Source organism: Scomber japonicus, chromosome 24, assembly GCF_027409825.1.
Source record: "Scomber japonicus isolate fScoJap1 chromosome 24, fScoJap1.pri, whole genome shotgun sequence".
NCBI classification, from domain to species: domain Eukaryota; kingdom Metazoa; phylum Chordata; class Actinopteri; order Scombriformes; family Scombridae; genus Scomber; species Scomber japonicus.
In genome coordinates, this window is record NC_070601.1 from 9,299,474 (window position 1) to 9,443,652 (window position 144,179).

The window sequence follows — 144,179 nt, forward strand, 5'->3', positions numbered from 1 at the left end:
CCTGGAGGGAGCGTTCCAGGAGAAGATCGACGCTGCCTACTTTGACACTAGCAAGTACCTGCTGGACGTTCTCAACCGTAACTACCTGCTGCTGGAACACCTGCAGGCCATGAGGAGATACCTGCTGCTGGGCCAAGGAGACTTCATCAGACACCTCATGGACCTGCTCAAGTTGGCAACATATACTTTTTTAACAAAACTTGTTTTTTTAAATATATCAGAGTGCAAATATAGCATTGGAATATTTGATAGACTATCAAGCTGTGATGTATAATTTTTCACTCAGACCGGAGCTGGCACGACCTGCTACTACTTTGTACCAACACAACTTGACTGGTATCTTAGAGACGGCGGTCAGAGCCACCAACGCCCAGTATGACAATGCAGAGATCCTCAAGAGGCTGGATGTACGCCTGCTGGAGGTAACGTGTGAGAGTGTGTGTGTGCACGCCTGCTCTTACATTTGAATAGAGGACTGAATCCTGGATCCATGTGAATTTCTGTGAGGTGTAGGGTTCTTGTGCTTCACCAGGGGGTGCTGTGCTGCAGGTTTGACTTCTGTATGTCCTCACTTCATCTTGTGTTGCCTCTAGGTGTCTCCAGGTGATACAGGCTGGGATGTTTTTAGTCTGGATTATCATGTTGATGGACCTATTGCTACGGTAACACACAAGCACACTCTCCCAACATTATGAATGTTTTTAGTGCTGCAGATGTGGAAATGTGTCCTGCTTGCTGCATTGCTGCTGTGTTTTATCATTTCTGTGCCTCCTTCAGGTGTTTACAAGGGAGTGTATGGGCCACTACCTGCGTGTGTTTAACTTCCTGTGGAGAGCCAAGAGGATGGAGTACACGCTGACTGACATCTGGAAGGGACAGATGTGTAATGCCAAGCTGCTCAAAACCATGCCTGGTACATAAATACTCATAGGCACTTCTTTGTGTCCTTTACCCCCCCCCCCCTACACACACACACTTAAATGAAAGTGCATGTTTCTACACACATAAATAAACTCATACACATGAACATAGACTGGCATTTAGAGTGCTTTTTAAGTCTGAGGCTTATAGTCTGTTGTGCATTGTTTACCCTCCAGAGTTGTCCGGCGTGCTGCATCAGTGTCACATCCTGGCCTCCGAGATGGTCCACTTCATCCACCAAATGCAGTACTACATCACCTTTGAGGTCAGACCATTAGCAAGGCTGCTACAATCAATCCCAGGCTGTAAAACATAACAGTAAAAAGTAATTACGCCGGGATACGATCTACTGTGTGTGTTAAATGCAACACCGCATGACTTGAGGTTGCACCTGATTTACAGGATCAACATTAGCTGCGTTAGGTCACAGAGGTTACTCAAACTTTTCTTTCTCAGTGAGCCAGTTCAGTAATCAGTGTGCCCTTAAAGACTGAACGAAGAAATATAAAAATAATGTAAAAAATCAATTAAATAATGCTTATGTTAAAACCAGACTAATGAGGCTGTTACTGTAAGTCAGCAAGTAAAAGTGAAGTAAAGATTTCTCTGCTCAGACAGCTGAGAAAATAATAATAAGAAATATACTATGAACATATCGATTGAGGGCAGGGAGACGCCATCATCATGTCAAAGGTGGACCACACTGACTGTATGATTTGTGATTGTGTGTGTGTAGGTGCTGGAGTGCTCCTGGGACGAGCTGTGGAACAAGGTGCAGCAAGCTCAGGACCTGGACCACATCATTGCTGCCCATGATGTCTTCCTGGACAGCATCATCTCTAGATGTCTGCTGGACAATAACAGCAGGGTAACACACACACACACAGACAGACAGACAGACAGACAAACGTAAAATAATGAAAAATACTGTTTATTCATATTATAATACTATTTCCACACTGTCTCATTTTCTGTCCGTCCAGTCTCTTTTGAACCAGTTGAGGGCCATATTTGACCAGATCATCGAGTTTCAGAGCGCCCAGGACTCCCTCTACCGCTCTGCACTCGAGGAACTCGCCCTCCGACTGCAGTATGAGGAGAAGAAGAAGCAGAGAGAGGAGGAGGTAGGAAGGTTTCTGAGAAACTACAGAGAACAAAACAGCAGAGGGGTGGATGACTGGAGCATAAAACACCTAAATGTGAGGTGTTTGTATAAATATGTGCCTGTCTGGTGATTCAGGGTCAGTGGGGAGTGACGGCCGAACAGGAAGCAGAGGAGAAGAGGAGGATTCAGGACTTCCAGGAAACCATACCAAAGATGCGCTCCCAGCTCCGCATCCTCACTCACTTCTACCAGGTACATAGATTGAACCACCTCAGTGAGCAGCTGTCTATCATCTGCTTTTTGGCGTATTGTTAATGCAATGTCTCTCCTTCCTTCTCTCAGAGCATCGTCCAGCAGTTCCTGGTGTTGCTGATGACCAGTACAGATGAGAGTCTGCGTTTCCTCAGCTTCAGGCTGGACTTCAATGAACACTACAGGTTTGACTTTCAAAACTCAGTCAGCACAGCGAGCAAAAAAGCCAAAAAAAAAAAAAAAGTCTTTCTGTAGGACACAGTTAAGCCCATTAAACCCCTCTCCTACCAGGTTAGACCTTGAAAACTATCAGCGTCAGTCCAAAGAAGAGGTCATTTTATACCACACTGTAGTTATTTGATGGCTTTCAGGTCTTTTAGTTTGCTCCAGTTGTACTTTCCAGAAAATACTGGATGGAAATTGCTGAAATGTAACCAGTAATCATCATTTGAGGGATATAGTAGCTTTTGGAAGGTGCTACTTTGTTACTGACCCTATCTAGTGGCTCTCTTGAGTGCAGTACTTTAAGAACCAATGATTCAATCTATCAGAGCATAACTTCATTTCTAAGATCTTATTAAAATATCATCATGTAATTGACTGTTTCCTCTCCTTAACTCCTCAGGGCCAGAGAGCCGAGGCTGCGAGCCTCACTAGGCGCCACCAGAGGGCGACGAATGTCAAATATCTGACCCATCTAGAACATTGACAACAAATCCAGCCATTGGAGCGTGGAGTATGACATCACCGTGGGAAGTTGTGACATCACAGAGGCAGGACAACCAGTAGAATTAAAGCGCTTCGTGTCGAGATGACGTCGTGCCTCGGAGGAGCGATCCAGGGCTGCACTGGACAATCTGGTATCGTAGCGGCAGCACCAGCGGCGGTTACAGAGTGATAAAGGACAGAAAAGCTGCTGCCAGACTGAGCTCCCCCCTCCCCGAGTCACACAGGGCCACCTTTCATGGCATGCCTTATTAATGAGAAAAACAAAACCTTTTTTTCTCTGCGCGGTTGCCAAATCTAGTCCCAACACACATGTATGTACATAGAGTATTATGCAAAAATGTATGTATGTGTATATATGCATCTTTACACGTCAGCACCTGTGGCTCTGCATCATCTCCTCTCTAGGGTTCGACCGATATGGGTCTGATAGTGATATTTTTTCAATTTTGTATTTGTAGCAGTTAATGAAATTATTAAATCTGATCGTTTTTGATTACAGTTATTCCAGAAGAGACTTTCAGAGTGTTTCTCCTGGAGTTTGGTTCTCGTTAAGGTGGGGAAAAAAGCAGCATTAGGCTTTAATATTGTCTGGTTTATCGGTCTAACCCTAGTTCTCAAATCTCCTCCTTAAATTTTCAGGGTTTTTTAATGTGTCTGTTTAGCTCTTCAATCGCAATCATACAGAGGATTTTGAGTTATGTGAAGACAAATTGGGTCATAGAGACAAAAAAAATCCCCCTTGTTGCCTTCTTTGTTTACACCATACATTATATTAAAATCATTCTAAGTTAATTGTTTTGCAATGGTTTGTTGTTAGATTTGAGAAATAGTAAGTCTTCTGAGCTGCAAGAAGTCACCTTGACTGAGAACCGACGATGTAAAGAATGTTATTATTATTATTATTCTTATTGTTAAGTATTTAAGTGTAGTTTCCCTGCTTAGTTCGCAGTATGTGCTCTTATGTCTGAATGACACGGATCATGTTGAAGAAAAACAATCCTCACAACAACCACAACAACCTCACTTCTTCTCATCACATCAACAATAGGAGCTATAAATGTTCAAATGGTTCAGTTCCTTTTAAATATTGTAAATAATTCTAAATGAAAAGTCACATTTGAAGAGTTTAATGGTTAGAAATGTTAACTGGGACAGTTTATTTTCTGAAAGGGTTATATTCCATCATTATAAAAGAAAGCAACAGTGTTTGTAGTGTTATAGAGTGAAGCTTGCTCAGTGTGCGTATCCTGATGGATTTGGGTCAGAGTAGTAGCAACAGTTCTGGATGTCATTATAGTCTTCATTGTTTTTAAAAGCTCAAACAGCAAACATCTGTTCTTTGTCTTTTTATCAAGTCCCAAAACTGTTTTGCACTTACCATGAATTAGAGTTCTTACTTAGACATTTACAATTGGCAAATGAATACAGAATAATTATTTTGAATGCAGTTATGCCCCAACAGAAGTGAAAATTTAACATTTGCTCAAGCTCAAAAATGGATAATCAAAATCAACAAATCGAAGTCTTAATTGCTGGATTTTTTTCCTCTGCAGTCTTGTTAGTAAGAAATAAGAAGTATGTTGTTTATTGAAAGGTATGGACTAACTGTTCAGATTCACCAACTATCCACTTGACTGGGTGCAGTGATGCTCCAGGTTTTTTTGTCAGTGAAACACGTCACTCTGATGGAGCCATGTGAAAACTGAACCTGAGTCAGCACTCCTGCACTGTGGTTTCTGCTGTATGTCTCCATGTCTCTGTCTGTCCTTTCCTCTTTCCTTGTCTGTCCTGTCCTCTGCGTTGCATAGCACATAATGTATAGAATATAGGGAAACAAACCATCCCGCTTCATCTTTAATAAAATAATGTTTTTTCATTAAACTGTGTGCCTGTGTGTGTTTTTACTTGCAGCTCTGCTTCAGGGTTGATCTGACTTTGCTTGTGGACTTACTGCCACCTTCAGTCTCGAAGTCCCAGATCATGTTGGTTAATAATTTTAAGGTTGACTTTCTACATTAATCTCTATTAAATCTTTAATTCTCATTGTTTTGTTTTACAATGTTATGATTTACATAGTACAATAAAGTCTCTCTGTCATTGATCTAAGATTATCTCCAAAGATATTGAGACTTCACTTTATTAATTTCTAAATTAACTGATTTAAAGAGGCACTCTTAAAATTTAGTATCACATTTATTTAAAGTTGGGGGGGGGCTTGTGAGAGAGATTAAAAATTATGAATAGCAGAAGAGGCTGGATCGTACATTTACCACGAGTCATTACTCATCACTCAAGATGTCTTATAACTCATGGACCGCGGAACGCATCTGAACGGGGTGGGGTGGGGGCATCATTTCAAGTCACGCGGAGTGGGGGGTGGGAGGGGCATATGCATTGAAACCATAGATTGAAACAGACAATTACTGATGTATTAAATAACGTTGCGGAGCACTTTCTTTTTATTCCAACACCACACAGTCACATACAGTACACGCATGATGAACACGCACACATGCTTGCTCAGATTAACCCCTCTGATCCCACTCTAACATTCACACACAACAAGCCACGCCCATTTACACATACACGCACAGATGCAACTATAGCAAACAACAAAGTACATCGAGTCCAGTCCACAACCACAACCAAAAACATCATAGTCATTATTATCACAAGTCAACACTTCATATCAGAATCGTTGTGAAGACCCAGTCCCCTGTACCTTTTTGGTCTTCATCAGCACAGCAGGGTCGTGAGGTTGATTAGACTTTTTTGAAGTCTCTGCTCTCTACCTGGCGTCTCACAGGTGTGTCCAATAGTCCGTAATTAGTCTTTTTGCAGTGAGACAGCTCCACCTGCTGTCTCACTGCACTAGTTTGTCAGAGTACAAAAGTTCCGCGGTCTATGTTATTACCTCCACAACCTCATATGCAAACTTTCTGATATAAATGTGTAACCCCAAAACAATGAAGATCAGTGACGTCACCAGGGGTATTTTCTCATCACAGGACATTATGTAACTTTCTACACTCCTTGTGATGCCCATTTTTTACTTATTAAATTGAGCTACACTTGAAAAATTGCCTCAAATGGATCAATTTGAAAAGTGAATCATGAATAACTAAACACCACAAGCTAACTGCAGTGGCACACAGACAGGACCGACCTTTAATCAAATAAAAATGAGTCGCTCCTCAAATCAGTGAGCTGAATAATCTCAAATCTAATCGTTTAACGCTGCTTTTCATGCTGTTGCCTCTTAATAGAGCTGAGCCACTGTCACACTGTTGGGTTGGGGTTTTTTCCATTATCATCATTTTATAACATCCTTATGCATTCTACTGTATTCAAAAAAGTATTATAATCGTAGTGTCATACAGTTTGACCATCCCCAAATATTTTCTATATAGAGGCTGACGTTTAAGTTAAATTCAGCACCAAGGACAGCGACTCAGTACTGCTGTATTTGACACAGCCAGGACATGAAGTCTGTGTGATATTTTTGTATTTTTATATAACTATATGTATACTCATGTTTCTGTATTGAATAACGTGTATTTTACTGTGTTAATCTTATTGTATGTCCTTTACGATCAACTATAAACAAATCGAACCACTAGAGGGAGTAACAGCTTTTCCTTTGAAGCCTCTATACTCTCTCCATCCTCAGTCTTTCTGTCTCTCTCACACTTAACACAGACTTCATCATCCTGGCTTTTAGACTCTTTGATACGTTGAACCTCTGACTGGTTCTGACTGAACCATCATTTCCTTTGTCTTCTCCTCTGACAGTTGTACAAGTGTCCTGTAGAGACTCTGAAGTTCAGGTGTGATGGCAGATGAAAAAACGTTCCTCTTCTTCACTTGCTGTTGGATGTTGGAGCAAGATGTTAACACAGAGAGAGGCAGGAGAGGAGAGGGAAGTGTGGAAATACTGTTACACACACACAGTATCCACATGACACCAGAGAAATAGCTTCTGTCTGCTTTCATTTCTGTCTCAAAAACCAATTCTCTCAACAATTCACTCATTCATTCGTTTGATTTAGTGTTGTCTGTGCACATGTGTGTACTGTGTATGTGTGTGCACGTGTGTAAATGCATGTTTATTTGTCCAGAGAGCCATTTTTCGGGCTTACAGCCTCTTGTCTTTGTGGATAACACTTTGAGAAAATTGTCAATTTGTGCAGCCAGAGTACCGAGAGGCTGAGAGTCATGACTGCTGAGCTGGAACAGATACACTGCCTGATCTACATTTTCTGTCTCTCTCTCCTTCTTTCCTTCCTTTTCTACGCTGCGTCTGTGTGTGATATGCTGTATCTGAGCGCAGAGGTGGTTGTCAGAGCATTGGCCTGTGACATCGAAATGGTTTCTGATCGTTCCAGACGTTTCTCCCAGTATTCCCAGCGCCCCTCATGTCATTCTTTCCTCAGCAGAAATAGATTTGCACTGCTGACCTTTATATTAAAGCAATACCTTATGACAAACTGACCTGGTATCAGTTCATTCCACATGTGTCAGTGGACTTGAGTGTTTTGCAGCTTGGGACATGTTTACCTGCTGTGGCTGCCGACTCCCCCAGCAACAAAATCTGACAATAATTAAACTTTTTTGTTTTGATTTTACTCTCAGTAAAGTCATTAGTGCTATCCAAAATCTCAGCTTGCTTGATGTGACCCTCTACACGCACATGATTTAAACAGAAACACCAAAATACTCCACACTGTGCCCTTGTGCAGTGAACCTTTAATAATACCTGAGAAACACATCCAGCTGCCCCTAACAGCCACATCTGCACCCTCACTTGCCTCGGGACTCGTGGTCACAGAGGTGATGGCTAGGACTTCCTGCCACGGTCATATGTCATATAAATAAGTTTGGCAGCTTTTAGGTTGACTAAAATAGTGAATGAATAAATAAAGGATGTGGTACCAGAATTTGCTTTCAGGTAGCATGAAGTGAGAGGGGTTTCAAGCAGCATTTAGACTTCCATGGTGAAAAAATTTAAACAGCCATTCTATATTTTAAGGGTCTGTCATTTGGTAATAATGTTCCTGCATTTTTTAGTAAGTAATGCTGTACTTTAACATGCAGGTGTTGTTGCAAGTTACATTTCAGCTTCCAGTTTAGTTGTTTGATGTTGTTTTTTCTTCTGAAAAACTGGCCATGTAAGACCGATTTCTCCTCTTACAGTACATTAGCCTAAATAAACCAACATGCAGTTACAGCGCACATCTTTCCAAAAATGTTGACATGAATCCATTATATTTAATAAATTATGAAACTTTTAACATCTAATTCTTATCAAAGTAGTGGCTTATGACATTAAAGTTTTTACATTACTTGTGTCAACTAATGTGTCCCATGCTGTTTAGCAGGAATAGTGCAGTTGTTTAAAGTCTATTTTTCAGCATGAGGACAACACACACCCCATTTCAGCAGCAGCAGGCTTTTGTTCAACTGTGTTTGACCCACTGTAACAAAGCGACAAGTCCAACTACAGTATCATATCCAATCATGCATTAGCCATGCTGCACATGCATGAATACATGCTGGAGAATAGTACATTATATTCTCTATGAATGTCATTCAAGAAAAAACTGCTTCATTTCCCTTCCACTGACTAAAGCCCTGATCGTCTCTTGTATGACCTTTAACAGTGTTTTAAGGTGAGATAGTGGAGGAAAAAAACTGGTGTGTTGTCAGGCCAGGAACAGACAGCTGACATTTAATGGCATTTCTGGCAGCAGGTGTATTTGAGAAAATCGGATCAAAAGTATGAATTCTTGTTCTCGTCTTGTTTCTCTGCTGAGTGCCAGCTGGACTCACAGTTTGTTGTATACACAGTGTAACACATCAATGCCGCAATATGCACGTAACACAACAGAGCTGAGCCACAACTTCACATGTCTGCTCCTTGAGAGGCACAATTTGAACAATCCTGCATTGTGCACTGAGACCTCCACCTCCTTTTGTTCGCAGTTTGCCTTAACAAGAGTCTCGAGGATAAATGTGCGGCATTAATTGGACATTTGCATTTGTGGGATTTTAATGAGGCTAATTAGAGCAGTAGATCGTACTGAAGTCTGATAGTTCTGCCTGGATACGGAACAAGGTGTGTAAACTGCTTTCTTTCGTGCATAATTGTCCCCTCATCCAGCCTCAAACTTTTACCTTTTGAAGTGTTTTCCCAGGTTGTGTTATTACTAATCCTGACCGATATTTAAAGAGGTCCTTGGGATACTGGTTGCCATTCCCTCTCTGATTATGATGTGTGGTTTCCAAATTTAGACCAGCAGATATGTAGACAGAGGATGGTGGCTGTGGGGGTAAAATAGGAGTAAAATGAAAGTTGAATGAGGTTGAAAATTAGCATCTCAACAGATTGAATCACCAACTATTTTGATACATTTTAATAGTAATATGCTGTCTTAATGTGCATCAGCATACTTTGAATTTGAAACCTGCCCGTGAGCCGCCATTTTTACTCGACTAGGTGCACATTTTCCAACATTATATTAACTGTTATACCCCAACTAGGGCTGTCTGAGACACAGCAGCTAACAACACAAATCAGTGCAAACCAAGTGAATATATTGACATAAAAAGTATATATTTAATAAACACAACTAAGGGTGGACAAAGGCCAAAAGAAACAAAAGAAACCTAACTAGAAATGAAACAATATAACTTTTCTGAAACATAAGAAACCAAATAAAAAACTCTAACTTAAAACAGGATAACAAAAACTGGCAGTCCACCCCTACTAAAACTACAGAACCAATAAACTAAAGATACACAAACTAATGTGGCTGTTTGGTAAAAGGAGGAGACTGGGGAATACCCATAGACTGTATGGGAATACCCCATGACAGGATTTCCTTTCATTTTGCTCCTGGTGAGTCAGTCTGGAAACCAGTCCTCCAATCTGTGCTCAGCAGCCAATCCAGCAGTCAACCAATCACCCTCCAGCTCTGACACACACTCATTTGCATATGGGACAATAACAGCATAAGAACTTTTATAACAAATTATGAGTACAGTCTGTGGCCAATTACATTGCTAATAGTGTAATCAGCTGTCTTGTTTATTTATTTATTCATTTATTTATTTATTTTTGTTGTTTCTGAAAACTGGTTAAATATTTGGGAATCTGTCTGAATTTTGGAGCTTGTAGCAGTCACCCACCGGCTCTGGCACACTGTCATTTGCATATTGAACAACAAAAAATACCTTGACTACAGCCCTAACAAAGCCAACCAGTAAAATAATGCTATAAATCATGGTCAATCCAAAGCCAGTCCAGAATACTGTGACTTCAGTGTAAAGCCTGACAGACAGCACGGAACAAGTAGCCAGAAGTAAAGTAATATCACCTCAGTAAACCTAGGTCTTGCTCTTTTTGACAGCTGAAGTAATACATTTCACCAATGGTGAAATATAAAGAGCAAATACTAAAGGTTGAGTCAAGAGAAAACAGAGAAACTTAATCACAGAGAAGAATGGCGGAGGCAAGAGAGACAACTTTCTACCTTCAGAAACTTGGGTTGAGTTGGATTTCTTTATGTTGCAGCAGGCTTTAAGTCTTTCTTTTCAGACTTGTCTCTGCTCCTCGCTCCTGCATTACCTCACTCCTCCGCACATACACATCTTGACAGCTTTACTCTCTACTAGGGTTGCACATCTCTCTGTGATAAACCATTCGATATGCATCTAGATACACAGGTTACGATTCAATTAAAAAACAATATCCTTTTATTACAGACCGATTCAATACAGTGTAAGAACGATATGATTTGATTCTATGGTTAATATTTGTTGTAGATATTTTATAAACTAAAGAAGCCAAAATGTGACAGGTTTATTGTTCACAACCCTACTCTCTACTTCTCTATTCTGAATTTTAAGCAAGTCTCACACCCAAACTATCCACTGGAACCCTTCTTTAAGACACCGGCTTCTCAGCTGACAGTGAAAACCTTATCCTGTTCTTGCTTTATTCACCAAAATGGTATTGTTCATTTAATACTATATGGTAGATTTGAGCTGACACCAGGACAGTTTTACTTCTAAAACTGAAGCCACAAATTTCTCACATCAGTAAGGAACCTTTCAACTTTTCATTTTTAATGGTGTCTGCTTCCTCAAGTATACTGAATGTGAAAACGTCAGCACTCCAGAGGGATCTGGCCAACCATACATACAGAAGGGAGTATTCAACACAAGGGACAGACAACATGTCGATGGTTCCGACCCAGCTGCCACCACTCTCTGATCAAATGATTTTCAGCTGCGAATGGTGCTGTACAGTAGCTCCTCAGTGTCGACAGGAGAGCGAGGCTGCTCGTCAAACAGGACAGTCTCGGCAGAAAGAGACTCTCGTTACGCTCATGGGTACAGTGCACCAAACTGTAGGCTGCAGTCATAAGGCCAGTTTCTAGGAGACAATCTCAATCAATAACAAATGTATTTCAATGGATTTGGAATGAAAATGAGCATCAGGCACAATCATTTGTTTCTATGTTTGTTTTAAATGCTGTGTAGTGTCGTAGACGTGGAGCATGACTGATTCTTCATCTAGAATTGAAATGACGCATTTTTCCTCTCACCTAGTTGGATAACATCTATGTTCCTGACATTTCTGATCCCAGAAGTCTACCTGTAGGTCATGAATGACCGCAAGCTAAGGAGTTCAACATTTATTACAAAGTCGGATCTGGAAAGACATAAATGTCACGTAGTCTGATCTCAGCATTGCACAGAGCAGAGATAAACAAACCATGAACCTGATCTGTGACATGTTTGGTCTGAGACCTGGTTAAAAAATGCCACAATCTTCAAACTAGAAATAGAAAAGTAGACATAGACAAGTACCCAGTGTTTTAAAAAGCATTTTAATTATATACCTTTTAGTGTGTAATCAAGTAATACATCTTAAAAGGCAGTCATTAAGTGAACACACAGTTCCTGCCATCTGTGTGTATGCACAGCAGAAAGGGGTGTGACAAATCAGAGCTCCTGTTGCTGCTCAAGTGTGTGGGACTATATTTACACAAATTGTGTGTGGGACTATATTTAAATAAATTTAACATCTCCTTACTTTCTGTGTAAATATAATAAATCTACAACCATTGCACATATTTTTCTATTCTTCAAGGGTCCAGTTGTGGTGATGGCAAATTACCAGACAAGTCAAAACACACAGCTGTGACCTGAACACACAATTTGTTTCATTTAAATCACAGAGGAATGTACAGAGGTCTACAAAAACATGGCTAGTGCTGGAATCACAGATGCGGCTCCTATGCATGGAAATCAGGAATCATACATTGTAAAAAGCTTGCTGTAAATTACAATTTAATGGCAACTGGACGCTAGTAAGTTACGGTAAATGCGTTAACAGTATTATAACTGTATTTTTGTAAAAATCATAGAAATTGGGTACAGCGTTTAGAAGGAGCACTGTGTGACATTTTCACCACTGTTGTCTCCAAAGCTGCCCTATGCTTTATCAACCATATGCATATACTCATATGGGAATGTGGCAGTTTCACAGTTTTAATATTTCAACATAAAGTGCAAATCATCTCTCCAGGTATAATACCTTCAAAAAGGTCATGAAGACTGGGAAAATGTAAATTCTGTCCCCAAACTCTCTGTCTCGTTTTGTACACTTTCAGCCTCGGAATGATGCTGTGTGAAATACACACATGCACAATAAGGTCAAGAGTCACAAACTGAAACTGTACTGAATGAGTAAAATCCAGATAATTCAGCACATCAGCAAAAATAATTTCACTGAGATGCTTCATCTTTTCAGCAAATTTCTCAGTAATATGCCCCTTAGATTATCTTGTGTTCCAAAAACTAAATGGCTATTGGAATAAAGATCTTAATTTTGAGATCTCACTTAAAGTGGAGCAAAGTGCTGGATAAACAAACAGTTGATCAGCATCACCAGTGTGATTTCACTCACCGAGTCTGATGTTTCTGCCTCACAAGCTGCCGCTGCTTTAAAGATATTTATTCAGCTTAGCTGATCAAATGGATTGACAGACACATTAAAGGACGAGCAAAGAATGGTTTATTAGCACACTTGTATTCATACGCATGCACAAGAGTTCTGCCGTCAGTCATGAAGCCTGATGGGAGAAGCTGTCTGCAGGCTGGAAATGCCATCGTCTCCTCTATTGACAGACAGGGAGAGCCAGATCGACAGACAGAGGGACGTGGGATGAAACAGGGCTGGGTTTGTTTGTTTACTCTTGTTTATGCTGTTAATGTTTGATGAAAATACTGCATTATGTTCCTATTTTAGGTCATAAAAACAACAGCATGTCATCATTATTCCTCATTTATCAAACCTTATGTAACCTTGTGTAGAATAAATTATGAAAGAAAAAGAACTTGAAATGATCTGAACATGTAATGCAAAACATGTTGAGGCCAGTTTTTAGAAATCAGCATTCATCCATCTAAACTTGACTTTACTGCACCAAATGTGAAAGTAAAGGTCAGTAAAAGCCACAGGCTGTCTCTGCAATTAACTCATTTGTTCAATGTAATTAGACTAATGTCCTCATTTGATAAAGCAGTGAATTATTGATGTTAAACAACAGCGGAGCAACACTAGTGTGCCTGTAGTTTAAGGACAAAATTGTTCAGTGTAATTTGCCTCCTATCTGGTTAGTGGACTGACACTCTGAAGCAGCCGTGCTTCACCTCATGGTCTTGACAACTGCTTTACTGAAAGGTTAAAAACATAAACCACAGCAGGTTAACTAAGTTCTTGTTTTTTCCCCCCTACAATTTCGAGTAATTGCCATGACAGCTGCCTGCACACATCTGGACAATTACCTGCGACAAACACTGAAATGACTGAGTAGCAGCGGCACCCACAGGTGAAATTGCAAGAAGGCCAGACGTACGTGTCTCACACTATGATCAGCTGACCAAACTGCCTGAGTCATCAGACTAAAAAGCTTTTGCTTAAAAAAAGATTCATTGTGTGAATAAATTAGCTGCTTAAAAAGAGGACAAAGCAGAGTTTTCTTGATGTGCATCTCTAAGGAGAAAATGTATCGATTTTCCCATTTGAACATCTTGAGCTCCGTTGCACATGACGCACACTCGCATGCACGCACACCAATCAAATGTTCTGCTCCATTGCCAGTTGCCAAGGTCACCAAACCTGCACACCTACTGCTGCCTAAAAGCAAAGAAAAACACTTTAGTTTTTCTCGCTCTTTGTGCTGCAGACAAGCATTGATCTCTGTGTCTAGCTCACTCTCTTCTCTCTCTGCTCCAGTCCAGTTTTCCCTTTTAAACCGCAAAGAGGTAGACAGAAATAAAGGGGCCTATTCTCAGATATCTCCAAAGGAAGTGCTCTCCCTCCCTCTCTCCAGCCATGGAGCTGTGACTTCAAAGCCACTCTCTAAAAATGGTGGGATAAAAACTGCTCGATATGGCTCCTGCCTAGCGTAGAGGGATTGTTTTGTGAATGAACCAACATGCTGAGTTACCCGTAAGACCCAAAAGGAGAGTTGTTTTGACCCAGCTCTGACTTAATCCTATTGCAGGTATGTTTTTTTCCATTTATTCCCCATGGTTTCCTATTTCCAGGGGGACAAAACCAATAAAAAATGAAATGTTCCCAGATGTTTCACCATTGATTTTAACACTTAGCTTTTTTAGCTCTTCACAAAGACATCACAATGACATTTACTCTGATTAACAATTAAAAAAAATAAAAAATACAGATCTATTGTGCTTCAGATTTGAACATTTACAGCCTAAAAATCCCAAGAAGGAAATGCATGTGAAAACAGAGGGAGAATGTGCACACGTTCCAAATGTTAAATGAAGCACGGACTGATGGAGATACATAGTAAGACTTCTCTTAAGTGAATTAGACAGGCTTGAATATCCCAAATCATAATAGGATACTGGGGTGTGTTTGTCATATGAGAGCCAGCCACGGAAATCATATTCATATGAAATGCAATATTTATGAATTCTGATTCTTCTTTCAAACTTTCGATATTAAACCTGCTAAGGTGCCCTTCAAAATCATGTAATAATCCACTCGTCCTTTTGTCTGTTATCGTCATCCATCTGTCTAATAATACCACAAAAGATATCCAAAGACAAAGCCAGTGGATATGATTAATGAGTGGTGATCAATCAGTTTTTAAAGGGACATTTCTTCAGGTTTTTATACTATTAATAAAGGATCATGATATAATTGTCACTATGAACCATTGTTGATCATTGGTAATAAACAGCAGTCTATAATACACTGTCAAGCTACTTGTGCCATTGCTTCTGATGGAAAATAGTCAACCAGAGTTTACAAAGGGGGTAAATACTGTCTTACCCATGAGATGGCAAAACAGCTTTTCATTCTCAGCTACTTTTAGATCCGACTGTATGTGCCGAAATTGTCTGGTGGTCAAACTAAACACGACGCAGCTCCACAGAGATGATAAGCGATGCAGGCTTGAAGTGGTCATGATTACTGTGAAAACCACCCTGTGACTCATGGCTTTGTGTGTGTGTGTGTGTGTGTGTGTGTGTGTGTGTGTATGTGTGTGTGTGCCAGCAGCAGCATGGTTGGGGTGCATGGATGGGTAAATAAGAGCGTTTGTGTGTGGTGACATGATGCAGTTCTGTGATATAATATACTCTGAATGTGAAAAATATGATGAAGAGTGGGGACATCCTCTTTAATGCAGAGAAAATGTCAGGTTTTTTAATCACATTAAGTTTCAATTGAATGTGAAGCAAACTTGCTGTTGGGTCTGTATGGAATAATTACACAAGATCCTCATTTGCATGACAGTTCAGAACAATATCGCCAAAGCAGCGAGACAAAGGCTCTCTCCGTCTTTAATTTTCTTCTCTTTTCTCTCGCTCAGTGCCTCTCAGATAATGAAATGTTTCACAGTTGTCAAAGTGTGTCAGACACAGTGCTGCCAAAGCTTTGTCCAGAATAAAACCATCAACAGGTTAGATCATATTTCCTTAGCAATGCAAGTACAGTGCTTGTATTAAAGGAGAACAACATACCAATTTAATTTAAAGCAGCACTGGTTGATATTTTTATATTAAACGTGTCATATGAGGCACAGTTCCAGGTCTATTTTTTACTCTGGGACTCTACTGGAATATCTTTGCTGGATTTACAGTTCAAAAAGCTCCTTATTTATTTGATTGATTACTCTCAGTTCAGCTTCTGTCTGAAACAGGGTTTTAGCTCCTGTCCCTTTAAAGCCCCCCTCCTAATGAACTCACTTCTTTTTCTTGTTTTTTACTCAAAATATTATCTTCTCAAATGCATCCTTACATAATTAAGTGGAGAGCAGATCCAAAATATGCAAGAGAACAACAAAAAGCATGATATGTCTTCTTTAACAATAAATCAAATTATTGTGTAACTTGAACAATATGACTCCTAATAATCACCAACCCCTTCCCCCCAACTCTGCAACTCTAGGGAGCCATTTAGCCTCTTTTGGCTCTTTTTGGGTTCATGCTTAATCCTTTCACTAAGCTTTCCAGCTGCTAATGTATTGTTAATGTTTAACTGGTCGGCTTAACAATACTATACTATTAGTATATACTAATATACTAAATTAACTGTTAGTTAGTTTTGTAATTTTCCTTTGTCCAAGCTGGAGGAGACAGATTTGTTTCTTTTCAATCCAACACACACACATGCACACACATCAAGGTACTTGGTTGATGCTTTCTCGGTTGCCATGGCAGTCAACGAGTATCTCTGGTGCCAGGCAGAAACGGGCTCTGATTGGTTAATCAGTATTCAGACTGTGTCTGCGTGGCTGAATGCTGCTCTGCCCTACTCTGTGTGTTTGAGCATGAGTGTGTGTGTGTGTGTGTGTGTCCATCAAATGTCACTTATCACCTGAGAGAGAAATTACTCCTTTCTCTTCACCTGCCTTCAGGTTTCTCTTTCTTCATCAACCTTTTCTTCCTCTCCCTGTTGTTCTGAAGATGAAGAAGGAAGGGAGGGTAATGACGACAGAGAAAGAGAAGGAGAAAAAGAATGAGCAATAGTGATGTTATGATGTGTTACCCTGACAACTCTGACCTCTGACCTTCATCTGTTTCACCAAAGGAGGTTTAGATCACCAATTCAAACCGAATCATGAATTCTGATGAGACATTTGGATCAGATTTTACACTAATGGAGGTCAAAACATTATGTTACTCAATTTGACTATCATCATCTTCGTTTCCATGACAATCTGAATGCTGTTTCAGAGCCTGAAAAGAAGAAAATTCCTGGAGAACTTTTCTTTTCTCTTTTTTTAACACCAGTCAAATAGCGATAATGAGACATAGAAGCAGTAATTACAAAAGAGTGGGGGGGGGGGGGCTTTGATCTCAACCTTTCCAAGTGATTGACAGCAGCCTGGTTGCCATGGGGCTATAATGAAACAGCAGACTGCCTTATATAAGGCTATTGTTTTGTGAAAAATTCACAATGTTGCAGATTTTCCTGTATGTAGTTAAAGGATCACACGCTCCTCTAAGGGGCTGCTACCACATGTTGGTTCATCAGACTACTAAGAAACACAGCTGGACATCTGTAGAGAAAAACATGGAAGTAAAACTACAGACTGTGCTGCTTGTTTTAGTTCTCCAGTTGTTGACAGTTTTGAGATACACACACATTTTCACATGCACATTTTTCATTGCGGTTTAAAGTGGCCATGATTACTATGAAAACCATCTATGACGCATGCATTTGTGTGTATGTGCATATAAGATGGTGTGTATGTGAGTGTGCGTGTGTGTCTGCGTGCGTGTGCTGGAGCGCCTGTTGTCTTTGATGATAATGAGGCAGACAGAAACAGGCTCTCAAGTGAGCTCTCAATGCCACCTCAAACACATTGCTTCAGCATGGGCACACTATATATGTGTGCGTGTGTGTGTGCGTGCATTTGTGGCAGATAAGAGACCAAAAATCCCAACTCGGTGCTGTTTTAATGAAATTAATCAAAAAGACTGGAAATCGAAACATTTTGTGGCATGTGATAACAAAATGTAATTTTGCATTCCAGTTATAATTGGCTGCTTTTTAATAAGAGATTATGCTTTAGCCATTTTGCTTTGTGCTTAATGGAGTTTAAGTTTAGCTGGTGGCCAAAGTGATCCTATTGGTTGAGTTAAAGGTTGAGTCACAACACAGAGGGTGAGCCAAACAGGGCTAAGGTCCAAATTCCCCTAGCAGAAGTCACAAAAATCACAAAACTCAATTTTTATTTATTTCTTTGACTTCAAATTGAAATGTTTCTGTAAATTTCTCTCCCAAGATTGCAGTCTAAATGTAGCTGTTTCTCCACTGCAACGTAGACAATTCTCGTCAAGTATAATTTGCTGCTAAGAACGGTTGAATTATAAGATATTAAAATAACAATAAAGTCCTCTTCATGTATTCAAAACTTCAAAACTACAAAAATTCCCAGAAACCTTGCTGAGGGAATGGCCTCAGTATGAATAGCTGCAACTGCTGTGAAAGAAATAAAAGACTGGCATTGTGACCTCCAGAAACAATTCTTGATGTAACAATTCGATGTAGAGAGCTAGAAAATCTGAGTAACAATAAAAAAAAGTTGGGTCAAACTCTCAACTCTTTCGGATTCATTTTTCCTAGCAGCAGAAAACATTTTAACACTGATTCAACTGTTTTTGGTTGAAAGACAATAGACTCAGCTGACAGATGGACTTTACATATCAGGACCCTGTCACTGACTTAATCCATGATCAGTCACATGACTTCAGGGGGAAGAATGGAAATTTGTGCAGAAAAAATTGCCTCCATGAAAAAAAATTACATACATAGGACATAATAAATACCATTTTGGGCTCAATAAGGCCGACAAATAAAGAATATTAATTGTATTATATACATGAACCAGGAAGAACAACAAATAGACAGCCAAAGCTATTTTTAAAATCACTCTGCTCACATTAAAGTAATAAAATGGATCTACATGTTTATAAATCAAAGCACAATAACAACATACAGTATGAATGTAAAATCATGCATGAGTCTTATTCATTATGATCTCACAATTAAAGAAACTCCAATAAAAATCCAGATGTCGCTACTGAAATGCTCAATGCACATGATAGCAGAGCAAATGATGCCGAAAATGACAGAGAATGATAAGAGAAATACATATTAAAGTAAAATAATAACTGAGACAGGATGCAGAAAAAAAGTATGTAATCTTTATATACTTAAAACAAAACTTAGATAACATTAGAATAATCTTAAATGAGAGATGAATCATGCAGCATTTCTCTGGTATAATTACAGTTCTATGTAACCTCCTTTTCACTAATTAAACACCATGTTGCCCTTGAAAGTACACCTAATTTACATTGAATTTACATATGCAAATTCTAATTACATCCACCTAATTACAGTATTCGCTGCTTCATCTGTCATTTAAAAGGAGGCCAGGCTATGTATTATGTGTATTTGTGTGATGTGTGTTTCTTCCTGCCTGTCAATGTGTCTGAATGTATCTTCCTAGCTGTCTCTGCGGCTCTCTCTGTACATGTCTGCCTGATAGTGGAGCTGTGTAATGGTGCTTCTATCATACTGTGCTCAGTGGAATGATGGTACTTTTCTCTTTGTGTCTCCAAGGCTGGATTACCAAGCAGACAAAGCTAGCATTGGGCTTCTAACCCCTCCGGTGTACTGTGTAAGTGTGTGGTAATTTGACTGAATTTAAATTTCTTTGTGAGTATGCATAGCTACAGGTAGTTCCACACCGACTTCAAAGTGACCTGCAAGATATTTGCACAAAATCAAGCAGGTGTAGTCCTTTTATTCTCACCTTTTCTATTGCCTCTTGCACACAAAAGATGTAATTTTGGTCTGAAGGGAAAAAAACCTTCAGAGTTGAGTTGTTCAGACATTTTTGCTGTCAGAAATGACAGCTTTGAAAAGTGAAAGCCATGTCATGTAATGTAATGTAATGATGTTACAAGATTGTGGCAATAGCAGCAGTTTGGTGTGATGTCTTAATCTTCTCCACCTCTTATCATGTGAAATATGAGTCACCTCTGCAGGCTGAGGTCTCCACTATTTCCACACCTCTTAATCTCTGCGTACATTTCAAGTTTGTTTTACAATTCCTGCCCCCCACACCCCTGGATACATTTTACTGAAAGCAGGGAAATGTGTACAGTTTTGTGTTCGACTTGTATTGTTACAATACAAAATGTATGATGTGCAATGACTTTTAAGAACAATATCAGTTACAGTTCTCACTTCATCTGTAGGGTTTATGTCCTTCAATATCTGAGTTCAAGTGACTGTAGTTGAACAGTCTACAGTCCTTTTACTGAACAAAGTCAGTCACTTACCGCACCCTCTCTGCCACTGAAATGGCTGTTAATATAGCCTGCCCTTCAGTCAACACAAAGGATGAATGATCTTATTGAGACCATCAGGTGTGTATGAGTGTGTGTGTGTGTGTGATACTGGAGAAGTGGGCCATGTAAACCAGAGAGTACTTCAAGTACTTGAGAGTACTAACGTTGAAAGAATGAATGAATTCAAGTGTGATATCCATTAATGGATTAATATATGTATTACTATGTATGTGTTATATGTATGTGTTAATATATGCATTAAAATGAATCATTGGATACAGACATGTTGAACAGTAAATCAATCAGTCCAGTCACATTTCCTTTCTATAAAGCCTTTATTCAATATCATTGTTTTCTGTGTGTATACAATTGACAATTGGACACAAACTGTACAGTGCAGACAAACTCTGTTTGCATAATATGTATGTAAAGGTAACTGTACATTTACTGACAGACAGAGTAATCTCCTTTAAAGTCAGCACCAGTCACATTTTGCTTTTGGCTCATCGCTGGAATGGTTTGCACGAGCAAAATACAACCAGCTGTGGTCATTCTGTGAGTTTACTTAGTGTGTCCTTCATCCATAAATTCTGCTTAAAGATAGGATTGCCTGATGATCCTAGATCAAGGTGTAAACCATCCATTTCTACAAGTATCCAGAATAACTTCTGCAGCTCAATCCATCATTGTTAAAAGAAGTAAGGGATATCAAGCAAATACAGGTTCCTGTTTTTTGTCCCATAGTTGTAATTTGTCCTGCTCTCAGGCACCAGAATTAAATATTGATGCTTCGCTGAAAGTATTCCACATAAGACATGCATTAGTGTAACAATGTTAGTGATTTGAAGTAATTTTATATAATTTGCCCCTTGCTCCGTAATTGCAATGATGGATTATGCTTCAAAAGCAATATGTCTTTATAAGTTGTTCCTGATCCCAGTGGAAGTTTAAAATGTATAAATGAGACAAATATCAAAAATGATTGTTGCATCTGAGCCGGCGTAAACCAGCAGCAGAAATGAGCCAGAGGCAAAGTTTCACTGGTGCTACGCTGTAAATGTTTGCTTTGTTTTGATAACACATTTCCTACATAACCACATGCATTAGCCCCCGTCACCTTTCCTCTTTTTAAAAACCATGCAACAAGTGGGAAACAGTCCAAACGGAGAGAGGAGGAGAGGATGTGAGGGTTGAGGAAGAGAAACGAGGAGGTGTGAGTAAGTTCTCTGGCTGCATGATTATAAAACGAGCAGAGAGCAAAAGCTAGAATAGTTACAGTGAACAGAAGATTGGGGATCAAAGGATAATTGAAAAGTAAAATAGGGTGAAGTGTGTGTCTGTTGCATGTGTGTGTGTGTGTGTGTGTGTGAGGGATGAGAGCAAGAAACAGCTAGGAGGAGAGCACGTTTACTGTCTCGTTTCAGATTCGGTTGTAATAAGGCAGTCTTTTGTACGAGGAATAAAGTGGAACGTGGACAAAAAAAGAAAGAAACTAAAAAGAAAACCAGAGGGAGACAAGCTACATCATGAGTACAGTGCTAATTAGTACATGTCCCAGTGTCTCTAAAGTGCACCTGTACTGCAGTGGTTAGCCTTTTTTTTGTCCTATTACAGTTTGTCTTCTTGTCCTCTTGTGTCCATTCCTTAATTCTGAGCATGGGATAAACACTTAAGGAGATGGAGCTACAGTTCATGCAGGACAAAGTAAGATGGCTACATGTGTACCTGACATGAGTGGTACTTGTATGTGGAAATTAAATGCGACCCAGGTTGTCATGATTGCTCACTTCTAATTAAATCAGCTGCTCTCTTCCTGTGCGGAGCCTGCTGTTAGATATCTCATAATTGTAGCCTTGGTACCTGGCTAACTATCAGAGGCTGATAGTAAATGTGCCTTCGCTGTTCCAACCAGCCTGGAAACACTATTTTAGCAGTGTCTTTTGGTCAGTAGCCAGGAAACCAGGCCATTTTTCCCTGGCCTCAACCATCATTAATTATTGAGCATGTGCCACAGATCTTCAATAGCCGCTTTCAGAGAATGTGAACACCACTGCCCACCTAACAAGCTGGGCCTCTATGAATGGAGGAAGGTTTGGCTCCACTGCCAGCAGCGTAGGACAAATTAGCTATTACAAATTTTACGTGGATGCTGTCCTAGAGTTACCCACTGTATCTCTAGATGCTTCCACTTTGAGACAGCTAAGACACCACAGGACACATTGAAGAATATCCTTAAACTTAAAAAAAAGTAAGTTTACAGACCTGATTGTCAGGGGCTTGTTTTTTTTAAAATCTTTTACTAGTGACAAGAAGAATTCGATAAATGTTACATCCACATTCCTTTGACGTGAGACAAGCACAACTACGGTCAAAAAGACTTCCTCCTCATCAGCACCATCATCCCCATTTTGCTCTTAAAAATCACACAAGACAAAGACAGAGCTGAAGTCAAGTGCCTGCAAGAAGGTTCTCACATTTTAAACTTGGCTGTGGATGAGAGGCACTCACATAGCAAGGGTCCACAGAACCAACCAGCACCAGTAACACTTTCTATTTGTAGTTACATTTTTCAGATACAAAATATTTAAATGCTAAGCTCTCTTGAATCCCACATATTTCAATTACAGTTTGGCATTAAGAAAATTGTTTTCTGTGTTCTGTGGTATCAAATGTTTTTGGGGTTTTTTGTTCTTTCAAAAACAAATTAAGTTAAGGGCCAAGAGATGACACCAGCCTGAGCATCAGACCACATAAGTTCATGTAAGCTGGTCCGCCGCACATATTTGCACAAGAAGGCGAGTAACAGCTAATGAGATCAGGGGGAGGAGAGAAAAATGTGGCGTATGTGAGGGGAAAAAGCTGAGAAATGCCAATTAGAAATACTGCGAGCTGTCTAGTATTTTCACAGTTCTTCAGTTGTGGAGTGTATCCTCTCTGTACAACACAGCAGGACAACATTACCCACGTTAGAGTGGCTGCTCTTGTGTGCAGCAGTGCAGTGGTTCACCTGCTAACACACATGCAAGCTGTTGCCGAGGGGACGCAGCTGATTCAAGTTGGTGCTCGTTTGATGTCGGCACAACACTGCTGATTAATCACACAGCCTTGATTTGCTGCTTTGTGTTGCCGTTTCTTTGTAGTTTCGGTAACGTGCGCCGAGGTCATTCATCTTCAGCAAAGTGTTTCAATGATCCGATTAAAATGCAAAAGGAGTTATTCCAGTTTTTTGGAAACTGGAATTCAAAAGTCAGAGAGATGCACAGTTTCTGTTGATTAAACACAGATGTTGTCTCCAGTCACAGCCCTGTTATCCTGAGCCTTCCTTTGCCTCGTTGTCACTGACACTAATAAGAAGTGCACGATCACAGCATTAATGTCTCCTCAGTGATGTGACCGACTACTGGTGTAACTTTTTCCGAAGCTAATTGGCGTCTAGTCTTGCTTGTCAAACAGAGACGAGTAAACAGAAAGCCTGGGTGTCGAGCAGGATTCAAGTCCAGAACAGATTGGTGCCATGTTGACTGTCACAGTGAGAGGGCGAAGCATGGGAATCTATTTGGTTTCATTTCATTTCAAGGCATTTGATTTTCTGCCTTGTACTTCTCCACAATTCAACACAGACCCATATTTCAGTATTCTGATTTGATGACAGCTTTATGTAACACTGCAATCACTGTGCTATTTGTTTTCATTTGTTTTCATAATTTACTGCAGAAACCACATTCGTAATACTTTCTCAGTAACCTAACCTGATTTTATAGGCCATTGTGCAGGCCAATTTAAAGCCACTATGTGAAGAATCATTATGATTATGGTGTAAGCTTTTGTTTTTCAGAAAAATTAGACAATCCGGGAGAAAATTGTTGCTGTGTATGTGTTGCTTTTAGCCCATTCATCTGTGTAGAGGACCCAGTGGTAAGCCAGCCAAAGACCCAACATGCATAAAACGATTTAAAAGAGAAAACAAGGTCGGAATAGACCCGAGGATAATTAGGCCCTATCTAAAATGGAGTCGACCCGAGCAGAACCTCACTGACTAAGAACACCAACACTGGCAGCATAATGCGATCAGCAGCCATCCAGCTGCAGTTCAAAAATGTAACAATACATGTAATTTATCCTGCATTTCACAGTTCACACTTTCCATCTTGTGTCAAAAAGAAAAAAAAACAAATTTCTCTCCTGCGATGAATATGCATGTGATCAGAGCTGAAAGTCAATCCACTCTGTTCCACTTGCGGATTGACACCCAGACCTAAGACCATTGATGGAAAGTAACCACACATATATTCCTCAACTGCTGTATTTCAGTTCAATTTTGAGGCACTTGCACTTTACTTTGATGCTGCTTTATTCTTCTTTTCCATCCCATTTCAGATGGTAATATTGCACATTATTCTCCATTACATTTATCTGACAGCTAGTGTTTACTTTACAGATTAAAGAAACATGATGGAGTTAAACTTGAAACATTACACTTAACAGATGACTTCTCTTAAATAACTGCTTGAGGCCCAAAGAGATAAAAGTATCTGATATTTCACAGAAATGTAAAAGTTGAGGAAAATGTAAAAGAAAAAGAAATACTAATTTGTGTAGCAGCACTTTTTTGTTTTATTAGCTCCAACTTAATCAATTACAACAGTAAAATAGTCCCTGCATGCTCATACATCAGGAGTAATCTAATCTTAATTTGAATAATAACATAACTCTGACAGTGGCCATTTTCCAGCAGACATTTTGTTACTTTTATAGAATTTTGTTTATTCTTGTCTACTTTTACTCAATCAGGATTTTGAATGAAGGATTTATACTTTTACATTGTGGTATTACAACTTTTATTCATGTAAAGGATCAGAACCCTTCTCCCACCACTGCCTGAGACCTGCGTAAATACAGGACCGTACTCATTTGGATTAGACTGGGTCCTATTTCAGAAATATATCTAAATTCTACACATAGTGGCTTTTACGTCATTTACCCTGTTAACTTTCACCCCTGTTCCTACCTTTTAATTCAAGTACTTGGGAAAGCAGCAGAAATCAAAAGTACTTGTAGTACTCTTCATGATTAAGAGCGCTGTCAGACCCTTCTTGAGGTTTGACACTTTCTCTGTTAAACCTCAGTCTACAATATCTGCTCTGCTACTCCATGTAAACACTGACTGCTACCATGCTGCTTGGACACCAGCATGCCCCCCCACCTACTATATCCTTCATGTTGCTACAAACTAGGAATGTGTGGAAATCACTTCGGTTTCAGCGCACAGCTGCACACCAAATTGTGCGACTTGATGCCAAAACTCATAATTTGACATGTCGTCTGATCTCCTCTCCTGAGCTACACTTGTGTCAGCAGTGTGGAAACCATAACTGCCATTGAGGAACAGGAAAAAAAAAACCCTCTTCAGACAGAGAGGTAGAAACTCAAATCTGCTTTGTACCTGTACAACAATGTAGCTCGATAATCACTAGCGCTTTGTGTGTGCAGAGTAATAAACCACCTAACTAATCGATAATAAAAGAATACAGAAAAGACAAACATGCTTTAAGCTATGTGGCATTTCAACAGTGTCTCTGTCAAATAAGATCTTGCAGAATTGAATAATAGCTATATAGTATGTGATCAAAATGAAAGGGACACAGTTTGCATTGTATCTTATGCACAGGGCTGTTTTCAGGTACATGTCACCATCAGCTCAGTACAGAATGTCCTGTGCCAAATCTTAATTGATCGATGAGCAAGCATCCTCTGAATCATTTGTTTATTCATGTGTTTATTCTCTTTGCCAGCTATTTGCTGATGTTTTTAATCTGTTCTTTACATACTCAAAGATCGAATCCGAGCAGTTGATTCTAGAGGTGGTGTGCGTGTGTGTGTGTGTGTGTGTGTGTGTGTGTGTGTGTGTGTGTGTGTGTGTGTGTGTGTGTGTGTGTGTGTGTGTGTGTGTGTGTGTGTGTGTCTGAGGCCACCAGCAAGCAAACATACCTGGCAACAGAAAAAGTACTATCAGGAGAGGAAAAACGGGCCTCATTCTCACAGATTGTCACAGAAAAATACCGGTGAAGACGACATTTGTTTTCCCTTTTTTTGTTTATATTTTTAAGAAGTCATATATGAGGGCATGCCACTGTCCCAGTTCCAAAATATCTGGCTGGCATTGGCCTGTCTTCTTCCCCGCCTTTCCCCCCCGCCACCATCCGCAGTGCTTCATCCTCTGGCCCTGCCCCACAACACTGGATCCGTCCAATAGGTAGAGAGAGGTGAGGCGGGACACGGCCCCACTGCTGACCAGTCAGAACTTGAGCCGTTTGTTTTGTTACCTTTGTTGCAGTTTTTTTTTTACTCTGAGAGTGCAGCAGTGGGGCAAGTCTCTGGCTTTTCCTGGCTTCTGGTTGGCCAGGTGAGGGTAAAGGGGGGTGGGGTTATGTTTCTTCTTTGTCGGGTTTGTTGACTGGCTTGCCGCCATTCATGACCACTGGTTCGCTGGTTGTGCTTTTGGAAGGCGGGCCCCCGGCGAGTTTAGGCACCGCCTCCCCTACGTCATGCAACGAAGGCTCTCGGTACATCGCAACTAGAAGCGTGGAGGGCAAAAAAGAAAGATGTGAGGGGAGGACAAAGAGAAGGATGAAGAGGAGAAAGTGGAAGTAAGAGCAGAAGACAGGAAGGAATGAGAAATATATAAGTAGAGAGAGAACGATGGAAAGTAGCGTGAGTAGAAAAAGAGGGATGACAACCAGGTTAATGGAAGAAAAAGGGGAAGGATGAAGGAAAGAGAGGAGGGGAAACGGGAGGAAAATTGTTCATTACAGACTCTATAATCAAAAACATCTACAACATTTTCACATCACAACTGAAACACAATCAAATCTGAACTAAAATCTAATCAAACTCCAAACAAAATGGAACTGTTGTGTATGTGTATGTTACCTTCTATAGGTTTAGGCAGGAAGTGTGCAGCTGGTTTAGTCTTTTTGACCCTGTTGCCCTTCATGGCCTGTCCTTCTTTATTGAGGCCCAGAAACCAGGCTCGACCCGACTCCTTCTGTCTGTAGAGCATCGAGCTGTAGATCACATAGTAGTTCTCAAACACCGACTCCTTAAACTTACACTCCGCTGTAAACAGTTCCTGAGGACACAGACAGACATGAAGAGATATCAGTCATATTATTTAACAGATATTTAGTTTCGGTACTGTTGAATAAACAGTATTTAGATCATTTTGACTGAGACTGATGAAAGAGTCTAGATTAGGACATTGGGAGTTACTGTTCAGTGGAAGATAACTCTGTAAAAATGTCATTTAAGAAATGCATTATTGAACAATTAAAAAGAATAAAAAACAAACAAATTATAGAGCAGTAATCTGGAGAAATGCATTAATTATTTGTTACATTTTTAAAGTCTAATTGTGAATATTAATTTGTTGATAGTCATGCTATTGTTGATTTTGTGTGCCTTTCTTGTCTCTATGGAGTGCCAGCTCTGTTTCTATCTACATATTTTCACTGCTTTCATCATTGATTGCATTTTCAGTGCTTTCATAATGTTACTATTTGCCTGCACAGGAACTAGAGATGACAAAGAATACAAAATAAATACATAAATGCAGGTTTTATATTACATCTTTTTATATGTAGTTACAAATTCAAATGAACAATAATGTCTTAACATTTGCTATTCAAATGTATTGTTATTATCATTTCAAATAGTTGTAAAAAAGTTGTTCATCAAAAATAATTTGTTTATATAAAAAAGAATATCAGCTGATATATTGAGCAATATATCAATATTATAGACATCCAATACACCCTTAAGCAAAATCCTCTCACACAAAACTTGAGTGATTTTTGTGGTCAGATATCTGAACTAGAAAAAAAGAAAGTATATTGGCCTGCCTTAGGGAGAAGTAACAGTACCCTGACTGAATTGTATATTGTTCAAACTCATGTCTTTCTCCTCTGATTGTCTCTTTGTACGCACATAAAAAACCAATTTAACAGATAAAAATAAAACAGATTGATTCTAGTGAACACAAAGCCCAAAGGATCTCACCCTCCCACCCACATCGGCTCTGCTGTTACGTGTCAAAACTCTTTTCCATGGGTGCCGGCACCTCCAGTGGAGCATATTTCAGCACAGAAGCAAGGTGTTATTCTTCATGGGAGAGATGGTGTCTCTCCCTAGTGTTCGCTTGCACTACTGAGTCACGGCAAGTATAAAACACAGCCAGAGATAAAACATGCTTCTCTCGAGGAGGTCAGAGAGGCAGTCTGAGAAGACAGCCTCCAGAGATTTTGATTATGCATTAGAAAAAACATTTTTATGCAATATTTACATCTTAAAGCTGAAATCATGATATATAATTTCTTGTAGAAAGCCTCCACTGTTTTCTTATATTATAAGCACAGTTTGGGATAGAAAGCTTTCCCATCAAGGGACATTATCAACTAAACTGTTAATTTTTTTTTTAATGTGTAATTTACACAACTCTCGCAGCAAGTGCAATTCATTGATATGCACTCCTTAATGTTTGGATAAGATTAAACTGAATTTTAATAATCCTTGTGGGGAAATGAGATTCTTTTTCAGCCAATATACAAAACAAAAGTAATAATAATTACAACACTAATATGAAAGCAAAAGCAAAGTAATGAGAATAAAATACGTCAATGACAGTTTCACTGGTTTTCAAACTTTTTTGATGGGGTTTTAACTACAATACCAGTTATAACTGAGATACACAATCAATTAAAGCTGCGTCAATTGATTTTACGAAAGCAAAACAAGCTGATAACAAGACATCCAAGTATTATTTCCCCATAAAAGTTGTTATGGCAAATGTGATAGAAAAGTTGCCTATTTACACCATCATTCAAACAAATTTCAATCCAAACTTTGGTCCTTTTTTAGTTCAGTTTAGTTTTTTAGTCTCCAACACCCACTTTTTTTTCTCGTGTTAGTGGCTAATTGTTTATCTGATAATGAGAGATGTATTGCTAATATCATTTGCGTGCTGCGGCTGGAATTAAAAGTGGAGTTTATTGGCCGGAAAACCAAGACAAGGAACTAAAAAAGGCAAAAAAGTAGAGTTGGTGTTAGCGAGAATGCAAAGTTGATACTATGAGCAGCACCATTCACATCACACACAGTCATTGATACATTGTTATGAATATGATATAAAACATTAACTAACCCAACTTTAATTATTACTATACTGTGATCAACGGTTTCACTATTATCTCCTCTTGGATGACATGAATCTTCATTTCTTTGAGTAACATTTCATGAATGAACTTTCACTTTTTTTTCACATTTAGCAAAAAAAAAAAAAAACATAAAAATGAAAAGACTGTGTTAATAAACTACTGCTCATATGGCTGAGGAGGCCTCTGCCAACCTAAATAATCCCCCCCGAGGTCCCCAGACCCTAGACTGGGAAGTGTTTGTCTAGACCTTCTCTTATTGGCTGTTGTGGGCCTCTTGCCAGAGCCACAGACACATTGTCATTCAGCTCAGGTCTGTCGGTCCGAGTCTCATAGCAACATGAGGAAGAGAGGCGACACTGTAGCCGTGGCAACCAACCAGCGCTGAGAGGGAGGGGTCAGTTGGTGGGTGGGTGTGTGTGTGTGTGTGTGTGGGTTGGGGAGGGGGGGGGGGGGGGGTTCAAAAGCGACAGAGAGAAACACACAAACACTTGCATTGGTAATTTAACAAATAATGTGCTATATCTCATGCTCTACCGCATCCACTCATGCTAACGTGGGAAGACACTTAATAAAGGTAAGGTTGGGTGGCACCAATACGCAGCTGCGAGGGATCAGACACACACACACACACACACACACACACACACACACACACACACACACACACAGACAGACACACACACTTGTGGCTCTAGGGGATGAATGGAGGGAGGTGCAGGAGGGCTTGTTGGGGATATGAAATGTGACTAAATGATTGGTGGCTGCAAAACAAGACAGGTGATAATGAATGAATGCTCTATTTATTGCCAATGTCAGTGACACGTACACAAACACACCACCATAAATCAAATGTTCTCCTTTGTAGCCATGGTTTTAATATGTATTAACTGTGCGGTTGTTCTTGTTAGAGCTTAGTTTTTTTTAGATTAAATTAACTTGATAATATATATTTCGTTTTGACCCGGGACTCGGATTCATTATTCATGCGTAAAGGAGAATGATCTTTGCTGGTGTGCAAAGAGCATTGCCAGACACTTATTAATGTTGGTCAGAGAGGTCATACATCACTTAATGCGTCTTTTATAAATAAAAGATGCTCGGTGTCGCGGCCTCTCTCAGCCTCATCCGAAGCAGCAGCATTTATTCAGAGGGAAAAGTGAGCTGTAAGAATTTTTCCGTCACATGAAAACCTTACAGCTGTACAGGTGAGTCATTTTAACAACACTGCCTGCATTTCCAAATAGCTATGTTCACAAGCTGCCCACAGAAAGAAGACGGGGAGAAAGAATGAATGAAAGAAATGGAGGGTAGGGTGGAGGTGGTGGTCGGAGATGGGGGGGTTGGAAATTGGGACATGAAGGAGAGGAGAGAGAATAAATCACCCAGTGAGGAGGACGACGCCTCCTGATTGGAAAAACAGCAGGGGATTCTCTCTCTCTCCTCTCTTATCTTCGTATTTCTCTCATCACTCTTCCTTATTTTTTCTTTCGCTCTGTCAATTCTCTGTGCTCAGCAGAGATTTAGTGGAAATGAACACAGTCCACACATGCATGCACATTGTTATCTTTTTTTTTTTTAAATTGCACACACATGCATACACTCATACAGGCTGAATAGCAGCTACTTTTCCACACAGCCATAATCAGATAGAGAAGATCCCATTAACATGTTAAACATCCCGCTCCAAAATATACTAAAATCGATACAGGTTAAAGACCTAAAAAAGAAGGAAGCCAAACAGAGTGGGGAGAAGCAATCTCAACTCCTGGCACACCAATAACAAGACCTGGCAACCAGTAGCTGCCCATTTCTACTACTTCACTGCTGAGAGCTTGCCAATGAAAGCACATTTGCAGTAAAATAGTATAATATTTTCTTTGGATTTTGTACTGTAATTTACTAAAGCCTTGAATCCACAGGCAGTCAGAACATATTTGTGGATGAGGCATCAAAATACACCCTGACGGAAAGCAGAGAGAGATTCCAGGTCTGCGACACCTTTGACCACCAGCTGCCGAATAACAGCGATACCACACGTTCTCCCTTCGAGATGAGACTCTCCAGGCAAAATGTGCTGATTGATTGACTGCCCGAAGCTCGATTCATACTTAACAGGTCACGGTGCACCATGAAACCGATGTGCTACACCTCAAGGACCTGCAGAGCTGTGGTGGATTCAGAAATACTACAAGCAGACCACAAGAGTTGTGACTGGTCTGCTTGTACTTTCTCCTACAAGACTGTTTCAACTCTGACCACACCCAACTTTACTGATGGGTGGAAGACAGCAAAAACAAGATTTAACTAATAAGCTGAAAGTTGACAAAAGGACACATCTATCAAAGCCACCTCCACTGCTTAATGCGATTGTGGTACTCTCACTACTTACTATTACAGAGAATGGAAAAATGTAAACACCATTAATTTGGCTAACAGCGTCCTACTCAGTGGCAATACAACGCAAACCTTCCTATAGTCAATCTATATTACTAATTCAATTAAAGGATGTAAACACAATAACTGGGGGGATGTATAATCTAAGGACAACATGACCTGACCTTGTACAGCACCACATAGCTGGTGTTGCTGTTGGTATCAACAGGTGAAATCTGACATTGAACTATAAATCAATTCCTGTACGCCACTGGCACCTACAGCTAGACCACCATATACGTGCCCCATACATCCAGACTTTCAAGCCATCAAAGGTAAGACTGTACCCAATCTGTTCTTTCTTAGGTCAGCCTCATAATATCCCAAACGTCCTGGGATATGTTCATTTGTTAAAGCCATTTGTTGGTGTTTGAACTGTTTTTCTCTCATTTCTTCTTACTGAAAGCCTTTAATATAATCTTTGCATCTATCACAGTTTGGCTTTATGTCCCTACACCTGAGTGGCAAGTAGGACAGATAAGAAGTCCCCGATTATATTCAAGGACCATTTGAGAAACTGTCGCTTTCTTTTTTGACTCTTATTGGAATAAACTATGACTATGTTTTTATCAACAGAAATATATGCTATATGCGAGGTTTATTTTGCTGTATGTGATCGCCATGCACTTATTTCAGATGTGTTCTTGTGAGTTCGCCGACCGTTTGTGCATGGTTATATCCTCTATTCACACCTGCCCTGCATCTGTCTCATTAGCCAGGCTCCCCGCGTCTTCCCAGCCAATCAGCTACAAGCCTGTCATAGTTCCTTGCCACCTGTTCCTTGTTATTTCAAAAGTTCAGTTTGTACTCAAGTCCTGGTTTTCAGCTCTTCCGTGAAGCTCAGTTTTAGTGTGTCCTTTGCCTGTATGTAACCTCCATTAAAAACTATTCTTCAGTTCCTGCTGCCTCCTGTCTCCTGTGTTTGAGTCCCCATGCTTTAAACTCTACTCCACATAACAAACAGAGCTTTCTACAGTAGTTTACTGTTTTTCAAAGATGCCTATATGAAACTTAAATGATAAATCATGCAGGTCATTTTATTGCATGTTGTTGGCAAATAGATCCAAAGAAATTGCAGTACAGAGATGCAGAGGATATGCTTAAAAACAATAAAGCTGTATTCACTGTAGAGCATGGAAATGTTTATTTTTCAGCAGTATCTTGGAGTCAAATTCATAATCCAAATTTAATGGATCCTTATCAAATGTTTTTTGTAAATGAGAAAAAACAGCAAATATATCATAATCAGATTTTTGTAGCTCTCAAGTTTGATACTGACATAGCCTTCAATAATTCAATATCTTTTTACATGATGTTTTCATTATAACAAAGAAATCATGACTGAGTTTGGTACTGGTTGTTTCTTATAGTTGAAATCAATGTCATATATATATAGAGAGAAGAATATTTTCCCACAATAACAACATAGTAGATATGTGAAAAATCAGTAGCAGTAATGGTATCACAATAGTCAAATTAATTAGCTGTGTTCCACTGTTACAAAACTCTTTAACTCATGTTTTTATTATAATTAATTGTGTAATGATAACACAATATGATTGTACTGTCATAACATCAACAAGTTAATTCATGATAATCCTAAATGATCGCTTAGCCTTTGTTTAGTATTTCATTTTGAGTTAAAACTACATTAAAGTCTTTTTAATTATTGAAACTGACAACTTTGTAGTTTTAGTCTTCATAAATATGGAGAAGCATTGTTCAGATTTGTTCTCCCTCATCTAGAAGTGCAGTTGCTCTACTTGTAACATTACTTAATGCGACTAAGCAAAAGGAAGTTGTTTTTCATCCCACTGTGTATGTATATGTGTGTGTGTTTGTGTGCATTGCTCAGTGAGTGGGTGTGTTTGTTTCCAACACCAGCTATTATCACAGCACTAATTACCCAGGGGAATTGTGGGTAAACAAATCATTCTAAAGAAAAGAAGCCCACAGAGAAGAAGAGAGAGGAGGAGTGGAAAGAAAAGTGTCTGAATGTGAGAACAAAAGAGTAAAGAGCGTGGTTTGAGAAGGGACTTGAAAGGATGTCCTCCAGCCCAGGCCAACTGAATCAAAGCACAAATATAACCGCAGTGACAGCATCAGGAAAACCACAACCTGCCACAGCCGCTCCAGACCTGCACACCTGATCCAATTATGCTGTTATGAAAATGTGTGGCTCTTAATTGGATCAGGTGTGTTGGAGCTGGAGCAACAACTCACAGGACGGGTACTCCTTAAGGGCCGGTTTGGAAACACAAATTAAGTGGATCATATAAGAGCCCCTATAAAATATTAGAAATATATCTAGACACTTAGCAACACATATAAGGTCTGTGTCATGACAAGATCACAAGCTGTTTTTGACTTTGTGTTTTGTTAGGTCAGAGTCGTCCACCACCATTTCATATCAAAACGCTTCACAAGAGGCTGCATTGATGGGGTCCTGTTGTGTCACTGACCAGTGAAGCAATGAAACACAATCCATAAGGCTCAGTTGAGTAATACATCCAAGAGTTTGAAGAGTTATCAGATGCCTCGACTCACAGGTCAGTCTCTAAAACATTCGCTCATAGAGACTGAGGACAATCTCCCAAGCCAACAAGAGAAACGGCAGCCTCAGAGAATTTGGATTTTATTGACAGCAACCTCAGTTTTTTCCACTTATATTGAGATCAGTAAATTAATCTGCAAATAGTAAACTAGTCTAAATGTTTATATTAAAGGTGAATAAATCCTTGTAAGTTTTGTATCAGTATACATCAATCGATTATGTCAACCAATCACTATAATAATCTATCACAGTGAGGGACAGACCTTTAGTCTTTGAACCACTAAACAAAAACTGCCCACTATGATTCATGAAGGAAGGCTGGGAAAAAGGCTGCACGTATGTTTGTCAGTAATGGCTGTCAAACATCATTAGCTGACAATAATTTTGTCCCTAATGTTCAAACCTGCTGTTTAGTGTGATGTCTGCCCTGTGGTACTTCAATGCTCTGGCTCGTAAAGTGGGATTTTTGAAGGGGCTCCACGGCTCACCAGTAACTAATTAATTCTCTAGTCACCAGAAATGACCAGAGAATGTGTGTGTGCGTGCGTGCATGTGTGTGTGTGTGTGTGTGTGTCTGTGTCTGTGTCTGTGTGTGTGTGTGTGTGTGTGTGTGTGCGCGCACATTATGACTCACATGGCTAACATTTATTCTCTCTACCACTCCTCTTCCCTCTCATCTCTCTGGATGTAGACATCACAGCACTCCCTGTCTGAGTGCTGTACCGACTGCGTTATGAATGGAAGTAAACGCCTACGTACACAGACATGTGTCAGACAAACACACACACACACATACATACATACAGTACGCACACCCTTATGTTTGTTCACGATATCCTGTTGTAAGAAAACATGCTTTTTTTTCAGAAGAGGTAGTTTCATAATGCTAATCTTTATTTTCCGGTGAGACACCAATCTCTATTGTTTAAGTAAGGAAGAATTAATAAGAATTTTATTAATCTTGAGCTGAAATGAGCTCTAGAGCTTTCCACAGTGCTCTCCCCGTGTAGGTGTCAATTATTAGATATTAAATTCATGTTATTTTTTTATTGGAATTTCACACTGTTAAATTTATGAAACATGAATAAATGTCTTAAATTGAGAACACATTTTTGATTTCATGTAGGGGGACAAATCATTTTAACAGGGACCGGATTTGACCACAGGCTGTATTTTCTGAGCCTTACTTTAATGTTTCTATGACCTGACGACACCTGGACTAAAAGGGAAGCAGAGAGCGAGAGCGAGAGAGAGAGAGCGAGCAACAGGATGAAAAAGATGGATGGAGGATAGACTTGAATTGATGGTGTTTGGGCTCTCAGGACCTCTCCAGCAGACAGACCGGGGCTTTAACAGTCTGAGTCACTGGAGCTGGCATGAAGGGATACATTTCCATTTCTAATCTTGGCTGGTCAACAGTCAGCACAATTCATATTTCAAAAACAATCAGTCAGGATTATCTAATGGTCTTTTACTGTATTAATGCAGTATTGTCTGTCTTCTTTCTCACCTTATTCATATTGCAGTAGTGAGAGAGGAGTAGTAGGAGTTGTGGTGTGTTACAGGAAATGTGCGATTATTTTACTAAAAGAAAAGTCAATTTCCTCTCACACCTCTCAGCAAGCATCCTGACACCTATACCTACCCAACCACCCTAACACACCCACTCACACACACACACACACACACACACACACACACACACACACACACACAAAACACCAGCATACACTCGCCTCGTTCACACACAAACACACATACAGTCCCAAACTCATCAGCACTTTTTTCTCCACTTTCCCGAGCATGCTCCATAATTATCACATAGCAGCTCATTGCACACTGAGCCATCTGTTAGTAGCACCCCAGAACCCACACACACACACACACACACACACACACACACATGCATACACACACACACACACACACGCACACACATGCATACACACACACACACACACACACACGAACATGCACAACCACACACTGCCAGATGCTTGGGATCTGGGATTAATAAGACAGTCCTACCATGTATAACTAAGTTTGCAGCATATCATTAACAATTTGCAATAAGAGGATAAAGAATCTCATTGAGAGCAGAGCAGCATAAATTTAGGATCAAGCTTAAGTAGCTCTGTTGCAAGGGGAATGCACCATACAGAGAAATGTCCTAAATTTTTGTTTTTGAGACAAGAGTGGGCAATATAAATGTATTGCAATAAAAATCACAGATTTATTATAAAAGCATGCTGAATACTGTGTCTGAGTCCAGCCATATCTTTTCAGGGGAACTTTTCTGAAACAATTATACATGTATGTCATTTCTGCCGCCAGGGGTCTCTCAATCAAAACAATAACAGAACACCCAGTTTGATGACATTGTGAAGTAATAATCTCCCTGTTAGGATTACCTCAGTGTTCATCAATCATGAGTGTTTTTGCCAGGAGCTGAATTATCCATAGAAAAACAAACTGACCTGATGATTAAAATTGGTAATAACACTGAATAAATCAGTTTCATGTTAAAAATCAGTGTTTCTCTGACGCAGTTCAGCTGGCACAGAATGTCCAGATGGGCTGTGAGCCAAGCTGCTGCTAAAGTTTTCTCAGCTTGTTTCTCTGATAACTTAAGATCCAGACGTATAATGACTAAAATCCTTCATCTGGTTAAGAGATAAACTTAACAACAACAACAAGATGATGAACATCTTGTGCTTGTTTGGTAGAAGGGGCATGATGCCATTGACAGGTGGCCAAATTAAATTGACTGTTAGCAGATTAAAATTACGTATTTGTCTGGGTTTGAAAATTATTGGAAACATTTGGAATAATGTAAGAACACAACTAAACAAAATATGTAACAAAAGTCTAATTGTTTTTAGGCATTTTAATGTAGGATGGTTACTATATTATAGTTATTGTAGCTTTAATTGTTTATTATCAGTCGATCTGCAGTTTTCTTTCAAGTACTAAATTAATTAGTCAATAAAATGACAGAAGATAGTGAAAAATGTACACAGTTGGCATCTTCAAACTGCCTGAAAGATATTTAAAGATATGAAACCAAAAAAAGCTGCAAATTCTCACATTTGGGAAGCCAATAACGAGAAATCTTTGAAACAGGAGTAAAAGACGAAATGATTAATCTGAACTTGAAAAGAAAAGTGCAGATCAACTGATAATAAAGAAAACAGTCAGTTGCAGCCTTCATATATGCTTAAATTGTTTACGATCTCATACTGTGTCGTATTTTGGTAAGATTCACATGGTTAAGAGATATGTTGAGCCCTGATGTCTCAAAATGAGAATTTTATTCAGCAGTATAGCCGCCTGTTTTCCAAAGTGGCAATGAGTCCAAATTTATCCTTGGCTTTGAATGCATAACATAGGCTGTGAAGTCATGTGAATCGCTTTGGCATTCAGACATACAACGCTGAAAATCAAAATCCAGTTTATTTTTCCAGTGGTACAACATGTTTCACTCATCATGTTTGTCCATTACAGACCCAATATGATCTAATATAACATCCTTAATTACACATTTGCCTCGCAAATTACTCAACAACACTGTATTCAGTATTCAGTTCATCATGTTCCGATTATAATGATTACGGTGCAATCAGGGCTTAAAATGCTCTCGCTCAATGGTGTGTGTGTGTGTGTGTTTATACCAGGCTCTTTGTTTGCGCTCCCAGGTGTGTGCTACATTTGTTTGGGTCATTAGGACAGGTGAGAACAGTGCCATTTCTTTAATGCTTCAGGTGTCGTCAAATCCCAGCACCGAGGAACTGGACACAAACCAACAAGCCGGGGAAAAAAAGAAAAAAAAGGAAAATATAGCAACAAGGAGACGTGTTGACATCTACCAAATATACAGCCTGCACAAATGTAAAAACTGCTGACAAGTGGACCATTTTTTTAAAGTTAGAGTGACTAGAATGGGATTTGTATCGACCTCCTGACACCACCACAATAACTAACCTGGCAGGATGAAAGATTATCCAAACAGCGTCCAATAAACAAGCGTCAGCACGGATGTGAACCGACCAATTATAAAATTACATAAAGCTAAATGTCTCCAGACCAGTGTAAACAAACTGTAGCTGTGATAGCACCCTCATAATGTTTAATGAGTGTCTCTTCAAGCACAGTGGCGCCATCCTTACCACACAGTACACCTGCCAGGACCCTTTGCAGCAGCCAATTAAACATCAAGCAGCACTGACACTATGATAAATTACACCTGCTGTACGCAATTTATATATTTTCATTATCATGTAGCTGCCTGCACATCAGTCACAGAGCTGGAGCATGATCAAACATCCTCACTTTGCCTCGACGCGGCTTTAGAGGGGATTTCTACATTTCTACAGTGTGTGTGTGTGTGTGTGCGTGTGTGTGTGTGTAGGGGGGACTCCCTGTCTTCAATTATTTACAGGAAGCCCTCATGCATCTGTGAGTTTCAGTGGCAAGCTGAGGAAGCCCAGCAGAGCAGCACAGATCTCCTTTCTTTCTCCTCCCGATAACTCTTTTCTCGTCTTTCTATCCTTTCGTCTCCGGTCTTTTTCCTCTCTCTCTCTCTCTCTCTCTCTCTCTCTCTCTCTCTCTCTCTCTCTCTCTCTCTCTCTCTCTCTCTCTCTCTCTCTCTCTCTCTCTCTCTCTCTCTCTCTCTCTCTCTCTCTCTCTCTCTCTCTCTCTCTCTCTCTCTCTTTCTTCTCTCTTGTCCACAACCTTTTTTCCTTTTTCTTCTCTATCTTTTCCTCTTTTGTCTAAAACCTTCCCTCCTCGACTCATCCTCTTATGTCTACACTCTTCCTCGACCTTTCTCTTCCTCTTTTTTCATCAGCCTAAAACCATTTCCTTTCTTCTCACATTTCCCTTTCATTTACCTCCTCACATGTCCTCTTTGTCTCTCCTTCCCCCTCACATCTATTCCTATTCCCCGCATCCCCTCTCTCTCTTTCTCTAACGCCTCTTTTTTCCTCTCTTCTCTTCTCCTCACATCACATCCTTTTCCCTTCCTCTTTGGCTCCTGTCATATCCAAAAAAAAAATAAAAGAAAAAAGAAACAAAGGGGGGTAAAAAGAGGGATGATGTGAGGGAGATGCCAGGGAAGGAGTGCAAGCTCTCTCTGAAGACACAGCATGGAAATAATTCATATTCTGCTCAAGCAGATCTCCTCGCAATCGACCGCACCTCCTCCACCTCACATCCCCTACACCTCCTTCTCCACTCACATCAGTGATGTGAAAAGGTTTTAACTAATTTTTTCATTATACAGTTTGCATTTACAATTCAGAATCTTTCATGTTTAGGGAGGGAATGCGTATGGGATGACATTTAAGGACACTCCAACTAACAATTAACAATACGTAGAACAATTAACAGTCATTTAACGTGCACTTGTCCGAAATCTGACGCATGTGTTAGTGGAATAAAAGCAACTTATCTCTCTCTCTATAACTTAACCCTCTTTTTCCGTCTTGCTCTCTCACTCTCTTTGTCTAATGAACCTGTACCCAGTCGACAGCCTTGTTTTCATCTCTTACAAAACCTCAAAAATGAGGTCTCTCATATTCTCTTCTGACTAGGCAAAAAAAGGGAAAAAAAGTGATTCATGCTTTTATTATATTATGCACTGCCTGCTGTAGCTCTGTATTCTTGTCTTGTCTCCAAAACTCAGTTGGGCTTTTCACAGGAACTAAAAAAGAAACCTCATATAATTTTTAGGCTGACAACACTACAGTGGCTTCCTCTTGACAATTAAAGCCTTAGCCTCAGTCTTTCCTATTATTGATGTAATTCAAAAGGTTGAACAAATGCATCTCTGTGCAGCTGCACAGACTATCATATATTGATAGTTGGATTTTATTTTTTATTCAAAACTGTCCCTTAAATTCTCCTTTAAAGTTTTATTTAATTTCTTCTGTACAGTAAGTGCTCCATTTTGCCCCCTTTTGCTCAGCGTGCCGTCCTTCAGACAGAGCAGACGGGGCTCCCCAGACAGACCCTGGTCCCTGGACACAGGGAAGGCTTTACACTGGCTAACTCAGCGGAGTTGAACTAAAATTACCCTATGCTTCCTCTGATGAGAAAATAGCGAGTGAAATCTGTTTAAAGAATGTAACTGATTCATTCATTCATTCTAGCTTCAGAACTTCAGCTTCATTGACTAATGTAAGCAATATGTAGAGAGCTACATCTGGAAAAGATTCACCTTACTCTTATGGATAAAGTGAGACCTTATGAATGACCCTCCTTTCATTAAAATACCACAATTTAAAACCACATTGCCAAGAATAATCTGAATGAACAAAAGATATTTTTCAATTAATCCCCACAATTTTTCACAGAGAAACATTAAGCCTAACGCAGATACAAAAAAAAGTCTGAATAAAGGAGACATAATAGACTAAATGTGTCTTATTAGACACTGGCCTTTAGGAATTGTTCATTCTTGTGTATCCACGCCTGCATATATCCTGTGTGTGTGTGTGTGTGTGTGTGTGTGTGTGTGTGTGTGTGTGTGCACATGCTCACCGAGGAGTAGAGGTGACCCTCTCCATTCATGGCGATGTAGAGGCCAGTCTTGACTGATTGGATGGCCACAACTCTCAGACCCACAGGAATTAAGTTAAACAGAGCTGAGGACAAAAACAGACAGATGGACTTGATGTGTGTGTTTTTCCTTTTGAAGTCGGCACTCTGAGAAATGTGATGTCAGTTGATATGTTGCTCATTTAGTGAGTTTGTGAGATGAAGAAGCATTTTTTTATCTTTAAAAATTTAACTTCTGCTTTACATGTAAATTGTGAACATACTCAGCCTAAAGCCTACACTTTCTATAGCTCTATAATAAAATTAAGGTCATATTATGAGAATGAACAATCAATACCAAACACCAATAAGCAGTTATTTCCTTAAGGTGTTGCTACATGACTATTTTCTAAAATGACCGAGACTTTAATCAATATATCTCAGTTATATAAGAGTTGTCAGACTGCCATCGATTTGTATCATCACAGGTGCCAAGTATTACAATATAAATGTGTTATCTAATAATAGATTCAAATTTTAAAATGAAAAATAATTTTGGGGCCTCGTGGAAGAACATCTCATACCACAGACTCACGTAAAAGTGAGTCATGTAGATAAAATTAGAAAAAGATATAAAACTTAATGCATTATTAAGACCTTTTATTGGCATCATGTCAAATTCATGTCAGTCAACTCTCTGTCTTTATATCTGTAACTGTATGGCTTTAATATGACTAATAATACACAGCTGTAGTAATACATGACATGCAAGAAGTTTAAATGAGCAGTTTCACGCAATGTTTGTTCAGTTAAGAGGATTTCTTTAATCTGACTTCATGGAAAATAATAAGATAGATTTAAGATTTTTTTTTTAAACTAAAAGGTTTCTGCATGAAGAACATTGTATATTTAACACATTTTGACTAAGTGGGATTAAGTAACTGTTCCATAACATTTTAATATCAGCCTATTCTTGTATATTCATAGTGTTATTTGAAGAACAGCGTCAGTGATGGTAAATGAACAGACAGCTGATCACACCCTTGTAGCCTCGGGCAGATATTTAAAATGACAATTATAGTGTCACTGGTGTTTTGTTCACTTCCTGCAATCCCTTTAGTATATCTCTAGATGGGTCTAATTATGAGATATTTTTTCTTTTTTTAATTTTCAAATTAAATATTTCGATTAAATGGTGTTGAAATATATCTCTAAGTACAAAAAGAAGAAAAAAGAAATCAAGCTTATTGATACAGTGTATTATGTAACATCTGCTTTTAGTTGGCAAGCTAAACAAGAGAAATCATATAATGAATGCTGAAGGGGTTTACAAGCAGATGGCAGTAAGACAACTCTCATACACGTCTGTATTGATTTGCTTATTTCTATCAAAATGTTTTGTATTATCATATTTAAAAAATAGATCAGAGCATTATGATCACAATCAGTGGATTGTCAGCTGTTCAGTTACACTAAGGGATTACTGTTACAGATAACTAATAATTAAATGAATAATGAATATTCCAATCACATTGGAATTTGTAATTTTGGGGGACTGATCAGATGAAGAAAACTTAAGAACTTTTAAGCCTTCAAAATTCACAATGGACAATTAACACTGACAATGAATATGATTGTACAGTATTTTGCACTGTGATACAATCCTGTATCTAGCTCCTCTCTATTGTGAAAATGTGACAATTGTGATGTTGAAAATTGGCCATCACAAGCTATGACCTTTCAAGGTTGTGGAAATTCTTCGGTCTCCCGCTGAGGTCAGTTGAAATCACACCCGTTTAACCTGTTTGCCTCTTATCATTACAGAGGTATCGATTAGCCGGCTGACTGCAAAGACAGTTTGCTTGTTATGGCAGAAACAATGTCAAAATAAATCTGAGACAAATCCTTAGTATGTCACTGTTTGGTTGATAAAATCAGGGGTGATATTTCACTATTAATGTGCATATTTCTAAAAGTAAATATGGTAAATGTTCTCAGCTTCAAATTGAAGCTTAAATATATTTTTCTTCTTACCCTTAATGTCTAGCCATGAAAACAGATCTCCATTATGCTGGAGAAACTACATGTATAAAAATTGTGTAATTGATATATATAAAATCATAACATAACAATGACCTGTAATGAAGGGCTTGATGGCCGATGTTCTATTTATTAACACATAATCAAGGACTGATTACACCTGGGATACCAAAGCCCTCATTAATCAAGGTTGCATAGAAATGGTTGTTAAGCATCTCCAACAACCAACATTTACAGTGTTCAGACTGAGCAGAAGAAATGTATTCAATGTGCAAAAGTACACCTGCAAGTAATCACCCTTGATAAATATCACTCTTTCTAAACCACCGTTACACTTGTGCACAGCCTTCATTAACATAAAGATTTGCACTCGGCTGATTAGAGATGGTAACAACCTTCTCAATAAATGCTTCAGGAAATGTCACTGGTGTCTCCTCTGGGCTGAAGGCGGCTCAGCCAAACAAACTGATAAACAAATGGAAAAAAATCAAGCTTGGCAACAAGTGCGAGCTGCAGTGAATTCTGTTTGATCTACACGCCAAGCTGTGGCAGAATTTTTTTTTTTAATGGTGATGTGAAGACATTTGCCAAAAAAAAAAAAAAGAAAATCACAGTAAACAAGTGGGGCATTGCTGCAACAGGCGGACACCAAAGTGCAACCGGCTCAGCCAATATGAAAGGGACACTTTGGACCAACGAGTTTCCTACTGTAGTGATTACTGATTACCATTTGATTTTCTCTAAGACTAGCATGTCAGAATATTGCAACGGCTACATTAATCAATAAGCCATCTGTCTGCAGTTCCTCCCTGAAGGCAGTGTTGGGTGCAGAGGTCCAATAAACTTAGCCTTAAGAACAAAATCCACTTGTCGCTTTCAGCTGAACAGTTGGTGTGCTCTCTCAAATGTCCTGAATCCTCCATTAAAACAAACAGAGGCAGTCCAAACACAATATTACTGGCTCATTGCCATCTTTAAGATGGCATATACTGTGCAGTCAATGTGAATGGAGTGTATATGGTATAGCTAGAATAGGAAACATTACTAGGATTCATTGGATTTTATGGTCCCATTTTCTCCTTTTCACAATGAGAAGAGACTTTCTCAACCTTTATCCAATCAGAGGAGGATTGAGAGACTGACACATTGCCTTAAGAGAGACTGTCATGGCTTTTCCTTTGCTATGATGAAATTCTGGTTTTGGGCTGCAACTCCCCTCACTGTTGTTTTGAGCACTGATTTTCTCTTTTCTCCTCAGATTGCTGCGCCTCAAAATCATGCATTGTCAGGAAAAGCACAATGCTGCTCTTCTACACACTTGTACTTAAGCTTTGTTGATAAATGAGGAGCCAAAATGTAATTAACTGGTTACTGTAAGCAGAAAGTCAGCAGGGCTCTGGGCACTAACGATTGGGATTAAGTGCAAGTGTTTTCCGCCCACATGTCCAAAGGTTTACCTTTAAAAATGCACATTTCCCCAAATTAACTGTAACGTGTGTTTGAGTGTGTGTGTGTGTGTGTGTGTGTGTGTGTGTGTGTGTGTGTGTGTCTACTAACAGGAGTTGGTGCTGTCGTCTTTGGTCCCATCCATACTTCCATCCTGGCCCATCTGGAGATAGAAGCCCTGCCTGCAGAACAACCTGGTCACTATGCCCTTCAGCTGTGGTTCTACACAACACAAACACAGACAAGGACACAGAGAGAACAATTGAGTCGCTATACATCATATGGCCATTAACCATGAACAAGTAAATGAAAATAAAGCAAGGCCAAACTTAAAATAAGTTTTGTCATATTTGACAGAATGATTTGTGAATGATTTACGTTTAAATTCATCATCACAAATCGATTTCTGCACAACTCCTGGGAGGCACATTTGAGATACAGCACAATTTGGCATTAAAGGACACACGTGATGACCACGTGTGACCCACTGCATCCTGAGGGATTTCCTGTGGAGAGACTAATCAAGCACATCCAATCCATTACAGGATTCTTGGACTAATCCTTCCTTCGTGATCATTGTTCCACTTGAATAATTTTGATAAATTATTTCTGAACTTTTGATAGTAAAGAGCAGCCTTATGACGGCTTCCTATCTGTCCATACTGTTAAATATTTATCTATTGAGCGATATAATGGTTTTCAGATATGATTTTCTGTATCAGGTGTCAGATAATTGCTTGTGTCTTTTTGGATGTGATGGTCTCTCCCCATCTCAGTTCTTCAATGTTTCAATGCTCAGGTGTGACCAAAATCTATTTAATTACTGCTACAAATAAATAGATTTTGCTACATCTACAGCAGTTGAAATCCAGATGTTTCCATCATTACATTTCATTGTTGTTCCAATGCAGATGTTTTTTAAACATTCTTAGTCACTGAGTACTTTGTTCTCGTTCATTTCATACTGCTTCAATTAAAATGCAGTCGTTTGTGCCTCTCACTGCATGGTTCCTGCATCTCACCATCAAATACAAAATTACTGAGATAAAACACAATGAATAAAACAGCTGCTGGGAAAGAGAGAGAGAGAGAGAAAAAGACAGGCTGAGTAAGAAAGGAGATGAGAAGGAGCTGAAAGACAAAGACTGACACTAGATAAAGACGGAGAATGAGAGGCTAATAGAAAGATAGAAAGAAAAAGACCTGATGAGACTTGTGTTAGCTGTAGGTGATAATAGTAGTGCTTCTTCAGCAGGTACAGACAGGCGTTCTTTTCCGTTATATCATCATCACTTTCTTTCTGCTGTAGACAGCACGATTTTTCCATACGCTCACATTAGCTGGTCGGTGAAACTGATTATTTAATATGGCTCCTCTCACACTCAAATTCATGTGACCACACCCATTCTCCCTCTGTGAAAGACCACATCACTGCTGACTTTGCCTTGGTCGGTGCAGCTACGCTAAAGCAGGGCGGGAATCCCCTTTGAACATGTGTGTGTGAGAGAGACAGAGAGTAAATGTGTAAAAGTATACCCTAATGCACAGAGACAGAAAAAAAGCCCAGGCTGACCCAGTTTATGAAGTGTCTGTATATATATATATATGTATATATATATATCAAAGAGAGGCAGGGGTGTTTTCCATCTTTGTGAAGGATCCATCTTGTGCAGCAGGGGAGAAGGAGAGAAGAGGAGCCGTGAAGCTTGCAACCGGCACTCAAATTGACAAAATTCCCAAAACACTACTTAGCATGTTGTGCAGAGCAGTCAATGATAAATCTTTAGATTATAAATACACACATTACATTTGCTGACACCACTAGGAGGTTTGTCGTCAGTGTGCAGGTGAAGAATAACCCATCACTTCACTATCAAACACCAATGCTTGTATCCATCAAAATGATTGGCAGTGTTAATCACACATTTACAGATTTGACTTCCTGCATGGCTACTTGAAACCAAATATAGGTCTTGAAAAGTGAAGTTTCCTTTCTTAAATAACTGCCGTTTTCAAGTTTCCTTTTTTGTTATGAATATGACAATAGCCATATTTTCATTTCAAGTAAATGTCCATCCAGCTGACAGTTGTGATATTTCGTGTTGTTTGGTGGTTCCAAATAACAGTCTACCTGCCTGGCATCTGTCTGTCAGAGCAGAGGAGAAATCAGAGCCCACTGCAGACAGGCTGAGATCAGACACATTTCAATCTCACTGTCCTTTTCTGTTTCACACGCAGCTTGAAGAAGCTGCTGGAAAAAAATGTTATTGTCTCTTATCTTTTTTTCAATAATGTGTCATGTCTTCTATATTTTATCTGTGACATCTTAATTAAGATATGATTATGTATGATGTTAAAACATAGATGTAACAACAGAATACCCTTCCTGACTGGTGTTATGAGTCAGCCGGTAGGAATATTCAAGGCTTCAGTTTATTTTTAAGTAAAGCTTTCTTTGTAGAAAAACATTTAGATTTGCCAAAAAACATATATATATATCTGAAAGCAAGATATGGAAAAAATATTTAAAATTGTCGCTTTGCATTAATATGAAAAACTCCACTACCCAGTAACCTTTTTCCAGAGGTTAAGATTTGAATGTCAAGGTCACAGTCTCCAGTTTTGTACTGTGACTGCACTTGTGTGCACATTTTAAATCAAACTTTGGATTGTGCACTTTGTATTATGAGTTAGGACAAGATTTACTCAAATTCAATCAGCTCTGAGATTTTTTTAGTCATACTGTAATCATTTAGGACAAACATCACCGTACATGTGCTATAATTTATCTTGATATAGATTTTTAATCATAGCCCTATTATAAATGCAATTACAGTTTCAAATGGTGTTATTGTTGGTGTTTGCATAGATCCCTGCTGTAATGGATGAAAAATCAATACTTCTCCACAGGGAACTGTACTGCTGCATGCACTCACCATCTATTTATCTGTCTATTCATCCGTCCGACACCCAGCTATCCATTTAATCATACTCCAACCAGACGTGAGCAATCGTTGCCACAGTGACATTCCCATAGTCGTCAAGGTGAAATTCCCACTCTTCCCAATAACTCCATGTCCTGTCTGTTACTAGGGAAATTCCCATTCTCGCGTTGCCATGACAACAGTCTCGTGATTCCAGACTGTTCCAGTGGCAGGGTATTCCCCCATCCACACAGACACACACATACAACACACAGTTATATTTTCATCATAATGTGATCTGATTCAATCAGTCAGCCCATCAAGCTGCCACGCTGATTTGATGTGTCATATTGTCAGTTAATTTGCTCCAGTCTGGGTCTGAATACACTGTTTAACATGGTATAAAATATCAGTATAGGTGTCTTATACATGCAATGCATCGAAGACCTCCTGTATTCCGTTCTCTCTCTCGTTTACACACACACACACACAAATACACACACTGAGGAGACTCAACATCACACATCTGAAGAATTTACAAGAAGCAACTGAATGCGACCATTTCAGCCTCATTTGAATCAGAGTGATAAGTGATTAGAGGAACACTTAGTGTGCATAAAAGAGCAGACTTCTCGTTAAAATACAAATAGTGGTAAAACAATTAGATCTGGCTGAGCTACGGTAAATGTCCTTCATCCCTAATATGGCAGCAATGACGCAGGTTGTTTGATTATGTATCTCCAATAATAATTAAAAAGTCTTTCACTTCAGTTTGCACTAATGAGACAGAATGTTCAGATTTTACACACGTATGCACCAAGTCATCAATGTCTTTAAAGAAGACTGAAAATGCTGTGTTGTCTTAACGCATCTTCAGAGGCTTTTCCAGCCTTGACAAGAATGCATTTCAGAGGGAACCACTGACGTCATCTATCGATTTTCCATACCTGCTTATGTCAGGGGGAGCACACTGTATGGAGAGCCAGTCCCAAGGTGGCAAAGCTGCCCCACGCTGAATAACATGACATGAATTAAATGTTAGTTAAGATTTGTACTTCTTAGATAAAGATATTTTTAGTTTATAGTATAATTTTCCCAGCGCTGAATCCTCATTTTGGCATATCCATAATCTGATCTTCTCAGTCATTACGCAGAGTTCATGACCAAGGGTGAGGGCGGGACACGACACCAACACAGAGCTTTGTGGTTCAGCTCCCTCCCATGCATTTTTAACCTTGCTTTAACACCCAGAGATACCCTTATTCCCGCCCTCCTCACCACTGGCACAGACATGTGGTTGTGGTTTGGGGGTTTTGTGAATCTATGTGGGCTTAAAAAATGTTTTTATCTTGTTAGCAACATCTATGTTTATGGTGTCAGATACAAGGCCTGAACAAATAAAAAAGAGGAACATCAAGGCCATGGTGAGACATAAAATGCATTTCATACTTATTTTCCCATCATATAATGATTTATTGAATAAACTTTTTTGTACAATTTCCTTCATTTTTGATAAGTTCTTCTTCTTTACTAGATATTAGTGTATATTTTAATTTTGTGGCACTTTAGGAAGGTGACTTTTTCTGTGTTTGTTTGCAAAGTAATATAAGATGTTGTGTACTTTGACTTATGTTTCACTGCTGCAACTGTATTTTTTGGTTCTAATAAAACCATATAGGCTGGGCATCTCTCTGTGAGCAACAGCATGAATAAAATAAGTATTTCACTAACAGACATTTGCATTTGAGGACATTGCCTTGGGGCTGCAGGAAATAGTGATTAAATAGTAATTTTTCATTCCTTTCTCACATTGTATATATTAAACAATTATAAATATTGCCATATTCACCTATAATGATAATAATCATTAGTTGCATCCTTATCATTCTCACTTTAACTGCATTTTTTCTTGTTTCCTCGTTGCTGTGAATATTCCAAAGTATGTATTTATATGCAAATATCATTCAAACTGACAGCTGTGGTATTTCTTGCTGCTATATGGTTCCAAATAACAGTCTATCTGCCCAGCATCTGTCTGTCATAGCAGAGGCGAAATCAGAGCCCACTGTCCACTGCAGACAGACTGAAATCAGCTATATCTCAATCTCACCGTCTTTCTTTTGTGTGTGCGCGAGTGACGCACAACCTGAAGAAGCTACTGGAAATGTTTTTTATTGTCTCTTATCTTTTTTCGAGAACCTATCATGTCTTCTATATTTTATCTGTGACAGTTTAATTAATAACGTTTAAATATAACTAAAATAGATGTGGATGTATGGCAGAGAGTGCACCTGCAAGCTTGGCTTTGCATTCCTACATTTGTCTTCCTGTTGGATTTACAACCCTGTTTGATATGGATATATTACTGCAGGTGCATTTCAGTGGCGGCATGTAATAACAGAATATCTTTCCTGGCTGGTGTTGTGACTCAGCCGATGGGAATGGTCAAGGCCGCACACTTTAAGCCAATATTTCGTCTCAGTGAGAATCTTTTACATTAATTTGAAATGCTGTCCATCGTTTCACAATCGAGTAGAGGCTCTTTAGCTGAGCTAATTTCCGCTGAATTCATATACTGTTAAGTAAAAATCCTGCAACAGCGATACAATTAATTCTTCCCTCACATGTCTAATCAAAAAATAACAATAATAACAGCATACTGACGTGCTGTGGACAGGAAAGAGCCTCTATACTATCAGAAGAGGACTGATATCACATTTCTAATAAAAAGCCAATTTTAGCTGCATGTCAGTCTCACCCTGGCTGATAAAAAATACGCAAAATTAAGCCGCATTGATCATTTAAGCTTTGATCGAGCCATGAAGGCTGCAGATTGGTTTGAGCCGGATCTGCCTGTCTCACCTTCACAAAACCTCTGGAAGACAGTAGGGGATATTGGCAAATCTCTCACACAGAAAACACACACACACACAGAGAGAAACAGAAAGACAGAACACAGAGATTGTGGATGTTGCCAAGCTTTCACCAGCAGCTCTCACAGCTGGGAACACAGAGGAGGGAGAGACAGAAGGATGGAAAGGAGGCAGCAAATGAAAGAAAGAGGGGAGAAAAACTCAAATAAAGCTGGGAGGAGGAATACAAAAAATTAAAGTAGGAAGTATGGCAAAAAGGTGACAGGAAAATGGAAGAGAAGGGAATGACAAAAATGGAGGAGGAGAGAAGAAAGAGAAGAGAGAACAAAGCAGGAAAAGTAAAATGAAGCTGGAGGGAGGGATGGAAAAAAGTGGGGGGCCTGATTAGGACAGAGGAGGAGGAGATAAGAGGAGGAAAGGAAGGGAAAATGGTAAAGGAGTGGAGGAGGAACAAATGCAGAACTGAGGAGAGGAGAAGCGGCTGTTGGCATCTACTGTATTCATCCTTAAATGGCAGAAGGGAAAAAGGGAGGACGAAGTAAAATTAAAACTGGAAGAAGGGATGAAAAGATTAAAGATATGGGGGATGACTGGATGAGAGGAGGAAGAGTAGAATGAAGAGGCGAGCAGGAGGAGGAGATGAAAGGAGGTGCAAAAAAGGTCAGAAATAAAAGTGAATGGAGGAATACAAATGTAGGAGGATAGGAAAGGAGAGGAGGTTTTTGTCACCTTCTCTTCCCAAATAGGAAAGAATAGTGAAGGAGAGCAAAGGAAAGAAGAAAGAGGTATGAAAAGATCTAAGATAAGGAGGATTAGAATGGAGAGGAGGAGTAGAATGAAGAGATGATAGAAGAGGAGGTGGAGAAGGAGGAGGAGAACAAGGGAAGTAAGAAAGGGGAACTGAAGAGAAAGAGATGGAAGGAAGGAGAAAAGAGGAGTGGGGTTGGTTGTGGAAGGGTGGAAGAGGAGGTGAGGAATATAAAGCAACTGAAGAGTGAAGGAGAAAAACAGGAAGAGGGAAGTACGAGGAGTTAAAAGGAGGAGAGGAGTGTTGAGGAGGAAAGCGATCACCTCCTACTCCCATCTGGAATCTGGCTCTCAGACCACAGCAGAGCAAACTGGTGAACACTAAGTCCTATCAACATGACTCCTCACGTTCGCCTCCTCTGTGTCTCTCCTCCCCTCCTCTCATTCCCTACCTCCGTCTCTCCTCCCTCCATCCGTCCCCTCCATGCACGTCACCTGCTGGTTTCTCACACAATCAATTGATTACAACAGCACTTATCGCCTCTGCAACCAAACACTTACCACAGCGCACAATCACAACATTCTCATTAATCTGCATTCACTTCCATAATTATGTCTCCATGCATTGACGGCAGGATCCGCACCACAATTTAACAGTGATGTTCAATTTCTGAATGGTGGAAAATGTTGAGTACCACATCAACAAAAACTGTTTTGTATTCATGGAGAAAAATCTGAGTAAGATGGAGTTTTTAAAAAAGTGTCATTTCAAATTGAAAGAGAGGTGTTTTGCTGCTGTCATTGTGATTTATTGTAACGTTTTTAGTTATGTGAAGACAAAGTGTGATCATGGTGATAGAGCACTTTGAATTATGAGCTGAAAATATGAGAGAGTGAGGTAGAGATGCACAGGGAGACGGAAGAGAGAGCGACTAGACAGACTAATCTGTGGCTTCAATAATGGATGTACCTGGAAACTACTGAACCATAGGGCACTACAAGACATGACAGTGTGCGTGTGCGTGTGTGCGACCGAGACGAGAGAGAGAGAGAGAGAGAGAGAGAGAGGGCGAGTCTGTCAGTCTGTGTTTATGCATGATAGGGGTGTGTGCGAGTGTATGAGATGAGTGCGCGCAAGTGTACATGTATGTATCAGCCCGGACGTGCACGTGTGAAGATGCTTGTGTATGAATATGGTCGCGCGTAAAAGTGTATATATGCGTGCGTGCGTTTCTGTATGTTTTTGGAAGCGCGCGCATTATGCATATCAACATATTGGCGTGCGTGAGAATGGGCATGTGCATGCATGTCGCCCCCCTCCCCTCTCCACCTTGTCTCCGTAGCCTCCTCTTCTTCAAGCCAAATATCCGGACTTTGGAGAAGATGTCGACCAGGTTCCCGTTGCACAGCCCCTGCTTCTTACCGGGGCTCTTCCGCCGCCGGTGAGCAGTCGGTCGGTGGGCGTGTTGCTCTCTCGCCTGTCGCTTCTGCCGGATCAAACCGCTGGCGATGGCCGCTGCCATGTCTCCGCCGAAACAGCCGACACAAAAACAGCCCTGTCTCCGTCCGTGTCTCCAGTCTCTTCAGTTGTGCCCACCGGAGGGGACGGAGCGCAGACAAAACCAGACACAAACCTCCAGTCTCCGCTTTACCGGCTATAACGGCCCCATACTTCACCCCACAACACGGTAAAGTCCAAAATAAACACACCACTTCTCCTTACTGCATATTTTCTGTTGCCAATATTCCCCAGGCCATTGATTATAAACGCACAGCGGTTTACCTGTCCGTCACGTTTCACCGGTCTGTCTGTCAGTCAGATAACAGCAGCTGTCACTGAACCGCTCCTCCAACCGATTTTACCGGACCCCGTTTGTTAGTTTGCCTTCTCATTGTCAACAGGCGAGCCCAGACAGAAAAACATCTGAATGGGGAAAATAATGCAATAATCAAGCAATTCTGCCCTGTCCTCTGAAAGCGTCCGTTTGTGTTCCGCTGGTGGGAGCGCGGCTCCAGATATGTGAAAGCAGCGGCAGTCACCGAGAGCAGCACCGGAAAATGGGCGGTTTGACTTTCAAAGTGAAAGCTTAACAGGATTGGCGTCTTTCAGATGGAGGAGGCTATACGTTTACAATAAAAGCTTACTTACAAACCATGTTTTTACTTTTCTCAGTATGACAGTGTATTGTGGTCTTAATCTTTTAGCCTACTATTCGTCTTTTAGACTTGAAGATCAGTGATTTTCAAACTGGGGTTCAGGGACCCCATTGAGTCCCCAGTAAATGTATTTTCGCTAAAATTCCCCCTATAAGTAACACAATGACAGAACGTATGACAATTTTGATCATGAGTTTCATACACTTTCTGTAATTAACATCTAAAAGTCTGTGGTCTAATTTGAGTCGGTTTAGGTATTTTGCTACTTTTTGCTTCCATGAAGCACGGTCAATTTCTATTTAATCATATCTACATACAGGCTATTAATAGGACACCTTCCCATTGCTTTAATTATATGAACTATTTCATTTTTTAACCTTTATAAATGCTTTTAAATGTTATGAACACTGACTTTTGCCCACATTTCTCCCTCTAGTATCACAGATTCATCTAAGCGGTCTTTTGGTGTAACTCATTTAGTTGTCTTTTATAATGTCCTTGCTCTTATTTACGATGATAACATAATTTATGATGCTTTTATAGAGTCTGCAGGCCTGACTGTGAACGTAGCTACAATTTCTTTCATAGACATCTGTTTGAAAGGAGACAGCGTCTGTGATATTTGCTCTATTTCTCTTTTTTTTTTGTCTGTTATTTTGAAAGGGGTGACCGGATGTCCTCGTGGTTGTTGTTTTGGCTGGTTTGACGTTGGAGAGAGCAAGCCACACCGCAACTGGAGCCACGCGCCGAGCGAGCAGTCACACACGCGCTCTCAAAAACAACTTGTCATCCTCATTATGGGCCAGAGAAGGGGTGTGTGGGGGCAATAGAGTAGAATAGAGTAGAATAGAATAGAATAGAAATCCAGAGCTACCAGAGGCTATGGTGGGCTTTTCAGATAACATTTCCATTGGGCTTTAATTGCGTAATTGTATATGGTCCAGAATCACTCCAGCAGGTCTGTAGCTACTACTGAGAACAATGATGTCATGTCCTCTTTAAGTTTTTACGAAAATGTGGGATTTTTGAAGGCGAATTGAGTATATTTTATATACAGTATATACTTAAAGACCCCTTCCAGACAGATACCCTGCTTCGAATGATAATTATGGTCTAATATGTCTTTAAATTACATCTTCTCCTTCTCCCTCCCCTTGGAAAATTCAGAATTTATGAGCAAATATTTTTATTTCAAAAGATCAACTGCTGGACACATGATGTCTCCTATGTCTCCATTCTCAATGTGTGTGCACAAGTTTCCACATCAATCCAAAAAGCTAGACTGCCTTCAACATTATTTCTTTCACCTTTTATAGGAAAATATACGAATTGCAGAATTTGGTAAATAAAAACATAAAAAGTGAGACTTGTTTAAATGAAAACATATTTCACTCTTTTCATATTTTATTTCAGATCCAGGCAAGTAAAGAATGTATATTACATGTTGAAGGAGGAACTAAGAGCCGGCTAAACAATGAAACCTGCTCCCCTTATTACCTCATCCCACACATACTGTCTGTATTCAGCTCATGACAGCTCCTCTGAATGAAGGGTTTAAAAATGCAGGAGGCGGACTAGATTGACAGGCTGATAAACTGAAGGGCTGCCTCACATGTTAGGTTTGTCTACTGTACACGTGCTTAAAACTGGTCTCCAGTGGTAAACTAATACTAGAGGACTGTGCAACAGTAAGATCATGTTTCCTCAGTCATGTAACAGCGTATGGGGCTGTAGCAAGTCCACTATAAGAATAAGATTCAGACTGTATCATGCATGTCATCACACGCACAATCAGACTAGGTCAAACAAAGTATTATTAATTTGCCAATACAGTATTTCACAAGCCAGCATGAAAATGTCATTCCACTACAGCATGTAGGTCAAACATCTCTTCAGACGCTGAATAGAGAGCTGGGCCGAGACCCAGCTGCACACAAAGAGTGCTAAAATGACATTTTTCCTTTCTTCTGGGAAAACCAATAACAAAGAAAATCCCAAACCCTTTTCGGCTCCATCCTGTCCTTACAATGACTGATAGAAAATATAGTTTGGTCGTGTGAGTTTTTAATGGAAAGGTGGAACCTCTGTCATATCAGAGATCCACAAATTCAACAGCTTTTAAAAGTGAATTCCCTACAGATATTTGACAGCAATTTTATTGATTTATTGAGAAAAAAAATCATTAAATAGCCTATTTTTATTCCATGATCCCTCCGTTTTTGTGTCCTACTCACAAAGATTTGTACATTTGTACTCAATCACTTTCCCAAGGGAATAATGGGTTTTACTATTTTTATGATTTTAAAAGTATTCTAAATAAATGAAAGAAAGAGGGATTCACTCTCATTTTCGTTGTGTGGATCCAAAACGGATTTCGGTGAAAAATATGTGATTAAAAAATCATCTGATGTCGCTTTGAGGCTTCATGATGTCTGGCTCAGGTCAGAACACTTGAACCAAAATATTTCAGCACCATGGACAGCAAACAGCATCTGTCAAAAGCTTTGTCCCTAGGTAGGAAAAAGCTGGGTCAGTGGTTAAGGGTCAGAATAGGCATGTAGTGGTTATGGTTAGGGTCTCTAAGAAAGTCTCTAAGTAATGTATATAAGTCTATGTAATGTCCCCAAAAGTACCCATGATCTGATAAATGTATGTGTGAGTGTGTGTGCCACACATAGACACATATATGCATTATCATCATGCCCACTTGATGGCGCCAGAGTGTCTCTAAGAGCATCAGCCCAACAGAAGTTTGCTGATAATATTATTAATAGCAGTAATACATCAGTGTCACATTTGTAGTCTACTTCACTGTGTGGTACATAGTAATCAGTAGCAGTGTGGGACTCATATAGACGCTATAATACACTATAATGGGTTTTTTAACAAAGGTAAGAGCTTCAAGTTGATCAGATTTTTATCTTTGAGAACTGAGAATATGTTTATTTTACTTTGCTTGGTCCCTCTCTGGCTTCAAATCAAAGACACATAAAGACAAACGGCAGCAGCAGACTGTCATCTTTGATTTTCATCTCTTTTCTTTGTCCTTATTTCTGCAGGTAAACCCAGAATTTCTGACAGGGTCCCAGATGTTCCTTTATATGCCCTTGATGTTGCTGACACACTATAATTTAAATATAGAAAGTACTACTCATTCACTCTTGCTTCTTCTCCCAGACAGCAGGAAAAGAGAACGAAAATGGTGTGTGTGTGTGTGTGTGTGCGTGTGCACTGGTGTGTATTTTATCCAGGTCAGTCCAAGTGAAGGAGTTATGAATAAATCAAAGCCACATTTACATTAAAATTCATCCTTTCTCCTGCTTTTTATAGCATCGGAGGAAGGCGGGACACAGCTCTCATACTTCAAAGGAAAATTCTTTGCACCCCATCCTTCCGCCATCCACTTATTCCACCATTCATACCCCTGAAACCAACACGTCCCAAATCTTTCTGCTTCACACTACGTGGTTTGCAGATAACCACACACACACACACACACACACACACACACACACACACACACACACACACACACACACACACACACACACACACACACACACACACACACACACACACACACACACACACACACACACACACACACACACACACACAAATCATGCAAGAGGAGAAAAAAATATGCAATAGTGGGAATAAATGAAAAAGAGAATGGCTTTTATTGGCCATTCAGACTCTCTCCTGAGAGGATACACACACTCCCATTATTTTCCATTCTGTTTGAAGCTGTGCCATTTCTGCATATCTGTGTCTTCTGGGTCTGCACAGAGGCAGCAGTGCTCTCTACAGGCACTAAAAGGGAACAGCACTCCCCACTCACCCCGCTCCTCTTTTCCCTCAATCCCTCTTTCTCTCATCTCACACCTCTATTTCTTCCCAGCCTTTCTTTCTTTCTTTCTTTCTGATTCCAGGATTCTTGCTGAAATTTAATGGATTTCCACTCTTTTTGCACATAAAAGCCCATTCTCAAGTTTTTTTCTTGGATTTTTTACTTAATGTTATTTCTTTTCAGTATTTCATGGAGATTTTGTAGTGTTCAGTTTTGTTATGTGATTTATTTCTAAGTTGGTAGCAAGAACAATAGCTTAAAGCTTATTAATGCTCGTTTGGGGGCCTCTGGTGGCTGCTAGACTAACACTGGGCTGCTTTCTTCCATTTTGCCTGAGATATACAGTATTGTGTTTTGGAACCACTTATGTGGAAAAAAAATCCTGTTTCACACACAATTACACTTTTGCTCTATGAGTTAACAATCAAGCACCTAACAAAACAGATGTTTTTCAAACTCATGCTCTCTTCAGTATAACTTCATAGTCTCAGTTTGCTGCTACTAAGGCACTAAGATCATTTCTCCATAATCATGTGAAGAATCTGCTGCAGAGAACTTATTCATAGTAAAGCCAGTGGGCAGCAGCTGCAAGGCAGATGACAGTATAATAAAAGCAAAATAAAAAAGGAGAATGCAGCAATATGTTCTTAACTTAAATACGTTCGAAACTGATGTTCAGCACTTAAGAGAAACATAGTATGTCTTAATGACTTCTGACCAGACTTAGCATGACATTTTATGGATATAAGAGAAGATTATTCTTAATTATTTTGTTAATAATTTAACCTGAAATATCCACTAAAAACCCTTCTAACTAAGTAAGGATGCCATGCGATTTTCTATTGTAACACTCCCTGTACAAAGTTTACGCCTTTAGCCCTATTGGTGGTAAGGCTCTAATAATAGCAGACTGTTCAGCGATGTGAACATACTCTATGGAGCAGGGGAGAAATTGATAAAAGGGGCAGCTTGTTCATATGTGGGTGTTAGGCTTCAGTTAAGTGCCCTCTGGTGTGGCATTAGGCCAATAGTGAAGCATCATTAGAGCACAGACATATCCTTGTTAAAAAAAGTGTATTATACAAAGAGGCGGTTGCCGAGTGTGTTGATTGTTATTGGTGTCTACAGACGCTAGGGGCTGCTTCAGACTTTTAGTTGTTTATTAGTCACAAGCATCACTTTAAAAAGCAAATTAATGTGAATAATCTCACTGATCTAGTCAAAAACAGTAGCATCAAAACAGCAAAATTGTTTCTGACATTTTCAGGCTTTTGCTCTTAAAAATCTAAATGGTGCAGTATGGGTTACAGAGCTAGATCAAAGAACAGAAATTACTCCACGACAACTTAAAAGATGTAATGAACATGTTGAGAGTAGGAGGATAAAGATCACTCCTTGGTGCTGGTCTGTGTTTTCTGTGCATTAATCGAAAAGCCCAATAAAACAGACATAAAGTATAATAGAGGAATTATGTCAAAAGCCAGATAGGGAACTGGATAAAGACGAGCTTTCATTTTCCTACAGGTTTTAACATTTGCTCTTATCAGTGTTCATTTGTTGCTTTTTGTGAAATTAGAAGTATTTTTGTCATATACTTACAATCATAGTTTGCTCTGAACATTTGGGGAAGACCCTTTCCTGTTCTAAATGACAATAACTTGGCAAAGTACAAAGTGAAGTCTATTAAGAAATTGTTTCCCATGTTTGGTGTGATAAAAGTTGATGTAGCTCTCTCCACTGATGCTCTTGCGGCTAAATTTGAGTAAAGCTCATGATTTGGAATGAGATATGTAATGTTTCAGTGTCCACATACTTCTGGTAATACAGCATATAATAACTTGGTTTCAGTTTTATAACTTGAGTGTACCTGATGAATCAAATTATGATCTCACAATTGTTATTACTGAAATGGAGAATAAAAATGAAGTCTATGTCATGTTGAAAATATCTACAAGCAAGTAAATCTTATCTTTAAAGGATGGCTCAACAATTTGGGAAAGACACTTATTTGATATCTCTCTGAGAGTGACAGGAAAAAAATTTGGTACTAGCCTCAAGTCTGTGGATTTAGCACAGAGCTGGAGTCAGCCTAGGTCATATTATTGGCTTGTATTAAAACAGGGCAGTAGGAAACAGCTGGCCCATTTCTCCCCCCAGAAAACTTCCAATCAACACATCTAAAGTTGACTAATTATCTTGTTTGTTTAACAGCTGTGAACAACAGCTGAGCGTGATCACTTCCCTGAGTCCTATCATCCCAGCGAGGTTGTCAGGTGTGGTACTTTCATGCATGTACACAGACCTATATTCAAAACTGTGTTTTACAGCCACAGATGCTGCACAATGGTGCAGCATTTCACACAGACCTATATTCAAAACTGTGTTTTACAGCCACAGATGCTGCACAATGGTGCTGGACAGATGGATAAACTGTTAGTTAAATTGTAGTTGTTTGTTAAGATATAGTTTAAGTGTGTAACTCCCAACAAATACCCACACATCTTGACATTTCTGTTTGTGTAGATTAGTGGGTTTTAGGCAGAGCCAAGAAAGCTGTTTCCCCCTGTGTCCAGTATTTATGCTAATCTACGCTGGGTTTAACTTCACATTTAACACACAAAAACTAAGAAAAACTATTACTTTAACACACCAATATAAGGCTGATCTCAATATTCTTTTTTTAACTTATAAAAGGAGAAGAAGTGTATTTGCCAAAATGTTGAATCATTCCTTTAAATGTAAGAGTCACCTGAGAGAATTAGGCTCCAGTTCTGCTGCCTATGCTCTGTTGGACCTGTAGCGCTTCACCAAAAGGTGTCAAACAAACAACAGCTCTGTAGGTGGCGCTCTTATCTTTGTCTGGTCAGTCATGGTGGCTGTGTTGCTCATGCTAATTAATGTGCTCTTTTTTCTGCTTTAAACAAGCAGCAGATGAAGAGATAGCAACAGGTAAACATTACATTCATGTATTAAGATGCAATGAATGAATAGCTATAAAAACCTGCAATCTGTTGCAGCAGATCAGAAAACAGTTGGGAATGAGGGAACGATGAAAAGAGAGGAGATGGAGCGATAGGAAGACAGGGAGGTAACAGATGTGGGTGTGTGTTCCCCAGACAGGAGTGTGAGGATAGCCACTCTGAAGTGAGCAGGATGAGTCATAATTCACGCTCAGACACCCGCCCACACACACAGACACGGGGAAGTCCACTGTTACCAAGGTAACGAGTGATTAGTGACGCAGGTGGGTCTCCGAACGCAAGGAGAGAACACCTGCTGAATGCCGAGCGGATGATACACACGCACGCACACGCACGCACACACACGCACACACACACATCTGGCATCAATTACATTCATCGCACTGCGTATCTGACTGTTTTCTCTTCTTCTCCCCTCATCTATCTTTGTAACATCTCCAACTCAGTGGGAGGAGAAGAGAGGGAATGGAGGGACTAAATTATTCATCCCCCCCTTTTCTTCCATCTCTGTCTGCTGTTTTTCAGTGTCTTGAATCCCCCCCGCCTCCTCTATTCCTCCCTGTTATACCTATTCCTCTCTATTCCCCCAATTCCTTTTCAACGCCTCTCTTGCTTGCAGCACAAAGAGCAGAGAAAAAACTTTACATCTACTAGGTGTCAGAAACTCACAGGGTTATCACAGTAAAACATACATTGTGTTTGAGTTGCTGTTGTTTTTCCTCCACACTGTTGTGAAGCTTTATCACAAATATACTGAACTTTCTAACAGGACAACAGTAACATTTAAACTGTGAGCCATTTTACCAGATAGGACTTAAGTTGTGGTATATTCAATGCATGCTGACCTACTTTGGTTGCTATAAAGTGCAACAACTGGCTTGTTTAACCCCCTAAAACTCACAGAGTCCTTACTTCTGATTGGATGTTGGTACCCTGTATAGTCTCTAACACAGTACAGGATTGATTGAAGAGAATTGCAAATGTTAGCAGATGTTTGGGCTGAAATCAATCTGTTCAGTTTTTGTAAATTAGCCAAGGGAATGCACAGGTGAGTGCAGCCTCAATTTCTGGACTTAAAGGTCAATAATTTTGAACATGTAATAAGTTATTTCCCTGATCAACATGTAAACAAAGCAGTAAAGGTTAATATCTAGTATTATTTCCTACTGAAGAATAAAGATATTGTTGCTAGTAATCAATCAATACCATGTAATATATACCTAACTTGTGGTACAGAATGTTGTTGTTGGCTATCACACTAATTTTATGTTTTTTGTATTTTAGCATATAATCATGGAAGTTATCATCATCATCTCAGTTTTTTTAATGCTTTTATATTCAGCTTTAGTGAACATAACACAAGATTCAAACAGATCAAGCAAACGCACATAAATCTTGATCTGAAGTTTAAGTACTTCTGCCTCTTTTCCAACCACAGGACTTGGATGTCAATTATAGAGGTCTTAGTGGACCGTGGCCCTCTAAACATCTCACATATTATTATTGATCTCTCTTTTAAAAGCTGTCTGTTTCAGCTTCAGGGACATTTTATGGGGACACTCCCAGGAAGTGCTGTTCTAATATTTCTGGTGTTGTTGGTATTTTGAAGTGTGAAGTAATAACAGTGAAAGTCAATTTGTGTTAGTCACGCCATTTCCCCAGAGTTCCCGACTGTAAAAAAGACTGTAGACACTGGACTGGTCTTAAATTGACCACTCAGCTCTGACTTAATTCATTAAGGCTGCCAGTTAAAAGCAGCAGCTCATAAGCAGAAATTGCATGTTCTAAGGGCCAATAGGAAGCAACATGCAAAATGATGTATACACTATTACTACAAAAGTAATTGGTACAAAAATGAAGGATAGTAAAGTATTATGCTCATTTGCAGCTTTGTGGCTAATAACCCTTCAAACAAATGAACGCAGGTGTTCCTTAGATTATGCTCATGCGAGCACCATTTTGCTGTCATAGCCCCCTCTATCACCCCACCCTCTTCCTTATGTGGTATTCCGTGTAGGTGATTTATGTAAGATTTATATTCATGCATATTATTCAGGGGGATTAGCTGAAAATGTAAGTCAACTTAAGGAAAAACTGACTCTGAGCATCCTTTATTGTTATCCAAAGACCCATTTGACTAAATTTGCAAAATACAAATTACATTGTATCTCTTATGACACTGTTAACCCATGAAAAAAGACACTATACGTGCAACCCAAGCATGAGAATAAGAGAGGACTATGGGGCTATCGTTTGTGAATTTCTTCATTTGCAGGGATCATTAAGTCAGAAATACTCATGTTTGGGAACCATAAAACAAAAATGTTGTTCCAATCCATGAAGTACATTTTAAAATATTTCACTGGATAAGTAAAAAATCTGCTGGTGGCGCTATAGTTAAAGTCAGGAGATCACCTAGAGTATATCAGGATTCATCCTCTGGGGGCCATAAGTTTGTCCCTTAAAAATGTGTTATTGTCATATCCACACCTGTAGTCTGTGTTTTCTCCCCTCCCTCCCTTGTGTGTCACTCTCTCTCTCCCAAGGGCAGGTCAGTTTAAATTCTCCGGCTCTCCTGTCATTCTCCGCCAGATTGTTACAGTTCTCCGTGCGGTAACTCACGTCAGGCCGACCTCTAGTTTGTGTTTTTTTTAGTGTGTTTTCCATTGTGCTTACTTTGTATCCTTGTGCCCCAGGAATCCTCCGGCTCCTGCTCTGCTCACTGCCTCCCTGGACCTGCTACCGTGACCGGTACCGCGCCGCCTGGATCCCCTCCTCACTTCCCGCTCCTCGTCCCGAGCCTTCTCCTTCCCTTCCAACCTACCAATTCCCCACCAAATAAACCTGTTCGTTACTCAGCTCTGAGTCTGTATCCTGGTCCTCTACACACCACTGGTTATCACAGAACGATCTAGCCTATATGGCTATAATGCACCCAGCCCACTCAGAAGACTTGGACCATATTATGGACCCAGCAGACAACCACCCGTTCTGGGGAACCCACCTGGCTATGGGAGGACCTTGGAGCGTTCACAGGGGGACCAGGACAGATACAGCAGACCAAAACCCGTTTTGGGGAACCCGCCTGACTATGGGAGGACCTCAGAGCGTTATGAGGTGGACCAGCCCCAGACACCTTCCTGCCGGGTCAAGCCGCAGCCAGAGCCTCAGCCCCAGACACCTTCCTGCCGGGTCAAGCCGCAGCCAGAGCCTCAGCCCCAGACACCTCCCTGCCGGGTCAAGCCTCAGCCAGAGCCTCAGCCCCAGGCACCTCGCTACTGGGTCAAGCCGCAGCCCCAGACACCTCCCTGCCGGGTCAAGCCTCAGCCAGAGCCTCAGCCCCAGACACCTCGCTACTGGGTCAAACCAGAGCCTCAGCCCCTCAGCCAGAGACTCAGCCCCAGGCACCTCCCTGCCGGGTCAAGCCCCAGCCAGAGCCTCAGCCCCAGACACCTCCCTGCCGGGTCAAGCCGCAGCCAGAGCCTCAGCCAGAGCCTCAGCCAGAGCCTCAGCCCCAGACACCTCCCTGCCGGGTCAAGCCGAGCCAGAGCCTCAGCCCCAGGCAACTCGCTACTGAGTCAAGCCACAGCCACAGCCAGAGCCTCAGCCTCACACACTCCGCTACTGGGTCAAGCCTCAGCCAGAGCCTCAGCCCTAGAACCTTTGCTACTGAGTCAAGCCACAGCCAGAGCCTCAGCCAGAGCCTCAGCCCAAGGCAACTTGCTACAGGGTCAAACCAGAGCCTCAGCCCCAGGCACCTCCCTGCCGGGTCAAGCCTCAGCCAGAGCCTCAGCCCCAGGCAACTCGCTACTGGGTCAAGCCTCAGCCAGAGCCTTAGCCCCTGGCACCTCGCTACTAGGTCAAGTCAGAGCCTCAGCTCCAGATATTTCGCTACTGAGTCAAGCCGCAGCCCCAGACACCTCCCTGCCGGGTCAAGCCTCAGCCAGAGCCTCAGCCCCAGACACCTCCCTGCCGGGTCAAGCCGAGCCAGAGCCTCAGCCCAAGGAAACTTGCTACAGGGTCAAACCAGAGCCTCAGCCCGAGGCACCTCCCTGCCGGGTCAAGCCTCAGCCAGAGCCTCAGCCCCAGGCAACTCGCTACTGGGTCAAGCCTCAGCCAGAGCCTTAGCCCCTGGCACCTCGCTACTAGGTCAAGTCAGAGCCTCAGCTCCAGATATTTCGCTACTGAGTCAAGCCGCAGCCCCAGACACCTCCCTGCCGGGTCAAGCCTCAGCCAGAGCCTCAGCCCCAGACACCTCCCTGCCGGGTCAAGCCGAGCCAGAGCCTCAGCCCCAGGCACCTTGCTACTGGGTCAAACCAGAGCCTCAGCCAGAGACTCAGCCCCAGGCACCTCCCTGCCGGGTCAAGCCCCAGCCAGAGCCTCAGCCCCAGATACTTCGCTACTGAGTCAAGCCGCAGCCAGAGCCTCAGCCAGAGCCTCAGCCCCAGACACCTCCCTGCCGAGGCTCAGACACCTCCCTGCCGGGTCAAGCCGAGCCAGAGCCTCAGCCCCAGGCAACTCGCTACTGGGTCAAGCCTCAGCCCCAGACACTTCGCTACTGAGTCAAGCCACAGCCAGAGCCTCAGCCCCACACACTCCGCTACTGGGTCAAGCTTCAGCCAGAGCCTCAGCCCCACACACTCCGCTACTGGGTCAAGCTCAGCCAGAGCCTCAGCCCCAGGCAACTCGCTACTGAGTCAAGCCACAGCCACAGCCAGAGCCTCAGCCTCACACACTCCGCTACTGGGTCAAGCCTCAGCCAGAGCCTCAGCCCTAGACACTTTGCTACTGAGTCAAGCCACAGCCAGAGCCTCAGCCAGAGCCTCAGCCCAAGGCAACTTGCTACAGGGTCAAACCAGAGCCTCAGCCCCAGGCACCTCCCTGCCGGGTCAAGCCTCAGCCAGAGCCTCAGCCCCAGGCAACTCGCTACTGGGTCAAGCCTCAGCCAGAGCCTTAGCCCCTGGCACCTCGCTACTAGGTCAAGTCAGAGCCTCAGCTCCAGATATTTCGCTACTGAGTCAAGCCGCAGCCCCAGACACCTCCCTGCCGGGTCAAGCCTCAGCCAGAGCCTCAGCCCCAGACACCTCCCTGCCGGGTCAAGCCGAGCCAGAGCCTCAGCCCAAGGAAACTTGCTACAGGGTCAAACCAGAGCCTCAGCCCGAGGCACCTCCCTGCCGGGTCAAGCCTCAGCCAGAGCCTCAGCCCCAGGCAACTCGCTACTGGGTCAAGCCTCAGCCAGAGCCTTAGCCCCTGGCACCTCGCTACTAGGTCAAGTCAGAGCCTCAGCTCCAGATATTTCGCTACTGAGTCAAGCCGCAGCCCCAGACACCTCCCTGCCGGGTCAAGCCTCAGCCAGAGCCTCAGCCCCAGACACCTCCCTGCCGGGTCAAGCCGAGCCAGAGCCTCAGCCCCAGGCACCTTGCTACTGGGTCAAACCAGAGCCTCAGCCAGAGACTCAGCCCCAGGCACCTCCCTGCCGGGTCAAGCCCCAGCCAGAGCCTCAGCCCCAGATACTTCGCTACTGAGTCAAGCCGCAGCCAGAGCCTCAGCCAGAGCCTCAGCCCCAGACACCTCCCTGCCGAGGCTCAGACACCTCCCTGCCGGGTCAAGCCGAGCCAGAGCCTCAGCCCCAGGCAACTCGCTACTGGGTCAAGCCTCAGCCCCAGACACTTCGCTACTGAGTCAAGCCACAGCCAGAGCCTCAGCCCCACACACTCCGCTACTGGGTCAAGCTTCAGCCAGAGCCTCAGCCCCACACACTCCGCTACTGGGTCAAGCTCAGCCAGAGCCTCAGCCAGAGCCTCAGCCCAAGGCAACTTGCTACTGGGTCAAACCAGAGCCTCAGCCCCAGGCACCTCCCTGCCGGGTCAAGCTCAGCCAGAGCCTCAGCCCCAGGCACCTCGCTACTGGGTCAAGTCAGAGCCTCAGCCCCAAACACTCTGCTACCGGGTCAAGCCGCAGCCAGAGCCTCAGCCCCAGACACCTCCCTGCCGGGTCAAGCCCCAGCCAGAGCCTCAGCCCCAGGCACCTCGCTACTGGGTAGCTGAGGCTCCCTGCCGGGTCATGCCCAGCCACAGCCTCAGCCCCAGGCACCTCGCTACCGGGTCAAGCCAGAGCCTCAGCCCCAGGTACCTCGCTAACGGGTCATGCTGCAGCCAGGGCCTCAGCCCCAGGTACCTCGCTACTGGGTCAAGCCAGAGCCTCAGCCCCAGGCACCTCGCTACTGAGTCAAGCCTCAGCCAGAGCCTCAGCCACTTCACTACTGACAAGCTTCAGCGTGCTGACAAACGGCTTCCCCTTTGCCCCTGCTGTCAAACAGCTACTCTCGGCCACTGCTAACGAGCAGCCACCCCTGGCTCCTGAACTCCAACTCCCTTATCCTCTTTGAGCCAATGTGTGGACAAGTGGTCTGGCTCTCCAACTTCCAGTGAGGGCTCATGTCCACTTCTGTCTTCGCCGAAAGCCTTCGAGATTCCCATCTCCTTCACCGGCCATCAGAGGGGTCCAGCCTCAGCTTTTGCCTTCAGGATTCCCATCTCCACCTCTGCCGGCCTTCATTTCCACTTCTGCCGACGGCCTCCGGAGAGGTCTCATTTTCCCGTCTTTACCCTCGCCGACAGTCTCATCTCCGTCACTGCGTTCGTTGCCAAGTTCAACTCTGTTATCATTGACGAAGTACAGTCATTGCCAGGATTTCTCAAATACTGAGGTCAAAAAGCCCTTACAACATACTAGTTTTAAGTAAAACGTGATATATTTATACCACTTTCTTGCCGTGCATTTCTCAGTTATGGTCACTCTTGTGGGCTAGTTCTTGCTTATCATTTCCAATTTTGCAACATAAATCAACGCCTATTTCCATATTCTACAATTCTTCCATAGTTGTATATTTAAAAATTATAACTGCAGTATATTATTTTATTTGTCTGTTGTTAAAATGTAGAATGGAGCACGGCCTGCTGGGAGAGGGAGAAAAGGGCTCATCCAGAGCGATAGATAGAAACCTGATAGAAACGCTCTGGGCTGATCCAATGAATGAGCAGTTTGTAAAATCGGGTCAAGTCCAATTCACAAAAGTAGACAACATATTTCTGGCAATTTTCAAGTCGCAGTTCACATCTACTGCAGCGAATATTGTTTCTGGAAGTGAGCACTATAGGCTATAACTGCGACTTAAAATTCTTCAGTAATATGCATAGACTGTATATAAGAAAGGTAATATGCTATGCTGTGTATATTTGTGACGAATCTGCTGACGGAAGCGCAACACAGCTGGAGCTGTTCGGTAAGGAAACCAGTTAAATTGGAAACTAGTTGGGACATAACACCGGGGCCGGTGAAAAAATTCCCGGTGGATTTCAAGACCTCACTCCGCCGCTGGCTATAGCCGGCTACTTTCGTTTTGACATGGCAGCGGTATCTGCAAGTACGTGTCAGGTGACGGTCCGTTGATGCTATTTTCACTTCACAATGACACAAAATTTCAAGAAAGAAATACCGAGGACATGACCTCGGTGTCCTCAATGGTAGCTACGGCCATGCTCCTAAAGGGGTCCTGCCCAGCATCCCTACTGTTTTTTGTCCTCCTCCGCCCGTCTTGGTCCTGGTCCTCTACACCACTGGTTATCACAGTTATTGAATACAGATATATGGGACACATATTGTATGATTAAGTAAATACAGTCTAATTCTATGGAGTATTTTTTTTTTTTTTTTTTACAGCTATTCTGTTTTACTTTTAGGTTGCTGTTTTGAGTCATTTTCTTGTGTTTTTTTTCCTTTTTCCAGAGAGGTCAGAGGCAGCTTCTAGATAAGGTCCAGTAGGCTACAGTAGGAGTCTCAAGTCATCAGTGACTATGATCCATGCAAAATGGTTACAGTTGAAAATGGAAGACTTCTGCATCAGAGTGGTTATGTAAGCGCTCCAGATCTTTCCCCCGAAAAGTAAGAACCACAGAGGATGAGGGGAGGGGGAGTGGCTGTTGGAAATATGGGGGATAGGGGAGAAATAACTACAGAGACTGAAGGGAAAACTCCTTCAAGCAAGAGTTAAGGAGGTGCTGAAAGTCAAAGCTTGGTGGAGGTGGTAAGGGGCTTGAAAAATATGTTTATGTGATGTGAAAATTAAGTATAGGGAAATGTAAAAAGAAAAAAAGGGCACCGTCTGACAGAGTGTGTCATTTGGTTCTGTTTTTAGAAATGTTTAAAATATGTGTTTATTACCAGCGAAGTATCGTTATAAATCTAGGTTGTTTAAGTTTTGAATAGAAAATGTATCCTCCATGTTAAACAGTATATTACAAGCACATTATATAATTTTGTCATTTTTCACATCCCTGTCAACAGGTCCTCTGTGGAGAGAATAGACCGCTTCAAGCACCCTGGTGTCCACATCATTAAGGGCCTCACCTGGTCACTGCATACTGACTCTTTGGTGAGAAAGGCAAGAAAGAAACTAGTTCATCGCAGACCTTTGAGGAAATTCTGTGTCTCCTCTCAAATACTGGGGAATTTCTAGGAATTATAATATAAAACACTCCTGCGCCATTGATAGCGGATAAAGAATGAGTCTAAGAATCATTAAGGGCCGCTTCCACCCAGATAACAGCCTTTTCTCCCTGCTGCGGTCATGAATAAGGCAAGGTCACTGAGAGGCTCAGGAAGAGCTTCTAACCTCAGGCCACTACATGAGGTCACTGCCTAGGTCTACCCACCTCCCGCCACGCGCCCCCATACATTAAAACTGATTGAGCTGATTGAATCTCTCTTTAAATAGATCGTGCAGTGCAGTCTCTCAAGCAGACTGCCGCGATACCACTTAATCTCCACTCTATTATCCACTTCACCTACAGCGCACATCATGACTGGATTTGATAGCTGCTGCGGCTCTCATCTGGATTCAATTACCTGCACTTGGAGAGCATGTTGCCATCCCTGTACAGTAATTTTATTAGCAACTGGTGTGTGTTTGTGAAAATGCGAAGACCACCTAGATCCTACTCATTTGTGTAATTGTGCTTAAATACACTTAAAGATTCTCTAATGAATATTTGTTACATTAAGAAAGGATCAAATGACAACGTGTGATGAGAAAGAGGTCATTCATAGGGAATTATCACCTGACTGTAGTTTCTCAGCACCTTTCCTTTAGAATCACTGTTTTTGTTGCACAGCCTGCAACTACAAGCAGCTGTTTTCAGCAAAACAGCTCTGACACTTCCTGCCAACAACCTTACCAGTACCAAAACTGCACACAGACAATAATATTTTTCTCACGAGTTGTTATGAGACCAGACGAGAGGTAAAAGAAGAGTGAATATTGCTCTTACATTCATCAGGTGGTCGGTATGAACAGGAGGAATGATTACAGCAAGAAAAAACTCAAATTCAAACTTCAAAAATACTCAATTCAAACTTATCCAACCAGACAAGGTACAAAACAGCAACTGTATGATCAGCAGCTCAACATAGACAAACATATCCACCTGACTTGCCAATTAACCTCCAGTAACCTGCATGTCTTCAGACTGTGGGAAGAAATGGAACCACTAAAAGACTTCTTACTCAGGTGTAGTTGGTGCCTACCCTCAAGAGCCCAAAGCTATTAATTAAGACATAATTGGGGACAGGGTAATGTGAATATAATCTGTGATGCTATAGAGACTGTACCATGAACTCTCTTGCTTCTCTCTCCCTTCAGCTGACATCTGCCTCTCCATCATTTACATTAAAACCTTTCACCTTTCTGATGTTGCTAATCCACACAGTCTGATGTCTATTTGAGGTAACTTTAGTATTAAACAAATTAGTTGTACCATTACTGTTCAGTGCAGTTAATACAAAGCAGGGCAATCTGTACATACGGTCTAGCCTGGACTGGTGACAGAGAAATTTAATTCATTCATCAATACTAATTAATTTACTCTCCCTGTGGTTGATATGTGTGTTTGGCTCTGTGTGGGTGTGTGTATGTGTGTACTTGTACTGCATTAATCTGGGTCAGAAAGCACTCACAGCTAGAGTAAGAGAGTAAGATTGAATGGTTTAACTCCCAACCCCAGTGCGCCACTGAAAACAACACTGTTCAGTGGTCTGGCCCTTTAATGAGTCACAACAATGATTTTCTTCTAATGCCCCTGAGATGTTTACATCACTGTAACCTGCTGGTCTCTCAGTAATGAGTCAGTCCTGTCTTAGGTGGGTCTGACTGTGAAGACATTGCTGTCCCGACATTTTGAGTTGGTTTTGATCCTCTTAATGTTTATCCTCACAGGCTGAAATATTTTGTTTTGTTACAGCTTAAAAAACAGAGACAACATGCCAACTATTTGCTCCATATTTTCCCAGAGAAGGAGATTAGAGCTTGGCTTGTTGTTGATGACACATTCATTATTTTTCCTTTTTTAGTGCAACGCCTCAAGCGCCCCTATGTGTGCGTCTGACTGAATCACACATAAAATTAGTTTTGAATAACGGGAACAATGAGCGTAGGTAGATAATGTGACAAGAGATAAAACTTTGTCAAGCATTCAAGACTCAACAAAGGAGAATTTTTTTCAGTGACGCCCACGGCCTACTAACTTTAAGCTTATTTTTCTCAGCAGCAGTTCCAGGCAGCGATACAAATCTTACTTTCAGCTATTGTGTTGTGAGAAAACTTGCTATTTTCCACACCTCTCTGCAGAAAAAAGCTCACAGTTGGATAGAGGAGGAGTGGCCAGGTGGTGGATTAAGGGTATTTACAGGGCTGTTCTTTGCAGTTTTACTCTTTTGGGGAAAAAGAGAAATAATCAGCTTTATTAACCCAAATTAATTAAAACTGGATTTTTCACAGCACATCTGTTCCCCTTGTCCTTCTTTGTATAACAAATTCCAGTTGCTATTTAGATAGATTACATACTAGAATGACATGACGAGAGGCACAATATGAAGCTGAAATGCTTTAAATAACATGAGTTTCTGCTTGAGATGGTGAAAACACATTTCTAAGGCTGTCAGTAATGCTTAAGAGACCTCTGACTAATCTGTTTTCCCCACAGTGCTGCATTAAAGGAAGCTTGTATACACAATATGTGCATGTGTGTACAGCAATCCTTCCCAGTGAAAATGTGAATCATTCAGCAACACGGAGCATTAGGATCTCATTCAGCCTGTGAGGCTAAAATCTAATCTAAACTCTACAGATCTAAGAACAACATTTTTCACAGGTAAAAGGGCAATTTGAGAGGGGGTACAAACACAAGACAACACTCTGTAGTGACTAAGCGCTGTGCAAATACTGATAGTGTAACCAGTTTATGTCTGTGTCCATTATTTAAGGCCTTAGAGAGCAGAGGCTAATGGTCTTCAGAGTCAACATGCATTAGAAGTTATTCAAAATTGTCCAAACAAGCATGAAATTGCTTCCAATCTTCTCATTGCACAAGAGCAAGTTCATCAGCGAGCAGTAATTACTGGTGTTTACCATCAAAACACAATATTAAAAGACATTTTTATCAGCAGTGAAACCTTTGAGATTTTTGTTTTGCACCACAGCAGCTCAAAACATATATTTTTTACAACCTTTTCAGTTAAATTGTGATGTGATGTAGGGTTTTATTCAAGAGGATTTGTCAGAACATGTTAATGAGCTGAAACGGGTGCTTTTATAAATAAATAAAAATGAATTTGCATTACATGTGGGCAAATAAACACGGAGAAGTCTGGTAAAAAATTTTAAAAAGTATCCCATAAAAAGGCCAAAACCAACAATAAATGAATTCTTCTAGTAATGTCTGTGTGTCTAAAGCCTGAGATACTTTATTGCTCCCTGCTTTAGAACTGCATTGTTGTAAAAAACAAAAAAACAACAACTATTAAATAAACTAATGAACCACACTGTTGTGCCAGGTGATAAATTTCTTCATTTTGATGAACTTGCACCATACTTTATTTTGACTCAATGCCGCACACCATCCTGCTGCTGGAGATACTTCAATGTGTATTATTCCACTGAAAATAGTCACTAACAAATCCACTATTATTTTTCTAAGAATTTCTTTGTTAGATTAAATTATATGCTTTTTACATCTTGAGTAGGAGCCTGTGAGCTTGGGACTGAGTGCCACATAGGGAAACCACGAATCAGAAAGTATTGAGAGGTTGAAAATGCATTGCTGGTTTTGGTCTTTGTCAACAATATTTAAAAAGGTAGCGTAACACTAGCTTATAAATCTACTACTTTATCGTTTAATAGTTGGTGGTATTGGTCAAAATGCTTCACTGTGAAGCCAGTGAATAAACCCATGTTGGGCAGTATTAACATTCCTGGAGGTGTTAGTTACCTTTGTAATCATTATGTGCGGATGTGCAACCAAAGTCAAACAAACTAAACAGACTAAAACTAAATGCAACATACAGTATATGAATGTTAGATTCAGTCATGTGACTCAAATAACAAGACAACTGCTGGGAAGACACGCACACACACACACACACACACACGCACACACACTTCAGCTATATAATACTGGGTCCTCTAGACAGACACTTTAGAGTGACGCCTGACTTATCAACTACTATAGAGGGCATGTCATTGTATGTGTGTGTGTGTGTGTGTGTGTGTGTGTGTGTGTGTGTATGTATATATATATATATATACACAATCACAGGCTGTCTTAAATCACTCCCTTATTCACTAGTCTCTATATAATAGACACTAAATAGTTTACGCAATAGTGTTATTACCATCAACTGTAGAGTTGCATGACATTTGCATATCTTTAAAATGTGGAGCTTTGCCTTGTGGGATTGTTAGTAAAAGTAGTGGATGTATGAGACATATAGTGGATATATTTACACACTCAGACATTCAATAAAATGGTCGAGGGTAAATGCAGTGCACTATTAGTAAATAGGGAATGATTTCAGACACAGCCACAGTCTTTGTTCATGATCAATGAGGCACTCAGGAAACCTGTGATAATGAACTGACACTAAAAAGCCTCCAAATATACCCGTGTTATATCACCCTAAATCCTGTCTGGATTATTCTAACAGGGGTAGACAGGTTGATTTGAGTTTAATCATTTAAATGTGTGGCACTTCAGAGAAATCCCAGTCGCTTTTTGTCGTACAAAGCGTCCAGCCAAAAGGATGCTTGTCCTAATTAAAATCTCTGGAATTCAATGTTTTTTCAGGTTTTCTAAGGCTAAATTTCATAGTAATATGATAGTGAAAGTTTACAGAGTAGCTATAGGAAGAATTGGTATCTTGTCCCTGCATGACCCGAGTAACCCATTAATTTATCTTAACATACCATAAAATTTAACTTCACAAGTCCAAAAAGTCAATTTTAGTACCTATAATATTTTTTTATTAGCCATGTTTCTAATGAACTGACTGAATTTGAAGAAAACTTATCAAATGATGCAAAAAAAAGGCATATAAAACTCTATTTCCAGTGTTTCCAGTGTTAAGAGTACCTTACCTGGTTCAGCTTGACCTAAAGTGGCTCGTATTCTCCTCTCTGCTACTTTCAGTATAAACTCAAAGTCCATGGCTAACACACACACACGCACACACTCACACCTGTAAATACCAGCCAACTGGACTTCTCAGAAAAAGTCCACTTCTTAAATTGTCTCGACTCCCCCAACTCGGCCTCAGACATGGACACACACACACACACACACACACACACACACACACACACACTAAGAGGGACAGATACGGTGATTATGTCATGCAGGGCTGTCATCAAGTGAAAGGTTAACACAGACAAGAGAAGAATAAAAGTCAGCTCAAGTGTGTGTGAGTGAGAAGTGGGACAAAGGGAGAAGAAAGAAGTGGAGAGCAGAGATATAAAGAAGAGGTGCTGGGAAAAGTGAGAAGTCATCAGCCGCTCAGTTTTCACCTTTGCACTGATAAAACATGTTGATTGAATTGTGGTTGACAGGGCAACATTTTAAACATCAGCTAAAATTATAAATACACCAAAACAATCTGAAAAAAACAAGCTAAGAAGAGCAGATGTTCATATTTAATACTTCTACTCTTAGAGGAAATCCTCAAGATTCCTCTTTTTATGTGTTCAATCAATATTCGGTCTCTTTCTTTTCGTGCAAATGAGTCATCAGGAATCAACAAGTTCTCAAACATAAACAGCAAAATAATTAGGTCATTTTTCATTGCATATAATAGCTTCATTTCAAAAATGACTCATTTGAGTGTTTACTGATCTGCCACCTCTGTGATTACGGGCTAGTTAAGAATAGTCACCTACTTGGATAAAATTAAGGAAAGATCATTTAAGAAACATTAACAAATGTCAGGAAATTAGATGTGATAAGCTTCAGACACCTAATTATCCACACTTTTATATCACACTACTGGGGGATTTGCTACAATTATTACTCACAAAACTGAAGATAACATCATTTGCTGCATAAGCATTTGAACCAAAAACCTATAGTGTAAATACAAATGTGTTATCCTGACCTTTCTGGGAAGAGATGGACCCAAATGGAGGCTTTATTTGTACTATTAACTCATTTCTTTCTGCAGTATTACACCTATATACATGTAATTGACTGTGCTATTTCTTAACTACTGAACTATGGTTGAAAGTGCCATTAAAAATAGAGAGTGAACCTTAAATTGGGATTGTTTTACCAACTACTGATTCCAGTGTCAAAAACGAACCTTCATGTTTAACTTTTAGCCATGTGGATGAAATAATATATTAGTTGAAAGTGAAATGTGAAACTAAAGGAAGTGCACAATACTGGTTAGTATTGGCATGCAGCTACTGAGCCTGCATGCCAACATTTGTATAATATAGTTGATACTGTACAAATGCTGGTACGGTTGCACAGTGGAATATATATTTATACGGCATCTCCAACCTCGCCAATTAAACGCTTTTTATGCAGCGAGTTGGAGAAAGATTGAGTTGTTGTCAAGTGTTTCTCTGCTTTTTATCATCTAGTCTGTGAAAACACTTCTTAGTGGAGCCTTTGATGCCCTGCTGCGTTTTAAGTGCACTTGGAAAAATAACACTCAGCACTCACTCTCTCTTGACAGAAACCTGGAGCGAGAGTCTGTCTAAACACACACACACACACACACACACACACACACGCACATTCCCTCATTCACCTTCCGTATTTTCCTCATTGTTTCATTTTGAAAATTATAGTGTTCTCACTGTTGAGCATAGTCACACTATAATCAGATCTACTGGATTCTCAAATGTGTTGGGTTTTTTTCTTTAACACCCTACAAAAACTGCAGTCGTTTCCCTCTTCCTTAATACTGTCCTTCGAAGGAGGAATGCAATGATGTGGATGTCAGTTTTAGGGTCTTAAACATTTGTAGCAGAAACATGAAGAAATACTGACAGATTAATGAAATTTGACTCAACGTGGCTCATTTCTTTCTAGAATTAAGAGTTGTTTGCAGGTTTAACATCCCCTTTTGGTTTTTGCCTGCAAAGTTCAGTTCAGTTTGGTTTGATCTGGTCTGATTATGTAAGATGACCTGTGTGACTGAGCTGTGAATGCGTGTTTGTGTGAAGGACGTGATTACTTGACAGATTATGTGCATGCGTGTGAATGTGACGTAAATGATGAGTTCAGGCGAAAGCACATCAGACAAGCAAAGTCATGATGTCTTTTTTGCAGACTCAGTGTGTTTGGACAATGAGGCCATAAGCTAATGAGTAACCTCACACACTAATACACACTCACACACACTCACACATAGAGAGTGTATTAGACTACTGCACCAAAACCCTCCATGTGACCTTAGAGGACAGACATCACTATGGCTGTCACTATTTTGTTAGCTCATCACATCTGTACAACGTAACAGCACGCAAGTGAGGAACAGGCAGAAAGACGCGCGCTAACAAGTTGAGTTTGTTGAAAGCTTGACGAAAATGACTGAATATGATTTATTTTTTTTGATCCACCCATATGCATTTTTAACGGCAGGTCTCTGTATAGTTTGATTCTTGACAGAGTGGAAAACTGACATAAAATAAAAAAATAGAATCAATTGAAATAAAACAAGTGTGGACTGTGGGTGAGTGGGCCTTTCACTTACTGAGACGGATCTGAGTTGGCATGAACCCCACTGCTATATTCCAGTGTTTAAATAAAATATAAAGTACGATGCCTTAATGGCAACCCTCCAGAGAAGGTGAGCAGGCATGAAATTATAGAAATTATATTTTATTCACCGGGATAACTAAAAACAGACATTAAAGCACGTGTGTGTGTGTTCGTGTGTGTGGGTGCGTGCCTACATGTGCTATAAAAGGGCCAAACTCTCTATGTGGGTCACGCCACATGAGACACAAGACATTGTAACACACACACACACACACTTTTTATTCCTTTTAACAATGAATGATACTGATGCTGGTTTGTCTTGAGGAGGCAGAGGGGAGTCACATTTACACCACTGGAAATCCATTCACACAGTTTCTAACAGAAAACACTCACTAGCAGCTAGACCTACCCGAATCACTCCACACATGTTGCGACATACTCCTAATTCATGGAGAAATTACAGAAATAATGGAGAGAAAAATGAATGTACAGAAATAAGAGTTTTTGTGATGTCATGGTTGAATTTAATTTGTCAGTGGGTATTATGACCTTTAAAGTTATCATCTTTATTTTTTCAGCATATTAAACTCCATTTTTGATATTCATGGTATGTTTTCTGTAGTAGCCATTCAGAAAAATTACATTCAGTAATTACCTTTCTATTTATAAGTTTCCAATGTTACTAGCAGAGTCCACATTTAACGCACAGGATTCAAATTGCTTGCACAGACAGGAAACTCATGTGCTCCAGCCTAAATGTTCGTAATTCATTGAAGCCTCCATGTGTACAGATTACTTTCCTGCAGCTTTTGTGGAGCTGAATTTGTTTCTGATAATTACACTGAACATTTTCTGCTATTTCACCAGTAATCTAATTTATTTGTCACTTTTCTGGCAATGCTATTGACCACTAAATTCAACCAGGATTGAATTTTTTAAGATTAAATACCAGACAGTATGATAAAATTGTCATGAATTATCTGAATGAACAATTACTGACCAGACTGTGACACATTTTCATATGAATATTCATGCTCCAGAGGATGATTCCTAATGTTTTTGGTGGCCACCTCACCTTTCCTTCATCAGGACAAGCTTTTCATTTGTATACTTCAAATATCAAATACTAATTGGTAGATTTTCTGAGAAAATGTAGAGACAATCTTTCCTCTGCTGCTATCTCTAGAACAAACTTCATGTATTGAGTACTGTTAAAAACAGCAAAATGTGTTCCTTTCTCTGTCCAACTCTCTTTGTCTGCCCTTTCATAATGTGGAGTGTAATGGATAGTGTAGCATGTAAAGACCAACTGTGAGACTTTATCCTTTAAGCCTTATTATTTTACAAATCATAGATTTTATAATAGTAAAACCACAATGAAGTGAAAGTACATTTATTTAACAACAGCAATAGTAGAAAGAAACAAGCGGAAACTTTAGCTTACTTCTCAGTGAATTACCCCTGTACAACACACACACACACACAAGCTGTATTTCTGCCCTCCTGGTGGACCTTCACTAAATAGTGCAATTCAGAGGAAAAACAAATGCTGAGTCAGCAAAAGTCTCCCTACTCCCCATTTATAGCAGAGTTATATTTCACCACCAACTGCTGTGTGTATATCACATAAATACACACACACACACACACATACACACACACACAGAGGAAAATGCCGGGGGAGAGAGTATGTGTTTTCTTTAATTAAAAGAGAAAGTGACAGCTAAATGGTGCTGGCTGACATAAATCCATGAGCTGCACGAAGCTGCTGGGAACTTACTCATTTCCCTCAAAGACAATGAATGTGCCGCCGTTCTACTTTGCATCAACCCCCTGCTGTGGGTGTGCGTGCAAGTGAGCAAGATATGTCTTCACTAGGTAATCATCTCACATGACAAAACAACATATGCAAAAGCCAAGTTTCTGAACTCTTTAAGCACACGCCATCAACATCATACACAGACTTCAGTGGCCATAGTTGAAACATGTGCAGTACTTTGACTTTTTGATGAAGAGAATTGCCTAAAACTAAGTATTTGCATGCATTTTGAAAACATATTTATAGAAAAATGTCAAAAAATAAAGAAAAAGCTGCGGGAGCTACATGTGATTATTATGAAAAAGTCACTATTTTCCTCCTTACAGCAGCTATTTGTAAAGATTTTCTTCCACTTTCTAGCTTTTTATGGGCAACTGAGCCAACTTCATCTGGTGAAGACTGTGAGATGGGGCTGAAAGTTCCAGAAAAAGCTTGTCTGGTTATTATTGTATTAAACTACTATTTTCAACATCAGGAATGAATGAACTGTTTCAGCACTCACATTGTTAAACTTATTACAGAAAGAACTGAACTACACATTTGAATGTACAGTATATTAAGTATGTTCAATGACATCTTAAAGTAACATCAGGTTTTTTTTTAACTCATGCTAATAACATTTAATAACATTACAAACCAAAAGTTGGAGTTTGAAACTGCAAGGTTACTTTGAGTGAGAAGGATATTCTCACTGTTGTTAAAGTCCCCACTTATGTATCATAGGAGTGCACATGTTCTCTCGTGAATGCAGAAAGTCTAGCTTCAAGCCAATTCATCAAATAAGCGAGGAACACAATAAAGAAAGGAATTAAAGCAGAAACACTGAGCCCAGGAGACACACACAAAAAACACAGTTGTGACGCTGTAAATAGCCAGTGCTGGTGTGTTGGCAGGCAGTGAAAAGAAGCTGTGGAAATTTTTGTTGAACGGTTCTGTTCAGTGCAGCAAATGAGTCCTTTCACCTGCGCCAACCTGCCAATATTGATTTTGCTTTGTGTATTTTCACCTTTAATCTGCAAAATTAGTGGTTTCTCTTTGGTACTGTTGAGCGCTGATTAATGTGGTGGTTTTCCCAGAAACCACTTGTCAGTTGCTCAGTGCAGGCATATGTCTTTTTCCCTGAAATGTTTGTTTTTTTCACAGGAAAGATCTATCTCTCCTCTATAAACTATTTTCACACATCTTACTTAATGTGCTCTTCGAGAGATATTTAGAACTTGAACTACAAGTCACCTTTATTGTGCATCTGTTTCTGTTAGTGGTCTTCCACAAAGTATAGTCTACTGAAAGTATGGGTGCATCTCTGCAGCTTGGTTTAACATTAAGATCACAAAAACACCCTCTGCTTCTGAGGCTGTTAAACAGAGTTGTATGGTTGAAAGGATAAGTACACTGCTGCAGAACAAAGCATGTGCTCTGTATTCCTTTATAGCTATGAGATAGTTGCATCACTGGCCAAAGCTGACACACTCCAGACAGCAATGTTTACACAGAACTGATTTCTTATTTGTTTGTTAATTATAATACACCATTTCATGAATACACGTCATTGTGCACTCTCACTCACTGTTTAGCTTGTGGTATCAGAAATCCATTACAGAAAGCATCATGTCTGTTTGTTTTTGTCAGAATTAGACTATTGTATTATCTGATATTCAAAGTCTGCACAGTGTTGCCATAACTTTGTAACTCTGACAAAAATAACAGCAAGCATGATGCAACAGATCTCTAGAAACTGTCAATGATATGCACTAGAAAGTTGACAGTAGGCACATAGAAAAAACGCTGCAACACAGAGATTGTTCATGCCAGTTGCTGTCCATGGTGCTGAAAAGTATTTCCTTTTAACACTCAGCTCTAAACTAGAAGGACAGTGCTTTGTAATCACTAAAACAACCGAAAAATGTATGTTTTGCATTCGGGGACAAAGAGAAGACACAGCATTTATGTCTCTGACCTCATCACGCCATCACAATATCTGCTCAGTATCCTTTTCTTTTTCTTTTCAGTGATGAATGTTTTTACAGAGGAACGGTGCAAATGACTTTGGGAAGTTTTCCAGAGCCCACATTATGAGTAGTTTGCATTATGCTAGCTCAGAGTGTGTAAAAAGGCTTGTAGGTAAATGATACAGTACAGGATGGCAGGATAGAGTTGAAACATTAACTCTTTTTTATTATACTACTTTATTTGTCTCATTCTCTTTCCATTTACATAGAGTTCTCCACAACAACATGTTTTCCAACTTCCTCTAATGGCCATTAGATGTTAGCTTGAGAAAACAAAATAGCATAACTGTTTAATTTAGGATATACTAAGGCTACCTCTAAGGAGACCTCTGTATTGGGTTGTTTGTTTGATAGATTGACTGGTGTCTCAGCCTATCACAATCAGTTTCCACTTGCTGGTCAGATCTTTACACTGCACAAGCATCCTAAGTGTAGTTTTGTCTACAAACAACAAGGCAGACAGAATAATGGCCATGATGGATAGTTTGGTCAATATTTCACATCTGTTTACTAAAACATAATATATAACTATGACTTCAAAAAGTTGCCTCATCTGGCTTATTGTTGTCCTCCAAAACATTGCGTTGAGGGTACAGTGCCCAACTCTCTGATGCAATGTCAATATACCAATAATGTCAACAACATCCACTTCCTGTTACATTGCCAATGTCAATCTCTGTGCTGCCTGGAGCGGAAGGAAAAATCTGGTGGAAAACCGAGCAAACTATTTGCTTTGCCCAAAGCTTTTAACAAATCTGTCTGGAAAGGTTCTGATTTCACTCTGCTTTACATTTGTCCTGAAGCCTCTGGAGAACATGACTAAGAGAATCAATGGAACTGCTCGCAAATTAAACTGAATTTCACCTTTAATTATATCATCCCTGCAGCCTGTTGATGAACACACTCAGCGATGTGACAGATGTCCTATTCCTAATCTCTGAAGTTATAGCTATACATATCTGCACACAAACCCAACTTTAGAAGATGGAGATGTTGCCTGAGTGTACACAGCATGACGCTGGACATAACCAACAGCTCACAAGATGAAAAAGTTGAAATAAACACTGCATGACTCTTTGAAGTCAGTGCCCCGAGAAGCTGCGAGCTCTGCTGAGCACATCACATTCAGTCTTCTATCTCATGAGGAGATTATTGTGCTCACACATCCTGACTGAAAATGTCTGCAGAAGAAAAACACACAGGAGCTCTTTCCACTCTATAGTCCACAGTATATCGACGGTGGAAGTCTAAATAAGGCCATGTGCTGTTTAATCATGCAGGTTACTGAAGCCTGAACGGGTCTGCATGCTGCATTAGACTTGATTTTCTGCAGCATCTCTGCCACGCACGCTTTTTCGCACGCACTGCCACTGTAGTCTGTATCTGTGCTAATAAGTTATCACCCCCCTTCCTGTGCCCCCCTCCCCCTTTCCCATCCCCGTAGTGCACTCACTTGCTGCACAACTGCGATTGCAGAGAAACACCAGCAAGCAGTCGAACAGTGCAGTCTCGGGAGAGAATACACACACAGCCCCGCGCACACGTACGGGCACGCACTAAAGTGTTTCTCTTTCTCCATCACCTCCACACACGCACGTACATACACAGAGAGGGAGAGAGAAAGGGGGGCGGGGGGGGACTCACCAGTTGGGTTCTTGTTTTTCTTGAGGCTCCTGCCACAAAGACACTGCAGCATATGCGATCCTTTGCTGAAAATGTTGTTCCAAATAAACCGCATGGATTTGGCCGAGACTGGGGAGGAGGAGGAGGAGGTGGTGGAGGAAAAGGAGGTGGGGGACGAGAGGCGCTCCGGATGCGGCAGCCTAAAATTCACCCACCGCATGGGGGCTGATCCGCCCCCCTGTTTGCATGCCAGCAGAGCCGGCCAGCTGTTGGGCTCAGTTCGGCGGTGCTTCTGCCCCCCAATTTGCACCATAGACAAGAATAACAGCAGGAAGCCCGGCTCGTCGCCCGGTTTCTCGCCCGGTTCCTCCACGAGCCCAGAGACCAGCAGCCGCACGTATTCCCCGTCGACGTCGTCCCCGTGAGGCAGGAAGAGAGCAACCGCTGCGGTGCTTTTCTCCGCGGTCTCTGCCTCCGGCTGCCCCAGCGGCCGGTGGCCCTCAGCGGCTGACAGGCATCCGGCGGCGCTAGCGTGAAGTCGGCGGTACGCTGCAGCTGTCGGCTTCTGCACAAAAAACCATTGCATATTAGTGGGGATCGCAGGGGTCGGTGCGTCCGTCCGTCCGGGATGGGAGGAGGAGGAGGAGGGGAGGGGTGCGGATACCGGGTGTCCGTCAGCAACTCGGTGGCATCCCTGTACCCGTACAGCGGGCAAGTACTGCAGCAGGGGGGGGGCTCCTTTCCAAACACACACACACACACACACACACACACACACACACACACACACTCAGTCAGACACACTCACACACTGCACACACACGCTAGATGCAGAATCGTTTCCCAGCAGCAGGTCTCTGGTCATAGTGAGGGTGCACGCAGCGCCGGACCGGCAGGTGAATCACTGCACTATCCCACTCTGTGTTTTTCTCTTTAAAAAGTCCTTATGAATATTTGATCCGCGTTTCGGCCTCCACTTCTCAATAATCCATAAGCTCCAATGCGCCAAGATACTGCTGCTGCCGCTGTCTGTCTGTCTCCTCTTCCTCTCCTCTCCTCCTCCTCCTCCTCTTCCTCACCTTGCTGATGAAAAGAAGCAGCTTTTGGACTGTTGCTCTGCTGCCTCTACTACTCCGGAAACTAGATGGAGGAGAAGTAGATGAAGGAGAAGCCCGCGGATCCCGGCTCGTTTGGTCCTCTCGCGCTCCTCCTCTGCTTCAGCGTTTCTTCTGCTGCGCTCGAGACGACCGACGGCCGGTGGGGCTCGAGGAGGTGCACTGACTATCTATACCCAACCAGCAACGAAATGACAGCTATTACACATTGCACGCATTCCGGTTGGCAGCTTCAAAACAAAACACCGGACCATCCAACATTGAATCAGGCTGCTTTTATGCTCACGTGAACACCTGTTTCCCTACACTGAACAATATTTCATACAATATTTGTGAGCTCCTTCATTTGTGAAAAAGAACATTATTCTCTATGTGTTTGAAGGAATAGGTAGTGAAGCAAAGAGGACAAAACATACACCATTCACAGCTTACACTCCCCCTTATTCCCTATAATTACGAGTTATTTATACCTACATATATTGGCTTATAAATTCAAGGTGAAAATACAGATTTTGTGCACACAAATGTGCGTTTATCCTCAGCTCTCTCCCTCAGAAAGTTAACTCTACTCTACAGTTTAGCCTCGACTTTTCTTCTGAAGGAAAGGCTTATCTCCGGTTTGCTCGTGCAGCTTGATGCAACCCTGCAAAGAGAGGCTGTTTGCGGTGACAGAGACACGTGGTTCCCACACCGTCAGCATCTGGAGTGATTGGAAATGTAACCGGCAACATTTTTAGGAGGTGGGGGCGGCAGATAGATGGCGTCACTAGAATGGGTAGGAAAGCACAACTTGTCTCTCTTTTTCCTTTTGTTGCCTCGGAGCCAGCGATGCTGTCTTTGTATCAGATGACTTTACGACAAACTGAGTCCACAGATCTGGCGGTTTAATGCCGCCTCTCCTGATGGTAAATGCGCACACCTGTTGCATGAATCCTTTGGGGTCTTCAAGTCAGTTCTGCTACGAGTAAAACACGCATATTTATTTAATTAAAACGTTTCCTCCGCAAGATGAAGTCAATCAATTAGAGCTTAAATGTTAAATTAATTCTATTTGGTGTATGGTTGCATATTGAAAAGGCCAAATGAAATTATTAGAGGTCTTATCTCGGTGGTATACTGTCTCACGCTCACGGAGGGTTGACGCAGAGCCCCATTGGTTTTTAGGGAAGAGAGAGTGGCGCTGTCCAGAGTGCTGAATCCGCGTTAGCCGGTTACACGCTCACAAAACATAGAGAAACCTCATCAGCGGTTTCTGGACCGTAATAGCAGTGTCAGTGACATTTCACTGACAGTTATTAAACGAACAAAGCATCAACGAAAAGAAATACACTGACTCCATCACTATAACAGTTTTCACGTGTCTTCATTTTATAAAAGAGAAATAATTAAAATGTCCGATCAAATAAAAAAGCAACAACAAAACCCTGTTTGACACACGCCATTAAGCTCCTTAGAGTGTTTTGGCATCTTGAGAGGCTTTTAAAACACAGCATCCATTCTCTAGATAGGTTTGTGCCTCATTTGCCTTTGAATCAGTCAATTTATAACCCTAAACCCCAAAACAGCAGTTTTACTAAAGGAAGAGGAACGACATTTATGTATAAAGCCTTTGATGTTTGCAAGTGTAATAAAATCCACCTTCCTGAGCTAAGAGAAGGTGTAGAAGAAAATTCAAGGAAGCCGTTTTCTCTCAGAAAGAGCAGTAATTTACATTTTTAGGAGACAGTGTATGGGTGATATGTAAATTCAAGCCATAATAAGATGTAACTTTTTGACAGCGAAATATCCCCTTTCTTCATTTGTTATCACTAAAACAACCAGTACAATATGATACACGTAAAAACAATAGAGCAAAAGTGTTTGGCTCTCTTCCTGAAATGAAGTGAGAGTATATGCTTCATGTAGATGTAATTGGTTTGACTGTATTTTCTGGCATGCAGCAGGGAACCCATTTATGAAGCCCTGAGCAGAATACGATCCCCCCTGCTGCACCCCATTAAAGCCCATTGTAGCAGTGCATCAACTCACACACTAGTCTAATTCATCTCTTTACAAAACATAAGAGACACGTGTAAATTAGCTGTACTGCATGTCTTTTTCAATATCATGGTACTATACATGATAATGAGTGGTATTTTGAATGTGGCTAATATGAGTTTATGGTTTTGAGAAGCTCTGTCTTTTAAACAACTGGATAGAGCAGCATTCAGTTTTGGACAGACATCATGCTCTGCCTTCTGGTGTCAGTGATTCCTGACATAATCTTATTTGTTCACAATGATTTGTATCAAGTTATTACAGATATTGAGAGGTTTTAATTTGTTACACATAGCATCTTTAATCTTCAGGCAGTCCTTCAGCCCCCAAACAGCCACAAGAAACCAGCATTATCTACATGTTCAAATGAGAGATATTCTGCAGCTGCACAGACACACACAATTACAGCTATACACTGAACTTCCCGGAACATACATCCCTCTGAGCTGCATTACAGCATCAGTAAATTAGTCCAGGATAATGATCCTCACAAACAGCCATGACTCCATACTCAGCTCAGTATGTATATTGTGACATTTGAATCACAACAAAGACCACACATAAATAAGAGATGCACACACACATAGTCATTACTGCTGGGTGACTGGCGCTTGGCAGATTTTTTTTCCCCTCACACTCTGTTCTCGACTTGTATTGTTTCGAGGAGCTCAAGGCTGCAGCATGGGATTGCTGTCATCAAGGGGCAAAATATCAGCTCGGCAAAGCAAACAGCCACAGCTGCACGTGTGGGTCCACTATGTGTGTGATTGTCAAATAGTGGAGCAGGGAAAGGAAGAAGAGCAAGAAAAAGGAGGAGGAAAAGTGAAAGGAGTAAAGATGCAGATCAAAGACAAAGAAGAGGTGACACAGTAGAAAACAACAGTGAGGGCAAAGCGAAAGAACACAACGGACAGACGTGGAGAGAAATAGACTGGAAACTGAGAGTGACACTCTCAGATGGGAATTCAGGAAAAGTAAATGAACCAGCATGCAAAGATAATTTATAATCAGAAAGCCTCCAAATCGTTAGAAATTTACATTGTACTAATTATTAGTGTGGGGGGTTAATTGTATATTTTAATATTTCCATGTATTTGTCTTATTCTTATTTCTCAAATTGCATGTTTTTCTGTTTTATGTAAAGCACATTGAGTTGCCATTGTGTATGAAATGCTCTATAAAAAAATAAAACTGCTTTGCCTTGCCTTGCCTTGCCTAATTAAACAGTGCTGAATCTACTGTGGTGGTTTTAGATGCATTTTATGTACAGGATCCACTATTTCCCACCTAACATTTCCCATTCTAACATTGGAATTTACTCATTATTTCCTAGAAAGTAATTTTTGTCTGAATTTAGTTAGTTGGGTTCAATTTAAAGCAGTTTTTGATTTCCAGAGGTATTTTCTGCTTCATTAAGAAAATAAGTTGCAGAAAATATGACTAAAAAACTAACTTTAAAAAATACTTGTTGTGGGTGGGGAGGAGATGCAGGGAATTGAGTTGAGTTTGTTATTTCTTGTAAACTCTGTTGTGGGATAAAAAGTGTGAAAAATCAATAAACACTTTTTCTTTTAATCTTTTTTTAATAATAATAATATAATAAAGACCTTATTTTTTGAGACACTATGTTGAAGTGCCTTGACCTCAGTATTTATTCAAAATTTCGAGTTGTGACCATTGCCAGGAAACAAGGTCTTATATTCATAATTTCACTGTTGTTTTAAATTGGGCGACGCTTTTGGTGCTAAATTGACGTTATTAATAAGGTATTTTTAAGTGTGCTCCCTCCGATTTTATTTAAGACACTTTGGTTTCTGCAGGTAGTGAAAAGCATGAAGGAGCACTGCCTGGGCCTAATACAGGGCTAAGTGTATTCCACATAAAGCAAAGCAAATGAATCATTCCTCTTCAGCAACTATCTACCAGAACACTGACAGCACTCTCTTCTGAATGGCAGATTTGTAGACTGAATGCCTGTAGGAGCATGTAGTGGACAACAGCATATTGAGAGGTGGGTTAACACTAAGCCCACGGATGTATTGATCTGTTGGCTGCAGCTCTCAGAGAAAAGCACAACATGGCCTGCGCCCAGGGAATATCATATAACTGACCTCTTAGCCACAGAATAGACTGCAACACAAGGGCTGCAGGACAAAACCCAAATTGGGGTAAATGAATATCCTGACTTGCAAGGTTTTGCTTTTAATCAGATCTCCATGATATTAAACATTTTTGCTAATGCCAGAAAAACATTAAAGATGAATAATGAAAAATGTTACTTTAGACACACGGGGGGGGGGGGGGGGGGGCAATATATTGAACACCATTACTGAGCAACCCTGGAGTTTGAGCAAACGGCTCGGCACACATCATAGACTAACTCTAACTTGAATATTATTGGCTCCTTTCACAAAAGAATCGATGAAATCCATCAGCTCAGACCAGTTATTGCAGAATTTGAGGTGGAAAGCATTGACTCAGCAGCTTTGCATAGTTTGAAGTCCAGAGTTCAGTATTGAAGTAACTCTTCAAAATCATTTAATACATGTCATTTTAACCACAATCCAGAGGTCGCAAAAATCTTGAGTAGCATCAAGAAAACTAGGCTGCCCACATATAATAAACCTAAAACACACATTTTCAGGCACTTCACTCCTAGAGCATCTGAAAGGATGCAGCACTTCTAAACAGTGGAGCCCTTATCTATAAGGCAGGACTCCACCTGCTGGCTGTCAAGGTAAACTGTAAGTACAATGGGAGGTGGTGGTCACTGCAGGATTTTTTTTTCCATTTAGAGATATTAACACATTTTCTTCGTGATTTTTGTAATTGCAGTGAAAACTAGGAAAACTGTCTGATGTGCAGCTCAATTTGCATGTTTCTAACAATAAATTAAGTCATAATACAAAGTGTTTTGGTACATCATAAACATATAAAATGTCACTGTGATAAAAACAAATGCTCTAGAAAATCTCCTTTGATAGCCTGTGTCATCATCTCTTGGATCTTGCTCCCATACATCATAACAAACATTAATGAAAATATATTTAGGTCATTAGTCGCTTGCTGATCAAGTAAATGAACAAAATGAACACAACAAAACCAGATGAATAAGGAATCCAATTATCATGGACTGGAGAGGATGAGAGGAAGATATGAATGATCCATACAGAAGGTAGAAAATGTGACAAGATCATAAATGTGTTGTGGTGTGTGTTTGAGACCAGAGGGGCTGAGTGAGCTGCTGTCAGTATTTAAGAGTGGATGCACGTTACTTTAATCAGGTGCACCCTCCATATATAGAAATCTAATCATCTTTGAGTGAGTGTCTGTTGTGGATGTTGTGGGGACTTCTGAACCACTTTTATGTACTTTGGGGATGGGACAAAATTAATTATTACATAGGTTAAAAAAGTAAAAGATGTGCATATCTGTTTCATTATTTGTTAGAGGTATTTGGGTAAGAAGCGAAGGAAAAGGTATCTTTATACAGCCAGTGAATAGCTGAGATTAAATATTCAGGATTGGCGTTTCCTGCTTTACTGTTCTAGATGCAGATCTCTTAATTTTATCTGTCAAAATTAAATAGTTCTGACCATAAAGGCCACTGTACAAAAATCAGATGTCATTTTTTCCTGGTTTGAATGTTGGATTCAAAGTGTGTTCTTCACAAAAGTACTAGCCATGATTAACAGTGTTGGGGAGTAACTAGTTACATGTAATGGTATTACATAATTTAATTACAAAACAAATGTAACTGTAGTCTGTTACAGTTATTTAGAAAAAATGTGTAATTAAATTACAGTTATTTATGAAAATGATTATTACAAAGGGGTTACATCTGAAGTCAGACATTTAAGATTTTACCCGGGTTTTTTCCTCAGTTTTTAATATTTAACATGTTACTGAATACATATATTGCTATTGCTATATTTTGTAAATAAATCATGACATGGGCTAAAATGGTGTCAAAGTACAAATTAAGCCCATGCCAGACTTTTGACTTTTATCATAGAATATCTTTATCTTATATTCTAAAATCTACATTAACTCTCCCTTATAAGTCATGTCAGTATCCATTAAAAAAAAAACCCTTGAACTTAGATTTTGGTTGGCTTAATGGATACACTTATCCTAACAGTTGAAAACATTTGTTAGAAAATTAGAAAAGTAATTAAAAAGTAATCAAATGTAATAAGTTAAATTACTTTGATTAAGTAATTGAAATAGGTAGATTACTTATTACATTTCAAATATGGCAACTAGTCATCTGTAACCTATTACATTTCCAAAGTAACCTCCCCAACCCTGATAGTAAATAGGAAAATAAATGGGAAGTTTTACCACAAATTTCCACACATTTAGAAGTGTTGTTTAACTTATGACCGGATGGGGAGCAGCAGCACCGCGATCCAGCGTGTACTCAACAGGTGTTGTGCCGAAAAGAGACTGCTTGCCGAAAAACGACTGCCCCCTACGGGAACGCGCATCAGTTCAGACTCGTTATTACCCTTTCTTATATACAGTCTATGTTACTACCCATCTCTGATAGCGCTAACTTATTTCTCATTATGTGTTATTGCTATCTTATATGACGTTAAAACTTTCTACATTATTTTCTGCATTAATTTCCTAATCTTCATAAAATCACTGAAACTGAGGTATTGAAATAGCCAATAACTTTATTTATAGATCAAAGCGGTGAAAAATCACATTGCAACAACGATAACAACAACAACAATAAAAGTGGCAAGGTAAAGCATCTACCCCCTCATCAATTGTTGACCCAAAGAGAAGTTGCTGCGACAGATTGACAGACTAGCCTACATTATGGAAACATCAGGTTACTTTTTTTTTTATCTGCGCCGTTCTTTTTCCGTAGCCTCCTCACTTGGGCTACAGGACATTTCTATTGCACAGTAAAAAACAAAAAAACAAAAAAACATTTCTCTATGTACTGTGCCTGCCAGCTGACCCGTATATTATACCTACGCTCACTTCCTCTGAACTGATGCGCGTTCCCGTCGGGGGCAGTCGTTTTTCGGCAAGCAGTCTCTTTTCGGCACGGCGAAGAAGAAGATTGACTCCGCTAGCTCAGGCAGGTCTGTGGGTGACAACACCGGGACAGCGACTCTAATCGGGTAATTACATACCATTAATTAACATAATGGAGGTGTTTTACTGATGATCATGTTGTCGTTACATGTTGTCGTTGTCTGTCTGTCTTTTCTCAGTTGATTCGTTGTCATGGAGCGATGCTCTAGGTAGGAACAACCATGGGAACAACACAGGAAAGCGCTTAAATATCGTCAGGTTACACTAGCATCATCCCGTTTAACCACACGCTTTCAGAGACACTTAAGCTTGCTTTGAGTTACGTTTATCAAATGGCGGAAAAATGCCAACACGGGGATAAAACGGGAGTTTTGAATTAGCTAAAGCAGGGTTAGCTCACCGATACTTCTCGAATGTGTTTTGGCTAGCCTCTATGGAGAGGAAGCGACGCCAAACTCCACTCACAAAATGAGCTGTTGACATAAATCTAAGTTAAGTTATCATTTTATTAATAGTTTACAGTCACGTCAGTACTAATAATTGCTTAAACATCACGTTTAGTGTTTGCAGTAGCCTAGTTACTCTGCAAGTTGTTCGCCTATGGAGAGATAAATTGCTCCATGTGACTAACTTTGTGATATGTCCCTAAGTGAAGGCTGTATTTGGTTAAAATAATAATAAATGGGTCATGGGGTAATAGACGGGGCTTAAAATTAGCACTAGCCATCAGCCTAATGTTGAAAATATGCAAGTGGTAGATTTGTTTCATACACACAGGCTTCTTTGGTCTGTGTATCTGATAATCCATGAATGAAACTAATCAATCAATCAATAAAATTGACTGGTCTTTGAGTAGAATTTGGACTGTACCAAGGCCTGACAAGCCTCACCTCCAGACCAGAGGGTAGCCAAATATAAGAAGCATAAAGCTTTACTTTAATAGATTACTTGTGCTGCTTTGACCGCATGACATGCCTCATTTCCATGACTTAAACTCATTAAGAAGCACTAATGATTCGCACACATAGATTAAGAAGCAGTGGATGTTTCTATTGCATGCAATTCTGCATCTATCTGTATGTGTTTTATATAAATGTGTTGCTTATATTTCTGTAGTTTTCTGTCAGAAGACCCCAAAAAGGGCAACAAATAAGCATTGCCTGTAGAAGAGTGCTGTAATCATAATTGTAACTTGTAGAAAATAGAGATAGGTGACAAATTAAAAGGAAAAACCTGAATAAATGAGTGGAGAAACATGAACGCACATACTTCCACACAGCTGCACTGCATGGTACAATTAATATCATGCTCTGTGGCATGTATAAAATGCTGAGCAGGCCCAGTTGATTTTGATTTTATATCAAGATGGCAAGAGGAAAAGATATACGTGACTTTGAAAGAGAGGTGGCAGCTTCAGTCACACACTCTATATTTGGACAGAGAAATACAGACATCAGTAAATAGACTGTCAGACTGTTATCTGGAACAGACTATAATTATATAGAGAGGTAGTTGTTCAGAGTTGTCCTGAGTGATCACTTTTATCCTATGATGAAACATTTCTATCCTGATGGGAGTAGTCTCTTCCAATCCATAGAGCATGAGGGATCACTGAATTATTTGATGAGTATTAAATGATGTGAACTATATAGCCTACAACCTTCACATTCACCAGATATTAACTCCTATGAGAGATTTTGGACTGACATGTTTATACAGCACCCTCCACCATCATCATCTTCTATCTTTTGGAAGAATGTTGTTCATCCCTCTAGTAGATGTCAGACTGTAGAATTAATATCAAGACACATTGAAGCTGTTCTGATGGCCTAATTTCTTATTAAGACACTTTATATTGGTTTTTTCCTTTAATTTGTCACACGTCTGTACTTGTGCATCATGTGCTCTGCTTTGGTCTGTGTATTTATAACTACCTCTCATCTTGTTTTGTCTGAAGTGTCAGCAGGGATGGTTCTGCTCCTTGCTCCCCACCTCCACCAGCATCGCCTCCTACTCCCCCTCAAGTCCTCCCTTCCCCTCGACACCCCCCTCCTGTTCCTCCCTCTTCTCCCCCGTCAGCCCTGACTCCTGCCCCCCGACAAGGAAGGCTGAGTTTTGCTGGAGCCATGGTGGACGTCAGTAAGTGGCCTCTGTTCTGTTTGCTGAGCACTGAGGAACTGGCCACGGTCCGACAGGCCTGTGTGTTTGGGACTTCTGCTAATGAAGCCATCTATATCACACATGCCAACGAGGTGAGGAGAGTGTGTTATATACCAGCACGTCCTGTCTCATTCAAAAGACTACATTTATTTCAATTTTAAAGTTTTAAAACATTTTTGAAAGTTAATTTTTTGTGTTGTAATACAGGTTTACTTTAATCAGTCATTGCTCTTTTCCATCTTGCAATAATACTGAAGGAAATCAATTAAATGAAGGAAACCCTGTATTATTTTTCCACTCTCCTTATAATTGCAGTGTCAGTGTAACACTACTACAATCACTCCATGTAAAGCATTTAATATGGTCTATTGTTGTACCTTCATTATGCATTACATTGTTTTCTCAGATTTCTCTGTATATCCTCTGTGTTGCTGATGTATGAATTACTCAGTTCCTAGTAATAATGAAATGAAAAGAAATTATGACAGAAGGACATTACTTTACGCTGTACCTTTTTTAAGTCCCCCACCTCCCTTATTTAAATAATCATCTAATTTAGACACTGATCAGAAAACCTAAACTAGTTCTGAGGTGTTCATGGCTTCGTTCTGCACTGCTTAGCTCTCTGTAATCTGTATTTTATGTTAATTACTATGCCTGTATGTGTTAATGTGTGTGCTGTTATTTTGCAGGTGTTTGTGTTTGGGTTGAACTGCAGTAGCTGCCTCGGCACGGGAGACAATCTGAGCACCATTGTGCCAAAGAAACTGGACTTCCTGAGAGGGAAGAAGGTAGTCAGCCTGAGCTACGGCAGCGGGCCACATGTTGTATTGGTGACTGATGGTAGGTTATTTTCCTTTTAATAATTAATAATAATTCAGTCTGTTAATCACCATTTTGGCATGAAAGCTGGCTGTTAAAAGTTGATGACGGTGTCATGTCTCTACATCTGCTCAATATGTTCCAAACATTTATATGTCCACCAAAATCAGCACAAATACACTGCTTCAAAAACTATACTGTTCAGCACTTTTAGCACTGGAATCTGTCTTGCCACCAGCATGAATGCAAACAACCAACAGCTGCTTGTCTCTTATAAAGCATCACTACTAGCATCAATGGATGAATGTTATGTTTTTCCTCTGAATTGGATTACATTTTACCATGGTGTCTGTCTGCATCTAAACCCTGAATAACCAACTTTTCTGTAGAATTTAGTTAAATGATTCTACATTCACAAGCTACAGACTCTTCTGATCTTGACCTGCTCTTTTATGTTTATATGGACTTATTGCAGACGGGCAGATTTTTGCTTGGGGGCACAATGGCTACAGTCAGCTGGGGAATGGGACGACAAACCAGGGACTGTCCCCAGTGCTGGTCACCGCTATCCTACAGAGCAAGAAAGTGAAAGAGGTTTCTTGTGGCTCACATCACTCCATGGCTCTCACTCAGGATGGAGAGGTACTTTCATAACTCAGTTTGATCATTATTTACTAAATTATTTGATGTAAATGTAAAAATCCATGTCATTTCTGTTTGTATAATTGTCACAGTTTTTACATGACTATAAACTTTAAAACTACTTTTTTTTTAAATAAATAAAATAAATATTTATTTTTTTATTTTTATAAACTATTATGATAATTCATTTGCAGCTTCATAAGGCAATGAGGGTGGATGATAATGATTGGTAAAATATATTGAATAACACTGTTGACGTAGCTTTCTGCTGCTCAGGTAGTGTCAGACTAAGCAGCTTGTTTTTAACCCCATGGCATTAAAGCTAATTAGGCTTTGTGTGTGTGTGTGTGTGTGTGTGTGTGTGTGTGTGTGGCGCAACTTCGCAAGGGCAAAAGGCTGATACAAGTTAAATAGTACATTTAACACATTGTTGCCTAAATATTTCATTGTGTGTCGTTGTGTAATGTGTGCATAATCTCGTCAAATTTGTAGGACAGCACATAAACACATTTAATTGATGTTTTGAAGCCTGAACTGAAGAAGCCTTTCAGATGAGCAGTGAAATGTCTGTCAGTTTCAGTGTTTATGTATCTTTATTTGATGCTTTTTGACAGTTTAAAGTTAGTTTTGCCAATCAAGGAACCTCACATCCCTCACATGGAACTCTTTTTGTGGTCACAGGTCTGATTTAACAGCCTTGTAAATTCATGTAAAACATAACAATTGTGAAATATTGTTTTCCTCTTGCTACAAGCTACTATGTTCCCTCCCTTTCCCTGACCTGCCTTCCTGCCCCTCCAGGTCTATGCATGGGGTTATAATAATTGCGGTCAGATCGGTTCCGGCTCCACAGCCAACCAGCCTTACCCCAGGAAAGTCACCAGCTGCCTGCAGGGAAAGACCGCAGTGGGCATCACGTGCGGACAAACCTCCTCCATGGCACTGGTGGACAATGGAGAGGTGAGACGGCATTACACAAAAGGTTGTTGATCCTTGGGAGAAATCTGAACTTCTCAAGGTAAAGAGGGCTGTTTTATTGTTTTTTTTTTTTTTTTCAGGTTTATGGGTGGGGCTACAATGGAAACGGACAGCTGGGTATTGGCAACAATGGAAACCAGCTGACGCCTTGCCGCCTTGTTGGCCTGCAGGGGCTGTGTATTCAACAGGTAAGACAGTACCCAACAATCCTGACTGGTTGTACTGTGTACACCAAGGTTGATCACATGCATGACACAGTCATATTGTAAACATCTCTAACAAATGTAAACCGCAGCACACTTGTCTGATCTAATTAAGTAGGCAATTGATAGCTGCAGAACCAGTAGTGCTTACAATAGTCTCTGCTATCCAGATCGTATCAGGCTATGGTCACTGCCTGGCACTAACAGACGAGGGGTTGCTGTATGCCTGGGGAGCAAACACCTACGGTCAACTGGGAACCGGCAACAAGAGCAACAGTCTGAGCCCCGTTCAAATCATGGCTGACAAAGAGAGGTAGGGGTGTGTGTGTGCACTCAAAGGTGTTTTTTTCAGAGCAGGGTTGCTTCTTACAACACAGTCGTGTAAATCATCTTGTATTTGGAGAATAGACAGGCAAGTTCACCCCCCCCATCCTGCCAAGCCTTCCTGTTTCCTGTCCTTGTTTCCTCCCTCAGTATCTCAGCTACTGGTCTGGGTCATTAGTTGTTGTCAGTGGGCAAAAAAAAGTCGTCATTGAATTCTTCCCCACTCAATAAAACAAAACAAACTGTAGACCATGTCCTGGCACAGAGGAGACATTCTTCACTTACCTGACCACAATCTGCTGTGGCTATAAAACAGTATTTACACTTTCACTGGGATTCTGTATACACTTTTAATTCTATGCTTTAATTCAACAGGATTGTGGAGGTCGCAGCATGCCATTCAACACATACTTCAGCAGCCAAGACCCAGAGTGGGCAGGTATATATGACCTTATTAATGTTATCTACAGCTGTTAAATGTACATGCATTCTAGTGTCTCCGTGTGTTCCTATATGAGTGTTTCCTCTGATTGTATATTTCCTGCTTTTGTCTCCTGCAACTCTCATTGTCTGTATGTCACCCTCATACGAACTCTCAAATATAGAGATCGGTTTTGGCCTCCAAAATCGATTATCAGCCGGACCACTCTGTGGTGTATTCTCACAGCAGGCGTTTTGAATTGTCATAGTAGGAGAAGCACAGGTGTTACTGATAACATTAATGAAGTATCCCAGTAAGCCATGACAGTATGACAGAGAACCACTAAACACCAACTATATGAAATTCAGCCATCGTCGTATGTGTAATTATTTACATCTGTGCTTTTTCCTACTGTAACACATCAAAATGTCTCTCTGAAAAAGGCCCATTATAACATTTGGAACATTACCTCTTCTCCAGGTATACATGTGGGGTCAATGTCGGGGCCAATCCATTGTCCTGCCGCACGTCACACACTTCATCAACACCGATGACGTCTTTGCCTGCTTCGCCACACCCTCCGTCATGTGGAGGCTGATGTCCATGGGTGAGAAAGAGAAAGAGAGGGTGTCAGCAGTATTTCTGTGTGTCCCTTAGGAGGTCATGAACAGATGTTATCATTGGAAAAGGGGATTTGATTTTGAACATAATTTCACGGGTGCTTTGCTTTGTTCCAGAACATGATGACTTCCTGACAGTTTCCGAGGCTCTAAGGAAAGAGTTTGACAGTCCGGAAACGGCTGACCTCAAGTTCAGTGTCGACGGCAAATGCATCCACGTTCACAAGGCTGTGCTGAAGATCAGGTGTGTGTGTGTGTGTGTGTGTGTGTTTAGGTGCATGAATTACAATAAATCATACATAGCATTACCTTTTTAAATAAAGGTCACTTGTTTGCTGCGGGCAGGTGTGAGCATTTCCGCTCGATGTTTCGCTCCCAGTGGACTGAGGATCAGCAGGACGTGATAGAGATTGGCCAGTTCTCTTACCCCGTCTACCGTTCCTTCCTGCAGTTTCTCTACACAGACGCTGTCGACCTTCCCCCAGAGGACGCCATCGGTTAGCACGCATGCACTTCAGATACCATTATATTGTCTCGTTTGTATTGTTCCTTATCAGTTTGCAGGTGTATTACTACAGTTATGTGTTTTTGTGTCGACTGCAGGCCTGCTGGATCTCGCCACCTCTTACTGTGAAAACCGCCTGAAACGTCTGTGTCAGCAGATCATCAAGAGAGGGATCACTGTCGAAAACGCCTTCACCCTGCTCTCTGCTGCCATCCGATACGACGCAGAGGTAACATATACACAAGCACATCGTACATCACAATAATGTAATGCCATGATTAAGGTGTAAGGGTTCATATTACCCTTCCACATTTATCCTATTTTCTAATACTGCACTATAGCAGACAAGTCTCCCTTAAACCAACTTAAAGGGCTGCAAAACTGGATAGGAATTTACGTGTCTGTCTCATTGTTCTTGATAAAGCCTTTGCAAATACATCACAGCAGCATATTTCCTGTCTTGCAGTACCTGATTTAAAATTCTTATACTGACCACAAAGGTGACACCCAGTGGACTAAAGGAGCAATATTGTATTCACCTCGTTTTTCTAGAAATTGCTCCAGTACTGTGCTGTTGTATGTATGTTGGTGCTGCAGCTTTGGTTACATTATATTTTGTATGTTCTAATCCTCTCTTATGTTATTTGTCTTTTTTCCAGGACCTGGAAGAGTTTTGTTTCAGGTTTTGTGTAAACCATCTGACTCAGGTGACACAGACCGGAGCCTTCTGGCAGGTTGACGGAGGAATGCTCAAGGAGTTTATAAGCAGGGCCAGCCGCTGCGGAGCATTCAAAAACTGAGTGGTAATCTTCTATTTTTACCATGTATGAATTATATTCTGACCAAGTGGATGTGGTTTGCGCTCCATGTGCACACGCTAACACATGAGCAGCCTCAGAGAGGATTACATCATTCACATGGTGTCGGACTTGAATTTAAGCTGCGTTATCTGTGGATCTGATATAGGCACTTTGGCCTGTTCCTGTGGAGTCACTGACAAAGGCTTTTAAGTACAAAGTGAAACATAGCACCTTTTTCTGTCAAACTTGAATTTTTTCCTTGTTTTCTTGGCCAGTGCTCACAAGTTCTGAAAATGTTCCATCACTCTCTGGAAAAGTCTGAGTGAGACCAAAGAACTTGAGTCCACATCTCTTTTGGGGACCTGTAACTTGTGTTTTGTTAAGAGTTTAGATGACTGACACTGGCCAGGACAGAAGTACCACTATACTGAAACAAATATCTGAATCATGTTTACGCTCCATTTTTCTATCATTTTCATTTTGCAGTTCAGGCAAAAGTAGCTCTCTGGTGTCTTAAATTTAGCTTGACATTTGAAGTTATTGAATTGATAGAGGTGTCATAACATATACAGTTGATTCAGACGCTACTGTGGGTTGTTATGCGTCACCTGGTTGGTTATTTTAATTATGCTCTTAGCTAGTGTTCTGTACATTTTGGAAATTCAAAACCATTGTGTGGTGTATAATACTATAGTCTGTTTTTTTTTTCATTCCGCTATGCTTAAATGCACTTTAAGAAACTGCAGTTGCTTTCTGCTACTATGCAGTTAAACAGTAATCGTTAAAATATTGAGGAAGGGGAGACAAGAAAACTTCTTTACAAAAGCAACATGCAAAACATTTGAAGCACTGTTACATTACCAACCGCATTAGTTTTTTCTCCTTTTAATTGCAAGTGGTAATGTTACAAAATGTATGTAATGCAGATGGTTTGTTACACCGTCTTCATTCAAGGTTTAACACTCACCTGTCTCACCTGTTCACCAGGTAGTACAGCAATACACGTCAGGAACAAAAATACTGACGACCACAAGTTGAATATCAGCTCAAACAAAGAAAAGTCTTGCGAGTTTAATTCACCACGAACATAAAAAGACACGAATAATTTCTATTTTTTAGCTAGAGTTTTCAGCCAAGTTTAAAACGTCGAGTCACTTCTTCTGCGGTCTACTTTTCCCGCGGAGTCAACGAGTGGAAATACGGACAGCGCCACTCTGCCAATGCAACCCACATTGTGGTCGGAGGTGGGATTACATGCTGCCTTCAGGTGCTGCTCAAAAACTCCCAAGTTAACTCGGGTTTGGTATTTTTGACTGTGTTGTTTCTAAATACCTTGGTATACCGCAACACCGTCGGAGCATAACACTAAAATGGCTAGTTAATTCAGAGTAGTGATGGGAACGGCAGTTCTTTTTACTGTACTGAATCTTTAGAATCCGTTCATTAAAATGATTCGTTCAAAAGATTCGTTCACCGAATCGTTCAGTGCTCTACAACTCCCTGAACTGATAAACAGCCAAATAATCCGTCATTCAGTTCATGATTCAGCCCTGAGGTTCACGTTCACTTACTGAGGGACGGTGCGTTCAAGGACTATATTATACAATCATTCGCGGGAGACGCAGCGCTGCTTATACATGCACTAAAAATATTACACAGTGAAAGTGTCTTCTGTGCACAGTAAAATAACATAACATGATGCTACACTGATGTTAGCAACACAGCGCTAATGTTAGCAGTACATGTACTGAACGTGAATCAACTCCTCAGCCCTCAGTGGCCTGAGTCAGTGAGTGACTGACACAGCGCCACTTTCAGCAGTTCGCGAACGATTCATTGAACGACCTGCTGAGGACGTGAATCTCGTTCACGTACTGTGCTGAAAGTGGGCTGAATCATGAACTGAATGACGGCGAATCACGTTCGCGAACGAATCATTGAACGACATGCCCTGCACTGGTGACTCTCACTCACTCTTCTGTCTCCTCTCCTCTCATTACTTTATGTGTGCCTAAGTCCATTATGATAATGGGGATGGGGGCGTGTGTGTGTGTTTGTTTTCGTTACCCGTTAGCTTGGAGAAATGCTATTGGCATGAAAGCGTATCCCCGCGAAGGGGAAACAGTATCACTCAGTCAGTTGAAGTGTTGTCGTTCACTGAGTGATTCGTTCGCAGTGAACGAGTGAGTGAGTCGCGGCAGTTCCACTCCCGACCGGCAGCCATGCTCGCGGCTGAGCTCAACTGAACTGAACTGAGAAAGGAACGAATCAGTTCATGAAGTGATTCAGTTCACTTCGTTCACTCAAAAGATTCGTTCGTTCGAACGACACGTTCGCGAACGACACAACACTAATTCAGAGAGGATGGTTGGAATTTAAGTCGAGCAGTAGTTTCTGTAGTTTTTTTCTCTAAATACGATGAAAATGCACTATGCTGAAACTTGCAAGCTAAAGCAATAAGAACACTTTCAGCCAAATTAAAGGTTATATTGTGTTTGCTTGAGTCTACAATGACCAAAAAATGATCTACCTGCAGGCCCTAGTTTTTGCTTTGTGCAGCATCACCAAATGTTGCCAGGTATTTATACTGACGCAGGAAAACATTGACTAGTTTTATTGACTTGGTTATCTGGGAGTGTGAATGGTGAGATACGTTTCTGTTTCCTCTTGTTAGGTTTCTATTTCTTGATGCACTCACGTGCTTGTTAAACTATTTTTATTTGCTTTAAAGTCGGGTTGGGCCACTGTTCAGTGATGAAAGCACAGTTGAGTATTGAAGTTAAAGAGCAATTAGAGACCCAATGATTGAGGTTTCTGTTTCTGTGACACTGTACTGCTTTAGTAGAATGAGGAGCAGGCTTACAGTCTTCTTGTTTTACATGAAAAAATAACAAGCAAACTGGAAAAAAAGATTGTTTTGCTTACTGTGTTATAATAAATATATATTTTAATTATGCTTTTCTTAAGCTTTTATGTACATAGGACACGTTTATAAAACTGCTGGTAACATACTTAAAACTTATACAGTAATGGTTACTTTGAGGTGATCAGCATTACAATATTGGAATTTGTATGACTATTTGTTTTTTTGCTGTTACATAACTGCAATATGTTATTTTTGTTTTTTATATTTAGTTAATTGATGACACGTTTCTGTGAAGAAATAAATAACTTCAAAATCTGCTCTGTCTCCATTAAAAGCGTATTTCTTGTAACATATTCCTTTTATGTTTTTATTCTTATTATGTGCATCTTCATTTGGATTAGATTGGATTTGGGATAGCTTCATGTTTTAGAAGTCATGCATTGAAATCATGTCTTATTTCTGATGTTTTTCGGCATTTCATTAATTTTGTTCAGTCAGTCAATCAAACTTTATTTGCAAAGTACTTTTCATACATCGTAATGTAACACAAAATGCTTTACCAGTCAAAAAACAAACAATCAAACAAAGAGATGAAAGATAAATAAAAACAGGAACTGAGGGTACACAATCATAATTCATGAAAATGAAATCAAACAACTAAGAGTAAAAGTGATCAAGTAAAACCAGAAAAATTGGATTACGAAATGGAAAACAATCGGGAAATAAATTAAAATTGATAGTCCAAGTCGTTAAACAGGCTAAAACATCAAATAAAGGACAGATCAATAAATAAATAAGGTTCAATTGAAAGCCAGACTAAAAAAGGTAGGTCTTAAATTAACTCATGTCGTCAGGAAGGCTGTTCTTTAAAGTCTTAAGTCACTGATTATTCATGTGTAAATAATAAAATGTTGATAAGAGCAGCATTTATTTATTTTATTTTATAATACATAATAACAGACTCTTATCACCCCGCCCACTTACTGACGCCAGAAGATATTTGCGGAAGCAAGCCGGAAACTACTGTTAAGTTGTTATGGCAGAGACTATGGTTATGGTACCTAAAGTTAGACGTGTTATGGCGGTACACGGTCCTTCAAAGTAAAAGACAGCGTATCTGGGCTGAATATGAATACAATTTGTCCACTCATCTTAATCATTTTCATACGGCGAGAGAGCTATTTTAGAAGGAAACGTGGCTTTATTTTACTAATATTGTATATAATTATCTAATTGTAGCTCTTATTACGTTTTCTTCTGTGGCAAATAATTTGGTCATTCTGAAAGCAGTAGCCGGAAATAACGTTAGTCGTCGTCTTTGCGTCGAGCTTGACGTCGTAAATCAGGTTAATATGTATATCTGGTTGAACTCTTCATCTTGACAGCGGTGATCTTGTCTTGTCTGAAAGTATCGCGGGTGAGATAGTATTCCCAGCTGGAGGACTGAATGGAAGAAAGCCAGATACACAACCGAGCCGATCCGGGCCAAACCAGGCCGGGTCGAGATACGAGAGACAGCAACACACAGACAGACAGCAGGGTACAAGGTGAGACAGATGGAGAAGAGTTAATGGTCCTGACATAAGACAGCTGATATATGACACTGGATTCAGATAGTTTATCCCATGTTTATTTTGTTAATAGTATTATTAATAATCATCATAGGAGCCATCATCATCATAATCAACAAAAACGTGACAAGGCAAATACTACTTATACGTACATTAATGTGTATCTTAGTTAAATTCAGCTGAATAGGTTCAAAGATTAGACAGTTTTTATCAAACCACATGGGAAATTGTGGACATGCATTACAGATTGTAATTATTTTTCCAGCATCAAGCTCCAGTGTCCCCTCTGTGCAGTAGTTTGGTGAGCTTATTATAGATATTTTGGGTGGCAAAGGGATAACTAAGATGAAGTGAATAACATGAGCCGCAAGTCAGGGTTTAATTTTACTCATTAATCGGATTAATGAGTTATAACCAGCTATGACCTTGATTTTATTGCAGTTGTAAGATAAGGTGACAGACTGTCTAGTGCTGCGTTCAACCCATCAAAACCTTGATCCCTGCTCTCCTTGACTTTCTACATTCTCACAGTGTTATGGTTTAATTGTGGCACAGAGGCATTTTGGCGGAAATGCAAGATGAATAATGGCAGGGACAAGATGAAGCTTTTTGTTTCACCCCTAGGTCATGGCCCACGGTTGTCTAAGGTAAACCTGTTTACCTTGTTGAGTTTGTGGTTGGAGCTTTTCCCTCAAGAGGAACCAGAAGAGGATGACCAAAATCAGGTACACACACACATATAGACCATGTTGCTTGTTCTTTCATATTTAATGAAATATACCAAATTTTGGTTAGAGCTAAAAGTTCACCCACCACATATTTAATCTAAGTGAGTTACAGTACCAGCACTTGGCTCTCTGTGAGTAATAGTTTTGAATCTGCTGCATTCCAGATCCGCAGGTTGGGTCTGGTGGTGGTGCAGGACAGTAAAGTGGTGGGACTCCACTGCTCAGGACCTGAGCTCCACGCAGGACAGGCAGCCATCATCCAACACGGTGCCCGCCTGGCTGACTGTCATCTGTATTTCTCCAGGAGACCCTGCGCTACCTGCCTCAAGATGATCATCAACGGTGAGGAGAGAGAGAGACACAGAGAGAGAGGGGGAGTTCAGATAGTTGTGCTGAGGGATGAGTAGACAGAAAATGCCTGCAAATAATAAACTGAATAAGAAATATTCTTTGTAACACTGGAGTCACCCTTCAAAGAGAAAGTCCTCCTCTTATATCCTGTTCCTCTTCGTCGACACATCAGCACTGTGGAGTCGTGTTTACTGATTTTGACAACAAACTGTATGACAACGACACTTAAACCATGAAATATATTTCTGTGCAATATTCAGGGTTTATATTTAACAGGGAGAGGCACATAGCGTAGACCAATACTACATACCTGAGTATTTATAGCGTGACCTATTCTGTCAACATCTTGGCTGGTCACAAACCTCTGAATTACCGCTCACACCTCCAGATTGTTCAGCAATTTTAAAGCAACACAATATAAAATTAAATAAATGAAGTGAAAGTAAGTGTCAGTTCAGTTGGATCACACATAGAATAAACACGGAACTCAAACAATGGTAATAAAATCCCATAAAAGACATTTTGAAGAGTATGAGGTCATCCATAGTTACTTGACTAATCCAGAGGAGTTATTACAGCAAGTTTCAACTTTAAATATATCAGTATGTCAAAGCAGGATGTCTCTGCAGTTACATCTGGCATTTACTAGATGTGAAGTAACAACTAATCTCTACTGACGAACTAGTTTGTGTGTGGTGCAACCTATTTTAATTTAGTGATGTAAACTGCAACCTAGAAAACACTTGAATTATGCAATTATTATTAGATTAAACTAGCTGGTTCAACTGGCTCCAGAATTATTGCATTAATCTTCAGAAGAAAATCATCTGCATTGTTATTGCATCATTTTAGCCTCTGTGTTTGTTTTATGGGCATGTCTGTCACCTTCAACAGGTACATCAAAGCAACAAACTAAACTGTAACTTCTAGAAAAACTGCAGCTTTCCTGATCGCTGATGAAGTTGTAGTACATTCACAACCTATCACGATATGTCTGCAGTTATCTCAGTGTAACAGCTTCCTACTGTCAATGCTCTTTTGACTTTATTGGGCTACGTCACTCTTAGTCACTGAGCATTCAGGAATTTATCAGGTGCTCATTTTTCTTGTCTATCTAAGTAAGCAGTCTCTTTAACAGGGTGTGATAAAGTCACTTTTATCATTTTGTGTACATATGAACCCCATCCAACTCCCCATCTCCACCCAGAACCCAATTTCACACCCAAATTTCCATAATGGTTGTTATGGGGGAGTTGCTGCCCAGTTGCCAACAGAAGGTCAGTCAGTTAGAAACACTTTTATTACGCTTTTATATTAGATCAGCAATGAGCTGAACTTTGGAGCTTCCGTTCTGTCCTCCCACTTGGCTCCACTTCCACTGGGAGTAACTTAACTGGCAATAAACACTGATGATACTGTTTGCTCTCCTCCAGCTGGAGTCAGTCAGATCTCCTTCTGGCCTGGAGACCCTGAGGTCAGCATGCTGAGATCCACCTCTACGAGCCATCCAAACTGCCAATCACACAGCCTGCCTAACAGCATCACAGAGGAGGCCGCACTGGACGCCGTGGCAACAGAGAAGCTCAAGTCCAACAGCCGTCCCCACATCTGTGTGCTGCTGCAGCCGCTGGCACCCGGCCTGGCACAGTTTATCGATGAAACGTCCAGGGAGTGTGATTTCATGGAGCGAGTGACTGATGATGAACCCGGGAAGAACACAGAGGAACTCTTCAACAGGTACCCTCACTGCCTGTGTTTGATGCTGCAGCAGTAATACAGACAACTCAGGGAATACTGAGTGCTCTGTCTTTGAAAACAACCTGAAAAAACAAGCTATAGTCAGTCTGTCAAAACCTAGATTAGCTTAAAACAACTGATTGAGCTTGTCAGGTACAGGTTGAGCGGTCAGAGAAAAAGAAAACATAATTTGCTGCCTTATCTTTGGTTAATGTTTATGTCTGGTATCATTTTCATAAGAACAGTATCTGCATATCCAAATATAGATCGAACTTTTTTCCCCTGACAAACATGCAAAAAGATGGAACTGCTCTGTCAGCCCTGAGCAGAGAGTGCAGATCATTCATCAGGCTTTGTGAAGTCCCAACAAGCTCCACCAATCAGAGGGCAGGGCAGCCTATGTGTGAGGCAAAACCCAGGTCAAAAAAATACAGAAAATATGCAGTGCTGCTTTATTGTTGTGAACGTACAGTAATCATAATTTATGTAAATTCTAAGTCTCTTCTAAGCTTCATCTGGATTCTGTCAGCCAGGCAGTTCTAGGACATGGTTTTGAGATATTTCAGTGAGTAAATACTGAAATTGTAAAACTAGAGGAGGACAAAAGTAGGATTTTGGAAAGTGAGGTAGACACGTCCTCTTCGTCTCTGTTGGAAATCATGTATTTGCTTAAATCAGTGAAGCAGAAATGTGAATATTTAGAATAATTTAGGCTGCGAACCATCTTTTTTTTTCTTCCAACAAGCAACACAGTCAAAACCTCTATGTGAAACTCTACAACAGACTTAAAATAACATGGAATAAGGTGAGACTGGAACTCAAACCCTTTCTGCTCTCCAGGGAGCGGACGAGACACCTGAAGGATTTCTCCAGACAGTTCCTGGTAGGGACGTCTCAGCACCACCGGGCAATTTTGAAACAGATGGGTTTGGAGAACTTCTGTGTGGAGCCCTACTTCTCCACCCTGAGACACAACATGAGAGAGCTGGTGGAGGTTCTAGCTGCAGTGGCTGCTGGGGTGCCACAGCAACACTACGGCTTCCACAGGTTGGTCATGGGAAAGTGGGGTTGCTCAGTAGTAGATCTCAAAGACAGTAAATGTAAGATCATTAGTCAGGTCAGAAGTGAGAATGAAGGGATTTTGACAGTGTAGGAAAGTGGAAGTGAGAATAGAGGTCTTCCTTATTGAACTTAAACCAATGCTTCATTCAGGAATGGAAATCTTCATACATGTGTTCATCCAAAGTTGTTAATGGTTGTTGATTGTGCCGTCACTGTGATCCAGGGAAAAGTCCTCAACCGCTGAGCAGCCACTGGCCAAGTCCTCCCTGCCTCCTCGTCATGAGGGAGTATCCCAAGAAGTGGCTCGCCATTGCATGATCCAAGCCAGGCTGCTGGCCTATAGAACAGGTCTGTTTGTTTTTTTTGGTTTGTCAGCGGATCACATCCTGTTTCACACTGAACAAAAATAGATTCAAACACATGGAAAACACTATAAGCAACAACTGTTAAAAAAAGAATGATTATGAATCTTGCAAATTGACACTTAAATTTCTAACACTACAGTCAGAGGGAAAGAGAAAATCTGATAGAGTGAGTAATGAGTCAAACATCTCTAACAGCAGCTTATAATAGCTTTGGCATTTTTGGCCTGACACATATTCCTACATCACAAGAAACAGAGATAACCAAAGTTGGATTTTTGTGAGTGAGCTACTCTCAAGTCTCGAAAGGGTTCAGGAAACAGATGTTTGAGCATTTTCCTGAATGACAGGCCTTAAAGGTCACAATCACTTTAAACAGTGCAACTGTCACAGTTTGAAATTTACCACCAGCTTCTTACAGAACAAACTGTCTTTTTGATTCCAGAGGACCCAAAAGTGGGCGTAGGTGCTGTTATCTGGGCCAAAGGACAGTCAGTGAGTTCACTTTTCTTGCCATTGCTTTGATTTGACAGAATAGAGATGTGTATTCCAGTGTCTTCTTCACTGACACTGTTTAACTGCTCTGCTGTCCCAGGCTGGCTGTGATGGAACAAGGTGTTTGTACCTGGTGGGTTGCGGGTATAACGCTTACCCAGCAGGCTCACAATATGCAGAGTACCCACAAATGGACACCAAACAAGAAGACAGACAGAGACGCAAATACAGATACATCGTCCACGCAGAGCAGAACGCCCTCACCTTCAGGTCAGAACATGCACTTTTTCTAATATACGATGGCATCTGTGTGGTCTAGTGTCATCTCAGTTTAATAGCGTTTGACAGAAGTGTTCCTCCTGATGCTTTTAGGACTCGAGATATCAAACCAGAGGTGCCCACCATGCTCTTTGTAACTAAATGTCCATGTGATGAGTGCGTCCCTTTGATCAGAGGAGCTGGCATCACTCACATCTACGCCACCGACCAGGACAGGGACAAGGACAAGGGAGACATTTCCTACCTGCGATTCAGCAGCCTGAAGGGTGTCAGCAAGTTCATAGTGAGTACATAAAAATCCAGGCAACGAAACAGTGAATACTTCTTTACCTTCTTGGTTTTGATTTTTAGAGGTTGTGATTTTCTGCTTAGATATTTAGATAATTGATGCTGTGTTGTATGTACTGTAGCAAAAAGTGGCCACTATCACCACATAGAAGCCATTAAAAGGTATCAAAACTTCTAATACTCAAGCTTTTTAAACTAGAATGTGGGAATCTGTTAAAAAGGAAAATGTATGTTAATTTATTCTGTTACATAATCCTCTCTGACTCAGTAGCTTTTAGATGTGTTGCTGGTTTAACATATCACTACCTTGGAGAATCTGACATTTTTCTGTCTTCGCAGTGGCAGAGGAGTCCTTCAGTTTGCTCTGCGTCTTCTCCTCATCTCGCTAGTAAGTTCAGTCTTTTGAGGGGATTATTTTGGGTGTGTTTGTTGTTTTAAATGCTACAAACAGAGCAGCCTGACCTCGTATATTAACAGTGGCGTCTTTTGTTCCAGACGGTAATGTTGGGAAGCACAGCAGGCAGGCTGAGCAGGAGAGCCACAGCAACAAGAAACTGTGCACTAACAGATCCCACGACTTAACTCCTGCCAGCTGAACATCAGCCTTGGATGGATGGATAAATAAAATGGATAAACCAAAAACCACAGAGTCATGTTTTTAGCTCGTGTGCCGCAGATTTGATATTTTATGGCTGCGTAAATGAAGCAAATCTAATCTGTGCCACACACGCTACAAGTTACTTATTCTCCCTCCATTCAAGACTAGGATCAGTTTTCTGAAGTTTTTAAGAAACTGATCAACAGACATAGACATTCATATCTTTCCTGTGTCACCTGTTGGATCTGCTGCTGCATGTTAGTTTTATATCATGCTGAGTGATAAAAGAGGGAATGCAGCCAAGTTTGGCAATTTTAAGTTCGAGATTGGTCAAATTTACTCCCCAAATGCTTGATTTGAACTACAAGGGGTTGCTTTAAATGGTAACAGTTAGTGGGAGACACGTGATCTGAAACTCCTACTGTGTATTTTATGCGTCCAGTCATTAAGAGGTAAAACTGTTGGTTGAAGGGACAAGAGCGAGTTGACACTAACCTCAAAGGGAATCCACTGAGAAGGGACGGATGCATCTCCTATATGATTAAAGAGGTAAAAAACACATTGACAAAGAGGATGTTAGCCGATTTGGACAGAAAAGAAAAAGGGTAGAAAACAGGGATACCACCAAAATAATATATTTCAGATAATATATACTGTGATGGTCCTTTTTTCTTATATAAGTGGTGAGTAGTTTATTTAAATGATGTAAAGTGTTGGATGTAAAAACATCCATACAGAGTGTATGTAAGGTTATGATGAGTATAGCTCCTGTTCTCCAGGAGAGTGACTTTAATATAATATATATATTTTTTATTTGGAAAGTTATTGCTGTGAGTGATTTTATGTATGATTATTTTACATTTAAAGTGTGCAAAAGCAAAATGCACTCAGTTTGCATCTCAGGCTTGAAAGAAAGATAAAAATCTCTTCCTGCATTGTTATTTTAGTCAAATAGACAGCAACATCATCTTTGTGAAAGGAAGCATCACATTTATGGGGAATGAGATTTAGTTTTGGAAAGATTTTACAGTATCAGAAGCTACCAAACCTTCTGACTTTGGTCTTTTTTTTCATCACAACTAATTTACATACAAAAACATACAATACAAGTAGCTTTAAAAAAAAAAAGAAGGAATTTGATTACTTGGCTTTACTCAGTGTCATTATTTGGATTTCTTTATCCACAATGTTAAAGAATTATGTTTTCATTTTTCTACAATGTACCTGCTCCACTTGCACTATGCTGAATCTTTGTGTCATGCCTTTGTCTGTTGGTGTAATAACATACTGGTCAAATGTGTCTGTAACTAAAGTTCAGATCATACAGAAACCCAATAAATGTAAGACACTGTTAGCTGTGGATCTACACAGCATGACTTGTCAAGAAAAACACTTTTAAATATACTGTATACATCATAAGAACTGATATTTAAGAGTGGATGATAAACCTCAGTATTTGTACAGTACATCACCTGCCTGTAAGGACACGACAAATGAGCACACACAAAGCATGCATTCCCATCCTTTTATTTGTTTTGAATGTGGTACAATAGCATCAATGTGGAAAAGTGGACACCGGGGAGATAACGAAAGTTTTGCTGGGGACCAAAGCTGCTCATTTTGTTTTGAGTTGAAAAAAAGAAGAAAAAAAAACACAGTTTGGCTTGAGTGACAAATCTGATGTAAAAGCCGGCTGGTCTATGTTTGCGTTTTATATTCTGTTTGTAAGCCATGTTCTGATTATGTGTAGCACTGTCATCATTTATAACATCCAAAACAGCTGGTATTGTTTTATGTTTTCCTTTTTCTCTACGCCATATGAAAAGAAAAAGAAGTTCTCCTACTGTTCTCCACCACAGCCTTTATTTCTGTTTGACCACTGTATTTAACAACAAGTTTGAAATTTACTTAGAAATTAAAGGTTCAAATCCTAATTAAAATACTTTTTCCATTTGTAATGACTCCATTAAACAAAAAAAAACTTAAGCGGAAGCTCAAAGTAACCTAATTGATCCACATCAGATACTGATTGGGAAATAAATTCTGAATATTACTGACTTCAGTGCCAGCGTCTTTTTCTAAGTCAACTTATAAAAGCAACACCACTTTAAAAGTAGTGTTTTATCCTCACTGATTTTGCACATTTTATGGTCCTTTAACTACATGTAGATTTTTCACAGTTACATCTCACCATCAAATCCTGTTACAGGTCAACTTTGGCCTCGCTCTGTCACAAGTTTCCAGAAAAGTTTGTAGCCGACAGTTTGTAATTCACATATTGAATCAGCGCTACTTTAGCGACAAACTCGTAGTGAAACTGTAACCCTGGTCCGTACGCTATAGCAACCAATCAGCTGCAAAAAAGTTTAAAATGTTGACAGCATAACTCAAATATAGTGAGTTAAGAGGTTCACTGCTTAATCACAACAAATATGTTCTATCCAGAGCATATTTTTCATCAACATAATAATTAAGCTCCCCCTAGAAAGATACTGAAAAATACAAAAGGAAGATAAAAGAAGGGGGAAAAAAACACACCAAACCAAAAAAAGGCACCTCTGAATCTTCTCTCCATTCTAACATCAGATCCAAATCAGAGCAAAACACAGAAGATACAGTACAGAAAGAAAGAAAAAAAAAAAAGGAGTGAAACAAAAACACAAACAGCCATCTTTCACAGCCGCTCTCCTCTCTCCTCCACACAGCAAAGTGCCTCCTGTTAATGTTCAATGTTCTCACTCACCATGGCACTCACTTAAGGTGTACAAACTAGAAACTGTACATGACAACCAATGAAACTATATAAAAGAAAACAAAATCACCATCAAGCTGTATGAAAACAGTGATCAGCTTAAGATTAACAAAAACATTTGAATCATCATATTATTTTTTTTTTATTTTATCATACAGAAAGTGCTATCAGCCACCAGCAAAGAGAACCAGTGATTCAGTTAAAAAGGCCCTTCATTTTTTCAAATACAAGATTCCTACAATTACTCTTTATTTGTTTGTCATCAGTTTCTGATTAACAGTGACTGAAACCAATGCTCTCGAAACAGCTGTATTCTCAGTCCTACTAAAGCTTATTGAGTTGATTAGAAAAGCACAAATGGAGGCTTTTAAAGCTGGAAACACTTCTTTAAAAAAATCATGATTGAATGAAAGATCTTTTTTGGCTTTGTACATTTATCAATTAACTTTAGGGGTTCAGATTAACACCCGCATACTTTAACATAACATCTGCTTCTTTGATATGCTAAAAGCTTTACAGAGCAGTGTTGTTACGGCAAAATCCTAAAGCCTTAATAAGTCATTTACTGTGTTTCCAACTTTAGAGAGCTGCATTAGCCTTCCCTTTGTTGAATCGTCAGTGCTACAAAACTGCAACTAATTCCTGAAACACCTGCATGAAAAGCTTTTGAATGTGTCGTCTTTCATTCTGAAGATGCTTTTTAGTTTCAGATAGAGACAACCTACGCAATCGTTTGCTTCGCTAGTACCACAAGAAAGACATTTGGCCACCACAAGGCAACTGAGCATTATTATTGCCATTTAACTAGCAGAGCTTTTAGCAATGACTGAGAATATGTTTCACATTTACAATGTTCTAAAATATCATTTTTGCTTGACACTGATACATTTTTAAAAAAAGAATCATCATAATTTTTTTGATTTGCAGCTACTTCATTCAAATAATTAGAAGTCAAGTTGGGTGCGACGACTCAGAGCGCACCCGCAAACAGTGACTGTGATATATATGAAATAACAAAAATGGTCGTGTCTGTTCAAGCATTTCGGCGGAAGCTTTTTAACCGCTGGTTCTCCCAACAGAGCAAATCAGCTGCCTCCAACACTGTGAGTTGTGGCACTATATGCTACAGATGAAAAAAAACAAAAGATTTCATGGAGAAAAAAAAATTACAAAAGAAAGATCAGTGATTGAGAACTATTCTTGCACAAGTTTTTAATGAACCAACGAAGAGAAAAAAAAAAAAGACAAATAACGTCTTGAAGATTTTTTTTAAATAGTATAACCATTATTGTTAATGTGTTTTTTTTCTATGTTTTCCTATTGATAAAAAGTCGGAGTAGAGGGCGGGGAGGGGTGCCTCTCTAAGAGGCCGATTTCTTAAGATCCCTGATCTGTTTGATTAGATAGGTCTTCTCGTCGTTGAACTGCTCATCATCTGTACGATCCTTCTGGAAGTTGCTCAGGAAGTCGATTAGTTTGGTCTGGTTCTTGAGCAGGATGTCGATGATGGGCTGTGTCTTGTTGGGATTCGCTACAAACACCTGAGGACACGGACGACAGAAAACAGACATTTTTATTACCCGTAAATCTTGACAGTTACAAAGTAATAATCTGCGCACAGAGTGATCTTTAGCAGACTTCATTCTACTCTAAAATGTGCTTTAATGCAGGTAGGAAAACTTGATTTTCCTATATTGGCTTTGGTTTGGCCTTTGTATGTCAGCTAATAGACTTTGTTAGAAGCCAGTCTGACATTTCATCAATAGATTTAAAAATACACAGAACCACAAAGGCCTGGCTGACATCAATTAGTGCCATGTCAGTCCAGCAGTGTCTGGAAATCACTGGATCTCATCAGAACTCTGCACGTAAAATCTTGCATTTTAGCCTCACACTCACACGCTGGTTTTCTGGGGGTTTTTTTACCTTGAAGACGTGGAAGGCTTCAAACTGGATGTTGGGACTCTTGTCTCTTAGCAGATTCATCATCAGCTTGAGATTCTCCGGCTTGCTGATGTAGCGTGTCATCACCGTGAAGTTATGTCTGTCCAATAACAGCTCGCCCAAAAGCTGGAGGTCACATAAAGTCCATTAGATTCAAGTTTTATGAGTACAAGTGGAAATGTAGGTTTGATAGTTGCTTTGGGGACCAAAGTGCAGTATAGACAGAGACAAAACAGACCAAATTATGCGAGATTTGCTTCCCATGTAAAACAGCTGTTCAGGTTTAATAGGCCAGAGGAGATTCATTCATGGTGTAAAAAGCAATAATTCAACGACAGATCAATATATGAGTCAGAGTCTAACCTTTAGAGACTGCCTCTTGGTGACGTAGTTCTCAGAGTGCAGCAGCTTCTCATAGTCTCCAAACACCTGCAATGACATAAGAAACACTTTATATTATGAGATGGGAATTTTGGCTTGTAGTTTAATATATCTAGCTGGATGTGTTGTTGGATATGTGTCCATTTGCCCCCCCTCCTCCCCTCCTCCCCGCCAAGGAAAATTTTACAACTGACCAAACAAAATGTACAAAGCTGCTTGAATGTGGATGCAAGAATAAGACGAACACAGAGAACAAAGAGGAAGTGAATTAATTGAGAGATGTCATCCTCTTCCTCCACTTCCTTCAACTGTAAACTTGCAAAAAAGAAAGTCATTACTAATTCTGACAACTTTCTCTTATGTTCTCATAGCAGTGTGAACTTGCATGTCTCCCTTTGCACCAAATCTTTCTCTCCAAACTATGGAATTAAAAGGATTTTATTTAGTAGAAGTGACATTAAAAGGACTTCCTGTTATGGTGAGGTGCTAGGTAGTCACGACTTTTTGACCAAAGTCAGCACACTGGAAAACACAGTGAAAACTCAGCTGTTTATTTATCTGGGTAGGTCACCCAAATCTAATCTAGGTGTGATGCATTTCAGCTCAGCCTTGTCACAGACTCTGAGCCCACAGCAAGAGTCTCCTGACAGGCTTCACAGCGACATACAGACATCTGTCAACATCCAGCGTCCAGGTAAAAAGGCAGTTTTGTGTGGCTGGGACCCCCGGGGAAAGGGGGCCTCTTTGCCTGGGGAAACTTGACAGCATAGAGAGTGGCTTTGTTTCTAGTAGAAATCACTGATTCAATTTTCCAGGAACTTTCAGTGTATTAGTCAAACCTCTATGTCTTACTCTCTACCTATCGGCCCTCTTTCCCAGCACCCTGTGGCCGTCTGTGTGACCGCAGTGTGTTGGAGACTTTTTTTGGATATATGACTGGGCTATTGAGCATGGCATGACTGATATCTGATCTGGTTACACATGTATCTGTGTGCGTTTCCTCTCTTGGGTTCTTCCTGGTCAAGCAGTCAATTAGAGTAGTAGACAGTGTTTATGTTTATGCTTGCAAATAGCGCTCAGTGGCTAATGTGTGTGTTGCATGGATGTGAAGTGATGAAACAGCGACTACTAAGTTCCTCCTGGTAATGTGGTTCTAAGATGCATTAGCGTGTGCATGATTTCCAGACTAATCTTCTCTGGATTAGAACGACAGAGCTGTGAAATGTGTGTTTGTTTGTGTGTGATTTCAAATAAATAAATAAATAAATAAATAAATAAATCACTCACGGCATCGTAGTTCTGTTCAAGGTATTCAGCCACAAGCACTTTGTGTCTTGTCAGAAGATCCTGTGAGAAAAGACAGACAAATGAATTAGAAATGTATCAGGTAACAAATGTTTTTTTTCTTAGCTCAACATGGCCACTAGTAGAATACAAAACAAAACAAACATTTTTATTCTTATCTCTGGTGCCATCTAGCCATTCAGATCTTTTTGGTTTATTTTGCGATTTGTACTTTGGTTGAAGCAATCCTTTAACTTACCACTGAATACTTTTATTTTTGATTTATATTATTCATTTGAATATCCCCCAAAACAGATGACGAGATCAGAAAAAAAAACCCACAACATTTTCTATAGTTTCTGATAGAGGTTATTAGTTGTCTCATCGTGCAGACTATCAGAGAAGGAGCTGACGTACCTTGAAGGTGGCGAAGGCATCGGAGGCGATGTCGAAAGTCGACATCTCCACGTAGTTGAAGAAACTGTTGAAATGATCCGAGTGAAGAACTATCTTGGCGAGCGGCTCGTGGCGGATACACTCCCTCAGCATGATCCCACAGTTCAGTGCTACCTGTGGTGTCTCGTACCTTCAAACACACAGAGAGAGAGATAGTTTTTGTGTTTGGAAGCCATTAAGTATGTATGCAAAGTATGTACAGTCAGAGTGTGTGTGTGTGTGTGTGTGTGTGTGTCTCACCCTTTCAGCAGTATAAAGAGGACCTCTTGGTGGGAGCAGAAGTATTCGACAGTGGGGCTCCTCGTCCCGATCTGCCTCCTCAGGATGTTGTTAAAGATCTGACACACATCTTTCTTCCCCTGAAAACATACATGTTTATTATTGTTGGAGATGTTGTCTTTCTTTGTCTTTTTTGACATCTATCTTAAGGTAGCCAGTGTATTTTCTGACTGCTTTATACTATATTAATGTACATATGAGGCTGTACTGTTATACAACTTTTCTACCAACACATTTGGTGGCTTTTCCAATTTTGGGATGTATTTCAGCTCTGATCCAAGCCACTGGATTCCATTCATTCTTACACAATATGACAATTCATTAGCAAACTAAAAATATCAAGTCGCCATTACCTCACAGCAATGATGCCGCTGAAAAACACTGCAGACTTGATGTTAGGTGTTATGAATGACACCACTCAAGTTTGCTCAGAGTCTCTAATTAGATTTTTTAAAATCAACACATGCCTGGAATGTCTTGAGAAATATGTTCAAAATTTTCTACTAACACGGCAGCAACTGTGATGTCAACAATACACGATGTGCTAAATACAGCAAACACCGCTGGCATTATCCTTGAACGCCGCACCGGGCCACTTTTCTTCAAATGTCACCTTAGCAGAGTGCAACTGGGGGAGGTGACAATGTTCAAGCAGCACTGAAAATCCAGCTTTCTCTAGGGGGAAAAACTCACTATTTGCTGCTGAGGAGACACTTTTATTGAAAAGTCACTGATTTCTGCAGGTATTCGTCCCCCCCCTATCATGTTTCCACATCAGCTAAATCATGAGAGGATGTCACACTTTGTGGTGAAAGAGCAACTCTGAACCTTTCTTCTCTCCTCACCTCAAAGTCTATGACCTGCAGGTTCTCTACCAGCGATATCAGCAGGCCGCTGTTGTACAGCTCCTGCGCCAGCTGGGCCACAGTCTCAGTGTGAGGCTCCTTATCGTTGCTCCCATACAGAATCTCCTTCATGGACACCAAGCACTTCGACGCCTCCTCAGACGCCTGGAGAACAGAGGATTAAATATTTCAGTCATTCTTTTAAAAAGGTGACAATATAAATATATATATAGAATAAAAAAAACTGATGCTGACTTGAGCCTGAATATAGCTTGTGTGTGTGTGTGAGTAAACTGCCTTGACAGTGAAGTGTCAGTAGATGACAGGACCAGGCTGTTCCATGCTCTAATTTCACAGACGCTTGTCATCCATGGGCCCCTGGACACACACACACACACACACACACACACACACACACACACACACACACACACACACACACACACACACACACACACACACACACACACACACACACACACACACACACACACACACACACACACACACACACACACACACACACACACACACACACCCCACCTTGTCTGTCTTCTTATCCTGCTTGACCAGGATGGCAAGGTTTTCCTTTAGGGTCCTGACGATGTCCGCCGGGCTCTTGTGGGATTTACCGAACAGCGGCATGATGGACGTACACACTCGCCTTGGGTCCTGAGCAACACAAACACACATATATATGAAGGAGCAGAATGGATGCAATAATGTTAGTTGTGCTTAAAACAATAATCAGCATCGTTACATGTGAATAAGATTGAATCTAAACAGATTTTTTTTCATCCTATATAAGCCAAATTTAGCTTTTGCAGCGGTTTCTGAACCATTTCTGTGACATTTAGGAGCTTTTCAGATTTTCTAGCACCCATAAGAATTTATTAAAGCTTAACCAGCTGTAGGTTTTGATCCCGATACAAAAAATTGGACATCAGCTAAAATTAATTTATAAACATAAATAAGGATATGGATCAAGATTTGGTACAAAACGGGACATGATGTTACATTTGAAAAAAATAAACTTGCACTCTTGGGAACAAACTGTCATTTATGACGGTTACTCATGTACCTAAAATATCTATCTTTGTAATTTCTGTACTGACATGTCTTGTCTTTTACTTACATACTACTGTGATAATGTAAATATCAATTAAGTAAACGACCAATCACGAAGAATCTCTGGTATGGATGGTATTTCTAAACCTGTGCTCTTTCTTGGTGTGATGACTCAACAAAAAGGCGTGTGTGTGATTCAAGATTCCTCTGACACCTTCTAGTCACATTCCAGCGTCATCTCTAAACTACGCGAGCGACAAGTGAAGCCCGTCTGACACCAGAGTCTCCAGATAATCAAAGTCAATGCATTACGTTGTTATGTAAGAGCAGAAACAATGAGGGGCTGTTTGGCTACCCTGGAAACCTCAAATATCTCCTAAACTTTGCACCAAAAATCAGTTACTGAATAAATTTAAGGCAAAAAAATGTCTTTCTAAAAAATCAAATGTCCTTAAAAATGTGTTATCCATGGAAGTGATAGTAGCTCCTTGATTACAGATTTGGTAAACCTCCCTCCATCAGCTAATGGTTTATGTATCCAGACTTGAAACTTGAAGAAGAAAAAAGAGCTTCCCAGATGTATTCTGGCTTTTCAAGGCTAAATCCAGAGAAGAATGTGACACAAACGGCTTGCCAGGAGGCAAATCAGAGTGACCTCTTACATAAGTGAGCTTGAGAATTTCCCCTTTCGTAACAGTCAATATCCAAAATTTACCAAAAAACGCTACTATAAACCCGATATTTAGCAAACCAAACAGAGAAAAAGTCTGTTCATATTCAAGATCATATTCACTGATCTATAAAGGAAATAACTATTCCGATTCTAAATTCAGGATAATTTAGGTCCCATTATTTGACCTGTATATGATCCATATAATTGCATTTTGTTTCATTTCATAATATCCGTGGAGGCCTCGGGTTGTGTTTTGCCCTCGTACTCGTCAGAATATCACAGACTGTTTGGATAGCAACAGTTAAGACAGTGCTCGTAGATGTAGGTTTGTACAGTATTTGGATACATAGCGTACTAATTTACCAGCTGCCAGACATGACTTTCCTGCACCTAATGTAGCATACACTCATGCGGCACATAAATAAAGCAATAATGGCTCCGTGTAGAAGAATGAGAGTCTCACATCCTCGTTGAGGTTCAGTTTGAGGAAAAACAGCTTAACTTTGTCACAGGAATAAATCAAAATATGAGTAACCAGTAACGTGTGTGTGTCTAAGTGAGAAGTTGTCGATGGATGTCAGAATCCAGGCCGGGTCAGGAGCAGGCAGAGAACTTGTGACTGCTAATCCTCATCTGGGAATGTGAGGGCAAATTCCCCTCCCCGTTCAACTTTCACTCCCACCTTTATTCCTCCTATTCTCCATCTGCACAGTACCTGCCCTCCACTGCCATTCGTCCCTGCATCCACCTTCGTCATTCAAACTCATTTTATCCATTTCTACCCCCCCTTTTCGCTCCTGCCTTACCTGAGTACATATTTAACCAAAGTCAAGTTGTATTCAAGCTGAGAAGTGTTCTTAAATGATAAATAATACAGTTATAAACTATTTATCCACAAGGGGACATCAGATGTTTTGTTTTTTCCAGACTTAGATAAAATGTCTCTCATATTACACTTTGTGCTTTGGACTTCCACTTCCTGTTGTTACAGACAGGCACCAGCGATGCCAGGGTTGAAATGTGTAAATGATGCAAAGTATCGATAAGACACACAGCAGCATTTGTGACAAGACAATAAATGAGTTTCAGAGCAGTGCTGCATGTTGCAATCCACTGATTTTACATTTCAACTTCAGTTTCTTCATTTTATAGGAATTCTTTGGAAATTTGAAGATATTTAACTGGTCATTTTTAGGACAATTTACAAAAATGGTGCTACAGTTTAATACAACTAAGAAAAACATAATAAAGTAGTAAGTTGGTGTCATTAGTCAATCAAAATATTTGGGTTCATGCATAGTTGTTAATGTTTGTTATGTATTTTTCAGGGCTTAGGTTTGAATGTCATACTAGCATATTAGGAGGCTTCTTAAAAACACTGTAATGAGTGAGTGTCTATCAGTGATTTTGGTTTATTTTACAGATCTCCTTCTTTACTACTAATTCCAACTTTTTTCAATGATTTCCTTCAAGCTGCTGCTGTTTAACTGTTCATTTTTTTGTGAAAATTAAAAAAAGGTTTTTGAGCTGTTCTGGGAGTAAAAACCAGGATTTTTCAGCCTCTGCTGCATCACTGTACAAGTCGATCAATGTCAAGATGCTCCAAAGCCTTTCTACATGAGAACCAGCATCTGCAGTCCTCTCACTTGCTTGTTATCGTACAGGCAGTTGTGACATTTGAAGAGGCGGACACACAATAACACCCGTATTAAGGGCGACTCAGTCAGTAAAAGAGCTGTGTGTCTGCACTGTGAGGACGCTCTGATTTCCCGTCAACATGTACACAAAGGGGTCAACTCTGAGCTGTACGACGGATTCATCACATCAGTTTTGCTCTATTACAAAAATTGAATTATGTGGCATAAAACCTGACATGCTGCACATATGAAACTTTGAGTGGAGTTTCACAAAGTTGTCGTAAAGCTGCTGCAACTCACGCTGAAGAAAAATGAAAGAAACAAGTAAATAAGATCCTCTGCAGAGATATTAGAGGACAGCACAGCTTTGGACACAGGATGATGAATACATGACAGTAAATATTGGTTAAACTTAGCACCCATCTTTTTACGCATCTCAAAAGAGAAGTCTAATTTTTCAAACAAAGCACTCATTTGTAAAAAAAAATTGTGATTCCTGCAAGAACTAAAAAACACCTCCAAGTGGACTTCAACTTTTTAGTTAAAGGTTGATTTTAAGTTTTAATAATGATAATAATAATAATACTCTCAACTCTGTTTTTGGTTAGATGTTTAAACTCACAATAGGAGAAGTCTAGCTGAGTGTTTGGAAAAATCTCTGGAAACAGGAGGAGTTTTCACTTTATCAAGACTTCACCGCTTCAGTCTGGTCAATATTTGTCAAAGGATTAACAGGCATTGAGGAAGTATTATAAAGATAGGGCCTGCAATCACAAAAGCTTTCCTGCCTTTTAATCCGATCATATTTTAGGCTACTGTGACAGGTAATAAGCCAGTTATAAGTCCCAACCTTTCCACTCACTTGTTGCCTCAGCTGTAACCAAACATCTCTTATTATTAAAAGAACACTTAATGCTTAATAACACTTCTTTCAGCCCTGGAAAGCTTAAACTCATGGTTACTTCATTTTTACTTGCAGACTGCTTGAGACTGACTAAATGTTATGCAATGGAGTTAATCTGGTGCCCAATGGGCTTCCACACACACACACACACACACACACACACACACACACACACACACAGACACGTGCACACACAGCTGCTCTGCATCAGCATAATCTAAAAGGGAAAAAGGTCCCGCATTGCCCATGGCCCAAATATTCATTTTTTTCAGCTGTAATCATGAGAAACCAAATGAGCTTAAAATAAATATATTTGCAGTATGACATAATTGACTGAGGGTATTATTATTACAGACAGATTATGAAGAATAATTTCATTTTTAGCCATATTTAGGTTAAAAAATGCAGCAATAAAGCTAGATTAATAAGAGCAGTCCATTCTTTTTAAAAATGCTATTTAAGGCTTATATCCTCTCTGTAAAGCTGCCAGTCTTTGAAAATGAAAAACTTATGTCCTCTTGTATAAGCAGCTTATATATTAAGATTTACAGTATGAAGGCAAATGTCACATAACTTCTTGTGCTCCACTCCAATCAAGACTGGTATTAAAAAGTGTTATTTCAAAAGCTCAAAGTGTGCTTTAATTGGGTGAATAAACATATTAAAAAAAAGGGAGGAAAAACTTCTTCCGGCTGCCTCGCTATCAGTAAATTCCTTTCACAAACTTGTTGCCACAAAGAATGATGATGACATATTTCAGATGTGAGCAGATTTCCGCTGGATTACCTGCGAACGGGAATCTGGGTGCTACGCATACGGGTTTTAATGAAAAAAAAGTAAGACGTCTGAAAAGGAAATACCCTTCTCTCTCATCTCGCTCAACAGTCACTCAGCGTGTTTTCAATTATTCAAATCGTCCTACACAACATGCATTAGGGCTGCGTGGCTGACTGTTAAGTTTACTTGCATTTATGTAGCCTTTTGCCTGAACTCCACCTTCCTTTTTGTACATTTCTGGCCTATATTCTTAGACTTATTCATGCTCCTATTAGAGTCCCACCCATAACTAATTAGATTTTTATCTGTCTTTTAATTTAGCATCTTATCTCTTGATATTTTCTGCTGATCTACTTGCAATAAAACGTATGAACCAGCAGTTATATTAGTCATGATATGGCACAACTCCCTTCTGCAGCATCAGAGTACAGTACTGTAAAAATCTGCACAGTAGTGAGTGGCTTTTATGACTGATAGTGATTAATCACACCTACATGTCATCCAGCCAGGAACGGCGATGACTACGACTCGGGCATTTCGTGGCTCGTGCCTAAAAACGGGTTTAACATCAGCCGTCGAGCAAGACTTGATATAGAAGCCATGAATCTTAACAGACAGCTGCTGGAGCAAATGCAGTAGAAAATTATAAGAAAATACAAATAAAAAGGATGAATTCATAATGACTAATACGTTTATAAATCTGCAATCATTTAAAAACATGTAGAGCATTCAGGAATGTTTTTTATCTGCTTCAATAAGTCCTGAAGGTATTTTAAAAAGACGCCTTCCTCTAATTTGACATAATTTCTTCTTGACTGTGAGGAATGCAGATGCAGCCGTTCAATATGAATCTGAGTGTTAAAACTGTGCCATTTGCTCGGAGTAAAGAAGCTTCTAGTTTAACTACTCTGAGTGTTCTGTCAGTGTCTCTCAGCTGATAATAGAAGTGTTTTTTTTGTGAGAGAGAGTCAGTTACTTGTCAGTTTAGTAATAGCATAATACCAATTATCACGGCCCTCCTCAAACTTATACTTATAAATGTGTTGAAAGTGTCATCAAGGTGAAACCATGAATAAAACATTTAAAATAAAACTGAATTACATTGAATGTTCCTGGGTTTTGTTTTTTTCCATAATCTGAGAAAGTAGTTGTTTTGTTGCTTTGTCTGCGCTGAGAAATGAAGACGTATGTTTGAACTGATGATGCTACATCAAGCATGCAGCCCAGCTCCAACTACAAAGAGGAGTTTTCTCTGCAGACGTTCACACTGAGAATCTCCTCTCCGAGGCAACCCTAAGAGGAACGCTCGCTTAAAAGGACAAACATCAGCTCATCAAGTCCATTCTTAAGATTGATAATGATGTAGAAAGTGCCTTCTTTTTTCTTTTTTTAGTTTGACTAGCAAACAGGAAGGATTGTGTGACAGAGCAGGAACAACCCATACTACTACTCGCCTTCATGTCTGCCTCTATTTGACGCACTGACACTTGAAGCAAGTAGAAACCTCCACAGCAATAAAGATTCAGTTATAAATCAGATTTTGTCCATATTGCCCAACCTGACCTAACCCCCATCTACGACCTTAATCCTAACCTTTCACCTTTACAGTTATAAAAAGGGATGTTACACAGCCCACAAGGCCAGATCCAGGCAAACAAATGTGCTAAAAAGGCAAGTAGTTTCAAATCTTATGATAAATATAAATATGGCAGAGTTAGAAAAATAATAAATAATTCAACAGTATGGTCAAATAGGCTGACAAATATGGATTATACTCTACAAATTCAATGACTGCTATCTTCTCTACACAGTAAGTAGCTCGATCAGGACACTTCAGGTGACTACAGTTGTGTTTGGACTTTTCTGACTCTTCTGAACCAGTGACATACAGGCCTAGTCCACCAGGATACGGAAGCCCACTGTATCTTATTTTGGTGTATCTGTATGTCAAGACAAACAGATGAACAGAGGATGTGTGGTGGTGTTAAGTTCAGAATAAAAGTAAAGAAGCGTTAGAACATCTGGATTGACTGTGTGCAGTCTAATATGCCATGATAAGAATATAATATTATAATAATCATGTTCATTTGCCATCAATTTACAGGAAAAAACAGAAGACAATATTAAGCTATAAATCTCAATCTACCTACTATCCATCACAGAGTCTCCACAGCTAATAAAATTCATTAGGCCTTTTACTAGTTTCACTGTTGAGTCAATAAACTGTCACATAATAATAAATCTGCCCTGTTCAAATTCCCATAAACTCAAGATGACAGCTCTAAATTGCTTGTTTGTTGCATCGAGTAGTTCAAAACCAAAGTCAATCAATATTCAGTCACATTTAGCAGACTAAAAACAGCAAAGACGCTCACATTACAGAAGTTGGAAGTAGAAAAACAGATTTAATGCATTACAATTGTGTTTAGTCATTAATCAGTCATCAAAATGTATGTTTAGTGATGATCTTACTAGATAGCCTACATGAACTAAAGTGAAGCAAAAACATCTTGATTGCATCCTGTTGCCTGGCTGCAGTGTAGGTCATAAGTCCCACCCCCTCCATGTTAGCAGAAGGGACAAGACCCAAACTAGAAAAATTAAAGTACACAATTTTGTGCTTAAAAGTACTAATTTTTTTTTTTTTTAAACAATAGTAAGTTTGTTTTGCATTAGCCACAAACCTCACTCTATTGCATAGACTTGGTGCAAATGACATCACACAAGCAATATGGCAGCTCACAGAAGATTTTTTTCTTTTCCCAAGAATTGTGAAGTCTGCCCTAACTGGCTAGTATGCATTGCCTTCCTTGGTTGGGTTGGTTAAGTTTCGTGCATGAGGAGTGGGACTGTTTAGGGTTAGATTAAGAATATCAGGATAAAGTATGGAGGGTCACGACTTTACCATCCCGGAAAAAAATATCACCTCTAGAAACAAGATATTTTGGCTTCACTTTTGCATAACAGAAGGAAAAGCAGACAAGTTGTCCTTATGTATTTAAGTGACCACAAAAGAGATCAATGTATAATATTCTCCAGGTCACAAAAGTAAAGTTTGGTGGGGATTACAGCCATTCTCTATACTTTTTAGGCATTAGAAAATAACATTCTACTACCCAAGGACAAGACTAAAAATGGTGTTACAAAGTGTTATTGATTGACTGGTTATATTTTGAAATATGGCCGGAAGTAGTCTGACGCTGGTCGACTAAAGTAACAGCAGGGATCAAAAAAACAAAAAAATACACACCAATGTATTTGTACTGCTTAAGAATTTAAAACACCACCAATAACCATGGAGTTTGGAGGAATACACGCTTATAAAGCAGACGACTGTACAAAAAGCACACAAAGGCGCATAAACAGTCCTAGACGGTGTGATTTTACAAGGCTACACCCCTCTCTCGCCTCTGGTGTTATGTCCCAGCTGGTTTTCGAGCTAAATGCTTCCCGTGAGGGTGAACGCGCCGTGTCCTCCTAACAGCAGCAGTCGTGGTCTTCCTCTGCCTCTCATATTCACTGCAGTATATATATGAGATGCGACTTCAAAATTTACCAGTAATGTGTTTGTGAATGTGTGGCGGGTTTGGTGACAGAGGCACGCACCACAACTGCTGCCGATACAGCGCGTTCACGCGTACAGGAACCAGTTAGCTTGAAAACCAGTTGGGCTAAAACTCCCCTTTTTGTTTGACAGATTCCCAAAAGCTAATCGCAGTTGTTGGGAAATGATATAATAGAGGTGTCGTTTACCAACTAAACGAACATTTCAACGTGTCAAACCCCCTGCTGAAGTTACAAAGACTGTCAAGGGCAATAATATATCCCCATTAGGTGAACACAGGGAGCTATTGCTCTTCAACAGGATTGATACTTACAGCGGGAAGATGTTTGCTCTGCTCGGGGATCTTTAAACGTCCGTCCCGGTTCACAGCACAGCCGAGCCTCCCTGGTGAGGTCTGGTGGTCACGCCAGGGTTGTTAGTTGGCAGGAAAGTCAGCTAAAAATGGGTGCTATACAATTTAAAAATGTGTGGAGTCGGTTAAGAAGGCAGTGCAGAATCCCATCTGGTCGGTTAACAGCCTTTATGTGAAGCTAGCGAGCCTGAACTAAATTCAAGAGTTTCCGGTGTGAGCTTTCAGAATAAAAACTCCGATTCGTTCGTTTAAACTAATGGGAGAAGACGAAAAAAGAAGATGAAACATGCTTTAAATGAATACACAAAACACAATAAACCTATTAATTTCTATAGTTAATAATTTGTTCAATAATTCGCTCGGATATTTGACCGTAACACATTATCACGGACTAATGTGCTTTTACAGCATAACAAACGTCATTTCCGGTAGCAGTGCGTCTCACGCCTGCGCATTTGACACATCTGTATCTTTCCAGTCGTTGCTGGGTCTCGTCCATATCCTCTCACATTAAGTCCGTGTTATCGCCTCGCCTTATGTATTACAAAACAATATGCCACTCATACACAAGCAGATACTGTTTGGTCACATTTAATACATGTGATGACACATATTTTTCATTTTTTCCACCACAAAGAGTAATATATTAAGTAGTAAAGAGAGGAAAGGTCGGATAGTGATCTTAGTGGAATGCACCCCAGGATAAATTATTACAGTCCGAACTGGAAAAAAGCCCATTGGAGGTTGGATATCGTGTGGTTAGAATTACCTTATCCGGATCAAAATACAAAATGCAGAAACAATAATATTACATGTGCAGTTTTTCGTTAAATAATTATATTTCCACCTGAAAAACCTGACAAATTAATAGGAATTTCTTGTCTTTTTTTACCAAGTTGAAAATGATGCTGGTTAAAGAGTAACCAAGAGCCGACAGGGTAAAGTCTGTAGGCTACACCTGACTCACATTGATCTGTGTGTTGCCAGTTAAAATGTATCATATTATATAATATAAATAGCATATAATAATCATAAATAGCAAAGTCATGTAGAGGAAACCATCTCAGACTTTATTAAAGCTCCTTTTCATTTTACATACAATTCAGAATTACATATTTACAAATATACACAGATATGTCTCATTATAATATCTTTATATCAACACCATACTCAGTAGATATACAATAGGAAAATAATAGAAAGTGGTTTGCTGCAATGTGCTGCATAAAAAGAACTAACAAATATAACCCTTCTCATCTCTCTAGCCTCCAAGTCAAAAGTACAAATGACTCAGCTTCATTGTGTGACCATGATTGAAACACTGACAAGTTTAGTGCCCCTGTCAGCTTCTTTAAGAGGGCAGAAAATAAACTCTCACAATATACAACAATGCCTGGTAAAAAAATTTGACTTCAGTTCAGTCAGAGCTTTGACGAGAGAGGCTTAAAATTGGGGCTATGAAGAATATGCCACAAAGAGTGATATACAGAGAGACAAAGAGTTTCACAAGAACAATCCCCTTCACAATTTACATGCTCTCGAGGGAAACAATGTGAGGTATAGAGATGACACATTTGTACATATGTAACATAGATTTTCTCAGTCTTACAGAGCTTACACAGATCGACACATAATGCCAGCCACAGTTTACCCTCTGGTTTAGCTCACAGTTTGACACCGAAAAAGGCCTGTAAACTAGTTTCTTCCTTTTTTATGAAGAATAATCTTTTCTTTCTCAGGGAAGACATGCGTTTAAGAATTTGAGAAGAGGTTCTCAACACAAAAAAAGAAAAACAGCAAGAGAAAGTAAGAAGTCAAGAGCACAGATCATAGTCAGGACTGAATTTCACAAAACCACAGTGGTGATACACATGACTCTGTTAAGCCAGTGGACAAATACAGCTCATTTTAAGTAATAAACAGGTGGGGCTGGTTTTAGTACAACAGTGTGCTGCACTTGGTATGTTTCTGTTTAATAACATGGTCACACATTCAACATTAAAGATGGGGAAAGGAGGAGATCATTTTACAGTGCGCCTTGCGGATACAGTAGGAATCATGGGTTATAAAAACAACATGTTTACCCTTGGAAAACAAGGTAAAAGAGGAGGTGTCATTCAGTGTTCAGAATAGCACAAGTTGTGTGTGTGTGTGTGTGTGTGTGTGTGTGTGTGTGTGTGTGTGTGTGTGTTGGCTGGTTATCAGAGTTGTACTATCAAGCTGTATCAACATCCTCATTTCCACTATGGGCCTAAAATTAGACTTTTGTGTTTTTTGTGTCACCCACCATGACTGTTACTCAGCTACATTACGATGTCAAGTAAACAAATATTGCTCTCAGGCTGGTGGTGCAAACATGTCGAGCAGGTCTGGGCCCTGGTTAGCCCTGCTTCCAGAGAAGTGGCTACTGTCACATGCCTGAGTGGGGCTGGGAGCAGAGTGACGGGACAAAGCCTGCTTTTGTTCCAGCAGCGCAGACTAAAGATAGGTAAGCAGAGCAGCCATGAGACAAAAACTGGCTAAATATGCAGAATATTGAGATTTATGTGACACTGTGGCTGTTTGTTTGACCAAAGTTTACCAAAATATCAATAAAATGTACCTGATTAAAATTAACCCAGCAGGTAAATGCATAAGAATGATCATTTCTATCTCATTACACACATATGGTAAACAATTGAACTAAAATATCCCTAAAAGGGACATTGCATGTAAAACAATTTTAGCTGATATCTGTGGCCTTTCTGGGTGTTTGTGACATAGGTATGTTGGATTTTTTTGTGAAGCACAATCATGTGCAAGAATGCACATGCACACAAACACATTAAGTTGACACAAGCAGGCATGTAGTCACACCTGCCTGCCCACACGACTCCCGGGGCTTCCTGAGAGAGAAATCCAGAGCAGTTCAGAGGCGAGATAGACAATCACTCAATCAAAAGAAGGAGGTTTAAAAGTTGCTCCAAGCTGCCGCTCTGTGTATAAGTGATTTGTATGTGTAGCTGGAGAAATGCGAGACATGTGGCCACCAGGTAGTGCTGTTGACAGTGAAGGATTGAACTCAAAAGTGTGACGTCTGTTGTATATGTTCTTCATCTGCATTTAAGACATTCATCAAGTGACACTTTTGACTCTATGTCTCAGGTGAAGTTAATATCATAAAGATAAGGGAAGCTTATATTATCACTCTTTCTCATGTTGGATGAGTACAGCAATCTTGAATGGATATTAACCCTCTTTGACACCACTGGCCTGTCAGACACTACCGGGATTCAACACACTTCATGTCCCACGTACAAAAATATTACAAGACTTACATTAACATGCCCTGAACATCTGACCTGCGCAGTGATACTCCAAGACGCACTGCAAGATTTTTTTTTCCTTGTTGCAGCCAGCTGCCAATTTTCACAGTGTACAATTAATGTCTGACAGTGACACCGATGTATCATGTGAAATGCCAGTCTGATAGTATCCGCAGAGGTTTCACACAAGAGAATCTGTCGCTGTGCTGTGATGTCATTGACTTGAGGGGGTTCAACTTGAATTTAGTGCAGATGTTTGAATTTGTCCATTTTAATGCTACGCTATCACTGAAGGACTGTTCAGTGAGTTATTAGACTGAAGACATTCAGCTTTTCTCTGTACTGTAGTTTACAGAGTGTGACTTTTAAGAGAAGGCCTGACAGGAGGTGACAGATCACATGATCATTTCTCCCTGATGTTTTTGTCACTGAAATAAACTGTGAAAATATCTACACTTATAATTCTAGCAGCATGCTGATAGTTTTGAATCATAGTTGCAAATAGCTGATATTCAATATCAATCTGATTGTTTAAAAAAACAAAACAAAGGATAGTTTAATACTGCTGGGGGAAAATAAGCTATTTTTCATGTACAAATAGATCAACAGGTGACTGTAAATATCCAGAGAAGGCGGGTGCTGTTAACACTCAGCCAGTAACATTCGCAGATGCAGTGATAGTTTTGGTTTTCGGTTGGATGCGGCCAACTGTGAGATCTAAGGAACATTTCGATTCTGTCTTCCTGTCAGAGTCAACTTCCAGTTTTGCAATTCCACCTGGAAATGGTTTAAGCTGGTGGGAGATAGAGCCAGAGCAGCGATTGATCGCAGGTCAGGGTTTGATGTCAGAATAGCTGGTGTAAGTCTCACTGCAGCTGGAGGAAGTGCTGAGGTTCCCAGAGACGCTGTCATCTACAGGACAAACATACACACAACAAGAGTGTTGGTTTTAATAACTTAATATTCAGATATTGTTCAATTGATTCAATACAAAAATAAACTAGTTGCATTGGTTAAGTGTACATTCTACACATATTAACAGTACATCTGTAGGAAAACCATCTTTTTCATTGATAATTGTATTACAATTACTATTATTATTACTCCACAGTGACTACATTTACAGGCACACTAATTTTCCACTATTATTCAGAATATGACAATATTACAAATTTGATACAAGCCATGTAAACATTGTTTTCAATTTGGAAATTCCAAATTAGGCTTTATTCTAAATGAAGCATTTCCAATTAAGGCATATGGGATAAGCCAATGTTATTCAGCACATATGGGATATGTGTCTCATTTGGGGGTTTTAACCACAGTTTGTGACACATGGCCTCTTGCCTGTTTACGGTCAGCTGTGTGTGTTATAAATAAACCCACTAGTCAACAGTTTGTGAGGCTGGGATAGAGATGCATGTCGGGCCGGTTGTGTAATGCACCCCTGCCCAGGCAAAAAAACATATACTGGAGGAGGAGAGCAGGCAGAGAAAGGAATGACAGGAGTGTGGAGAGCTGTTCAAGGCAAGCTGGAAAAACAAAGCACGTCTTCTCCATGACGGGGGACAGAGGGGATTGGTTATCATCCTGACATGCAACCATGGTGACGACTCGGTGTGATGCACCAAAAACACTCAGCAGTGTAGTAAACATCATGGGACAGCCTAGCCCTAGATACTGGATGTGCCTCTAACTATGAATTTATAATATGAGTCATATCAACATCATTTATAAAGGCGCCAAGCAGCAGCTAATGTTTTTCACCTCCCTGGTTTACTTCACTGCCTGTGGAAATCTTGTGATTCCTGTTCCCACTGGAGCAGAGGAAAACCCCAAAAAACCCTCTACATGTAAATGGGAATATTAGTGAAATGTTCATGTTCATTAGCCATGTAAACAGCTGAGTAGGAATATTGTCTTTTTCAGAATAAAGGCAACAACCAGAATATTTTGTGCATGTAAATGTCATCAGTGTTGTGCAACAGGTCTGAATATGCCTGACATGTTCATACAGCAACAATGAACTGCCTAATTCATGTTACCAACCTGAGCTGCTGAGTGATTGGGATGACTTGGACTCTGAGATGAGGCTGAGGAGGTTTGCTTCCGCCACCCAGCCCTCCTTACTGCTGCGAAGGTTCTTCACGAACCTGCACAGGATTCAACAAACTCTTTAGCGCAGAAAGAGCTCTACTGCAGATGCACAATTTCTATAATATCACAGGTTTTTGACTGAGAGAAGACAGATATTTACCATTGTCCCTCCTCTCCTTCTTTGATTAGCTGGACCACATCTCCACTCTTGACAGACAGCTCCTGAGGTCCCGCCTTCTCGCAGTCTGCAACCACTGTATACTTTCCTGGAGCCTAAATGGTGTCAAAAGTCAAATGAGTTCTGTAGCAAACATCATTGCAGGCATCTTGATAGTTTTTAGAAGCATATTAATTTTCGCCGCTTCCAAAATTGCTTAAACTCTCACCAGCTTCTTTCCAACTTCATCATCAGGGTCAGAGTTCATAGGGTCCTCGCCGCTGGAGTACCCATCATTCTCTTCCGAGGCATCGACTGAGAGAGACGCCTTGTTCCAGCCTGTAGGTGAAGAGATTGTAGAGGTGAGTGGATTGAAGAAAAGGCAAAGGAGAGAGGTGAAGAAGAGGAATAGTGGTAAGTGAATCAATGAAATGTAGAGATGAATCTTAATCACACACTCTCACAGACTCACACTCCATGTGGCATTCAAATGTTTCCCTTTGTACATAAGGCAGAACACTTTCAATTTCAAATGTAGAAATCCTCATCAAAACAAGCTCTAGAAATGCTCACCAAGAGTTGATTGTGCTTCTCAGAATGTAAACTTAGGATATTCATGTTTGGAAGAAACTGAATGCTACATGGAGGGAGGGTCGCAGTCACATAAATCTCCCATGAGGAGCACAAAACCACAAAATCAGTTCTGTCTAAACATTTGGGAAGGACTGTCAGGGGTCAACCCAAACTCCCAGAGCAGATCAACAGTGACAGTGGAAAGATTTGAGAGTCTGAATGAAGAAAAGCAGCAACTCTATAACATCACAAACCATCAATTTCTCATCATCCCAGTGAAACACATCAAGGAAACAAACCAAAAGTAAATCAAGGAATCAGAGACTTTGATCAGATGAATTAATTTGTGACTGCTGGTACACTGGAAATACCAACTTTACTTACTTTGTGTGCTTTTTTACATTCTCATTATTCTCCATCCCAAACAACACCAAACCCCAAACACCCAACAGTGGAGGAGAGAATGATTGATTTGAGGTAGAGTAGGCACCTTGTAAAAATTACATCATTTAGTCTTGAATTGAGGCTTAAAATCTTTCTTAACAAGTGAAAAAGGAGGTTATCATCAATTCAAAAACTAATTTTCTCACGCTAGTGGAATATAAAACAATAAGAGTCAATACAAGACTAAATCGATTGGAAAGTCAATACTTTTTCTACACTTTACCTCTCGTACAAATCAATCATCACCACAAACTACAGCAAAATCCCACAGTGGCTGATCCTCAGTGCGGCTCTGTACCTCGCCGCTTGCTCAGTAACAGACTAGTGGTACTCATCCATCTGATTCTGCTCATAGAGATATGAGGAGACGGCTCTAGACAGGAAAAAACAGCCAGCAAATCAGCGAGACAGCTTTCTGACTGCGTGTGAAACTGTTAATGCTGGTTCTTCAGTAAAGGTCAGTAGAGAGATAAATGTTAGTACAACAATCATTCTGACGCAGACATTTTGTTAAGTGTTCCTCAATGAAAATGGACACATCCTCTCCACAAATGAAAGAGCTCAGTGATGATAATGACCTGTGGATGAAGACAAAAAAAAATGGTTGTGCACATGGAAAACTGCAGTGTTCAGGGACAAAAATATATCACAGAGCATCTGCAGGATTTATAAAGTCAAAACAGAGAGAGGATGATGGGATGAAGAACAGTTTCTATTGGTAGAGTAATATCTGGTGTAACATCAAATCCAGAGACACAGGTGAGATCTACACACAAAACTATTGCACACTGTAATGTCGAGGGATGGGAAGATGAAAAATGGAGTGACGCCATCTAGAATTAAGATGGACCCCTATGACGGGACAACAATATACCTTTGAACCCAAATGGGGTGGGGTCACTCTTGACCAAGTGGCGTTTGGAGCCGTGCTCAGGGCTCAGGGCTGAGCCTTGCCACACAGGCAGAAATAAGTGAAGAAAAGGAAGAAGAAGAAGGAAGAAGAAGAAAAAGTGAGGAAACAAATGCAGAGAAGCAAGAATTTAACACTTTCATGATCTAATCCAGTGAGATACCACTTTTATTTTGAAATACCTTCCATTCATTTGCTTCCTTTCATGCTCATTTCAGGAGGTTTACTCTACCTACAGACACGGTCAAACCTCATAAAGTCATTATCACTTTACACATTACTCTTAAAGTATACTCTTAAGTACATTAGATATCATAATGCAGTATCACAGTGACTTTCTCTCTTGCTGTCAAAGCTCTATTGGTGTATAGAGGGAACTGCAGCACATGACCAGGAGCAATGCATCATTTCTACCACCAGAAGGCAACAGTGGAGCTATTGTAGGATCAAGATTTCAGCTTTGTAAAAGCTGAGTGTGAATGATTTAGCGAAGTACTGAAGAGCATTAATTGGTCTCAGTTAAAAATACAAAACTTCCCAATGCATCATTATTTATGGTTAATATTAATTTAACTGAATGTAGAGAAGAATCATTAAGTTAGTAAGCTGACTTAATATCTATCTAAAGCGTGAACTAATGGTCATACCAGATGAAATAAGACTGCAGCAGCCTCCTTAATATATTTAATTAACCAAGGATGCATTTTATTACTTTATTAATTCCACTTTTCATTCATAAAATGAAGAATAAGTGACAAAGTGTGAATTTAACAATATAAAAACTAATTTGAACTGGTGTAAGCATTGTTAGTCTGATTTTTAAAACATTGTCAGGTTTGCTAATGTTACCTTTCGGACTCTTGAGATTGCTGAAGCCCTGCAAAGTAAAACGCTTTTTAGCCACTGACGACCTATCAGTGGTCGGACTGGTCACCGGTTCATCTGGAAGCAATGGTTTGAAATGGGAGGCAGGTAGAGAAAAGAGGAGAGTGTAGCCATCACGAAAAGAGAGATGTAGCCCAAAATAAAATAAAGGAGGTAGAGCGATAGAGAGAGGAACCGTGGAGATGAAGGTGATGAAGAAAAGAAGAGTCCAGATCAGTGAAAGAATACAATACAGCTTTAAGTAGTGCATAGATAAAACATTTTGAGACGTATGACCATAGTTGACTGATAGATTTATGCCTGTGCTAGAGCATGCAGCAGGAATCAAACATTTACCTTTGTGTTTCGGTGAAGAAGAGGAGTTAGTGTCCGAGGCTGTATTCGGCTCCACCTTCTTCTCCTCCTGCTTCTTCTGGTTCTTCTGATTGCTGCTACGAAAGGGACTGGGAAAGGAAAAGAAGAAGAAAACATTACAATAAATAAGGCATACTGCAGGTGTGTGTGTGTGTGTGTGTGTGTGTGTGTGTGTGTGTGTGTGTGTGTGTGTGTGTGTGTGTGTGTGTGTGTGTGTGTGTGTGTGTAAATATTGCATGCATACTCATGACACCAACCTGAGGGAGCTGGAGGTGTTGCTGGTGGGACTCGGGGAAACAGAGTCGGAGCTCTTCTGCTGGCTGGCATCTAAAACATACAACATTTTATTACAATTGCAAACAGGTATGCTGTGCCATAGACATTTAAGATGATAAACAAACAAGCATGTGTGACTGAGCGTTCACAAATACCTCTGCAGGCTTTGAGCTGTTGGGTCAGAACTTTGCGGATCTCATTCACCCATGCTGTTTTGATCTCAGGTGTTGCAGCCTAGATAAGAGAAATAAGATCAATTATTTAAGCAGTGACAGATTGGGTTTCTTTCACTACTCATTTTGTGATAGAAGCAGGCTCAATAACCTTACCTGAACTATAAAGACTTCTTCTCTGGAGTTGCACCAAATCTCAAACTTCTTGTTGTCTCCTTTAGCATTCTCTGTAATGCCCACCGCGCTCATCTGAGAGAAGAACAACAGAGAAATCTTAATCACAACAAGTCTGCAGCTCTCATCTTTGACTACAGCTAAATCTGACCGGTGTGAACTTACACTGAGAGAGTGTTTGAAGCTGTAAGACGGAGCTTTCTCGTAGCCCTCCCCGTTCTCCTCTCTCCTCTTACAGAAGAGCAGGGCCTTCTCGTGCAGGAAGAGGTGCCTCTGCATAGGCTTAAACCTGGCCAGGTCTTTGACCTTGGCGTGACCTTTCTTATGCTCTGTCCACACACTGAAGGAGCCCTGCATCAACAGACGGCCCAGCTCCGACAGGTTACCCTGAAAGAGGGGAGAGATAGACAAAGTGTGACCCTGTTTTGTTTTACATGCATTTGACTTTTTTTATGACAATTTGACCTACTATTGCTAATAAAGCACTACAGAATAAAACATTTTTTAGTTTTACAAATTGGCAACAGTCTGACCGTGTGTTCAATCTGTTCAATAAAATGCTAGTTAAAAATGGAGTGAAAAAAATGAATATAACTATGAATATAATGAATAAACACTGCATTAGGTAGAATCTTAGATCTTTTAAATACTATTTGTGATCAACTAACTATACTTTTGGCTTTTGAGTTCAAACCAAACATGAAATGATGAAACACTGCCAGATACTCATTCACTTAAAAATAGTCTGTACTGCTGGATACAATCCTACCCAAAAAAAATCAATTTCTCTGACCTCGTATCCTGTGATTGCAATGAGGTGCATGGAGTCGTTGACAGCTTTCAGGATCCCCAGAATGGAGGAGAGAGCTTCCTGTAGGTCATCACAGCCATCGCAACCCTTACTATACTTCAACAATTCCTGCAAACACAAAACAAAGTGAAAAACCCAGATACAAATACAGTGTCTCACATACAAATGTCCTGTATATATACACATTAGATGAAGAGAGTTCACCTTCAGCAGTAGCTGGTACTTGGTGATTCTCTGGACAGGTTTAAGGAGGTAGGAGTCCAAACCAAGTTTATGTTCCAGCTTCTTCTGGCACTCCTGGTTCACAAACAAGATATTCAGCTTTACTGTTTTTGTAACATTAAAGAAAGCTGTTGCTCAGAGTAGTGAGGTTTGTCATACTCTCAGGATAAATTTGGTCAATGGTGTAAACATGAAAGGTGAGAGGCAGACCTGGAAGAAGGCACAGTCAGAGCATTGTCTCCATAAGCTCTCTGACCGAGGTTTATTCTGGCAGTAAGCCTCATAGATCTGCAGGTCCTTCATCTACAGAGAGAACATAATCAGTTGGTACAATTTCACCTTTTTTACTAAATGTTGTACAAAGAAACTTTTTGCTTTCTCCTAAATTAGTTGAGGCAAAATTAATAACGCTTGTCATTGATTTACTTTTTAAAATTAAAATTTTCCGGTCCTGACCAGAATGTATTGAGTGCTTACCCTTTCTAAAAAGCAGCGGCCCACTAATTCAGGGCAGTCAGTGTACGCTTCCAGTTCCTTTAGAAACGTCCTGGAAACAAACATCATGACACAAACTTTTAGACCAGGAAGTCCAAGTGAAGATATGTTTGAAAACACACACATCTGTTCAAGTCTCATAATACAAACGAGCAAGTGTACCTCTTATGAAACTGGTAGATTTCAGACATGTTTCCAAACAGGACGTCCTTCTTGCTGAGCAGCGTGCTGGGCATGAGGTGAACCATGGCAGGGTTGTCCATCTCTGCTGCATAGCCCTGGAATTTAATATTACATCCAGTATTACATAGAGTACATCACCAAAGAGCAGTGGTGAATATACATGAACAGACTTGACGGGACTTCACTCACCTCCAGCACACACAGTAGCTCCTCCACATATGCTCTCTCTGTCTCTAGCAGTTCATTCATTACATGGCTGAAAGGCACCAAAACAAAATATATTTGCCTGTGTGCTATTAAACTGCTACTCCTTAAATGAAATTATTAATTTGGATGTCAATTTATTGTACATAAAATATGTTTTCTATTCCTTAAAAGTGATACAAAAAACATGATCACAGTACTACTATACATTAACTACTTTCTTATCTATGGCTCATAGGATGCCCTTTGACCCCTTACCGCCTCAGCACTGCCAGGTTTTCTTCTTCTTCTGATAGAGAAGCATGTCTGGTGCCACCGTTATGTATGGGAGACTCCACCTGGACACACACACATGGATGTATATTAAAAGCCACACACTGCACATTCATGTTTTATATCACTTTCCTTTGATGAAACATCTTACATTTTTGTGTGAATAATGACTTCTAATTGATCATCAAAAACTAAGAAAAGCTAAAGAAACTAAATCTAATCTTAAAGACATTTTCAAATCAAACTATTTATCTGTGGTCATGCATTTACCTTTTTGCAGATGACATTGTCTGCAGAGTTTCTCCTCTCTTTTCTCTGTTGATCTGAAGGACAGACAAAAAGGTGTTTTTATCCTTTGATCACTGTGCTGCTCTCTGCCATAACATAAATGCATATTTCTAGGCTTACTGGGAGAGGACTGTGGAGACTTCACTTCAGGTCTTGGTGCTACTGGCTGGACTGGTCTGGTCTGTTTGGCAGCAAGTTTCTTCAGGCTGATGCGTCTCTTCTCGAACATCTCCTGGACAGAGCTTTGCTTCTGGAAAACTTTATCTATCTGGTCCTGATGGAGGACAGAGATTAACATAACAGTAGGAAGCATTATAAAGCATCACATATTAAAGAATATATTCCATTGTCAGAAAAACAAATATTAAAATCTGTTAAATCCAATTTCTACTGACCCTGAGCTGAGTATTGAGCACTGCCTCATACTGGCAGCAGATGGCGCTGCGGTCAGTGACGGTGTGCAGTGGTGCAGTGTCAAGATATCGCTCCAGTTCTTGCAGAGCTGCCTCAGCTCCATCCTGAGACTGACAGCGGTCCACTGGCTGGCTAGCCAACAGGAAGATACCCTCCTCACACCACCGTGATGCCTGGGAGGAAAAATATTAAGGAAAAATTTATTTAACCTCAAATCCAGCAAAGTTCCTTGATTTAATGTTTACCTAAAAAAACTGAGGATGCTTGACCCGCACTCTTACCTTGTCCAGAGCGTGGTGCAGCTCCATCGCCCGGAGCAGGAAGCTCTTCTTGCTCCTCAGAGTGGAGCTGATCTCCTCACACGCTCCTCTCAGCTCACTGCACTTCGGTCTGATGGAGTCCTCAGCATAGTGGGAGTTTTCTATCAGCCTGTCACCTTCGTTGGCCAGGGATATGGCATAGTCTAGTACATCCTGTTCAAAAACATTGAACATTTTTGTTCTCAATACTAGACTTTCAAACGAAGTCAGGATACATAAAGAATATTGGCTTGTCAGCAGCGGAAACATCAATCAATTGCTGACAGTAAAACAACTCCTCCCCCCTCCTCCTTGCTGTTCTCTCTTCCTCCTCCTCAGTCAGCATTTATCACTTAAAGCTTGATGGAGTGGGACACTTATATTGTACAAAGCAGCCATCTTACAATTTGAGTTTTATATGAGACGCAGTATCAGCAGTATATCAGTGTTTTCAGATGTGGAGCTGATATTTTGTGGCAATTTTGTAATTTCCTCATCATAAATCCAGCATGTGAGCCTCTGAAAGATCATTATAACATTCCAAAACTCTTCACAAAAAACCTAGACACTAATGTCTAGGTATTTAGGTCCAAATTGTATATAGAGTGAACTGGTGCAATCCACACGTGCACACACAGGTGCTGTCCCTACTTTCATAACCCAGCGTGTGTGGAGGATGGAACAGGGCATGACATTGATTATATCATTAGCTATATGGCTTCAAGGTTGCATCAAAGGTGAAAAAGTGAGCATGTGTTTTCTGAACCACATGAGCTGCAGGATGAATCAGGATTGTGTGTGTGTGTGTGTGTGTGTGTGTGTGTGTGTGTGTGTGTGTGTGTGTGTATGTATGTCTTACACAGGCCCTCTCTTCATGCCCGCTGAGTTCTCTGAGAACATGCTCAGCGTGAACAGGGCTTACGCTGACCTCCGAAAAGCCTGATAACCGCTCCAATGTGACATCAAGCTGGGCACGCACCTACAAACAAATGAATTGTTAATGCAATCTGGACATGTTTTCAAACTAATTTGTCCAAGAGCTACATTTCCCATGATTCAACTCACTTCACGGAAGTGCGTTTCAAAGTGGCGGAGCTGCAAACACTGTTCCAACTTGGTGCGGTGACGCTCCCAGAAATCATCGAAAGCTGTTTCTGTTTCATCCAGCTGACCCAGGAGTCTGACGAGTTAGGGTTAAGGAGAGGAGAGGAGAGGAGAGGAGAGGAGAGGAGAGGAGAGGTGATTAAGTCATCCATTCAGGGACAACTTCTTTATCTATCTATGTATCCATCCCTCACTTCCTCTACCTCTGTACAGTAGCTAAGTTTTCCAGTTCATCGTGGGTCATGCTGTATTCGGGGTCTGTCTGTAGAGGCTCGTTGATACACTCCAGCAAGCGTCCCCCCTGAGACAGCGCCACCTGCAGGTCCTCCTGGAAATTGAACAAATGATTTTCAGTCTCTGGATATCTCATTTACCCTCTGCAATTAACCAAATATATTTCTAAAGCTTAAAACTTTCCACCAAAGAGAGAAGAGAGGGAAACACAGAGGGACATATGGTTGGCTGACATGAATAGACAAAAAAAGCATCTCTGACCTTCATTTTATCCTTCTTCAGACTGTGTGTGTGCAGCAGGTTTGTGGTAGCCTCGCCATCGTTGGGTAATTCTGTCTCTGCCAGCTCAGTGCCAAATGCCTGCAGGGTCTGAGCTGTGGTCTTCACCATGAGAGCGAACGCCTCGATAGCCTGTGAAGGACATCAAGTATAAATACACAGAGAGCCATAACGCAGAAATACATGCATAGCAGTATTCAACACTGAAGTCAAATCTTTTATGTCATGAAATACTGTCCCATGTGCAAAAAATGTATACTTCAAAATGTGAGATTGTGTACTTCAAAAAATCCAGTTGTGTACATACAGTGCGGTGTGAAATCCAGCTGTCATGGCAGTATTCCTGTGTTCCTCCTAGCTCTGTGGTCAGTTGTCCTGGATCAATATAGGCGTGGAGCTCAGTCACCGAACTCAGCATCACCACCTGAAAAATAATAAAACAATCAAACAGAATTAAGATCATTGTTCATCTGATTAAATGAAATGTTATAAAACTAGTTCTAGGAGGAGCTGCATTGAGCTAAATAATGCATTCTATGAGTCACAAAAGCACATACATTATGTAGGCACAGATTAAACACAGACACATGCAAATACATGCAGAGTACAAAGTCATACTGGCACCTTCATTTTGAACTCATCCTTGTTGTACTTGAACAGGAAGTCCGACAGTGTCCGCTGGAGCAACGTAGTGGGACGCAACACCAGAACCAAGTGCAAGTTCCCTGGAAATGAGCCCTGAGAGAGAAACAGAGGAGGTGAGTTGTCAAATTCAGTTTTGTTTTTTTTTGTTCCTCATATTTGTTTTTTAATGTTTGTTTTCAAAATGATATATGCATTTTACACAGCATTAATTTATTAACATTTGGTGTTTCCTACTAAAACAACAACAACAATGGAAAGTCCCAGTCTGTATTTCTGTCCATAGATTTTCTCAACAACTGTTAATCCAATCGACTTCATACTTGGCAGGTGTGTTACTAAAGCCTGTTTTGAAGAGGCATGATTTGAATGGGCACTACACTAGTTGTAAGCAAAACAGGGACCTTTAATCTTGTGCTTTAGAAGGCCCATGTTCAACACAAATGTTAAAACCTCACATTTGAGAGTTGTTTATAGCAAATATGCCTTTTAAACAGCCTAACAAAAATAAATCTTTCTATAATAAAGGAACTATGTTGTACTCAAGGCAGAGCAAAAATGTTTTTTTAAATACTTTTTCCATTGTAAATAGGTGTGAGTTAAGGTCTATAATTCAGGAATGGAACTATCTGTCTACATTGAGTAAATGAAGAGAAAGTCTTGCTTTAATAGTGCAGCTTCTGAGTATGAAGCTGAACTGAGCCCACGTGTATAACCACTGTCCCACTGCTGTGATGAAGAGACCAATCCATGATGAGGTTTTCCTGGGATTTAATCTCCCCTAAAATTCTCTTGTTACACCTCCCACCTGTAAACTCGGCACTTCAAGGCAAATTAGTCCTGTGACTTGGGGAGTAACCAGTTTTTGTGTCTCTCCACCTCCATGTTAACAGGTTAAAAGCGTAGAATTGCCTTTACACAGAGGACAGCCCATGAGGCCACTCAACCCGGAGGCTTTATTGGTTATAGCTTCCTCTAAAACCCTGGGTGAATTGCCTTGCCCTGTTAGGCATCATAAATCGATGCAGGGTGACATGCACATACACACACACACAGGACCAGAGGCAAGTGCAGAGATGTGTGACAAGCCCATGAAATCCTTCGTTACCATACATAAAGGCTGGAAAAAAGACTAGAGATATGATAGAACACACTGGAAATGATGTTGTGGCATTGTGTTGTGGGTTGATTAAATTTGAATAGTAATAGTGTCTGTCTATTGTTCTATGTTAGCTTTGCTGCTCATGCACCAATTAACAATATAATTATAGTCTGTACCTACATTATTGGAATATGTATTTTTATAGAGAGATTTTAACATATTTTACCAACTAAGAAGGAAGTTTTAATACATTTAGAGTATATACAGTTGAAATTGGTCAAAATGGTGCCACCTGCTGACTACATTCATCATTGTCAACACAAAGCTGATATCAGAATCACAGAGAACATCCCATAAAAACATCCACAGCTGTTGCAATGATAAAAATCTATAATGAAAGCAAAGATCCTGTACATGGCCATCATTTAGTTTACAAGGAGACCTGCACACACCAAGCCGCTCACACACACATACATCACAGTCATGAAATGCCTGCACGGCGTTGCCATGGAGACCAGTCTCCTCGGAAAATGCATGGAGAGAGACGGAGGGAGAGAGCAAGAGAGTGCGGGAAGGGATGTAAGGGAGAGTGATGGTAGAGAAAGAGAGAGAGAGTGTGTGAGACAAATTACAGGAGAGAGAATGAGAGTGTTGTAAAAGTGTTGATGGTGCCGCAGCTTCACTCTACTCTTCTGGTCATTCATTTTTGGCACACACACAAACACACACACCTCAGCCTGCTGTGATGTTGATGAAAATGGCCAGGTTGGAGTACTCAACACTCGTTGTACATGGTTCCTTTCCAATTTACACCAATCCAAAGGCTAAATGTTTTTGCTCCTACTACATGCTTCCAAACAACACTTGCTGCTATAGTAACACCTGTAAATAACATACTTTAGGAAAGAGTAAAAAGAGCAGAATTGGTTTATTGTGGAGAGCAGATTCATCCATCAACCATTAACACACCATGCAAACATATAAGCAATACATCTATAATTGGAGGCCATTAAATTCAATAAACCTTGAGAGGTCTTGGTTTAATTTGTAGCTCTGCATTAACATGACAATACACACGAGGCTTGGTCATCCCCTGACAGATGAACACAAGCATGCTAATGTGTATACACCTCCGGGGATACACACTTATATGTTCAAGTGATGCACACACACACATACATGCACACTTCTGAAACATAAAAGCTACACATAAATAAATGATAAGGATTAGAATATGATTTTTTCTGTACACCGGGGTGATTTATATTCTTTCAGGGAGGAAGCAGGAGAAAATCCACTCAAGTCACGTCCCTTAATGATGTCCACATTGTTCTCCTGGGAGTTGGATCGCCAACATATTAAATCCCCTCCCTCCACATGCTGAAGCCCGCCTCTGTCTACATCTCTGTGTCTGCTCTTGAACAAGGAAAAAGTCCCAATTATGACAAAAAGATTCAGTTTAAATCTTGACAGAGGCTGTTTTGCTGTAGCTGGTGTGTTAAAAAATAAGGATTTGTTGTAACAAATTCACGCCTGTTGTTTGCACCAGCTGATGGAGCCGTCTGGGTCTTCACCCTGCAGCACTGTTCCTCTATGCTTGAATGACTGCATATTTATTACCCTGCAACAGAGATGAAGGGAAGGTATCCCATCATTATCTGACTGAAATGCTGTGGATTAACCCCTATTTAACCATATTAAATTCTGTTGTTGTGGTGTGGACTTACAGTGAGACTATGGAGGATGATTGAGTGAAAGCCTGTTGTTAAAGCGTCCAGAGGAGAATGCAACAGCAGACAAGGACCAACAAAAATTGATGTCTGTCAGTGGGTTTTGCTGGGAGGTGAGGGAAATAAATGAAATTGGGAGCAAGAAAAGAGGGACATCGACAATAGAAAGATGAATACTGCTGCTTGGACACATATGATTTATACTGCCGAGCAGGAATCTGTTGCTTTAATTCTTTGGTTACAGATTCAGACTGATAAAGATCAAAAATTACTAGAAAATCCCTTTATAGTAATTCTTTTTCTGATTAAGTGTGGAAAATGTTGTAAAAAAAATTATGTAAAGGGTTTAATTACATTAATTTCAACAGAAGAAAATCACATTATTTAAAACTCGCAGTTTATTTCACGATGACTATCAACAGGAGGTTAAAGTTCACATTTGTTTTTATGTACAGCTCTAGTACACCAATGTACACAAGACTAAACACTCCTGGTCAGCGCCATCTGTGCATTGTCAGACAACCAACATGGCAGTGTGAGAGCATCTGTGTCTGCGCTTTACACTAATCTCTACATGACAATACTGCCCACTCCTTTTTTTCCCCCCTTTCCAGAGGGAAACCAGCAAATGGCACTGGGTAACCTTGAATGGCATTGATGAGCGCGGTATCTCACGGGAAAACAGACGACCTTCATTCTCCAGTAAGACTCAATGTCATTGGCTGGTGGACAAAGCAGGCGTGTCCAACAAGGACGTATACCGAAGGGGATCGAACTGAGGGGGACTGAGGAGGACACACACACACACACACACACACACACACACACACACACTCCTCCGCCACCTGCTCTTTATGCCTTCAGGTTAAGTTATAATTCTGCCTGCTGCCACCATGGACATGCTTTTATGCATGTTCCGCTTCCCCGACATGACACATAAAAAGGATTGAAAGCTAACCACCATGTGTGTCTTTGTGAAAGTAACCTAAATCTAAGGATCCTGTCTTTAAAAGGCTTTCTTAAGCTTGTATAGTTTAGATGGTGGTATAGGATCTTATGACTTCTTTGCATTTTGTATTTTACACATTATTCCATCTTGCTCTCTTTTTTTTATCTCATCAGTATGAAACATTTCTCTTTTTTCTTGATGGCACTTTAATGACCAGGACTCCCTCAAAACATGCCAGGTCTAAAAGCACCACCAAAATCAGCCACTAACTGCTAGCAGGTTAGACTGACTGTAGGGTAAATCTGCAGCAGCACCCAATAGGACACTATTCTTTAGTCTTTTTATGGTATTATATCATTTCACTAAAATAAAATGTGCATTACAGTGTTTTTTGTTCTTTGGAGAGAAGGTAAGACTCCATGTGGCAGAGAAACAATGGAAACACAAAAGCTGAAGCCAGAGGTGAAGTGATGGATAAAAGAAGAAGAAAGGAGAAGTGATGAAAGGGAGAGGTAAAGGGTAGGAGGAGAGATCCTGCTGAGAAGCTTCTGCTACCATGCTGAAAAAGTCTAACTACCTCTCTGAATCACAGGGTTTCTACTGGGTATAATGAGGTGTGAGACTCACTTCATCTTAGCATGTGCACTTTATTATTACTGTGCTCTGCTTTATCATTTTAATGAAGACCAGATTGCAACAACAGTCTATCTGACCAAGGAAAAAACAAAACATGTTTATCCTCAATGAAGAGTTGGAACAAGCAGACACAGACAACATTTAAGGGGGTGTGAGTAATACTAGCAGACCTGGAATGATCCATTATGACTGGTGGGGGGTGTATCTTGAGTGTGCAGATGTTTGTGTTTGTGCATGTCAGACTGACTTGGTGGAGTTCAGTATCTAAAGCAAAGAGCCTTGTAATGACCCATTGGCACAGTGGGGACAGTT

General features: G+C 40.4%; 6 protein-coding genes across 9 annotated transcripts in view; 3 read left to right on the forward strand and 3 right to left on the reverse strand.

The window, feature by feature from the left end:
- The window catches only part of tubgcp3 (tubulin, gamma complex associated protein 3), a 14,537-nt gene extending 9,654 nt beyond the window's left edge, over positions 1-4,883 (forward strand). Inside the window, exons 14-23 of one of the 2 annotated variants that reach the window (XM_053314416.1) lie at positions 1-171; positions 287-422; positions 594-662; positions 778-913; positions 1,098-1,186; positions 1,658-1,789; positions 1,905-2,045; positions 2,162-2,278; positions 2,369-2,482; positions 2,904-4,883. The exon at positions 1-171 is cut by the window's left edge and continues 19 nt beyond it. In XM_053314416.1, coding sequence (XP_053170391.1) covers positions 1-171; positions 287-422; positions 594-662; positions 778-913; positions 1,098-1,186; positions 1,658-1,789; positions 1,905-2,045; positions 2,162-2,278; positions 2,369-2,482; positions 2,904-2,987 — 1,189 coding nt within the window. In that variant the 3' untranslated portion in view covers positions 2,988-4,883. The remainder of the gene's footprint in view (positions 172-286; positions 423-593; positions 663-777; positions 914-1,097; positions 1,187-1,657; positions 1,790-1,904; positions 2,046-2,161; positions 2,279-2,368; positions 2,483-2,903) is intronic. The other variant, XM_053314414.1, reaches the window with a different exon arrangement.
- Positions 4,884-26,847: 21,964 nt separating this feature from the next.
- Positions 26,848-82,304, reverse strand: LOC128354043 (fibroblast growth factor 12-like). Its single transcript, XM_053314286.1, has 5 exons — positions 81,740-82,304; positions 44,753-44,863; positions 41,159-41,262; positions 27,353-27,551; positions 26,848-26,996 (listed from the first exon to the last, which is right to left on the reverse strand). The coding sequence occupies exons 1-5, from the start codon at positions 82,302-82,304 to the stop codon at positions 26,848-26,850; spliced, it is 1,128 nt and encodes a 375-aa protein (XP_053170261.1).
- Positions 82,305-89,940: 7,636 nt separating this feature from the next.
- On the forward strand, positions 89,941-97,899 carry rcbtb1 (regulator of chromosome condensation (RCC1) and BTB (POZ) domain containing protein 1). 2 transcript variants are annotated; one of them, XM_053314389.1, is made up of 14 exons: positions 89,970-90,011; positions 90,105-90,134; positions 91,883-92,177; positions 92,778-92,928; positions 93,383-93,549; positions 94,351-94,509; positions 94,608-94,715; positions 94,901-95,043; positions 95,430-95,493; positions 95,956-96,082; positions 96,213-96,339; positions 96,441-96,592; positions 96,699-96,829; positions 97,260-97,899. In XM_053314389.1, exons 2-14 carry the CDS (start codon positions 90,118-90,120, stop codon positions 97,398-97,400), a joined length of 1,782 nt encoding a protein of 593 aa, XP_053170364.1. In that variant the 5' UTR covers positions 89,970-90,011; positions 90,105-90,117; the 3' UTR covers positions 97,401-97,899. The 2 variants fall into 2 exon arrangements, with proteins under 2 accessions (XP_053170365.1, XP_053170364.1); XM_053314390.1 differs by lacking the exon at positions 90,105-90,134 and having other exon boundaries at positions 89,941-90,011.
- A 3,740-nt stretch (positions 97,900-101,639) lies between these two features.
- cdadc1 (cytidine and dCMP deaminase domain containing 1) lies at positions 101,640-107,744 on the forward strand. Its single transcript, XM_053314565.1, has 11 exons — positions 101,640-101,813; positions 102,462-102,562; positions 102,730-102,907; positions 104,350-104,653; positions 105,494-105,700; positions 105,939-106,063; positions 106,523-106,572; positions 106,673-106,842; positions 106,945-107,134; positions 107,479-107,527; positions 107,635-107,744. Exons 1-11 carry the CDS (start codon positions 101,714-101,716, stop codon positions 107,733-107,735), a joined length of 1,575 nt encoding a protein of 524 aa, XP_053170540.1. The 5' UTR covers positions 101,640-101,713; the 3' UTR covers positions 107,736-107,744.
- Positions 107,745-109,248: 1,504 nt separating this feature from the next.
- cab39l (calcium binding protein 39-like) lies at positions 109,249-124,832 on the reverse strand. Its single transcript, XM_053314338.1, has 9 exons — positions 124,616-124,832; positions 116,222-116,350; positions 115,679-115,843; positions 114,795-114,913; positions 114,516-114,684; positions 114,102-114,161; positions 112,797-112,862; positions 112,416-112,559; positions 109,249-112,030 (listed from the first exon to the last, which is right to left on the reverse strand). Exons 2-9 carry the CDS (start codon positions 116,321-116,323, stop codon positions 111,851-111,853), a joined length of 1,005 nt encoding a protein of 334 aa, XP_053170313.1. The 5' UTR covers positions 116,324-116,350; positions 124,616-124,832; the 3' UTR covers positions 109,249-111,850.
- A 3,572-nt stretch (positions 124,833-128,404) lies between these two features.
- Positions 128,405-144,179, reverse strand: part of mcf2la (mcf.2 cell line derived transforming sequence-like a) — a 35,501-nt gene continuing 19,726 nt past the window's right edge. The window contains exons 5-31 of one of the 2 annotated variants that reach the window (XM_053314337.1): positions 139,433-139,546; positions 139,116-139,232; positions 138,791-138,940; positions 138,499-138,623; positions 138,257-138,371; positions 138,051-138,170; positions 137,174-137,365; positions 136,874-137,065; positions 136,599-136,752; positions 136,461-136,513; positions 136,176-136,255; positions 135,903-135,969; positions 135,693-135,808; positions 135,513-135,582; positions 135,246-135,338; positions 135,018-135,110; positions 134,796-134,921; positions 134,168-134,389; positions 133,985-134,077; positions 133,811-133,889; positions 133,637-133,706; positions 132,990-133,468; positions 132,105-132,179; positions 130,443-130,552; positions 130,217-130,329; positions 130,009-130,112; positions 128,405-128,871 (exon numbers count right to left, since the gene is read on the reverse strand). In XM_053314337.1, coding sequence (XP_053170312.1) covers positions 128,792-128,871; positions 130,009-130,112; positions 130,217-130,329; positions 130,443-130,552; positions 132,105-132,179; positions 132,990-133,468; positions 133,637-133,706; positions 133,811-133,889; positions 133,985-134,077; positions 134,168-134,389; positions 134,796-134,921; positions 135,018-135,110; positions 135,246-135,338; positions 135,513-135,582; positions 135,693-135,808; positions 135,903-135,969; positions 136,176-136,255; positions 136,461-136,513; positions 136,599-136,752; positions 136,874-137,065; positions 137,174-137,365; positions 138,051-138,170; positions 138,257-138,371; positions 138,499-138,623; positions 138,791-138,940; positions 139,116-139,232; positions 139,433-139,546 — 3,402 coding nt within the window. In that variant the 3' untranslated portion in view covers positions 128,405-128,791. The remainder of the gene's footprint in view (positions 128,872-130,008; positions 130,113-130,216; positions 130,330-130,442; positions 130,553-132,104; positions 132,180-132,989; positions 133,469-133,636; positions 133,707-133,810; positions 133,890-133,984; positions 134,078-134,167; positions 134,390-134,795; positions 134,922-135,017; positions 135,111-135,245; positions 135,339-135,512; positions 135,583-135,692; positions 135,809-135,902; positions 135,970-136,175; positions 136,256-136,460; positions 136,514-136,598; positions 136,753-136,873; positions 137,066-137,173; positions 137,366-138,050; positions 138,171-138,256; positions 138,372-138,498; positions 138,624-138,790; positions 138,941-139,115; positions 139,233-139,432; positions 139,547-144,179) is intronic. The other variant, XM_053314336.1, reaches the window with a different exon arrangement.

Excerpts from the sequence above, each read along its gene's own strand:
- LOC128354043 (XM_053314286.1), bottom strand. The coding sequence starts at position 82,304 with ATGCAATGGTTTTTTGTGCAGAAGCCGACAGCTGCAGCGTACCGCCGA. Across the intron at positions 44,864-81,739 it reads GAAAAACAAGAACCCAACTG|AACCACAGCTGAAGGGCATA; the intron begins GTGAGTCCCCCC and ends TGTGTTGTGTAG. Across the intron at positions 26,997-27,352 it reads CCTGCCTAAACCTATAGAAG|TTGCGATGTACCGAGAGCCT; the intron begins GTAACATACACA and ends CCACGCTTCTAG.
- rcbtb1 (XM_053314389.1), top strand. Across the intron at positions 93,550-94,350 it reads CTCTCACTCAGGATGGAGAG|GTCTATGCATGGGGTTATAA; the intron begins GTACTTTCATAA and ends CTGCCCCTCCAG. Across the intron at positions 95,044-95,429 it reads ATCATGGCTGACAAAGAGAG|GATTGTGGAGGTCGCAGCAT; the intron begins GTAGGGGTGTGT and ends TTAATTCAACAG.
- cab39l (XM_053314338.1), bottom strand. The coding sequence starts at position 116,323 with ATGCCGCTGTTCGGTAAATCCCACAAGAGCCCGGCGGACATCGTCAGG. Across the intron at positions 115,844-116,221 it reads AGGATAAGAAGACAGACAAG|GCGTCTGAGGAGGCGTCGAA; the intron begins GTGGGGTGTGTG and ends TCTGTTCTCCAG. Across the intron at positions 114,162-114,515 it reads ATGCCTTCGCCACCTTCAAG|GATCTTCTGACAAGACACAA; the intron begins GTACGTCAGCTC and ends CTTTTCTCACAG.
- cdadc1 (XM_053314565.1), top strand. The coding sequence starts at position 101,714 with ATGGAAGAAAGCCAGATACACAACCGAGCCGATCCGGGCCAAACCAGG. Across the intron at positions 106,573-106,672 it reads TCTGGGCCAAAGGACAGTCA|GCTGGCTGTGATGGAACAAG; the intron begins GTGAGTTCACTT and ends CTGCTGTCCCAG. Across the intron at positions 107,528-107,634 it reads GTCTTCTCCTCATCTCGCTA|ACGGTAATGTTGGGAAGCAC; the intron begins GTAAGTTCAGTC and ends CTTTTGTTCCAG.